Below are 104,111 nucleotides of genomic sequence, written 5' to 3' on the forward strand. Positions count from 1 at the left end.
GGACGGGGTTCAAGCTGCCCTCCCCGGTTCCAAAATCCCCTTTTTCTTAATACAATTCCTCCCCGATGATAACGTTACCGCTGGCCGTTCTCTTATCCCATAGTTTCCCAAACCAGTCGCTTCCGGTTAATAAACCTATTATAAAAACAAAATAGAATGATATTAACCCCGTGTGGGAAGCCACCGGTGACCCTGTCCCAAGTATCAGATCGTGAATATCTCTGCGCCCGTGGCTGCCGGCCGGCAATCCACACATAGTAACTCTGACTCCTTTTCCTTGCAAGCAGGGAGCCACCCCAGCCAGCGACCACCCGATCTGCCTCTGGACTAGCTTCATGTCATAATTCTTATACGGGGGTCTTTTTTTTTTTCCTCCCCTTGTTTTTTTCCCCATACGGAAAAAAAAAAAGGAATGACGAGAACGGAGAAAAGAATAGAAAGAAAAATCTTGCATAACGACGGCTTTTTAATCCCAAGGAATTGGTTCCGTCGCATCTTCGCTTTGTGACCGGCTCACCAGATACAATGTTATTGTTACAAAATAGGCTAATATCTCACGGGGCGAGACGAAGCCTTTCTTTACCGGTGTCGTTTAGTTATTATGGTCATAATAGAGGGCCACGGGGGTATCCGACAAAGAAAGTGAATTATACGTGTCCTTGATTCCTTTGTGATCGTAAACAAAGTGGGGGGGCTACATTAGCCGACCCCCCCGGAATAAAAGTGTTTATATTATTTCCCCCCCTCCCCCGATTTATAGAATGTATTTTTCCGTCCATTGAATCAGAAATAGACTCCAACATTAATGGTCTGACCGATAATTCTGTCCTCCACCCTTATTGTTTCTTGTTGGGTATCAACCTCATAGTTGGAGCCCAATACAAAGATTAAAAGGATTCTCCGAGATGGAATGTTAAGTGGAAACGGGTAACTTTTGCCGTGAATAAGAATTATTTTTTTTTATTATGGAATTCTCACCCAGCCCATTGTATCGGAGATGTTCTTAAACACTAATGGCCCGACGCCCCATCCTCCACCCGTATTATTCGCTGCTTGGTATCAAGCTCAATCGGTTCGAAGTAAACCGAGGTGTTTAAAAGGACCCACAAAAGCTGGAATGTTAAGTGAAGTGTGTAACTTTCATTATTCCCCTGAATGGCGTTTAGCTGATAAAGTAGTTTGCGCATGAATGTGCACAATACGGATTATTTCTCTTAGCGCTTAATGCGGAAGGTCTCGCGTTAAGCGATCTCTGGATTTTCGAGCCGGTAATTGGATTTTGTTTGTTTTTGTCTGTATTGTATAGTTAGGATTTTGTGTTACTTTGGTTATAAGTAAAAATAGAGGCTAGAATTCTTTTATTGTATTGTTTTGATAATGTAACAAGATGCTTTGACTTTTCCTCTATGAACTCCAGCTATCATATGCGTTTTAATGCATGAGATGTTCGTGGTGTCTGTTTTGCCGAATCCCCCCCATATGTATTTGCGGGGCGCATGGGAGATGCATTCGGCCAAACACGTCTCCGTTCAGCGTTGGGTCCGTGAATACAGCGGATGGGGGTCTCTTCTGACCCCGTGTGCTAGAATTCAGATTTGGACGAATTTCTGATTTTAACAAAATTTGCCAATTACATTAATTTGTACGAATGTCCGTAAATGAGGAGAGATCCCAACGAAACTAACAAAGCTCTCTCACACGCTCTCTTATTCTCACTCACATTCTCTCACACTCTCTCTCATTCATTCACACTCTATCACGCTTTTCTCTCAATGTCTCCCTACCTTCTCCGCTGACAGCTTCCGCGTCCCTGTCTTCTTTTCCCGCAGCTCCGCTTCTTCTCTTGCCTCTGTTGTTCCTCTTTCTTCTGCCTTCTTTCTTCGTCCGTTTCCTCTCCACAATCCGCTCCGTTAACCAGTCCTCCCGGAGCACTTCCGCAAAAAGGCGGAGCCTCCGGGCAAGCCCTTTCCACTGATTGGGGGGCGAGAAGAGGCAAGAGAAGAAGCGGAGCTGCAAGAAAGGAGACAGGGACGCGGAAGGGCAGAAATGGATACCGAAAATGAATGGACCAAAAACGCCGCTAATAATTCATCCGCATCGTCCAAGTGCAGCAAGCTCTTTCATTGCTTTCAATTGGAGCGTTTCCTGCCACTGATTGGGTCTTTCTACCAAACCCTCAATGGGATTATCTTATTTAAGAGGCTTTACCAGTTCCATTAAGGTGGTTGCTTATAGTTGATGCCCCTCATGGAGTAGCTTTGATGTTAACCAAGTCCCTTTGTGTCTAACTGACCCCTGTTCATGGATAAAACCCTAAGTATAGACAAGTGTCCTCTTAGACCTAAAACGCGATGTCCCCAGCTTCAGTAATGACCTCTGCTCAATTTATCCCACCCTCTCCTCTAAATTTCTGCCAAAACCGCCCCCCCAAAAAATAAAAGGAAATAGAAAAGTAGCTTTGGGCAAATTTTTTTTTTGTCTGCTAAATCCTAGTTTTCTAAAGGAAAAAGCACTCGAGGCGTCAATACGGCGTTCAGAATGAAACCAGCACCGCCGGCCCCGCGTTGGGTTCTCTCAGTATCACGGTGGGACACGATGTGGGAAATGTTTTCTTTACCTGGAGTGGCAGCTGCAAGCTGTTGTAGAAGAATTATTACGGCGGCCCCCGGTCGGAAAGGTATTCGTGTGAAAAACCGGGCACTCGATATCCTAACAGGAATGGAAGGGGCTGAACGGGTTATAATTTGTCGCCTATAATTATATTTTTTAATTAGATTTCAGTTTCGTTGCGCATGGGGCTGGTGGGAGAAAATATTACTGCCAAGTTGGTTCTGGAACATATATAGTGGGGGGGCGAGAAGGTATGGGGACCATACGTACCCCCCCGCCGGACCATGTATAAAAAGGACTGCCCTGGATACATGTCGATCAGCTGCCATGTCCAGCACCCATGGGGCAAATCCAATAAATTCCCATTTTTTATCTACAGTTTAAAATTAAGAGCTCCTTATATAAATAGAGGTATCGCGTTCTATTTAATGTCACACCAAATGTATCTCTAGTTGAAGAGTTAAATATATATACGCTTTTTTTTTTTTACAAATATAAAAAGAATAAAAAAATAAAAATAAATTAAAATAGGAAAAACTGGGGAGAGATAACTGAATGGGGAGGAACAATGATACAGATCCTGCGCCATACATACTGTGTACATTGCTTATTGTAGGCACCATGACGTCGGTTTATTTAGTTACAGAGATGGAAAGGATTTGGGAAAAGCGTCAGATCCCTGTAAGACCGGCCATCTGACCCAAAATCGCTCCATTCGCACCCAATGTGCCGCTCCAAGAGCAGATTGCATGAGCGTAAAAACATTCCGTGCGGCGCGTCCTGTCCCGCCATCGGCCGCGCTTATGTCATTAGGCGGCCACTGGCCTTAAAGTGCCGAGGCGTCTTGTTCCCCCCCAAATAATGGACCCCAAAACCAGAACCATGGGGTTAAAGAACCTTATAAATCAAAATGCGGCGAGGGGCCGCGGCGTGTCCTCTACCACGTTACTGCAACGCTCTTTAAGGTCAATTAGATAAACGGGATATAAGGGCTCGCCGAGGCCCCTACAGCTCTAATAGCCAAATAATTTACTGTTTAGAACGTCTTGATTAAACGCGGAAGGGGCGGAAAGCAGCGCAGCCCTCAAAAAGGTGATTTTCGAGATGAAGGAGTAACGGGGCAGCACAAACAGCAATCAGAGGCAATTAGGAAAAATGGGGCGAGTGGTTTATTCTCTGGCGTTGGCCGCACAGAAATTACCGTTCGGGGCGGCCGCGTTCGAGGCGAGGCTGCCGGCGAAGTCATTTCCAAGCCTGACTGCAATCAGGAGAAATCTTCCTATTACGGATGAAGTGAAAAGGGATTGATTGTCCATGCTGATGAGCTCCGAGATTGGTTTGTAAAATAAAAATGGTAATTTTGTCTTCAAGTCCCATCGTGACGGTATTTCAATCTCTAAAAATCACATTAATTAAGTCAATAAAATAAAAAATTCCCGTCCAAAAAAATAGATACAGATAGAAAATATATATATATTTTTTTTTTGCTTTCTTCTCTTTTTTTTTTTGCTCTGAATTGTTTTGAAAAAACAGTGTTTTTGACCTTTTTTTTAGCAGTTTTTTCCCCCAATGATAATATAAAATGTATCATCATAAAGGATGATTGGGGGGGGGGGACAATACAAATCCTTGTAAAATAATGAATTTGAACTGTGATTTTGAATAAATGAGACTTAAATCTGTGGCGATTCTTTAGATTTAGATACATTTGAAGAATAAATGATGGAATTTGTGCAAAAAATTGGAGAAAAATGCTGTTGGTTCATTTCAGGAGACTCCAAGGGAACATAACAGCTTCATGGGATTTTTTTTTTTTTTTTACTAAAAATGGTCTTATTTGCCCCAAATTGTGTCCCCCACCAACCACCTATTTCTGTAGTCGCAATGAAAAGTACAGCTAGAAGTACAGATGTCCAGGGCTGATAATCTAAATGAAAAGCCACCCGGCCCTCCAGTTTTAGGGGAACGCTCGGTGAGGTGTAGGTTCCTCGCTTATTCCTTGACGCCCTCTGTGTTATCCACACGGAATTTCTGCCTGGGCTAAAAGGAAAGACACTGATTAGCCTCGAGTGCAACCCTTGCCAGGCTGTACCTAAAAGGGGCCAGGGTTTTAACCTGGGAAAAGAAAGAAGAGTAGATCTGGCAGCATTCGCCCTATGGTGGGTGAGACAGAAGAAGCCTTCTGGATTGTCCCCGGGGTTAGAATGGTCAATGGCTGCCCAAAAAAGAGACACCAAGGCCTCGGAGAAACAGCACATTTTCTGGAGGAACAGCAAAAATCCAACAAATAGAATTAATACGAGCGACTAAAACAGAGCGGCAGACCCGCCGCGTTCCTCAATCATAATCACCGCCAGGAGAGAAGGCATCTCGGCAAACAGAACGCGCGGGGGGGGGGCGGTAATCTGCAAAAGGTCAGGGATTTCTACGTTTTATGTGGCCCGAGGAGTAACGGTGCATTTAACCTTTTCACCTTTCGAGAGGCTGCGGCTTCCACTTAATACTGAAAGAGTTTGACATCGGGAGCTCTGATGGTGACGTCATCGGCCGGAGAGGCTTAGAACACAGATAAAGCTCTGATTTCGCCTCTTTATCCTATCGAGCGCCTTTAGGAAATGGAACCTGGTCTTTAAAGATGGACTATTGTTCACCTCCGTGAGCTGATGAGACCCCGGTGATGCCTGCACCACTACCAGCTACTGGACAACCTGTGTAGATACCCTTTGTAGAAGAAGACCTTCCCCTGGCTCATTGGCCAACACGCCCAATATTGACCCTTTGCTTGGGGCTCTTCATTGTACTTAGGGCCCATTTAAAAGGTGCCATTGGGAGCCAACCAGCAAGAGCACGACACGTTCTGGCCAACGGCTAAAAAAGCATCGGGGGCAGGAAGCCTGAGAAAGTCTTGACATCAACCTGTCATCAAAAAAACTGTGACATCATTAAATTTAAAAAAAAACTAAGTTAGCCATTCCCGACCCGCAGCCTTTGAGTCTTTGCTCAATTCCCAATAGACCTTAAGAAAGTTTCCTATTACTGATAAAAAAAATAAAAAGAACAAAAATGTGATAAAATACGAGACCCCAAACTTTCAAAAGAAAGGGAAAACACATCTTTACCGGTTTTTAAAACAGAATATTTGGAAACTTTGGGCAAAATGGCCAAAAAATGTGTGCAATTCTCATTATGCCACAACATTTAGTAAAGATAAGGAGGGTTTTGCCTTAATTGTCGCTTTAGTTTTTTTATTAGGTGTTTTTTTTTACAGTGGCAAAAAAATACAATTTTATGTTAAAAGAATAATAAGGGTAAATAAACACTAACGATACACAATGTATCCTTATATTTTATTAGACAATAAATAGACAATAAATTGTATAATAATAATAATAATATTAATAATAATACATTTAAAAATAAAAATAAAAGTGCCTGTGTAAATATTTAAAGGGCCATTTTTAAATCACTAAAATACCCTAAAATACTAATTATAGGAATCTTTATTTAACACCAAAATCACAATTTATTTTATACTTATTTTTGTAGTTTTCCCGCATCCCTCACCGTTAAGGTGTTAAAAAAAAATAATAAAAAAAAAGCATGCAACAGATGATTATTTCTCGTTAAATAATTTATTCTCCTTCCAGAGAGAAAAAAATAAAAAAGCGTCTTTATAAAATTGAAAATTATATCAAATAATGGTTAAAAAAAATCTATTTCTACATATTTTTTTTAAAACATTAAATATCTAACCGGATTTAAAGGAGATAATGAATTTGAAAAATATCAATTTTAACTTTGATTTCCCCGATTTGGAGTATTTATTCTCTTTCGCTGGAAATGTCACTTTTCTTCCTGTTCTTTGGCGTCGTTATGAAACCCCCTGATTGCGTTTTCGTTCTTTCCGAGACGCTCGCGCGCAGACGTGTGGATTTTGCCCATTGTTCGAATTCTATGTCGTTTTTATTAAAAAAAAAACAGCTCTGCGGTGTTTGACTCCGTCTATTGTATGCGGCTTCCCCGTTTCCTGCGCTCCATGTTTTCAGGGCCCTTTTTTTTTCGCTCTTTTCTTTCTTTTTTTTTTGTATACACGTTCATTGGGAAGCTTAAATTGACTTTTCTCTATTCTCTCTCCTTAACTAAAGACGAGAACCATTAAGCTTGATTGAACTCTTTTGAAAAAAAAAAAAAACCCTTTCCTCCAATAAAAGGCCGCCGCAAATTAGGCTACCAGTGTTTGCAAATAATGTGTATTTTTTTTTTTTTTCGCTTTATTTTTTTTCCGGTTTAAATTGATGGGAATGGAATTGAAAACTTACGCACGCCATTGATACTTGTTTATTTGTCGGCAATTTTCGCTTTTCAACGCTTTAGAACGCATTTCGACGAGCTTCAATGGCCAAGGATCCATTCGGATTTCTGAATGATGTTGCGTTCCCTGCGAGCGCTGCCCAAAATGTAACAATTTTTTTCTTTTTTTTTTGCCCAAATGTGTTAATACAACGTTTAAATAACACTTTAAAATAAATAAATAAATTCTACACTTGCCTAATTTAACGAGCGAAATGTTCGCTTCCGCACAAAGACGCCAACAGGATAATATAATATATTTTCTCAATGGCTTTTTCGGGTTTATTTATTGCATTTTTTTTTGCGCCGGCTAAATGAAAGTATTTTTTTTTATTTTTTTTTATTAAAGCTGCTGTTCCACTTAGACAAAAGATTAATTGGGCTCCTTAGCATGTTAAGCAAATCATACTTAAGGCATCTCTTGTTGTATTATTTCAGCTGAAGGGTTAATAAGATAAAAAATAAGACGGAACAGCAAGGAGGAAACATTTTTGGTTTCTATGGTAAAAAAAAAAAGCATCATCAAAAAATTATGAATGAGTGGATATTTGACTTAATTAGAGAAAATATTTTGGGGGCGAATAGTTTAGTATGAGGCGATGATGTTTATTTACAAATCTGATTATTGCCGACGTGGCAAACAAAAATGTTGTAGTAATAATAAAATAATAGTATTATAACTGGATCGTTTCCTGTTTAAACACGTGAACAAATATAACAAATCAGAAACTGCCCAAGCTTTTATCATCAGAAGAAAGGGACTCGGGGAGGTATCATTTTAGATGATTTAAAGGTGAGTTTAGGTACCAGTAGCAGAAGTACCAGTACCTGTATAGGAACCAGTAGCAGAGGTTCCAGTACCTGTATAGGAACCAGTAGGAACCAGTACCTGTATAGAAGCCAGTAGCAGAAGTACCAGTACCTGTATAGGAACCAGTACCTGTATAGGAACCAGTAGCAGAGGTACCGGTACCTGTATAGGAACCAGTAGGAACCAGTACCTGTATAGAAGCCAGTAGCAGAAGTACCAGTACCTGTATAGGAACCAGTACCTGTATAGGAACCAGTAGCAGAGGTACCGGTACCTGTATAGGAGTCAGTAGGTACCAGTACCTGTATAGGAGCCAGTAGGTACCAGTACCTGTATAGGAGCCAGTAGCAGAGGTACCAGTACCTGTATAGGAACCAGTAGCAGTAATATGCCGTAACGTAACATTTGAAGGGCCACTCCAGCCACCATAGGCACTTTCATTCTTAATTCTCTTATATATTTTAGGTTTTTTGACTATACCGGTCCACCGGCCACTAAATCTCAGAAACCATCTGAATGCCACGGAAACGGCTGGGCGACGTTCAGCACAGACGACTTCAGACACTTTCTGTCTCCCAGAATAGACCATAAATAATAATAAACACAATAATAAGAGTTTGCACAACGCGACATCTGCACGCGACGAGACGTTAGCGATGTAAGGCCGTTTCAGCAGAGCCCTCCGCGCCTCTCCGGACGCTCCAGGTAATTACGGGATGCGCGACTTTTCTGTGCATTGTAAAGCTTGCTATAGAAAGTGATAATAATAACATATACAGCATCTGTGTGTGTGTTCCTGAAAGTTAATGTGTGTGTGTGTGTGTGTGTGTATATGCATGTGTGTGTGTGTATGTATGTGTGTGTGTGTGTGCATGTGTATATATATGTGTGTGTGTGTGTATATATATGTGTGTGTGTGTATATGCATGTGTGTGTGTGTGTATATATATATGTGTGTGTGTGTGTGTATATATATGTGTGTGTGTGTGTGTATATATGTGTGTGTGTGTGTATATGCGTGTGTGCATGTATGTGTGTGTGTGTAAATGTGTGTGTGTGTATATGCGTGTTTGTGTATGTGTGTGTGTGTATATATGTGTGTGTGTATATGTGTATGTATGTGTGTGTATGCATGTGTGGTGTGTGTGTATATGTGTATGTATGTGTGTGTATGCATGTGTGGTGTGTGTGTATATATGTGTGTGTGTGTGTGTGTGTGTGTGTGTATATATGTGTGAGGGTGTGTATATATGTGTGAGTGTGTATATGCATGTGTGTGTGTGTGTGTGTGTGTGTGTGTGTGTGTGTGTGTGTGTGTGTGTGTTTGTGTAAGTTGTAAATACATCTGGTTTTGTAAGCCTCAAAAACCGAATCCTTTCCCAAAACATGGCTGGAGTTTGACGAAAAACTGAAATGTAATGAAGAACATCGATGCCATCTGGTGGAGGGCAACACAAGACAGCAGCAAGGACGCTATCGGAGTAATAATAATGCTGATAATAATACTAATACTACTACTAATAATAATAATGGTTAATAATAATGATCATTTTCATAATGTAATAGTAATAATGATAATACTACTAATAATAATGTTAATAACAATGTTAATAATTAAAATAATTTTCATAATAATGTAATAGTAATAATGGTAATGCTACTACTAATAATAAATAATAATAATAATAATGATAATACTACTAATAATAAATAATAATAATAATAATCATGCTCTTATTTAGTGTTGGTGGATATTCTGTACGGTACAGATTTCAATCCAAGTAAAACATCAGATGGTTTCAGAAGACGTTCCAGAAGAAGGCCCTACGGGGCCAAGACATTTATACTTTTGTCATCATCGTTATGTAAAAGACTTTATGAACGAGAACGATCCTTTTTACTTTTAATGGGAATCTTTAGAGAACGGCCCCATCCTGTGAAATTACCGACAGCTCAACGTATTTACAAAATAGAATTTGGCCCGTTTTTTATTTTATTCTTGCATCTTTTGCAAAAACCTCTAACAACTTAGTTTACAACAAACTGCATTTATACATATTTCTGAAGTATTGGAACCCTAAAAAGGGGAGTAAAAGGAAATTATTAGTAAATACATGTAATAATCCTCCTTTATTTAATCCTGTATATAAAATACAGACATTTTTTTTTTCATTCAAAATGTTGAAATCCCTTTTACGAGTTTACATTTTCCTTGTTTTTTTTATTTTAGATAATTTAGTGTTTATTAATAATAAATTATATATATATATTATATTTTCTACATTATTTCTTTTTAATAAAATATATTTCTGATAATTAATAATAATAATAATAATAGAAAGGCAGCGGTCGTTGACAGCGTTTAATATGCTTGTGGTTATACAGCGAGGTAGATCTGGTTGTATACGTTTTGGGGCGTTAGTCTCCAGCGTGACGAGTTCTTTCCTAAATGATTTGTTGGTCCTCACATTTGATTTTGACGCGCGTTCCAGTAACCCTGCGTCCTGTGCGGAAAATATGCATTAAACACAAAAATTCAGTGGAGGGTCGCTGTTCAAAGGTTTGGGGGTCACTTACAAGGACAGTATAAGGGGCAGTATAAGAGTCCCTATTAACCCCTTTAGTGCCAACTAGGCAGGTAACTGAAGAGTACCCATGTGATGGGCTGGTTGGCGTTTGGCAGGTTAGAGAGAACTTATTTACCCCATAGGACATACCTGGCCTCGTGGCCCTGACTGCCGGGGTAGGCATGCGGGGCCCTGGCCTGGCCGGCTTGCGGTGTCAGGTAGGACCCGGCCAGGTTCGCTCCTCCTCTGAGCTGCCGGAAGGCAGCGTCTGCATTGATGGCGCGTGGATTACCTGCCGCAGCTGCAGCTTGGTGCTTGTGCTTCTTATCTGAAAGTCAAAAAGTAGATTTTAAGCAAACCAACAAGACTCCGAGTGCAGGTAATGGGAAGATGGCGGCGAGTGTGTACTGCATGCTGCCGAGCTGTGACATTGTCCCGCTGCCGCCGACGCGTTTACCGCCGGGTTCTGTTGCTGTCCGTTTAGCCGCATTCTTATTCATACGCAGGTTTTCTTTTTCTAACCACTACACATTAACAGCGTTAGTTCTTTGTTTTGTGAGCGGAATCAGCCGACGCGAGTCTAGTTACACGGATTTACTGAATGTACTCACGCTTACTGGCTTCGTTCTGCAAGATGTTGTCCTGCGGGCTATTTAAGCGGACGTCGGCCCCAACGAAGTGGTGCACCCCCCCAGACAGGCATACATTCGTTACTCGGAAATGGTGGGGTCGGGACATGATTAACGTGGGAGCGGGATACGCCACGTCCATACCGGAATTCGGGTATGCCAGCGCCTGCGGACAAAAAAACTGCATTTAAACATATGGCTTTCTTTGCGCAGACATGCATGGGATGGACATGAGTGGGATGGACATGAGTGGGATGGACATGAGTGGGATGGACATGCGCGGGATGGATATGTGGCTCCTGAATTTAATACAATATATTTTTTATGGTTTTTTTTTTTCACCAGAGGAGATTACGAGTGTTGGCTAATCAAATACACAACAGCGTTTCTATGCCGTTTCATAAAACCCCATATCTAGACCCTTTCCTGGCCAGCGCCGTACTTGCTGTTCCAGGTAATGCATCTCGGCTCTTGCTCGCTCTTCTTGGGTCACGGCGACTCCATCTAAAACCTGCAGGTTTTGCAGCCGGAGAACGACGAGCTGCCGGTGGAACGTTTTACGGGACATCTATAGGTAAAGATCGAGATACGAGACGGTATATAAAGGGTCTCCAGCGAATGGGGATTTGGTGTCACAACAACAAATATATATATATATATAAAAATATATATACACACAATATATATATACTCACTGGGTTTCCAGATACGGAGAGTTCTAGAAGCGTGGGAATAGCTTCCAGCTTGTCTATTTCTGACATTTCCTGTTGAAAGAAGAAAATACTTATTTTTGCGGCTAGTAACTGACAATATTCACACCGATCGGCTGAAAAGTAAATGCAGAAGGACTTATTGTAACAAATCTACAAGAAGAACGCTCTTTAAACCTCCTCGGTGACTTTAGCACCGAGGTTGCTTCCGTACGGAACAGGAGCCTTTAGTTGAAATTGATACTTTTTTGGGGCCAAACACAGAAAAAGATGTAATGTTACGCAAGTTATCAGGACCTCGCAGGTCTCCTCTTCAGATGGAACGGTTAATGGAAGAGACCCAGCTAGTGAACGCACTGAAATCCCCCGGCAGAACCCGTTGTATATTTGCATTAAGGACGGTACCTGGAGCTTATTGAATCCCACGAAGAGCTTCTGTAACTTATTGAGCGGGGAGAGGTTACCGAGGTCCCGGAGTCGGTTCTCCTCCAGGTTGAGGCAGAGCAGCGAGTTGGTTTCGGCGAATGAATTCTCGCCGATAAGTTTAATCCGGTTGTGATCCAGCGCGAGCTCCCGCAGGGACCGGAGACCTTCCAGTCCTTCCACTTGGCTGATGTCGTTCCCTGTGGTGACAAATTGTTTCCCGTGTGGGGATTCACGCAAACATACACTTTACACGCTTACAATGGGACGGCCAAAGGAACCTCATCGCGGTAGAACAACAAATTGTCCATGCTTGCCCTCGCGGGGAGGCTTCAGGATCTCCTCGGGAGCACTTTGTGAAGAGCACACGAGACACACACTATTCGGCGGATCACTGGTCAATGACCATGCGACAGGGATGTCTGGAGGGAATCTTTGAAATCTACCCCAAAATGGGATCCCGCCCTTATCAAATAGGTTGACCCGGTTACTTTTGTATCGATTATTTCTTTTTGTAACCGAACCATGTGACAACCGGCTATTAAAATTGTAATTGTATATCCGTGAACTATTTATTTATGACCTTCGCCGAGTCATTTCATTTCTCACAGACCGAGCCCACCCTTTACGATCTGGTTTATAGTATGAGTGTGGGGGTCCCGGACCCCTGACCCGCCACTTACCCGGTAAATGGAGGGATTTGAGATTCGGGAGCCGGCTGAGCTGCAGCTGGGGCAAACCACTGATCCCGTTATAACCCAGGTGGAGGACCTCCAAGCTCGGCATGACGGGGGCCAACGTCTCCCCGCACAGCGCGTCTCTGTAACGATACGATAATAATAAACCAAGGGCATCGGGTAAAAGATTAAAATTTTGTTCGCAAATTCTGTATTTTTAAGGATACTTTCCCTTTAAATCTTTATTTAAAATATAATATAATAGACAAACACGCTGCTATTACCCTTTGTGCCCTAATTAGGCAGCGATGCAAGCAAACGGGAGACAGATATATTAATCAATGAACACAGAAACACAGGATTTTGCTCACAAATGGTGACATTTTCAGCCGGGAACGCCCCAGGCGCTTTACATTAATACGAGATCAGAGCGCGGGTGATCACCTGCTTCCCTTCGACTGCCCGTAGCCGCTGGAGGTGACCTTCTGGTGAAGTATCTGCCGGTTGGTTAGGTGATGTTGGGACTTCTGTCTGGGCAGGAGCGACTCGATGCGATTGTGGTTAAGGTACAGGTTCTGGATAAGAATAAAACATAATATCAGCTTTCTGTGCAATTATTTTAACAGGCCAGTTCAGAGAAACTTGTGATGTCTACTGGTGGAGCCAAGATGCTCGGAGGTCCCTTCCTTAGACATTTTTGCTGTCGTCTTTGAGTTTTCGACTTTACCCTGGAGCGTGTAGGGTACCAAAGCTGGGTTCTGAGATAGGACTTGGCTGGTGTTGACTGGTACTGGAAGGAACATGGTGAGATAGGACGTCATACCAGCCTCCTTCCAACAGGAATCATAGTAGGGGAACGGATCTCAAGCCCCCCTGGTCATTAGACCGCCAGAGTGGCGTCCCCTACAACTGCATGGCTGGTGGATACTGGGATGAAGGAAAGGCTTACTGGTGGATATCACCCCCGAGCCCTGGTGACAGCATGGGCGAAGTCCAACGATACCTTCTCGATTCCCGCTAATGACAGGCACGTGAGGCCGGGGTATATCGCTGACATTAACCTCCAGTAAGTCTGCGTATTATTGTATTGTGTTATTCATAGAGCATCAGACTGGACGGATACGTCTTCTATACCGATATTACTTATTTATAGCGGAGTCCGTCTTACTGCTGAACTATTATTCGATCTTAAAGCAGCAGAACTATCCCCGTTCGAAGCTTTAGTGTTTTTATAAAAGCACGTTATGCGCCGTGATTTTGATGTAAATTGGAAATGCTAGAAGGCGCGATGGGTGAAGGCGGGAGGTGAAAAGACGCGCCGACAGATTTATGGAGAAAGAAAGCAGGAGAGAGAGATTTTGAGGCATCTCCGGCCTTCTGCGCCAGGAGATCGGAAACATAAAATTTGCCGGCAGATCGGCCCCCCTGGTCTCGTCTTAGATCCAGGAGCCGTATGTCCATCCCATGCATGTTTAAATCCTCTCACTGTATTACCCTCTACCATTTCTGCTGGGAGGCTGTTCCACTTATCTACCACCCTCTCAGTAAAGCAAAACTTTCTTACATTCCATCTCAGCCTCCGAGCCCTAGTTTTAGGTTATGGCCTCTTGTTCTGACCTTTAGATATTTACTAGACGCCTCAGGCAGAACCACATTTGTTGTCATTCAGACTCCGGACCCCTACATGCTCCCCTAAAGCCTTCACATAGCTTGTGTTCTTGTAGAACACAACAGGTGGCTGGTTACGGGCCCATCATCATCATCTTGGGCTTCACGGCCAACGCTGGGGGCCAGACACGGACAGAACGCGAAAAAAAAAAAAATTACCTTCACATTCGAGAGGAAAATCAAGCCACTGAAGGACGTGAGGTTGTTGTTCTCCAAGTTCACCGTATGGGTCCTTCTAAAGTGATCGACGGGGAGGAGATCGACCGATCTAGAGAGAAGGGAAAGAAGACAAAACATCAGCGAGACGGTTCATTGAAAAATACGTACGCGACGTTTGTATTGTCCATAAAATACCTGATCGAGGAGGATCTCCAATTTAACTCTTGCAATTCAGTGAAATTCTGGTGGCCGATTTTCTCCGCAATCATATCGGAGGTGAGTCGCCCTCCAAAAACATCCTTGGCGCTTTCGCTCTCGTTTGGGTCCTTAAAGGAAGAGAAACATGGATTTAAAGCCTTTCCCAAGAGAACAGAGAGAGAAGAGAGAGCGAAGAGAGAGCGAAGAGAGAGAGAGAAGAGAGAGAGAGAGAGAAGAGAGAGAGAAGAGAGAGAGAGAGAAAAGAGAGAGAAAAGAGAGAGAGAATAGAGAGAGTGAGAGAGAGAGAGTGAGAGAAAGACCGCAGCCAGGGCTGGTTTCCCTTCGTACTGTACAGCTTATCATTTTCCAATGATTGTTTTTCTCTTTGTATTAATTTTCGATTATACTTTAATATTGTCCGAGTTAATTTTATTAAACAAGGATTCTACCCAGTGCCGTGCATTCACCTAAGCAGAATGTCAAAATATGAGGTCATATGGAATGGGCAGCATTGGTGACACGTTATAGAGAAGCTGATGCAGGTATATGATGACGTTAAAAGATTATATATATATATATAGTTTGATTTCATTTTTAAGCATTACATACCACAGCGGTTCCATCCAGGGCTTTCAGGGCTGGAAGGTGGAAGATTACAAACAATCTGTAATTATCGGGTTTCACCAACGGATTCCCATACAAGTCCAAAATCACTAAATTGCTTAAACCCTAAGAAGATAACAAAAGTAAAAAACTGTTACAAAAAAAATATACCGGTCATAAGAACATACACTACTCTTCAAAAGTTTGGGCTCACTTAGCTAATTTTTTCGATGGAAAACAAGGACATTTCTGGCTGTAACGTCATTGCAAAACGGTTTCTAACCATCAATTAGCCTTTTAAACTTGGATCAGCGAACACAACGTGCCAGTGGAACACAGGAGTGATGGGAGTGATAAAGGGCCATTGGAACCCAGGAGTGATGGGAGTGATAAAGGGCCATTGGAACACGGGAGTGATGGGAGTGATAAAGGGCCATTGGAACACGGGAGTGATGGGAGTGATAAAGGGCCATTGGAACACAGGAGTGATGGGAGTGATAAAGGGCTATTGGAACACAGGAGTGATGGGAGTGATAAAGGGCCATTGGAACACAGGAGTGATGGGAGTGATAAAGGGCTATTGGAAAACAGGAGTGATTGGAGTGATAAAGGGCCATTGGAATAAAGGGCCTCTGTACGCCTATGAAGAGATTCTATTAAAAATCAGCTCCTTCCAGCTACAATAGTCATTTATAACATTAACCCCGTCTGCGCTGGAAATCTAGGAAAGTAAAAAAGAAAACTACGAATGAAGCGGACGTTACCTTCAAGGAGTAAACTTCCTGATTGCTAGCGATTTTGTTATGGCTTAAGTAGAGTTCTAGTAACGCGAAGGCCTTCTGCAAACCGACCAATGAGGTGACGCCGTTGTTCTCAGCTGACAGGAAGTGAAGATGCGACAGGTTGTCGATGGCGTCTCTGTCGAAGCTGGTAAGTTGATTGTTGTTAATGCTGAGCCGTCTGAGCTTAGTCAACTTTGAAAGACCTGGAGAGAGAAAAAAAATCCGGTAATTACAGCTCTAATACATCCAGAGCATCTAAAACATACACAAAATATTTAAAGTATTTTATAGTGATATACAGATTAATGAAAAAAATAATTACACCTTAAAATCACGACATTAATTAACAATTTTAGTTATGTGGTTCACCCACGCTAAAATACTCTATGAAAAGGATAGTGACTACAAGTGATATTCTGATTTCTGCTTCTTAATATTTTTCTAATTATTATTATTTTTATTATTATTATAATTATTATTTACTATTATTATTATTATTATATATCATCTTTTAATATTTATATAACAATTGTAATATTATTATATAATATTTATTTTATAATTATAATTATATCTAGTAATTATATCATTATTATAATATTATTATCAATAATAAAAAAAATAATATTAATATTATATAAAAATTTTAATATTATTATATATATTATATATATTATATATATATTATATAATATTTATTTTATAATTATATCTAGTAATTATATCATTATTATAATATTATTATCATATCAAATCAAAGCAGCCTTCTGTTCGGAATGTGTAATTCTTCTATTAAAAGGAAATTAAGAACAAAAAAGCTACAATGCGTGCCAGGATATCGTATGTAAATTAGTTCATACTTATTTGCATGTGATGGCGATCTAAGTTGTTACTTTTGTTGCACTTTGGCAAAGTATTGTTCCTTCTTAAGCCTTCTAGGATCCAGCATTGTGTACCCAGAGATCCAGGTCACATTTTTGCTGGGAACCTGTGCCTTCTGATGTCATCATGATGATGATAAATAAATCAAACAACAGAGGTGCAAATACCTTCCAGGGTTGCGATCCGGTTTCCATCCAGATAAAGTTCCTCTAAGTTGACACAACGCTCCAATCCTTCGGTTTTCGACAGATGATTGTTACTGAAAGACGCCCATCTCAAATTTTCCAGCTTTTCTAAATGTGAGAGTCTGAAGAGATTTTGTCCATCGAAGTTAAGTGATGTAATCTAGAAAAAAAAGTCCATTCCATGTAATAAATAGAGGGAGAGAAACAGAAATGAGAAATGAAAATTTTTTTTTTTTAATTTATAGAATAGGGGGCGATATAGTAAAATTCAGTGAGGGGAGAGGGATATTCTGCCATCAGAGAAGAGAACGGAATAAATGATTTAACATTTGGACAATCTATTTCACGACCATCCAGTGCAAATACGATGGTTTTTTTTTGCACTTTATATATTTATGGGTTGCTTTGGTAACAGACATATACACTACCATTCAAAAACGTCCTTGTTTTTAAAAAAAGAAAAGCAAGTTCTGTGCATTAAAATAACATGAAATGGGTCAGAAATCCAGCGGAGACGGGGTTAATGTTGTAAATGACTATTGTAGCTGGAAACGGATGATTATTAATGGAATCTCTTCGTAGGCGTACAGAGACCCTTTATCACTCCCATCACTCCTGTGCTCCAATGGCTATTTATCACTCCCATCACTCCCGTGTCCCAATGGCCCTTTATCACTCCCATCACTCCTGTGTTCCGATGACCCTTTATCACTCCCATCACTCCTGGGTTCCAACGGCCCTTTATCACTCCCATCACTCCTGTGTTCCAATGGCCCTTTATCACTCCCATCACTCCTGTGTTCCAACGGCCCTTTATCACTCCCATCACTCCTGTGTTCCAATGGCCCTTTATCACTCCCATCACTCCTGTGTTCCAATGGCCCTTTATCACTCCCATCACTCCTGTGTTCCAATGGCCCTTTATCACTCCCATCACTCCTGTGTTCCAATGGCACGTTATGTTCGCTGATCCAAGTTTAAAAGGCTAATTGATGGTTAGAAAACAATTTTTGTAATTATGTTACAGCCAGAAATGTCCTTGTTTTCCATGAAAACAGCCGAGTGACCCCAAACTTTTGAGCGGTAGTGTAATGTTGTAAGTAAAACTAAATACGAATGCGCGTGTATTCCATTTCTGTGCTGAGTTCTCCTCTAGCCGTGGGTATGTCTTGCTGTCTTGCGGGGGCCTTCCATCTTTACCTCCTAGAAACGCACGTTCCCAAATCTCCGTGTTTTATGAATAAATTATTATCGGAACTAAAAGCTGCACGGAATATAACAAAGCCGAAGCAGGGCTATAAATAATACACGTAAGTGTAAGTAAGAGCACAAAACGGCGTGAAGTGTTTCTCACCGAGTGGAAGCCGCTCACACTTAAGTCAGCGCTCGGACTCAGGCAGTCCCTGCTCGTCAGGAGTTCAGGAGAAGGCAGGAGACTGAGACGGCGCGGCTTTACGGGGTCCGTTCCACACCTGGCCAGCAGCGACAGCTACAAGAACAACGAAAAAGCAAACTGTCAGCAATTTCCAAGAAGGAACCGGCAACATCGGGACTCCTAAATCTCTGCAATCTAGATTGTAAGCTCACGAGTCGAGCCCTCTTTCCCTAATGTATCAGTTCTAGTTTGAATGAATGGACTGTATATAAAAATAGATACAATAAATAGGTCTTGTGTTACATCTCATGGTAGCTTGGCTTCCCTCTCTGCATTAGCCTCTGCCACTTCTGCTGGAAGGCAGCTCCACTTATCCACCACTCTCTCAGCCAATACTTCCTTAGTTTACTGATCCCCTACTTGCGTCCCTTTCTTCCAAATAGCTTTTGTACATTGCCAACCTCCTTATTCTGTTCACACTTTATTTTTGTTTTTCCATATTTTTTGCATTATTTATTTTTAATTTTTGCTGAAAATTTTATTTTTTTTAAGCCTTTTTCAAAAAAGATAATGCAATCCCCTTCACCCCCCCCTCAGTAAATTCAGCAGTACGGCGCTGCGATTCACGCATATACCGGTCACGTCACACGTTTTTAACCCCTTAATGACAATGCATTGTTTTTAATGGGTTTAAGGACAACCCATTGTCCTTAAGGGGTTAATTCTTCTATTAACGAAGTTAAGCTTTAACCTGAGATATTCGGGATCCGGAATAAAAGTCCTCGGACTCGGAAATGTCTTTTTCGGTGACGAGCTTCCCGTCCAATTGAGTCAGAGACTTTAATCGTCCAATCGCAATCTTGCGCACCAAAGCTGGCTTGAAAAAAATAAATAAATAAATAAAAAAAAGGGGTTTTAGAGGAAAAAAAATATACATTTATAGCAGCTATGGTTTAACGTGTATTAAATCCGGCCGTAGAACCCATTTTATTTGCTTCCAGTGATGGTTTTCTGGATGAGTCCCATAATGAGAATGTTTATGATAAATAACCCCAGAAACGACATCACGGAGACCATTTTCTCTGAGAGGTTTCCAGAAAATAGGTCAGGTATTGAAGACGATGCGGCGATTGTCCCTCCTCGCCAAATTATAGCATCCTTATTACAGGAAAATCACAGATTTTCTCGTTTTTTTTTTTATCTTGGTTGCGGCACAATAAATAGTAACGAGAAATGTTGTCGGTAATGGCCGGGGTAAAATGACATCATTATGACATTAAGATAAACATGATGTGCAAGTAAAGCACGGAGTAGGATGGGGGCCGGTAATGGAGGTCCGGCTGAATGAGAGCCCCGCACACAATAAAAACGGGGACATCGAAAGGTAATCACGTATCGAAATCTATAGATTATAGAACCCGCCAGCATATCGGCCCCATTCGGCCCCTGTCTAGTCTGCCCGTTTCTCCTGCTGTAAAGACTCAAACGTTAAACAGTCGTTGGTCTCGTCTTAGATTCAGGAGCCGTATGTCTACCCCATGTATGTTTAAATCCCCCGCCGTATCGGCCTCGGCGCGATTCACTGACCTCCTGCCACGGGTTGTTCTGTACATGCAGGGACCGGACATGCGCCGCCTGCTTGTGCAGAATATTAATTTCTTCTCGGGTTTTTGTCAGCCGGTTCCAACGTAGATCCAGGTATTGGAGTTTCCCGCAGCCCCTCAGCCCCTCCAGCGTGGTCACCCGGTTATGACTGCAATCCACGTACTCCAAATTCGGCTGCGACGATAAAACAAAGCGATTGTAATATTAACAATTGATATTAATCTCTGCCGGCAGTTCGGCCCCCATTCGGCCCCCGTCTAATCTGCCCCGTTTCTCCTGCTGTAAAGACTCAAACCTTAATCAGTAGTTGGTCTCGTCTTAGATTTAGGGGCCATACGCCTATCCCACGCATGTTTAATCCCCTTACTCTATTAACCTCTACCACCTCTGCTGGGAGACGGAACAGATTTTGTTAGTATTGGCAATGCATCCTCGATGCAAATTTTAGTGTTATTTTTGTAATTAATATTTTATAAAAGGATCCTTGTACTCAGGCAGACTTTATTTTTAATGTAGAAGTAGACTGATCTGTGACTGTATGGAGGGATTTACTGGGATCTCCCCGGGGTCTCACCTCTTCGTTTCACCCTCTATGACTTTCGGCGTGCCCCCCGAAAACTTCCCGCAAACGAATTGATTATATTCCTCACCACGTATGAGATATCCTCCAGACTAGAAAATTCATTGAAACTAATGATCAGTTTCCTGAGGGCGTTAAGTCTGAAGATGTCCTTTAATTTACTCAACCGATTGCCATGAAGATCCAGCACCTGTTCCAAATAAAACGAAGAATCTTATTGGTGAATCCGGAACCAGTCTGGGGGCCTTATTACTGTATACAGCGCTGGGGGTTATTACTGTATACAGCGCTGGGGGGGTATATTACTGTATACAGTGCTGGGGGTTATATTACTGTATACAGCGCTGGGGGTTATATTACTGTATACAGCGCTGGGGGGTTATTACTGTATACAGTGCTGGGGGTTATATTATTGTATACAGCGCTGGGGGGTTATATTACTGTATACAGGGCTGGGGGTTATTACTGTATACAGCGCTGGGGGTTATATTACTGTATACAGCGCTGGGGGTTATATAACTGTATACAGCGCTGGGGGTTATATTACTGTATACAGCGCTGGGGTTATATTACTGTATACAGCGCTAGGGGGTTATATTACTGTATACAGTGCTGGGGGTTATTACTGTATACAGTGCTGGGGGTTATATTACTGTATACAGCGCTGGGGGTTATATAACTGTATACAGCGCTGGGGGTTATATTACTGTATACAGCGCTGGGGGTTATATTACTGTATACAGCGCTGGGGGTTATGTTACTGTATACAGCAGTGGGGGTTATATTACTGTATACAGCGCAGGGGGTTATATTACTGTATACAGTGCTGGGGGGTTATATTACTGTATACAGCGCTGGGGGGTTATATTACTGTATACAGCGCTGGGGGTTATATTACTGTATACAGCGCTGGGGGTTATATTACTGTATACAGCGCTGGGGGTTATATTACTGTATACAGCGCTGGGGGTTTGCTCTTACTGTTATCTGGCTGTAGATGTTGGATTTAGATGCTGATAGAATTGACTTTTCATCTAAAGTGATTAGTTTTGGTTTTGGCTTCAAGACAGGCTCCATTTTAAGAAGTTCCTCATCAGATTCGCACTCCCGCGATAAATCTCTAACACCGGTCGGTGAAGAAAATAACGTCGAGTCCTCCTTAAAAAAAAAAAAAAAAAAGTTATGTTATCCCATTGTACAGCTCTACGGAATTTGATGGCGCTATATAAAACAACAATAATAATTCAGTGGCGCTTTTACAACATAAATATGCACTTTGACAAGAAGAGTAACGCACCTTGAGACAGACCCGAGAGGGAAGCAAAGGGAAGCTAAAGCAGCCGTACCTGGGTAACGAATTCAAAGTCCACGACGTACTCCGGCAGAGCGAGTTCACCATCGAAGACGAACCACTCACACTGACGCGAGCTGCAGGAGCAGGCGGCGTGCTCCTCCGAGGAGCAGAACCCTGCTGCGAAATAACACATAATATCTGTTAGCCTTACGATTAAATCTGCTTGTTAACAGATCTCCTTCCCGTCTCCAGTGCCCGGTGAGAATGGCTCATTCTGGGCAGGAAACACAATGGTATCTATGGTAGATAAGTTTGGCTCCCAGCAGAGGTGGTAAAGGGTAATGGAATAGGCATATGGCTTCTGAAACGCCAATGGCCACAGAGACACACTGTGCATAAATCTTCATGACTATGCACTGGAACGACAGATGAATATGTATTTTTTCAGGTTTATCTAAAGATTATTTAAATTGTTTTAATATATTTCAAAATATTTTGAAATGAAGAAAAGAAATTTGTAAAAATGGCCGAATCTCTCTAATTGGAAACGCCGATTTTTTTCTGGACGTACCATCGCTTGCAGGATATAAATTGCTGTTCTCATGTTTCCTCGGTCTGAAGACTGAATTGGATTTGAAGTAATTCTCAGGTTTGATGGGGACGTTTTCCCGCGCGATAACGCTGTGGCCAAGGAAAACTTTACAGATGACAAGTTTTCCTAAGGATAAAAAAAACAAACAAACATATATTATTAGGGTTCTTTCAGTGTGGGAAAAGAAGGAAAAAAATTCACCAATTGACCAAGTTAATAAAATCTATTTTTTTCCTGGACTTTGCAAAGTATTTTAAATTATGCAAATGTAAAAAATCATCCCACAAATGCACAAACGCTAAATTTTAGAGCAATCTATTATATACAGTAAATTATTTTCAATAAAGATCAAAATATCCCATCAGATTTGCAGCCGCGTAAAATAATAAATATCATCACATTTCCTGGAATGGAATTGTATTTATTATTTATTGCATTTATTATTGTATTTATTTATTGTATTGATTATTGTATTTTTTTATTATTGTATTTATATGTTGTATTTATTTATTGTATTTATTTGTTATATTTATTATTGCATTTATTATTGTATTTATTTATTATTGTATTTATATGTTGTATTTATTTATTGTATTTATTATAGTATTTGTTATATTTATTATTGTATTTATTTATTGTATTGATTATTGTATTTATATGTTGCATTTATTTACTGTATTTGTTGTATTTATTATAGTATTTATTTGTTATATTTATTATTGTATTTATTTATTACTGTATTTATATGTTGTATTTATTTATTTATTACTGTATTTATTTATTGTATTTATTATAGTATTTATTTGTTACATTTATTATTGTATTTATTTATTGTATTGATTATTGTATTTATATATTGTATTTATTTACTGTATTTGTTGTATTTATTATAGTATTTATTTGTTCCTTTTATTATTGTATTTATTTGTTGTATTTAGTTTTGTATTTTCACGATAGGAGGTAAATGTAATTTTTTAGAGTATAAGCTCTTATGGGCATCGTCTGTTCCATATGTTTCAAACAAGCTTAAGACGTTTAGTGAATAAATGGCAACAGTTAAAGCCATTTTTTCCAGTATTTGGCAAAAAATATCTGGCAATAAATAGTAAGAATGATTATTAGTATTAGTATTATTTTTTTTTCTTGAAAATCGAGGTCGTCTTTTATTCAGATCTCTGGCACGCGCTGCCAAAGAAACCCAACGGAAAATGAATCAAAAATTAAAATCTCAAAACCCTTCTGAATGTTTTAACATAATTTTCAGCTTCCTCTGCCCACCGGATCAAGATATTAAGGAGGCTCGACATGACTCAATGGGATTAATTGGAGTACGATAAAGGGCCGCCGCGGACTGTTGGGTTACCCGCAGAACGCACTATACTGTTTGTTTGGTTACCGTATTTAAAGCTCTCCGGGTCGTGGTTTCTGGTTTTCTCGGCCATGGATTGCTGCTTTTGTAAGCACTCGAGTCTGGAACCTTCACAGAAGCTCACGCTGTTGGCCAGCAGGACAGCGCTGTCTTGTTCTTGTTCATACAGCTGCCACAAACACAAAGTGACACATTATTCACGGAGACAATAGGGGACGTCAGAGAGTATATCTACATCCATACACTGCAGCAAGGAACGCCATTTTAATAAAATATAAGTATACAGCGTATAATTTTTTGAGGTCATCTGTACATAATCCCCAAAAATGTATAATTCCCAAGCGCTGTATACAGTAATAACCCCCAGCACTGTATACAGTAATAACCCCCCCAGCGTTGTATACAGTAATATAACCCCCAGTGCTATATATAGTAATATAACACCCAGCGCTGTATACAGTAATATAACCCCCCAGTGCTGTATACAGTAATATAACCCCCCAGCACTGTATACAGTAATATAACCCCCAGTGCTATATACAGTAATATAACACCCAGCGCTGTATACAGTAATATAACCCCCCAGTGCTGTATACAGTAATATAACCCCCCAGTGCTGTATACAGTAATATAACCCCCCGCGCTGTATACAGTAATACAGTGATATTTTGGAGGCGTTTCTCGTCTCAAACACCACACTGAGCTGATGCTTTATGGCGATGCTAATAAAGTCCGTTCCTCCATAGACTTTCATTACTCAGAGTGTCTGCCTGGGGGATTAAGGCTGAGCCATTCTATTGTTTCCCACAGGCAGTACCATAAGGAGTCAGGGGGTTTGTCTAGTAGATTGGGGGTCAGATAACAGCGCGAGAATCATGCAAATGGCTAAAAACATTATATTATGGGACACAAACTACAAATGATTTAAAAAAGAATACTAGTAAAAACAAAGGTGAGTAAAAAGAACTGGAAACCAACAGGTTTAAAATGAGGTATATTTAAAAAAAACAGCATCATGTAATATGTTACCTTGGCTACTTTATTGTCCCTGAAACCGCGCACAAGCACCTGCAACAGGTTTTCCTTTTCCACTGGAAACTTTGGGTCAAAAACATGAAAAAGGTACTCGAACATCTTCCGGTGGTTTCTGTACAGGAAAGGGTAAAAAAAAAAGTAAATTTGATGATTTTTTTTTTGGAAAATGTTCAAAAACAATTAAAGAAGAACAAATGTATTTACAGAAGGTCCTGGTGACCTCCAGCAACTATTAGGATGGCAGAGGAAGCGACTGAGATTGTCCGCCGTCACCATAACCCCCCCATTCTACATTTATGGAAAGCATTGGATGATGGGTACAAAAACTGAACCAAAAAAATCAACTTACTCCGAGTCTCCTAAGTCTTCGTTTTCCATCAGTTCTTGCATTTTATCCTCAAACTGCATCCGGAGGATCCTGTTGTGCACCCTGACTATCCGGTTTATTTTCACCCCAGAGATTCCGTAAGCCTTAAAATCCCAGGCACAAAATCGCGATAAAATCAGATCGTAACACGATTTAAACCTGCGCGGGGGAACACAACGCATCGTCACATGACATTTATATTGGCTGTATAGGCGATAATGTCGCTTGGTGGTGCGACGAGAGGAGGCTGGGATACCCAGAGATCCAACGGCCCTTTCACACGTAGAACCACAAATACATTTTTAACGGGGACCGCCGAGGAACCTAAAGGAACCCCCGAGGAACCTAAACCATGTGAGAAATCAATGCATGTGACGTGCGTTACTTTGTCGCTCTTGTCCCGTTATACTGCATGATTTTTAGGTTTTCCGCAGTGTTTCGATATTGCCGCTTTGTGGTTATTTTTGTGGTCTTGCTCTGTTTTTAGTGAGTTTAGGAACGAGGTCCCCGACCCGACCAACTGGTATTCTTTGTAGGCTGCTCCAGAGACCTTCTACACAAAGATCCACGAGAGGGTGAACGGCCCCGCCATTTAGATGATATTCACTTAATCGTATACAGCGTGTGCCTTTCCCTTACAATCTCCAGTTATAGAGCTGGGCTCATTTGCATGCAAGGCGGCTCTTTTACCCATCATGCATCACTCTGTCATACCCAACAGAAGACTATATCGTGGTTATTATCTCCAGCAATAAGAACGCCGGCTTACCAGGGATCTGATGGAACACCTTCTTCAAAGCGAACGTTCCCAACGGTTTCCAGCTCCGTCTGCAGGAACCGGACCAAGAGATCAAAGCTTTCTTTTGTCTTCGTAACTTCTTTCTCACGAATGGCTTCTATCCTGAGGCACAGATTAACTCTTTAGGGCAACGCTCACTAATAATTGCATAATTAGACACGCAAAATCCACAAATATTAATAATTTGATGAATAGGTAAAAGCATGCAAGAAGTTATTCTCGTCGAGACAGCTACGCGGGTACCTGGAGAATTTTTCCACCCCTGAGCCAAAGAAATATATCTGAGGCTGAATTTAAATTAGGGATTTGGACATCCCTACCCCCTGCACAAAGCAATGGCCCATTGTATAAGTGCATTAAACGCTCACATAATGTATGGCGGCAAACATCCAGGTAGCGATTGGCGAGGAAGGATAAATGTTTGTTCTCTGATGATGATAATCTGTGGGCATCGCCCGCTAAATACCTGGACTTACTCGTGCAGGCGCTGGGTCCAGAAGATCATCCTCTCTTTCAGAGCACATATTTTCTTAAGAATCTGCTCTACCCGGTTTGAATCCTTCCTCTGATTTTCCTCGTCGCGGTCCGACTCGCCGGCGTCACAATGATCTTCATCACTTCCATGGGAGGAAGGGCTATTCTTTTGGATACAGCCTGACGGCCGAATGCTGGATAGTTCTTGCTCGAGCTACAAAATAAAGGCGTATCATGAAATTCATATTAAATTAAGTGTTTAGCTCTTTTTATCTAGATCTTTTATCTTTCTAAGCCTTTAGAACATGGTTAATAGCAGAAAGTCTAAAACAGGAGTGCCCAAATTGCCCAGAGAGTAAAAATATCTACAACGGTTACAGTGAAACTTTATTAATAAAATATCGTATAAATTGCTAAACATGTTTTTATGTGGATTCCAACGTTTGGACCGTGTTATTCAGAGTGAATAACAAACAATACTTATCCACGTTTTCCGTTATAAGACTTACGCTTTTGGTTAAGAAACTCAGCACTTTAATTTGCTCCTCCGGAAGCTGCTTTTCTTTGCTTTTCCGCTGCTCCAATTTGTCCGTCTCTTCCTTAAGTCGTCGGTGAATAGTCTTGACTCGCATGTTATAATACATCATTTTTTTCATCACTGTGGACTATAAGAGAAGAAAAAATAAAAGAGATTAAGTTCATGTCCCCAACCGAGGGTCTTCTACTCAACTTCTTCTTCTACGTCAGATCAACCCGGCAAAGATGGCGTCTCGAAGAGGAAAGTGGATCTGCCGGGATAAGATAATGATGGAGCCACCCGAGCCTATCTGAGGCTATATCTATAGTGTTGGAAGCTCCTATGGAGTGTGGCTTCAAAGAACATAAAGAACCCATTGTACAGCGCTACGGAATTTGATGGCGCTATATAAAACAGTAAATAATAATAATAAATAATAATAACTTTACATGCTCGCAGCCCAGACATGTTCTCCATGGACTCCTTACAGAGCTTCGTGAGGTCAGTTTACTTACATCTGCGAAATCCTTGATTTGCTTGCTGGACACATCATACGTGTCGAGCGTCCGCAGCTGAGGCACGTGGTATAGAACGTGGATTGTGTAGTTACACAGAAGGCACACGGGGTTTGGCTCGTATTCTGGATCCTGCAGCCCCAAATCCTTCAGGTTTGCCAGTCTGGCTAAATTGGTGAGTTCCTGAAGAAAGGAGAGAAATAGAAATCAGATGCCAAATAGATTTGGAATTTCTAAATAGGACATACATAGGAAGCGCAGGACACTGCCTACTGGCCCCGCAGCGGCCCTGATGGGGGCCACAATAAACAATATACAGCTATCTACGCTCACTATAGCTTTGGTATGAAATACGCATAAAGGATGCACGGATAAGGAGCCTTAAGCTGAATCCTGACTAGTCTTAAAGTCCTACATCACCCATAGAAACATGGAAGACTTTAACGGCCCCATTCGGCCCCCGTCTAGTCTACCCGTTTTTCTTGCTGTAAAGACGCAAACCTGTCGCTGCCCTTGTCTTAGACTCAGGAGCCGTATGTCTATCCCATACGTGTTTAAACTGTTTAAACTCCCTCACTCAATTAGCCTCTACCACTTCTGCTGGGAGGCTGTTCTACTTGTCGTCCACCTTCGGAGGGTTTATTCACATGGCCTAGAAGTTGGAACTGTTATACAGAAAAACATACTATACCGTGAAAGATGATATTTTATTTCCGGATAGATTTAACCGCTCAAGTTGTGCATTGGGATCCAAGCACTGCCCTGAAAAGAGAGCGAGAGGCGGCCGAACATTAACCGTGGAGAGCGGACACAGCGGCGGGTATAGACGCTACGACTATAAATTATACAGAGCGGGATTTCTGGAATGACACCGGAACAAATACGAGAGATAGCAGCGAGAGATAAAACTGAAAAATCCCAACTGTGACTCAGATAAAGCAGTCTGCAAACCGCGGCTTTATCGGATTTCCAGAACAGGCGGTAATTACATACACGCGGTTTGTTAATAAGGCTTAATAAGCCAGTGTTTTACCGTATCGCTTGCCTGTTATCGTTACGATGAAATAAATTGTGTGATCACAGATAGGGAGCTAATTGAATGGAGTTCAACACATATTCTTTGCGCGCTTTCATTTACATACCTATCGAGTGTATAAAATTCCCAGCCAGATTTAACTCTTTTAAATTCTGCAAATTATCCAATCCCTGCAAAAGGAAAAAAAAACAGATAAACTTTATAACATAAAAAAATAATAAAAAAATAATAATAAAAAAATAATAATAAAATAAAAAAATAAATAATAAAAAAAATATATAAAAAATTGCAAATCATTACTATTGTATTTTGTTACATTGTAGCTGTGAAGATTATTGTGAGCTCTTATTAAGTACCACGGAAAAAAAAAATCTCCTTGAGCCTAAAATCCAACTGCCTACTAAAAAAACTCAACTTTCTTTAAAATAATTAATAATTAAAATAATATTTAAAAAAATATATTTTTATTAAACATATACCAAATTTTAAAAAATAGATTAGTATTAAATATTTTAAAATAGTGTGGGAAATACCTAGAATCATAAGTATGCCTTTTTATAAAGACAAGAAAAAAAATGTAAAGAAAGGAGAAAAAAATATAGCCTATTTAGCTACATAACAAACATGAAAATATCTCATTTTAAATACTGTTATAAACACAAATGATTGAAAAGAAACATAAACTTATTACAAACTTTATAGAGACAAAAATATTTTTAAAGGACATTTTTTTTTTTTGGGGGGGGGGTAAAAAAAGTTCACTTTGTCATTGCACAATTAGACCCGTGGCGCGTGCGATGGATTCTTTAGACAAACCTCTATTGCTTCTATTTCATTATCGTTCAGCCAAAGCACTTCTAACTCTGTTAGTGGTCCCAGACCCTCAATTTTTGAGATGTCGTTATGATAAAGATAAAGCTTTTTCAGTTGGGGGCAGTGCTGAAGTCCTTCAATTTCCTGTAAGAAAGACAAAAAAAAGGAGTAACAATTAAAAGTCGAGAAGTCGAGTGCAGATGAGGTCATAATGTATCGGCTATTCTAGCACGCAGATGGCTACTTGAAACTGTTAAAAAAAAAAAAAAAAGTTTTGTTTTATTTTTTTATGCATATATGCTGCCGCTCAAAAGCGTCACTTAAGGGTCACTTAGAAATATCCTTGGTTTTTAAGAAAAGCAAATTTTGTCCATTAAAATAACATGAAATGGATCAGAAATCCAGCGCAGAATGACTATTGAAGCTGGAAACGGATGATTTTCAATGGAGTCTCTTCATAGGCGTACGCGGGTCCTTTATCACTCCCATCACTCCTGTGTTCCAATGGCCCTTTATCACTCCCATCACTCCTGTGTTCCAATGGCCCTTTATCACTCCCATCACTCCTGTGTTCCAATGGCCCTTTATCACTCCCATCACTCCTGTGTTCCAATGGCCCATTATCACTCCCATCACTCCTGTGTTCCATTGGCCCTTTATCACTCCCATCACTCCTGTGTCCCAATGGCCCTTTATCACTCCCATCACTCCTGGGTTCCAATGGCCCTTTATCACTCCCATCACTCCTGTGTTCCACCGGCTCTTTATCACTCCCATCACTCCTGTGTTCCAATGGCCCTTTATCACTCCCATCACTCCTGTGTTCCAATGGCCCTTTATCACTCCCATCACTCCTGTGTCCGAATGGCCCTTTATCACTCCCATCACTCCTGGGTTCCAATGACCCTTTATCACTCCCATCACTCCTGGGTTCCAATGGCCCTTTATCACTCCCATCACTCCTGGGTTCCAATGGCACGTTGCATTCGCTGATCCGAGTTTAAGGCTAATTGATGGTTAGAAAACCCTTTTTGTGATTATGTTACAGCCAGAAATCTCCTTGTTTTCCACGAAACAGCTCAGTGAATGATAGTGTAACTTCCTAAAACAGTTTTCTGCCTCTTAAATTCTGCATATATTTGTCCATTTCTGGCAAAAGACAGTTTTAGTGAAAATTTCCCTTTAATATTTAGTTAATGATGCTCACGCTGGGAATATTACGCATATTAGTATAAATGCTTCTGAGTAACGCCTCAGGCTTTTAAATGTTAACGCACTTTGGTCAAAAGCATAATCCACTGGAATGACTGCGTTCTCAGTAATTAAACCGTAAAAAGCGGGCCCTGTTTTGAATTTTATTATAACCATAAGAAACAGACTCGAGGCCATAATCTAAAACTATAGTGTCAGAGGTTTAGATGTAATGTAAGATAGTTTTATTTACGGAGAGGGTGGTAGATAAGTGGAACTGCCTCCAAGAAGAAGTGGTAGAGGGTAATACAGTGAGAGGATTTAAACATACATGGGATAGGCATATGGCTCCAACAATTGATTAAGGTTTGAGTCTTTACAGCAGGAAAAATGGGCAGACTAGACGGGGGCCGAATGGGGGCCGATCTGCTGGCAGGTTGTATGTTTCTGGGTGACTATCTGCCATGACATCATGCCGCATCATATGACAACTCAAAGCCTCAAGGAAGAACAGAAAGGCCCAGTTCGTAGGCTCACTTTCAGAGTAATAATGAATATTAATATTATATATTTTATATTAAATTAATATAATATTATATTAGTAAAGAGATCATACGGGTTGATTACATCATAAGCGGGTATTTAATGGGTGGCCCTCATACGCCTTTGCTACAAACGACTAACCATTGCAATCTTTACAGGTGACGATAACTTACGGTTAAGCGACATTCAGTAACCCAAAGCTCTTGCAGCGAGCGGCAGGACTCGAGACCCTCGATCCGTTCTATATGTTGTCCGACTAGAACGAGGCGCGTTAGATTTGGAAAATAAGACAATCCGACCATCTTCGGGTAACCGGAGAAAAACATTTCAAGCGTTCCCGTAGCCGGCCCTTCTTGATTGATCTTTTCGAAGTTCAAACCGTTACACATACACTGGAAGACGAAATGGAAATAAATAAAATGTCAGTGGGAATACGATCATCGAATAAAGTTTGGAAATTCAAAAACTGTCCCACCTGTGCGTACCTGCAGACAGTGTTACTATATCAGGAAGGTTTTCTTTTATTACCTGTCTGTGATTATTTTATTAAACATGCACGGGATCGGCACATGGCTCTGAGTCTTTAAAGCAGGATAGACGGGTGACTGGACGGGGGCCGTATGGGGCCGACCACCCATCAGATCTTTCTCTTTGTACCAATAACGCCTCTTCTAGCTTTTGATGGGGACTAAAAACAGGGAAGGCGAGTTCAGGGCAGGTCGTGAAAGCAGACCTTGATCCAAGGGCCACTGAGCCAAACTTTATAGGATAGCGTCCAACTTCATCCCAGCTCATCAACTACAGGAGAATAAAAATATATATTTCTACTTACCAGCTCTTTAATAACTTCCTCGGAATCGAGGTCCTCGCCCGAAATCATTTTCAAACGGAATTTGATGAGGGTGCTCGGAGTCCCTGTTTGAAAAAGATGATGAAGATGATGATGATGATGATGATGACGATGATCTATTTACATTGAGAATTAGCTGCTATTTTTTCACTACAATTACTCGCAATCCACGTAACTTCCCCTCCAAACCATATTAAGTTAGAAGCTTCCTTCGGGTTACGGGCGATTCCCCTGCGTGCCGTTAAGTATACCAGTCACCGTAATTAACTCTTTTCCTGCCGGCTGGATCAGAAGCAGACGCCATCCTTCTGTCGTTTAACAGCCACCACTGACGTTGTCGATATTCTTCACAAGGACAAGCAAGAATAGCGAACGCAGCGACGGCCGTCCGAGAAATAGCAGCCCTCGGTGTGGAATAGCCTTTCGGACACTAGGTGGCCATATAACAGCACTAGAACTATTTGTGGCACGGGGCCACGTGACATACATAGCGTAGCCACAATCATACTCTTTAAATAAGTGTTAGTTGTTGAGAAAAGGGTTAATATGCTGTCGTTGCCCCCTGTTATTCTCTGTATAAAAGTATATATATATACATATTATATATATATATATTACATTAATATATAAACAGGTGCACATACTGTGTGTGTGTTTCTATATATATATATGTTCATATCTGTATGTATGTATGTATGTATATATATATATATATATATATATATATATATATATATATATATATATATATATACCGGTATATATATATACACTGTATATATAATTATATATATAGATGTGTATATATATATATATATATATATACCCAACAACCTTCACTGTCCCCCAAGGCCTGACCTGTGTGCCGGCCAGGATGATGGCACATACCGAGCACCCTCCGTTAATCCGGCGTTGGGAGTCCCGGTGAGTCCACCATGAGTCCTGCTCCCCTCCGGCTCAGGTCCGGGCACCGGCCGCGTCTGCTGCCAAGGAGACTGTTGCTATGACAATAAAGCACCGTCTTCGACTGTAGCCAATGAACGCGAGGAACTGAGGCATGTGATGTAGAAACTGTCCAATGAGGGAAAGGATTCTTGTGCGTGCTGGGAAGCGGCGTGTGATTCCGCAGGGTGGAGGGCGGAGCTGGCAGTCACGTGCTTAGAATACCCGAGTATTAAATAGGGTCCTATGGACCGTCCCATACAGATAAATAGGCTCTCGCCTGAGTATATAAAGCGCTTTTGCTGACCCTTACACACACATTATATGATGGAGGACTGGCCCAGTGCTGGCTGAGGGTCACAGGAGTCGGTCCCCTGCTGGCTGAGGGTCACAGGAGTCGGCCACTGCAGAGCAAGCAGCCACCTGTGCTGTGTAGTTTGTTATATTCTTGTTCAGCCAAATGCAGTGCTAAATATGGACAAAATATGGATTTGTTTCCATGGTGACTGCCAAGAGGTGTGACCCCAGAATGAGCCCTGCTAAGTGTGCGTGCGCAGGACTGGTCCCTGGCCAAGTGTCACCCCAAACCCCACTGTCTGGTACGCCTATTAAGAACCTGCCTCCTGACCCCTCATTCTCTGGAAAACAAAGAGTTAAGTGATTTATTCTGAACTTGCCTCTTTATTCCACGCCTCTCCTGCTGAAGCCCCGGCCGGTGGTGGCCCTTGGTCCGGCAACCCCCCCCCAGGCCCGCTTGGTACTGAGACTGCCCAATGGGCTTCCCAAATCCTGTGACCTCCATGGTATCCTGTCCCAATCAGGACTTTCCTTTTGAATCCAAGACAGTTGCCTCGTATCTGTATAATGCCACCAATAACACCAACAAAATAAAGTACTTGAGAGGGCGAGCCGGGGGCTCTGTGCATTTATTGACAGAATCAGAGAAATGTGTGTTTTATATTAAATCCCAATTTTTTTTAGCCTCTGGCCCCCGTTGCCAAGAATGTTTTGGTGTCGCAAACTGGTTTTTTTTTTTCGTCTGTATTAGGGGTTATCATTTTAATAAGAGGTTACCAATCAGAATGCTGCATCGTGGCAGACTGCCACGGCCACCAGGGCTGCAGCTCACGGGAAGCGTAATCATTTTAGTTAATGGAAGGGTTACAAAGTGGTCATTATGAGGCATCTGTCCCCAGATACCCGTTCCCAGCCCAGAGGGGCCGAAACGCCAGCTAAAAAAAGATCTCTGCATACACAGAAGCTAAAATTAAGAAAAACGTAACGAAGAATATAAAAAAAAACTGTAAAAAAGCAATTTTTTACTATTTAATGTCATGTTGCCGGGCAGTATTGTCACATACGTGTTCTATAAGGGATATATATCACAGTACAAAAATTTGGGGTCACTTAGAAATGTTCTTGAAAGAAAAGCACATTTTGTCCATTAAAACATGATAAACACATTGTGTCATTGGAACACAGGAGTGATGGGAGTGATAAAGGGCCATTGGAACACAGGAGTGATGGGAGTGATAAAGGGTCATTGGAACATAGGAGTGATGGGAGTGATAAAGGGCCATTGGAACACAGGAGTGATGGGAGTGATAAAGGCCCATTGGAACACAGGAGTGATGGGAGCGATAAAGGGCCATTGGAACACAGGAGTGATGGGAGTGATAAAGGGCCATTGGGACACAGGAATGATGGGAGTGATAAAGGGCCATTGGAACACAGGAGTGATGGGAGTGATAAAGGGCCATTGGAACACAGGAGTGATGGGAGTGATAAAGGGCCATTGGAACACAGGAGTGATGGGAGTGATAAAGGGACATTGGAACACAGGAGTGATGGGAGTGATAAAGGGCCGTTGGAACACAGGAGTGATGGGAGTGATAAAGGGCCGTTGGAACACAGGAGTGATGGGAGTGATAAGGGGCCGTTGGAACACAGGAGTGATGGGAGTAATAAAGGACCATTGGGACCCAGGAGTGACGGGAGTGATAAAGGGCCATTGGAACCTGGGAGTAATGGGAGTGATAAAGGGCCATTGGAGCACGGGAGTGATGGGAGTGATAAAGGGCCATTGGAACACAGGAGTGATGGGAGTGATAAAGGGCAATTGGTACACAGGAGTGATGGGAGTGAAAAAGCTACAATAGTAATTTACAACATTAACCCTGTCTGCGCTGGATTTCTGATCCACTTCTTGTTATTTTAATGGACAAAATTTGCTGTTCTTTCAAAAACGAGGACATTTCTGAGTGACCCCAAACTTTTGAACTGTATTCATTTATATAATAAGGCCCTTAAATATATTATAGGAATGAATATTGTTAAATGAAATATGAAATGGAAAAAAGGTACTTTATTTCATTTTCTATATTTTGATTAAATGATAGAAGTGCTGAGAAGATGGTTGTTGAGCCGCTGAATTCTTGGGAGAAATTCCAAGCGCCGTACATCGCGAGCATCTGTCCCGGAATTCTGGAAATATTGTTACAAGCGCAGTCATAACATTTACACTGTGACACGCAATACAATCCGTGTGTCATATACCACTACATGCCTGCATACCGCCTCACGCAAAAGTCAATACCGGGCCGGGAGGGGTACACAATGGCAGAATGTATACATGGAACAGCCTCCCAGCAGATGTGGTAGACATTAATAGAGGAAGCGGTAGGCATGCGGCTGAATCTAAGATGAGACTGATTAAGGTTTGAGTCTTTACAGCAGGAAGAACGGGCGACTAGACCGGGGGCCGAATGGGGCCGATCTGCTGGCAGAGTCTGTTTCAGTAATACAGTAATAACCCCCAGCACTGTATACAGTAACATAACCCCCCGCACTGTATACAGTAATATAACCCCCACGCACTGTATACAGTAATATAACCCCCAGCGCTGTATACAGTAATATAACCCCCAGCGCTGTATATACAGTAATATAACCCCTAGCGCTGTATACAGTAATATAACCCCCCAGCGCTGTATACAGTAATATAACCCCTAGCGCTGTATACAGTAATATAACCCCAGCGCTGTATACAGTAATATAACCCCCAGTGCTGTATACAGTAATATAACCCCCCCAGCGCTGTATACAGTAATATAACCCCCAGCGCTGTATACAGTAATATAACCCCCCCAGCGCTGTATACAGTAATATAATCCCCCAGCGCTGTATACAGTAATATAACCCCCAGCACTATATACAGTAATATAACCCCCAGCGCTGTATACAGTAATATAACCCCCGCACTGTATACAGTAACATAACCCCCCGCACTGTATACAGTAATATAACCCCCAGCGCTGTATACAGTAATATAACCCCCGCACTGTATACAGTAACATAACCCCCCGCACTGTATACAGTAATATAACCCCCAGCGCTGTATACAGTAATATAACCCCCAGCGCTGTATACAGTGATATAACCCCCCAGCGCTGAATACAGTAATATAACCCCCAGCACTGCATACAGTAATATAACCCCCAGCGCTGTATACAGTAATATAACACCCCCAGTGCTGTATACAGTAATATAACCCCCAGCGCTGTATACAGTAATATAACCCCTAGCGCTGTATACAGTAATATAACCCCCAGCGCTGTATACAGTAATATAACCCCTAGCGCTGTATACAGTAATATAACCCCAGCGCTGTATACAGTAATATAACCCCCAGCGCTGTATACAGTAATATAACCCCTAGCGCTGTATACAGTAATATAACCCCAGCGCTGTATACAGTAATATAACCCCCAGTGCTGTATACAGTAATATAACCCCCCCAGCGCTGTATACAGTAATATAACCCCCAGCGCTGTATACAGTAATATAACCCCCCCAGCGCTGTATACAGTAATATAATCCCCCAGCGCTGTATACAGTAATATAACCCCCAGCACTGTATACAGTAATATAACCCCCAGCGCTGTATACAGTAATATAACCCCCGCACTGTATACAGTAACATAACCCCCCGCACTGTATACAGTAATATAACCCCCAGCGCTGTATACAGTAATATAACCCCCGCACTGTATACAGTAACATAACCCCCCGCACTGTATACAGTAATATAACCCCCAGCGCTGTATACAGTAATATAACCCCCAGCGCTGTATACAGTGATATAACCCCCCAGCGCTGAATACAGTAATATACCCCCCAGCACTGTATACAGTAATATAACCCCCAGCGCTGTATACAGTGATATAACCCCCCAGCGCTGAATACAGTAATATACCCCCCAGCGCTGTATACAGTAATATAACCCCCAGCGCTGTATACAGTAATATAACCCCCAGCACTGTATACAGTAATATAACCCCCCAGCGCTGTATACAGTAATATAACCCCCGCACTGTATACAGTAACATAACCCCCCGCACTGTATACAGTAACATAACCCCCACGCACTGTATACAGTAACATAACCCCCCGCACTCTATACAGTAACATAACCCCCCAGCGCTGTATACAGTAATATAACCCCAGCGCTGTATACAGTAATATAACCCCCAGCGCTGTATACAGTAATATAACCCCCAGCACTGTATACAGTAATATAACCCCCAGCGCTGTATACAGTAATATAACCCCCTAGCGCTGTATACAGTAATATAACCCCCAGCGCTGTATACAGTAATATAACCCCCAGCACTGTATACAGTAATATAACCCCCAGCACTGTATACAGTAATATAACCCCCAGCACTGTATACAGTAATATAACCCCCTAGCGCGGTATACAGTAATGTTGGTGTTGACAAAAACCTGATTTTTATCTCATTTTGCCCCAATAAACTCCCTTTTTCTGCAGATCACGAGCCGCCATTGTTGTCAGTCACGTGGTATTTCACCACACTGAGCTGATGCTTTATGGCAATGCTAATGAAGTCCGTTCCTCCATAGACTTTCATAACTCAGAGTTTCCATCTGGGTGATTAAGACTGAGCCGTCCTATTGCCCCCCACAGGCAGTATGATAAGGAGTCGGGGGGTTTGTCTCGTAGATCTGGGATCAGATAACAGAGCGAGAACCTCACACAAACGGCTGAACATTATATTATGGGGCAAAAAAAGTAAGAAATAGTGAAAGTTCAGCCAAGGTCCATTCCACACCCCGTACGTTGCTATCACTGAGCTGGTGTATGGGTTCCCACCAGAAGGCTTGACGCTAGTCATTGTCCGCTGGGGTAGATTGTAAGCTCTTGTGTGCAGTGGACAGGACTAGAGGATCTCTAACTAGTTTAACTATCATGCTGGGAAGCTGACGCAGCTTTTGGGGAAACATCCCAACCATATAATAAACTCCATTGGTTGAAATAATATTTTAAGGTTCAATGCATAGTATTTGGGGGATGATGGGTTAATTATCTATGAACTTAATTTTTTTATAGCGCTGTCATATGCCGTAGCGCTGTACAACAGGATAGTCGTTATATTTTTAATAGAATGTGTGCTGTTGCAGAAAGATCCACTGAACCCCCAGGAATATCCTTCACCGGGATTTGTGTATTCAGGGGGGGGGGTGATTTTGCCTGCCAGCTCGTCCACTTTTTGCCCCCCTGCTGTTACCCAGCGGCCCACAAAATACTGCAGACGCGCCGTCTCGCCAAATCCGTATCGTCTCATCCGGTTGTTGTTAATCTGGCAGAGTCACCCGGAGCCTCAGAGCCGACGTTAAAGATCACGTTCAGCACCAACCAGAAATACAGACCCCCCCACATCCGCTACCCAGAAACGCGAGCGGCGAAGCCCCCCCCCGGGGCATTAGTATTAATAATTCTTAATGGATTCAAAGGGACAGTTTAATGTCACGGGCAGCCTCAACAAAAAACAAAGGTATTAAAGTAAGTTCCAAGAACTTTAATAGGCTTTCTTTAAAAATAACAAAAAAAGTTACGTAGCTTAGGGAGAAGCTGCAGCCGACCCCTCCTCTGCGGTCTCATGATTCTCGCCAGTGATTGGCTGCTTTTGGTTAAAGCTCTCCTTAATAATCACCAGTCTGATACCAATACTACTTACAATACTTACTATTACTAAAAATAATCAGTTTCACATGAACTGTGAAAATAATAACAATAAATAATAATAATAATAATAATAATAAATAATAAATACGTCTAAGAACACTGCTAATAATAATCAGTTTCACAATGAAAATAATAGCAATAAATACTAATAATAATAATAAATACTTCTAAGAACACTGCTAATAATAATCAGTTTGATATAATAATCGTCATAACATCATAAATACTAATAATGCTTCTACTGCAACTAATAAATCTTTACTATCTGTACTATTAGACATTAATAATCAGTTTAATAATAACACCGTCCTACCTATGAATAATAATAATAATATTATTATTATGTTATTATTACTATTATTATGATTAGATTATTATTATTATTATTATTATTATTATTATTATTATGTTATTATTACTATTATTATGATTAGATTATTATTATTATTATTTATCACTATTATTATGATTAGATTATTATTATTATTATTATTTATTATTGTTGTTGTTATAATAATTGTTTTTGTTGTTGTTGTTGTTATTATGTATCATTCTTCATAGGAAGGGTGGGGTTAACTCTTTGAGTGCCGCATGCCTGCAGAGCACCCTGCGCCGGTCCAGCGCTTGAAGGGTAGCAGGGCGGTTCGGCGCCATGCCAAACCCCGGCCCGTGATTGGCTGTCCGGGGTGATGACGCAGGGGTGGAACTAGTGGAAAGTAGCAGCAGCCGTTTGCGTAGCGCTCCAGTTCTGGGGGCATCATCCTGCAGGAGGCTGCGGCAGCTCCAGCTCCCCTGCCCCGAGACCCCGCAACAGCCCCTGCCCCGGCCATGGCCGCCAATCTGGAGTACGGGAGCCGAGGGCTGGAAGGTGAGCGGGCGGCCTCCGGGCTCCCTGTTGCCCCGGTACAGGAGGATGGAGGCTCCTGGGGCTCCGAGGACCGGAGAGGCATCACCAGAGCTCAGCAGGCAGGGCATCCTCCCGTTACCATGGAGACCACATCCACAGGTACACTGCTGCCCCCTGTGCCAGGCACTCACCCCCTTCCCACCCCAGACTGTGCCCCCCACCTCTACAGGCAAAGTGCTAAATGTCCAAAAACAGCCAGATTCTGCATTAAAATAACTGCCCCAGGGTGATTGCCACTTTAAGTACTGACCAGGGACAGGTTGCATGATGATGGGGGGGGTAATGCTGCTTTATTTATGTGGCTGTGGGGGGCATCAATAGGTTTATTCCCCCTTCGGCAGGCTGGTTAGTGGGTTAGCTGTAAGGGTTAAATAAATAATCCTATTTCAGGCTTTGGCGAAGGGTTAATAGGACGCGTTTGGACATACACCCCGTTCACTGACAGTTATTAGGAGTTCGGCAGAACTGAGATCTAATTTTGCTTAATTCTAGAATTATTGGTTAACCTGACAATTCCTTAAAAATGCAAATATTTTTATAGCTGAAAAAAATCCCCAAATCCCCCAGAAAACGCAAAGTGCCGCCCGCCGGACGTCACATTTACTGCCTTTTAAGCTTCAGTCCCACTTAGTACACAACTGAAGTCATTTAAATACCAGGGTAAGTTTGGGGCTGAGGATTTGAGCTTAAAAAACTGTTTTTCCGGTAACATTCAAAAATATATGTTGGGATAACCTATAATTTTTAGAATTTAACCCTGGATTGCCTCCCCCCATAACTTTGCTTCGGCCGAGAGATAATGGACCTTATTCTTTGAATAATGCCGATTCTTAACTTTTCCGGGCATTTCATACGCATCGTTTTGGGTCTAATTATTAAAAATGAAGATGGCGCCTAACGTTGGGGGTTTATTCACTAAAAGGAGAGTTTTCAGGAGAGCTTTGGTTTTAACTCTCTCGCTTCTCCATTCATTATGAACGGCCAACGCTTGCAGGTTCCTCCAGCAAGAAGGTCGGAGCTGGCCCTGTACAATGCATGATTCAATGGATAAAATGACTTTTGCTGATTTAACTATACATTATGCAGGGCCAGGCCAGCTCTCCCTGCAGCAAAAGCTCTCCAGGGTTGGTCCTTCATCATCTATAGTGAACGGGATAGATGGAATGGAGGGAAGTTTTATCTGCTGGGTGGGTGGTGGTAGGTAAGTGGAACAGCCTCCCAGCAGAAGTGGTAGAGGCTAATACAGCGAGGAAATGTAAACATGCGTGGAATAAGTATGGGTCTGATCTGCCGGCAAACACTCCATTTAGTAAATAGACCCCCACTGTCTGTCTAAAATTCCAGTGCATTTATCCCAAAATTGACTAATCAGACTTTTTTTCCCCCTAAAATGAATTAGAATATTTTATGTTTGTTTGTTTTTTTTACCCAGTAAAACTTAACAAAATTATAATTCTGAAACCGTCATAATGTTTGGAAAGTAAATGTTTTAGTATTCTAAATGTTAGTAAATGTTGTCTAAAGGGTTCCGCGATGATGTCATAATTATGTCAGAGAGAGATGCTTTGATCTGTGCTGTCTCTTTCAGAACAATTGGGTTCCCTTATGGTGTTTATGACTTATTTATTGATTTATATAGCGCCAACTTATGCTGCAGCGCTGTACAGTAGGTCAGCACGATATATACCAAGTACTTGGCACTTTGGATTTACAGAAACAAAAGGCGAGGATGTCCCTGGCCAAAGAGCTTGCAATCTAGAACAGCCGCTTACTTATCTCCCTGTTCTAATCGCGCCACGGCCTCTATTCATCTATGTAATAAGCCGCTGGCTCTCGCGGGATTGGCTGCCTGCTCTAGCGAGATTATTTTTATACATTATATATATATGTAAGCCGGCTCATTTCATGCCACCCAATTGCCCCGCTTTGCGCGGGACAGTCCTGGTTTTGCCACTACTGTGCTGGGATCTTCAGGTATAAATAGCGCCGAGTCTATACGTTTGCGAGCGCTGCGCATGAAATATAACTCTCTGTAAGGCCCCGTCCCCTATGTCGGCGTTAGCGTGTATAGCTGCACGCGTGACTGATGTGTTCTGCTGCTCCGAGCTCTTTCCGGTACGAAGGAGGCCTCCATAATTCATGAGTGTCGGGTGTCCTGCGGTTCACCAGAAGCCGAGCTCCTTTTTAATCTCCATCGGTCACGTTTTATGGGAAAAACCGCATTTCTGAGCAGGGAAAAGAAGCGCGTTTAGGCAACACTGACACTAATGTACCCGTCCTTAAAGGGGCAGCGCAGCGCCCCCCCCCGGCAGCCCTACTGGAGAAGAACTCGCGCATGGAGGGGTGTTTGGCCGAAAGCATCTCAAAAGCTGGGGGGCAGATACATATGGGTGGGATTCTGCAGAACCCCCCCTATGGATTTGTAAAGGGGGGCCACAAAAATAATCTCACGTTTATTTAACACGCATTAGCCGGACTGTCCCTTTAAGAAGCCCAAGGTGCCGTCTGACACATCTTATTACAGGAAGTGCCCCTTCTATAAGGGTAACCCCACTCCAGAGGGGCAGCCGCGTCTGCATTTATATTCATCAGCGAGCCAATCGGAAGTCATAGAACTTTGTATCAGTTGTCATTATTTGTTTACTAATAAATAAACTGCTTCCTGATTGGTGTAAATAACTTGAAACGTTTGGTTAGAGATAGGCTTCTAAATCTCCGGTTAACCCTTTCCCGCATCGGGAAGGATCCGTATTCGTTGCCGGGGGTACTCAGTATCGCCGTATCACTCGCTGACTTGCTAGTTTTAATATCTGAATACTGCAGGGCCCCATAAACCCCAGACGCCAGGTCGTCATGACGACAATAAATCACTTCCTGGTGTCTAGGGTTTCGCAGGGATTTTTCGTAAGGGGGCCCCCTGCCCAATATTATAACCACCACCCCTCCCGACTCCCTGGCGTACTGTGCATACCGCCGGCCCGCGCTGCCCGGCATGGCGAGTCTGAGCGCCGGGAGATGACATCATTTTCTGGCGCTCGGATGCAAGCGGGGTGTGAGGAGCGCGAGGAGACAGGCAGCGGGAGAGTCAACAAAGGTAGAGGTACAAAAAAGTGTGAACATATGTTAGCATGTTAGTGTGTGTAAGTATGTTTCTGTGTGTGTTAGTATGCGTGTAGGTATGTTACTGTGTGTCTATGTTAGTGTGCATGTGAAGATATGTTAGTATGTTAGTGTATGTAAGTAGGTGTGTGTGTGTAAGTATGTCAGTGTGTGTTTGTGTGTAACTATGTCAGTGTGTGTGTAAGTATGTTAGTATGTCAGTGTGTAAGTATGTTAGTATGTCAGTGTTTGTGTAAGTATGTCAGTGTGTTTGTGTAAGTATGTCAGTGTGTGTGTGTCAGTGTGTGTATGTGTAAGTATGTCAGTGTGTGTATGTGTTAGTATGTCAGTGTGTGTGTGTGTAAGTATGTCAGTGTGTGTGTGTAAGTATGTCAGTGTGTGTCTGTAAGTATGTCAGTGTGTGTGTGTAAGAATGTCAGTGTGTGTGTGTAAGTATGTCATTGTGTGTAAGTATGTTAGTATGTCAGTGTGTGTAAGTATGTTAGTATGTCAGTGTGTGTGTAAGTATGTCAGTGTGTGTGTAAGTATGTCTGTTAGTGTGTGTAAGTATGTCAGTGTGTGTAAGTATGTCAGTGTGTGTAAGTATGTTAGTATGTCAGTGTGTGTGCAAGTATGTCAGTGTGTGTGTGTGTAAATATGTTAGTGTGTGTGTGTAAGTATGTCAGTGTGTGTGTGTAAGTATGACAGTGTGTGTAAGTATGTTAGTATGTCAGTGTGTGTATGTGTAAGTATGTCAGTGTGTGTAAGTATGTTAGTGTGTCAGTGTTTATGTGTAAGTATGTCAGTGTGTGTATGTGTAAGTATGTCAGTGTGTGTAAGTATGTTAGTGTGTCAGTGTTTGTGTGTAAGTATATCAGTGTGTGTATGTGTTAGTATGTCAGTGTGTGTGTGTGTGAGTATGTCAGTGTGTGTGTGTAAGAATGTCAGTGTGTGTATGTGTAAGAATGTCAGTGTAAGTATGTTAGAATGTCAGTGTGTGTGTGAGAATGTCAGTGTGTGTATGTGTAAGAATGTCAGTGTGTGTAAGTATGTTAGTATGTCAGTGTGTGTGTGTAAGTATGTCATTGTGTGTAAGTATGTTAGTATGTCAGTGTGTGTCAGTATGTTAGTATGTCAGTGTGTGTGTATAAATATGTTAGTGTGTGTGTGTAAGTATGACAGTGTGTGTAAGTATGTTAGTATGTCAGTGTGTGTGTAAGTATGTCAGTGTGTGTAAGTATGTTAGTATGTCAGTGTGTGTAAGTATGTTAGTATGTCAGTGTGTGTATGTGTAAGTATGTCAGTGTGTGTAAGTATGTTAGTGTGTCAGTGTGTGTGTGTAAGTATGTCAGTGTGTGTAAGTATGTTAGTATGTCAGTGTGTGTATGTGTAAGTATGTCAGTGTGTGTAAGTATGTTAGTATGTCAGTGTGTGTATGTGTAAGTATGTCAGTGTGTGTAAGTATGTTAGTATGTCAGTGTGTGTATGTGTAAGTATGTCAGTGTGTGAAAGTATGTCAGTGTGTGTAAGTATGTTGGTGTTAGCTCTATATTTTTTGGCTGGCTCCTAGATTTAAGCCAAATTTTTGCCCCCCGTTACACGTTTCGCTTTTTGTTGTGCCGCTGATTGCTTTTTAGTACATATGGTTAATACGCTCTAAATATAGCGTGATCTGTAACATAAAGTTGAAAGCACTTTCATGCTGTTGCCTAATTCCGTTTGTTTTATGGAGCAATTACTCACGGTGCATTTTTATCGGAGCTATTATTGTTCGTCATGGCAACATCATAAATCCAACGTCTTCTCTACCTTTTTTTTCCGAAAACTATCCATTTTCGGAAAAAAAAACCTTCCAATCATCACAATGTCAAGGAAACCGACGCGCAGCTTTTCAAAGAGACAAACGTTCTATCTTATAAGGGGTTACAATCTATTTCATGAAAACAAAGACTTTTTTTTGGGCTGAAATATTGTAAATCGGGCTCGAAATGTTTCTTACGGAAACTCCAATGCAGCGAAGTGCAGAACCTGCTACTGTGAACCAAATTAGGATTTTTTCCCCCCAAGTTATTTTTAGCCACAGAAATCACATTTATATTTCAGCAACCCCAGGTTAACTCATCGTGGTGCAAATGGAACTGATTCCCATCATCGATAAAGCTTTTTGTTTTCTGTACAGTTTGAATACAAATTGATACATGAGTAGTAAGTTTTTCCACTATAGATCGACTCGGGCTTGGCCTGGGGCAGCAGGTTCAGGGGGCAGCAGGTCCAGGGGGCAGATAATCGGCTCATTTACACTATAGGGCTGTGCTCTGCATACCTTTAAAACGCGGAGTGTCGGGTTATGATGTCATATCCCTGCGCTTCTTCTCTTAAGGGCACCTTTTAATTCAGCGAGGGCGCTGACCGCACAGGGAGCGGCGGTAAATATAATATTATATATATATATAATATATAAATATATATAATATATAAATATATGTAAATATATATGTAATGGTATTTTATTTCAGCGTTACATACAGTGCTATATATAGCGCGTACGGCAATATAGTTTAGCAGTAAAGAAAGGAGGGTCTTGTGCCGTATTCCTCCCATGTCTCCATTTTTCGGCAGATGAGGATGTCGCCATCTTAGTCATGACTTATTTAGGTGACTTACCCCACTCAAGCACTACATTTGTGCTGTTATGGCCGACCCAATGAAGTCCAGCTTATCTTTTAAAGTCCTTTCCTGTACTTTGGTGATTAAGACCGAGGCGTTCTACGTAAAAATACCGCATTGCCTTTATGCATGAATAATCTGCCGGTTCTCCCAGCGAGCGGCGCGCACCTTCCATTGTTTTCAGTTTGTTTCTCTGCTGCATTCCCGACGGACTCCTTCGCGGGGAGAAGATCTGCGCCAGTTCCAGGGCCTTCGTTCTTAACCCTTTATAGCGCCAGAGGGACAAGCAGTACATTTTATCGGTAACCCTACAGTCACTAGGATCCTTGTATGAAGAATAATGTAATGGAGCGTCTAGGATGACCGACATGTCGGGAATGTGACGATATTATGTTGTTACATTTAAAATGAAACATTCGTGTTTACACACCACAGCAGCAACATCAATTATTACAATTATATATATTGTTTTATATTTAATTTCTAACCGTCTAATCCCCAAAATTATATTTCTGTTTTAAATATATATTTATTTTGCATATATTGCATACGAATTGGAACATAGTTTCGTTAGGACCGGAGGCAGAGAGCATTAGTCTGGAAACCTCCTGCACATGCTCAGTAGCACTCCCATTGAAGTCACTGAAGCAAACGCCAATCACATGTATGTGAGCATAACATCCGTGTTCACGTAGCTTGATTGGCTGTCGCTTCCTAGAAGGGAGTTTTGCAAGAAGTGTACTGCAGTATGCTCCCTGCTTTCACTAGAGGTGGCTGGGGGCGGAGCTAACTCAGAAAAAATAACAAAATAGTAAAAAAATAACGTCAGCACTTACTTGCATGCAGTAAAATGCACCGGAATCCATGCAATATGGATTCCAATACATTGAACACGGAAACTGAGCTGGAGCGGGCCTGTTAATGGGGAAAATTTGGCTAAAATTAGCTGAATGATTGGTTATCTTTTTTTTTTTATTATTAAATGTCAATACAGAGTATTTAATGTCGAAAAAGATGTAAAACTATAATTTGGTTTAATTACAGAATTGTTCAGTTTCTATGACTTCAGCCCGTCGATACTGGCTTTTGTGTCACATGACTTTTAAGTTTTCCCTGCAAAAAAACTCCGTATAGGGCTGTTTTTTTTAACTTGGTTATTTTTGGCTATTGGCATTTAACATAACAGGACAGAGAATTTGTTTTTAATTCAGGATTTAGTAAAAATTGTGCGGAATCCGCCAAGGTCGCCTTTAAAAATTGCTTTTTTAGATTGTGGACTCATTTGGTGCCCTCTCGGTGCCCTTAGACAGAGCTAAAGGGGGCAATTAGGTTACGGGCCAGAGATACTCATCTGACTTGCCCCTTTTTGAATGACTTTTGGCTCGTTTGCTCTGTAGGATAGCTTTCTGCGCATCCCAAGCTTTCTCGGATTCAGGAAACATAGCGCAAGCTAATCAATGCCTGACTATTTCTGGCTGGGGGTTATTGTCTCTCTAAATTCAGGTTTCTAACAAAGGAACAATCAATGTTCTGGGCGTCTGATGTCTCCTTTCGGCATCTATTCTGAGAAGCCGTGATGGATGTGTTTCAGCGTTACAGCGCTGGCTTTTGAAATAAGACCACTTAATGTATGCTTTTTGGCAATTGCCACTGACTGAGATGGGGAGAATAATGAGTGGTGATGGGTCTTGTGGTAAAGGGTTAATACAGCGAGGGGATTTAAACATGCACGGGATAGACATACGGCTCCTGAATCTAAGACGAGACCAACGACTGATTAAGGTTTGAGTCTTTACGGCAGCAGAAATGGGCAGACCAGACGGGGGCCGAACGGGGGCCGATCTGCCGGTTAGTGAATAGAAAAGATCGCACGAGGATTCCATTCTGAATTGCTGTGGTTTCCAGACCGGCCTTCTACATACTGAAGATATATTGTAAATCAGGGTGGTTAGAAGCCTCCAGGATGTATCTCAGGTGACGTCACGTCCCTCACAGTGCTTTGAATAACAATGCAAAGGTAGCCATTGCCTGCCACCAAGGTCGTTCACAAGGTGAGGATGCTAAGAGCTGGTGCCAAAAGCATTGGAGAATTACATCTTGTTTTTGTTAATAATGGTCAGAGATTAGTGCACGAGTACATATAGAAAAAAACATATATATTAAAAAAAAAAAGTATCGTGACATTAATGAATTGTAATACATGCAGCCAGCGCTCGACGTACATTAACGGGTCACCCCGAGAAAGCTGTAGTAGACTCCGGGTGAAGTGCCCAGATGGGGGCATCCCTCCCAGGTCCCGCCCACTGATGCTGTCAGTCCCGCCCACAATGATGTCAGTCCCACCCACCAACGACCTCAGCCCTGCCCATTGCTAACGTCGGCCCCATCCACCGGCGCCATTGGACTACCCGGAGAGGGAGCGCTCCAGGGAGCGGGAGGCACCACTTAGTGTAATTGGGGTTAGAAAGAACGTCTGCATTACCTGCCCAACCAGCCCATTAGGAAAGCCGTACTCCTGGGAGACCATCTGTCCCCAGTAATACGGCCCAGGGGCTGCCACCCACCCCAGAGAGGCCTCCTTAGTCCCGGATACACCGCTGACCATGTCACACGGTAAAAACTTTCCCAAATTGAGTGTTTCCTGGGCCGATGCATCCCGAGTTTTGGATTAACGAGCGGATTTTTGAAATGACTTTTGGGAGCAGAGTAATTGGATGACCGTCCTCGATTCCGTTTCCCGTCCTCATGGGGCCGAACACAAATAGACTCCGTGACATAGAAATGATTTTCTCTAATTAGCAGTTTAGGTGGATCCCGAGATCTTTGGGCTACTCTGCTGTTCTGGTCAAAAATGACCGAAATATGGCAGCTATCCATTCATTCATAACGCACTTAAAAGCACGGACATTTTTATTAAGCACTGACGGATTTACTCAGATTGCAGTATAAGAAAGGGGAATTGCAGGAAGGACAGTGGTTGGGGTCCTCTTATTTACCTAAAAGGTGGTAGATAAATGGAACAGCCTCCCATCAGAAGTGGTAGCAGCTAATATAGTCAGGGAATTCAAACCTGCAAATCGTGTTGTGTCTCATTCATATATTTTTTTGCAGGGAATGCTTAATTGCCATGTGACTCAAAAGTAGGGTGCAGCTATAGAAACCGAGAGCTATTTAGACGTCTCTGTGTCGTTTTATGCGAAGGAGTACAATGACGGATCTGCTAGTATGTATTTGCTTGAAATGGAACATTAAGTGGAACAGCAGCTTGAGGGCTGCATCTGCCACCGTTAGGTGGGTCGCCGGGGGGGGGGCATCACAGCCAAATTGCAGGAACTTTAACAAAATAGAGCTCTGATTATCAGCGTCGCAAGAAATAGGAGTGTGCTAATTAACGTGGGTTCAATCTAACTCCCCCGGCAAGGTTCCCGTATGGAGGGCAAGGGTATAAAGGAGAAGTATGAGGGGGGGGTAATATGTAAAGACCAGGGGCTGGATTCATTGCCGGAGGTAAATGTATCGAATGACAGTCCTGTTGTAAATTGAAATGGGAAATAAGGGGTTAAAAGGCGGCGATACATTGTATCCGAAGCGATGATTCCGGCCAATATCTCCGCTTTTTTTGTGGTCTATGCAGGGATTGCGATTGAATTATTTGTGACAGATTTATCTCCGGCATTGACTCCATGCCCAGTTTTGGTGCAATATAGTAAAAGTATGGGAGGGTTGGCACCCTCTGGCCCCGGGGGGCACGTAAAGCCAAGTAGCCCCTCTGCCTCCCTTCCCACTACGATCAACATACACACACTAACACACATACTAACACACTAACACTTTTATTGTTAAGTGGCCCCTCCCCTTTGTTGGAAGCTGATTGGTTCTGGTAGCCTGGAAGGTGGAGTGAGAAGGAAGGTAGCCTCAGGACAGGGCACTAATTCGGTTTTTTTCCCACTTTTACCCCACGAGACGCAAAACTCAGCTCTGCTGCTCCTGAAACAACAGAACCAAACCTCTCTGAGCTAATGAAGAACTGACGAGCTCTGTGCAGGTTTCATCGTACAGCGCTGCGGAATCCGATGGCGCGATATAAAGCAATAACTATTAATAATAATTTTATTGAATGGTAATAACCTTTTCGAAGGTGACAGGTTGCGCGAATCTGTATTTGTTTGGCTGCGTTTTAATTCCAACAGATCGGCCCCATTCGGCCCCCGTCTAGTCGGCCGTTTCTCCTGCTGTAAAGACTCAAACCTTAATCAGTCATTGGTCTCGTCTTAGATTCAGGAGCCGTATGTCTATCCCATGCATGTTTAATACCCTCGCTGGATTACCACCTACCACTTCTTCTGGGAAGTTGTCCCACTTATCTACTACCCTCTCAGTAAAGTAAAGCCTCTGACCCACCAGTTTTATATCATGGCTTCTTGTTTTCTAATGTTTCTAGATACAAAAGTGTTAATTACAGGGAAACTAGCTCAAAGTTTGTCTCAGAGGGAGCAAACCCAAGTATTACCGGCTGCATATATATATATATATATATATATAATATATACGAACCCTTACGGTAATCGTACTAGAAAAGGTTTATATATATATATATCTGATATTTAATTTCTGTAATGTACTCCGGTCACATGAAACCGCAGCGGCCATTACTGTCACCATCCATTCTCCGGAGAATAAGTAACTTTTACTTCTAATGAGAGCACAAAGACGGAGGCCATCATGAATCAGACCCAGAGTAAAATGTCACTCCGCGAGTCTGATGAATGAAGTAAACGACCCCGGTGATTTCACCCTGATGTTCTGTACCAGCCGAGCCAACAGACATCATCATCGGCAACCAACCCCCCCCCTCCGCCGCCACCGCCGCCATAATACCCTCCGCCAAAAGACCTGCTCAGCAAGTGCCCGTCTGCACTTTATAGATTCACCATGGCAACAGAAATCGGCAACAAGACAATAAAGCCGTGAAGATTACTGTGGGAGAATGCGTTCTGGGTGAATATATCCATATTCTTAATCACAGACGTCTCAGCAGCAGATCGGCCCCATTCGGCCCCTGTCTAGTCGCCCGTTTCTCCTGCTGTAAAGACTCAAACCTTAATCAGTCGTTGGTCTCGTCTTATATTCAGGAGCTGTATGTCTATCCCATGCATGATTAAATCCCCTTGCTGTATTAGCCTCTACCAATTCTACTGGGAGGTTGTTCCACTTATCTACCACCCTCTCAGTAGAGTAAAACTCTCTTCCATTCCATCTAAGCCTCTGATCCTCTAGTTTTAGATTATGGACTCTTGTTCTAGCATTTCCCGTACATGCATTCATCATACACCTAATATGAAGCAGTAACCTGCCCAATATTTTTTAATAACATTTTCCTAAACACACCTCACCAGGTACCCTACCGACTGCACAACTATATCCCCAAGTCACTGCTTTTGTGCCATGCTAAGCGTTTCCTGCATTTAGCTCCTAAGGTGTTAAATTCAGCAGAGTAGGTGGGACAGCACCTTTAACAGGCCTGTTGACAAAGGTCCTCGTTGTTAGTCCCGTTAGAGAGGTAGCGCTCAGGAGTTAGGCCAACCTCAACGGCAACCTCAACGGCAAGTCATCTGTTTTAAAGGTTGAGTTGCTCTCAAGATAAGTCTAGAGCTGTCTAGTTGGACATCTTTAGTGTTTGTGGAGTACATCTTCACTGCTGCCTGTTGAGTCTGTAAGTTGAGTTGGTCCCATAACCTCAGCTGAGTTGGCCATCAAGTTGGTCATCGGCCTCGTGGAGTCTCGGATCGAATGACTTCTTCTCAACGAGCTGAGCTGGAACTGTTGAGTTGGAGCCCCATTTTCCTCTCAACCACCCGCTCTAACTAAATTCAGCTTTGGTTGAGCTACATGCATCCTCATAATAAATCCTTCTTCTAATAAATAAATACATGATGAGGTAGAGAGGTTACATATTATTTAACCCTTCTGGCTGCTCTCAGGTACACATCCTTAGCCATTTTAGCAAATGGACCGTTCTAGATCCCCAGCCTCGTTCCGTGTGTTGGGTGATAAGAAGGTTCCTTTGAGTACCTGGACTTGTTGATTGTTTATGGCGGCAGATACATTGTTTCTCTCTCTCTCTCTGTAGAATAGAAACTCATTTGTAACGATCTCGAGTATAAACCGCGTGAGACCTTTTCTAGTTCACTAATCTAGATGATCCCAGAGCCAAGATTTTTTCCCCCTCCGGATACTTTAAAATAATTACGCCGGTCATTTTCTGGTTCTCGATCTCGGCTGACATTTTATAGTCTGGAGTTCCTGCCATCTTTATCTGCGTTGCTTGTATTTAAATAATGCTACATTCCTATAACGTGAGAGATAAAATCATCTCTAAGACAATCTCTCTCGCTGGGACACCAAATGTCGCCGTTATTGTAAAGCTGTAGGGCGGCGGCGATATTCCAGAGCCCAACCAGATCAGATTTTTCTCGCTGACATCTAAATTTAATCCTCCTAGCTTCAAAGGAAGATTTCTGTCTTAACCCCTTGCATCCCGAAGGCCAGGGTCTCAGTTGGGAACAGTAGAAGCTTCAGGCTTGCAGGTAAAGGGTACGGTGAGGAAGAAGCCCAAACAATCTTTCTGGTTTTAACCTCCGATCGATTTGTTAATTTAGGCACAAAAATGGGTTTATATTAATGATGATATCATTTTATAAGATTATTTTATTTTATTATAAAAAAAAAATGAAGTAGAATTTAGTGGCCAGGAGAGGAAGCAGCTTCATAGTAGGTGGTAAAGTTGCTTATTTTGGTAAAGGTGGGATGTAGATGGAACCAAGAAGAAGGTTCTATCTACAACATTGGGCAGAGTATTCAAGGGTCCCTAAAATGTGGCCCTTGTCTTTTGTGCACCATAATCACTGAGGGCCAGGGAGTTATACAGCCCTTGATCGAGCTGGGATGATACATTTTATGCTTAGCCACAAACCCGTTGGATGTGACAGAGCTGAGTATTAAATCAGGAGGGGTTCCCTGGACCTCGAGGGACTTCCATAGTGAGAAATGTCTTTTTTTCCAGTTCACTCTGATTTCCAGACACTATCCAAGGAGCTCGGTCCCAATCACGAGGACAGTCAAATATTTACCCGGAGTCTGGAGGACATGTCTCTCCTTTACGAGTGAATCGGCGGTGGCAACGTGTTGGTTTGCGGTTTCAGGTTGCCTTAGCAGCTAAGCGAGCCATTCAAAACAAATATTTAATTTCTCACGTTTTCACTTATTTCCCAGCCTAGGCATTCGGCTCGTGTTTGCTTCTTCTTCAACAACATACCTCAAAACATTTCTGTTGAAACTATTTTTATTTGAGATGGGATTTTAGCTGAAGAAGAGACCTCTGAAGTTCTACAAGCTCATGTAATGTAACAATGTTTTCCTATATTGGTCTGATAAAAAGTATCAACTTCCACCAAAGACTCCATAATGATAAAGCAAAGCTTGGTATGATTTAGACACATTTTACTTTTCTGCAGTTCAAAGTGATTGGAATCGAACTCCTTTCTCAGTTGTCAACCAACTTCATGGCTTTGGGGGCCTTCTAAGTAAATCAGGCTTGGGATGTCAGAGGGCACCGGCAATACCGAATCCCTGGGTGAAAGGAATGCAGATATTCCCCTAAAACCATTAGCTTTAGGAAATTGTTCATATCGGGCCACCATGTATAGCTCCAGTGGCGCAATCGGTTAGCGCGCGGTACTTATAAGGCAGTATTCGGTGAGCAATGCCGAGGTTGTGAGTTCGAGCCTCACCTGGAGCATGTTTTGCACCGCATTTAAATATATGTAAAAAAATATGTATACTAGTCATAAAAGGGTTATATACAAAAAAAGGGCAATTCTGGTTCAAAGTTTGAAAAAAAAATGTTATATTGTTCCATTAGAAGGTTCATGTATCTCCTGTTAAAGGCGAGGAACCAGGATTTTCAGGAGATCACAGGAGTCCTAGACACGTTGAGCATTTTTACATTGGACGATATGGAGTGGGGCAAATAAAATTGGATGCAATTGGGTTTTTGGAGTGCTGAAAAGTGTAGCTGTTTGACGTTACATCATGAGACCTTCATGATTGCTCATCAAAGCCAGCAGTAGAACCAAATTAGGTCCTACAGGAGGTACCAGGTCGTTATCTACAGTAATTCATTGATATCTCATCAATATAACTTATGATAACATACTGATTAGTATTATCTGATGTACAGCTGTCACGGGGCATTAAACAAAATATTATATATGTGATATTCAGAGCAAGGACGTTGAGTTTCAGTCTTCTCCGCTCAATTGATTTTCTAAGTAACACAATCCATTTTCAGCCTCATAAATGCAGTTTTGGCACAGATTCAGAAAGCGTTCATTGATTCGTATGACTTATTTTCTGTGGTTATATTATATATTTGCATTGTAGCAGAAATTAGGGGCGCCACGGTATTGACCCCTGGAGTGCCAGGGCTTTGCTTCCACCTTTTAGGGCTTAAATGGTCAAACTGCTGAGTGCACAATATGCATATTCTTATTTTGGAGGAAAATGAATATGTTGTCCATTCTATAAGCTCCTTGGTTTATCCTCCGCCTTCTAACCATGTATGTTAAAATAGACGGGAGTCATGGGATAAAGCTGTATGCATCACAACACCCCACGCCTGCTTGCTGCATCACGAGCCACGTGGACAATTGGTGACTACAGTTTGGGCGATAGATGATAAAATATTTCTGCATGGTTTTCAGCCTGGATTTTTTAAAAATGATTTATTTATATCTTTTAATGTTTCAAGTTCCAGATGAGGATATGCGAGTTCACATCGACCTCGCATACCCTCGTCAGTAACACACAAAATTTAAAGCCACTTGCAATGCCTCGCTAACAACTCATAGATTCCCAAATCTGTGAGTTGTCTTGCAAGTCTTAGCCTGCAAAGGCATTCAAAGGTTAACCCTTAACTTGCGTGACTACTGAAGTTCTTGGTAAATACCCCCAACAGAGTTGAATCCACAAGTCAGGTCTCACTGCGTAATTGAATAAAATCAAGTTCCTCGATACTATTCCAACCCTTAGACCCAAGAATATAAACAAGATGATTTGAATGATGGTAACTAAGGGTTAATACTAACCCAGTAACTGGGGACGGCACATTAATCAGTAGAATACCTATCTGCTTATGTTGTCACATAACTGGCTGCCAGATCTGAAGATATTTGTGTGCATTTATCTGCTTTTGTCACCCGTTGCGCTATAAACTGAAAAATAAAGAGTTATGTTTCTATCTTTAATGGGATCAGCCGTAAAATCCGGCGATCGCTGCAATTTTCTACGCCCCGTTTTGCTTACGGATCACAGGAGCGCGCCTGCCGTGAAGATGCACTTTCTAAAAGCCCAGAGCCATCCAGATACAATATTTATTTCCAGCGGAAGCTTCCTGACGAGTGACCTAGTTCTGCTCGCGAGCTATGATACATATCACAGCTTAACGAGTGCGTTGGGGCAAGAATCTGGGAATAAGAGGAAGGATATAAGCGTAATCCCCGGTCTTTTGACGAAGACTTTTATCGCAGTGCAGATGGGTGGGAACCGATAAAAAAAAAATATGACAGCGCGATTCCTGATTATCGGAGTCAAGAGAAGTCAAGGGCGAGGGACCGGCTTTAAGAATACCGCAGCGCGTGCCGAGCATGGCTGCTCATACAAATACTAGGGGCGTGGAGCAACGATGTGTTTAGATTAAAGGGACCTCCAGTCCTCGAGGGCCACAGACAGGCCAGGATTTCCGTGCATCCCTGCCTGCGAACAAATAATTCAATGGCTTTTTAATAGCGAAGCCTGCTTAAGGGGCAAATGCATGTATATGGGCGTAATTCTGCAGATTCCCCCCCCCCATGCACTTGTATAATGGACGACACACAAAATTTAAAGGGACCACGCAGTTATCGTATGCATTAAAGTGCATGTGACGGCTAAAGTGCCCCTTTAATAGGAAGGCATCTTTGTGAGAGATGACACTACATTAACCCTTTAATGACGGGCTCAAAATGCATTGTTTTCAACCGGAAGGTAAGCACATTCATCGCGTCTTTCCGTGGTAAGCAAATATAGAACTTTTACAAACCCTACAATATGAAGTCTTCTGTTTCATGGTTTATATCGACAGCAAGTGGGCTGCCTGGCAATGCTTAGAGTCCTCTCTAGGCCATAGATTACCAATACAATGCGCGAGAGAGCGTGATTCAGGGGAGGCGCAATGCTTTCCTGCCGCTGATTGGCTGCTTCAAGGAGCCAATTAGTGGCCTGAAACATCCCACGAAGAGATTCTTCTGCTCCAGAAAGTAATTCCAGGTGCATTCATTGCTCGGCGGGCTGTCTGGGATACCGGAGGGTCCCTTTAATTATAATTATTTAATAAGAAACAGGCTTTTATGGAAAAATATAAAACATATATTTGCATTTGAAATCACATGTTCTGACTGATGGATTAAATAATTTGACCTTGTTATTTTCCCCTCCATAACATTGACATGTAAATGAGTATGCTAATGAGCAGCTTCATTACATGATAAGTGATTTGCATACAGAAGTGCCCGGCGGCGTCACGCAGTCACCAATCAAGTATCTTAAAACAGCGTGTTCTCTTAATCAATACGTTTTGCTTAGCTTGCCCTGCATAATGTATAGTTAAATCTTTGAGATGACATTGACGACGTCTCCTTCCGTTACCTACGCTTCATACGGGGCCGGCCAAGCCCTTCTTGCAGGAGATGATCTCTGGGGTCGTCCAACTGATAAAATAAAAAAAATGCTTAGCTCAATACAGCCCGTCTTAAACAACGTTAAGCGAATAAACCCCACAAGTGACTACATCGGGACAGTTGGCAACTATACCTTAAAGTCTAACATTTCAATCACCAGGGTGGAAGTAAGAAGACCAAACTTCGCCCGTTTCTCCTGCTGTAAAGACTCAAACCTCAATCAGTCGTTGGTCTCGTCTTAGATTCAGGAGCCGTATGTCCATCCCATGCATGTTTAATACCCTCACTGTATTAGCCTCTACCACTTCTGCCGGGAGGCTGTTCCACTTATCTACTACTCTCTTAATAAAGTGAGACCATCTCACCCTCTAGTTGTTGATTCTGGCTTCTTGTCCTGACATTTCTCCTCCTTTGAAATAAACGTCTCCTCCGGTGATTGGAATAGATTGGAGGTTATTCAGCGATCGGTGAAATATCTCTGCCGCCCGTCTCCGGCCTGATCTCCCGCCAATCATTTCAGAGAATGCCGTGGCTTTTATATAAATGATGTGTTAAAACGCAGTAAGTCAGCCGGGGCACTTTGACCCAGATCGTCTTATAGCACCGGCGACTCCGGAGATTTAACTCTTACTCACCCAATGGAGAGACCGCGGCCAATTCTTTTATATTAATTTAATATTTATTATTATAATATTAATTCTCCCCGTATATATATATAGCAGATCGGCTTCCTTTACAGACTATATATTTCTAGCTGATATAAAATTGGATTGATATTTTTTTACTTCTTACCCATTACCAAAATGTAACCAAATAAATACTGTTAATTCTCCGTTGATTAAAGGTGCTGTCCCATTTGCTCTGCTACATTTAACTCTTTTTCAAACTAAATGTAGCAATAGACCCATCATTCCTAGTTCCTAACAATAATTCTTTAATCTTCTAATATTTGGCCTCTTTCATATTTTTTTTTTTCCAGGGAATGTTTAATTGTCAGGTGACACAAAAAAGCTGACACTGGTTGGTTGTTGCCAAAGCAACCGGAGAAAACATTTTTAGTCTAGTGGCTTGTTCTCATCCAATGAAGCCTTCACAGAATAAAATGACAGATCTGCAGTGGAACCACACATTTTCAGTTTCTATGGCAACACCCTACCAGTGTTTGTTTTAGTGTCACATGACAATTAAGTTGTTCCTGGATAAAATTATATATATATATATATATATATATATATTATTTATTTATTTTTTTTTTTAATGTACTTGGTTAATGACTGCCGAGAGGGGTTTGGACTCAGTTGTAAGAACGATGTTTCTAGCGCGGCATTTTTTTAGGTGTGAATGTGTTAAATTCAGCGAGTGGGTGGAACGGCGTCTTTAAATACGGCTCACTTTTACATGATTGTTTTAATGAATTGCAGTCGTTTGTAATTGTATTCAAACCACACGCCATTAACAGTCCTTTCCAATTAAAATCACTTTGCCAGCCATCGCTGATACATTTTAGAACGTTCACGTTTGCTGCGAGCCATTAGTCTGCTCGGGTTCCAATCGCTTTGGCATCCCTCCGTTTCTGTATTAAAGTGCAACGAAGGCATAATTATTAAAGGGATAACAAAGCCTTTCATTAATATTCACGTCTTAACTCGAGAAGGGCTGATTTTAGGGTTCCTAAGAGTTCCAAAATTGCCCTTTCTCAATTTAAAAAGGGATTCAAGTGAGCAGTGGGGTCCCAGCTCCGGTCTCAAGAATAAGGATAGAAACATTTAAAAACTTTAGTATACAGAAGAGAAGTTTACTTCAAATGAAGAGAACAAGAGGCTAAAATCTAAAACTAGAGGGTCAGAGATGGAATGGAAGGATTTTTTACTTTATTGAGAGGGTGGTAGATAAGTGGAAGAGCCTCCCAGCAGAGGTGGTAGGGGGTAATACAGTGAGGGTATTAAACATGCATGGGATAGACATACGGCTCCTGAGTGTAAAACGACTGATTAAGGTTTGAGTCTTTACAGCAGGAGAAATGGGGGACTAGACGGGGGCCGGATGGCCACAAAATGTGAGGTTTTATATCACATACAAAATAAATAAGTAAATAAAATATTTATATTCTAGAATGTTCTAATACTTGATTAATGACGGGTTTTGCTTTTGTTCTAGATTATACCGAACTATTCCATTCCCCTGAACGCGACCGTCAGAAGCTACCAGGTGCCGACGAGGGAGCCTTTTACACATCTCTGACCTCCGATGAGAACCCTGCCTCTCGGGCCGACTCGGCCTACTACACGGGCATTCTTAAGAAAGGAAGTGAAGGCGCGTATGCAGACATGTCCGATGAGTACGACGGCGGAACGCATCCTTCCCAGGAAATGCCAGCGTCGGAAGGCCGGGGCTTGTTGAGTTCCGATTCTGGAATAGGGATGACCCCTGCAGAAAGCAGTGACGTGAACAAAACTTTGGTGGATCCTACCGGAGAAGATAAAGTAGATTCTTACAAATATATGGATATGAGCAGATCGCCCGAAGCAAAACCACAAGAAACAGGCGGAGAGGAAGCAAAACCAAGCTCCGGAGGCCATGGGCACGCTGAAGAACTCGGAATCCACACCAAAGATCGTTACAGCGGCAAAAGATCTGAAGATCTCCCTTTTGTAGCATATATGGAGGACCCGGATGACGATGTTGGGTTATACACAACAAGAACCAAAGACGCTAAAATGTCACCGGTGAAAATCACGCTGACGGGGGCAGAAACCCAAGAAGAAGCTGATCTCTTCGGAACCTACCAGGATAAATCGGAAGCCGGCTTGAAACCAAGTTCCGACGTGGTACCAACCGTGACTGTTTCAGAGCCAGAGGATGACAGCCCTGAATCCCTGACCCCTCCTTCCACCGACACAGGTGAACGGATTCACAAATGGAACGGGGTGGACAAGGTTTAGCTTAGGTTTAGGGGGTAAACAAGTTTGATTTTGCCACACATTAGAACCCTTTTTGATCCCTTCCAACATCAAGGGTTCCATAACTGATCACAGGGAATGATGACTTTACAGCATTTAGATCCACACTGATCTCTTCTGGGTAGACTCATTCATGGCGCGTCTTAACCCGTCTACTGTATTTGGCAGAAGGATTCTCGATTAGGTGGGAGGAAAAGAGGAAAAATCGAATAGAGCTAAGAATATCTGCAGTCTTATAAATCGGAGACTTCCTGTTCATTTATAATGTGTGTTTTGTTGTTGTTGTTGTTGTTGTTTTTATCCAGATGGATATACAGAACCATCTGCCTCAGAAAAGCCGACTAAGTACAAGATCTCTGAAGATGAACTTATCAGCGCCATGAAAGCAAAGGAAGAAAAGCAAAGCTTCTCATACGGAAATAGCGAAGAAAGCGAAGCAAGCGCAGAAAGACAAGATCATAAAAGCGTGCCTGTGAAGCCAGACGCACCATCTCCAGGCGATAACGAGGCCTCGAGTGCTGATTCTGGAGACTCCGAGATAGAGTTAGTTTCTGAAGACCATCTGGCAGGAGAAGAGTCCATGCAGTCTGCCTACATGACCTTCAGCCACATGGGTGGACCTCCTCCGTCTCCTGCCTCTCCTTCCATTCAATACAGTATACTACGGGAGGAGCGGGAGGCAGAGCTGGACAGTGAGCTGATCATAGAATCATGTGATGGTTCCTCAGCCTCAGAAGAGAGTCCAAAGAGAGAACACGATTCCCCCATGATGAAACCGATGGGCATGGACATTATCGAGGAAGAAAACGGCTCAAGAACGGAAAGCTTTGATGCTTCGGACTTTGACTTGTGCAGATCGGCCGAGAGGAAACTGAACATGGAAAACCTGGCAGAGTCGGCGGCTTATTTAAGAAGCTCGTACGCTACAGATACGAGGGGAGACCCGCCGCTGATAAAGAAGGACGAAAAGGCGCAGCAGAAAAAGGCAGCAGAACCGTCCGTTCCCCAAAGCCGAGCGTCCGCGAAGCCAAGTGCGGCGACGTCCACCTCTGTGCCGCTTCTGAGCAAAGAGAAAGGTAAATGCAGGCGTTTTCTTTCCTTTGGGAGTTGGGGCAGGAGTTAAATGCCATCTGAGGGCCACATTTTATATGTTTTCTGCTGATATAATGAAACTAATGTAACGTGTGAATTTTTATAGTCATATTTTATAATTGGTATGCGGATGAAAAGATAAGACTAACGTCTTAAAGTTATTTATACATCTTATTTATGTAAATGTTGCCACGGATCAATATATCGGGTGTTTTTTGGTAAAACTTCGGCCCAACAGTCCCTGGGAAGTTCTGCCCAGCGGCATGTAGGCCCGAAATGTATTAAATTCACAGTCAGGCTCACTAAAGTTAGCTCAACTGCGTACATGATCGCGGTTCAGGACTAAGCCAATTGACCTAGAACTCCATTAAACTCGGTATGATTGACAAGACTCGACGGTCAACTGAGCCACCAGTCCAACTGTCAGGCTCTTACGTCGACTAGCAGACCTCCATGACCAGCTTGTTTGCTGACTTCCATGACTCCACTCAGCTTCCAGCCTTGATGACCAACTCGACTTCAGTTATGCCGAACACAATTACAACTCAGCGGCATCTGGACGATAGGCCCGCGATGTCCAACTCAACTCTCTTCCACAAGAACCTGACAGACAAGTTGTAGCTCAAGTTGGCTTTGGCCAAGAGGCTTTGAGTTAAGTCCATCAAGTCACCACTCACACGTCAAGCCTTTGTGACTCGACCGGGCCGTATCTACCAGAAAATTCATCTTCTACCTAAAAGGAGCTGCTGCCGTTGTTCATACACGCCAAATCCCATGGAAGCAGGACACAAGAAACCAAGAGCAGGATATGATCTCTGTCGGTTTGAAATTAAACCAACGAATCATAAATCATATAATTTTATATAGCAGACAGTGTTGATTTGCTGGTCTCCAAAACCCGTTTTTGCCATTATCTATAGAATGGAGCGTGATTTTATATTTTGCTTCATCAACCTGCTTGTTCACCTTTCAAAACATGGAAGCCCCCACATGGCAAAGGGCTTTCCACAGCGGCTTTAATAAGCATTATAGAGTAAACATAACGCCAATTATCCCCGCGAGCTGTCCCCATAGTGCTGATTGCCGCATGTTCCCGTTGCATGTTTAGCAGCGGTCTCTGTGAGGTATCCGCGTTCAGAAACCTGTATTTAATAAGGTTACGGGGTTAACAATGCAGGCGCCAGGGGGTAACGTTACAGGAATCAGGGAGAAACGGGGTAATGCGTCTGAAATTGCAGCTTTCTACCCCGCGTTTATTGCATCATAGAATATAATGGCAGACGGCACCAGAGAAAAGTGGACAAGCCGGCAAAGAAGCCAAGTGGCTACAGGTTAACCCTTTGACTTCCTGGAAGGGGCCCTCGATTTCTTCCCGAGGCGATAGTTCTTTCTTTATTGTTTATCAATCTTTCAACTTTTTGAGGGCCAGCCAGTGGGGGGGGGGGGGTCTGGGTGTTTTCGGTGTTCTATTTTTTTTTTTAGATTTAATTATTTACTACGGCACTTGGGTGCTAATACCTCTTCTTCAAAGAAGAGCCTCTTCGGTTCCTGCACGCCTGGTTGGACGAGCACTAAAAACAAAAACTGTCTGCGCTTCTTTGTTGCCAACTTTATTAGGGTAAGAAGCGCAGACAGTTTTTGTTTTTTGTATACATTGTACAGCCAATACACTGTTTTTGCAGCATGCTTACACCTGTTTGGTAGGCCTCGTATTATACATTTGTATTATTTGAGCCTGTGACTAGCTTAGCACACCGACATTTTTTCTGTTCCCTGGACAAGCACTAAAGCCTTTGATTTATGTAGGTAGATAAATATGTGACAACTGTCGCCCCCCAGTGGTAAGAAGTAGGAAGTGTATCTAATTTTCCCAGCTGCTCTGTTAACCATAACCGTGGCATCGGTGACAGAGACGGCGCTCGTTTCCCTTTAAAGGTCAGAGAAGGGCGACCAACATGAGGAGTGCAGGATAAAGACTACGGGATCTCGATCTGTACAGCTTAGAGGAGAAAAGAGAGAGAGGGGACGGGAGAGAAGAAAGAGACGGGGAGAGACATTTAAATACATAAAGGGATTTAACAAAGGACAGGAGGGAAGTTTATTTCAAAGGAGGAGAAACGTTAGAGGCCATATTCTAAAACTAGAGGGTCAGAGGTTTAGTTGGAATGGAAGGAAGTTTTATTTTACTGAGAGGGTGGTAGATAGGTGGAATGGCTTCCCAGCAGAGTGGTAGAGGGTAATACAGTGTTGGTATGGGATAGACATACGGCTCCTGAATCTAAGACAAGACCAACGACTGATTCAGGCTTGCATCTTTACAGCAGGAGAAACGGGCAGAATAGACGGGGGCCGAATGGGGCCGATCTGCCGGCAGATTCTATGTTTCTAAAAAAAAAAAAAATTTGTGTCGAAGGAGCCGAATCTTATTTAAGGCAAAAATCCTTATCTTCCCAGGTTTAAAACCCTCGCAATCTATAACTGCGCAGCTTCCCGTAAATTCCTTGTTCCTACGATTCCCCCGTTATACGTTTATTCGGGGGGGATTCCTATAAATCCCGAGAAACGGAGAATCCGCTGACGATTCATTTACCTTCAATATTAAAAACCAAATACTCGGAGGAGCCATAAAAAATGCCATTTCCGATAATCGTGCCAAGTTTAGAAATAAATGAATGTTACTGTTAGTTTCTTTTTTTCTTGATTTTCAATGGTTTCAAGCAGTTTTCAAGACAAAGGACTTTTCGTGCTAAAAAAGTGTAGATTAATACATAACATTTTTCCATAATGGGATTTGTGATTCTTTACTGATTTTAATGGAACTACAAGATTTTTAACAAATTAATAATTAATAATAAGATTTAATAATACGATTTTGCATACCGATAATCCACTAAATTTATATTAACTTAATAATTAAGTTAATTATTACGATTAAATTGTTTAATTTAATCAAAATATAGGGGAAAGCGGGTTCCAGGCAGGAGCCATCCTCATTTTTATAACAGCCATGGATTTTATACAACATTTTATAAAAAATACTGCAAAAATAATGTTTTTCTTAAAGAATTTATCAACACATGCGAGTAAAGAAACCTTTAAATGTAGTCTTTTGCAAAATAATAAAATAGGGTTTTTTGGAATCCCTGCTTGAATACAGGTGACTTCATGCGAAACACGTTTTTCCCATGGGTTTCCGTAAGGACCGTTGTAGCCCCCCGTAGCCCTCACCCTGTATTTAATAAATGTAGCTTCCGGCGTGTTTAATTTTAGGGCGTCCGATGCCTTCTGGTGTTAAAAGGAACGAAGCCCTAGTGGGAATTCTCTCTCTCGCTCAGCGAAGCATCTGTTGCCATGGAGACGCAGCCTGCTCCTGTCTCCAATCAATATTTTTCGCTTTGCTCCGATTCTTAGAAGCTAAAAATATCCGTTCTCCTTTCTTAGTCTTTCTGTAAAAAAAAAAAAAAAAAAGGAGAGATTGGGAGAAATGGAAAAAAAATAACTAAGAATATGTTTTCTGCCCAATAAATTGATTAAAATCTAAATACTTAATTTATTAAATAAATATCAATTTAATAAGATTAATTACAGAGGGTTAGAGATGACCCTAGCAGCATTGTGTTAACCCTTCTTATGCTGTCATGGTGCCTTCCCGTTACCGTTAACGTCATATATGATCTGTTGCATCACAGTATGATACAATGATACATTTTTATTTCAGTGAATAGATTCGAGGCAATATATCTCTTTTTCTATATTTGTAAAATCCTTTATAGAAGCAACACGGCATCAATAAATGAATGCCGTTCAAAAGTTTGGGGTCACTGAGCTGTTTTCATGGAAAACAAGGACATTTATGACTGTAACATAATTACAAAATGGTTTCTAACCATCAATTTGCCTTTTTAACTTAAACTTCAATAAATAATAATAAGACCTTGGATCGGCGAACACAGCATGGCATTGCAACACAGGAGTGATGGGAGTGATAAAGGGCCATTGGAACACAGGAGTGATGGGAGTGATAAAGGGCCATTGGAACACAGGAGTGATGGGAGTGATAAAAGGCCATTGGAACACAGGAGTGATGGGAGTGATAAAGGAGCCATTGGAACACAGGAGTGATGGGAGTGATAAAGGGCCATTGGAACACAGGAGTGATGGGAGTGATAAAGGGCCATTGGAACACAGGAGTGATGGGAGTGATAAAGGAGCCATTGGAACACAGGAGTGATGGGAGTGATAAAGTGCCATTGGAACACAGGAGTGATGGGAGTGATAAAGGAGCCATTGGAACACAGGAGTGATGGGAGTGATAAAGGGCCATTGGAACACAGGAGTGATGGGAGTGATAAAGGAGCCATTGGAACACAGGAGTGATGGGAGTGATAAAGTGCCATTGCAACACAGGAGTGATGGGAGTGATAAAGGGCCATTGGAACACAGGAGTGATGGGAGTGATAAAGGGCCATTGGAACACAGGAGTGATGGGAGTGACAAAGGGCCATTGGAACACAGGAGTGATGGGCGTGATAAGGGATCTCTATACTCCTATGAAGAGATTCCATTAAAAATCAGCTACAATAGTCATTTACAACATTAACCCCGTCCTCACTGGAATTCTGATGGACAAAATCTGCTTTTTTTTAAATCGAAAACAAGGAGATTTGTAAGTGACCCCAAACTTTTGAACCGTGGTGTATATTATAGACCATAAAAGCTGTGTCTGGAAATGTTTAGATGTACAGACTGAAACACTGACCCAGCGCATGCCCAGAAAGGTATAAAAGTTTACAACATACAGTATAACGCACCAGAAAAGTAACCCTTCTCTGCATATCCACTTCAAAGAAAACCCATTCATTTCTGCTTTGAAACTTTAAATCGATACTTTTGTTGCAAACAGTTTTTTTTAAAAGTATCAAGTAATGTTCACGCTTGAAAAGGAATTCCCAATTATCCTATAAAATGGCTGTATATGTTTTATAAGAATGAAAAGAATCCCTCCAAATCTAAAAATCACCATTATGAGTATATATCTTATTTCAGAATCTTGCACTTTTGTTATAAATGTAAAATGTTTTAGGATAATGTTTAAGTATTTTACAGTGTGACACAATATAATACGTAGACTAACACTGCAATGATCCCTACTAGGCCTGGACCGGCCAACTGGCACTCCGGGCAAAAGCCTGGTGGGCCGCTGCCTGACATTGCTCCATGCACATTGCAGGGTGGGGCATGGGGCATACCTAGAGGATTTGGTACACGGGGCAGATCCTCTATTTGGAACCCCCTCCCACTTTAAAATGTAAAAACACCCACGCTCTCTCACACTCACTCTTTCACGCTGTTTCACACTCTCTCACACTCCCCCTTTTCCCCCTGACTTTTTCCGTGTCCCTGTCTCCTTTCCTGCAGCTCCGCTTCTTCTCTTGCCTCGTCTTTTTCTGTCTTCTTTCTTCATCCGGTTCCCCCGGTATCAGCTCCATTGACCACAGCTCGCGCAGTGCTTCCTCAAAAGGGCGGAGTCTTCGCACACACCCTGTCTCCCGATTGGAGGAACGAGGAAGTGACTATCCATGTGGCGCGTGTCGTGGCCCCGCCCTTTTGCGGAAGTACTCCGGGAGGCCTGGTCAATGGAGCCTATTCCGGGAGAACTGGATGAAGAAAGAAGACAGAAAAAGAAGAAGCGGAGCTGCGGCAAAGGAGACAGGGACATGGAAGTGGTCGGCGGAGAAGTAGGGAGACACAGAGAGAGACTTGGAACCCCTTTGTGTCCCCCTGAAGTTGTAGCGCAGCCTCTCATATCCAGACTTTTAGCTGCCCTTATGTCATTTGGCGGCCACCACCAGGCCACCAAATCTAAATGATTAACAAATTATTTCCCGGTTGGGTTTGCACAATCAACTGTGTAAGAAATGAAGTTTCCAATTCCACGACAGGTGGAACTGCACCTTTAAACATGCATTTGATAGGCGTATGTCTATATAGGACGTAGACCAAGCCCAAGGGCCAACATATGGGCACCAAACGGGCCAAAATGCTTGTTATCCTCTCTCAAAGACTATGTGTTTCTGTGCTTCCAAGAGTAAGTGACTTGCATTTTATCGGCCATTAGACGGGGCCTGTCGATGGACTCGTTAACGTAATTAGACAGGAAGGATGAGCGCACAATAATGCTGTAAGCCCAGGATGAATAATTAAAGGTGCAGAACACAATATTAAAATCCGGCAAAGCGAATGAATGAGCAGAATGAGCAGAATGCTCTGTATGCAACGCAAGCTCTTATTTACTCGTAAAACCAGGAAGATAATGCTTTTCAGTTGAAAGGCAACCGTGCAGCCTCTCTCTCTCTTTTTTTTTTTCTGGTGATCCATCCCTAAGGCAATCTCATCGCCGCGCTGATTTGCTGCAGTGAAGACTGCAGCGTCTACCGTCTGCCCTCCCCCCTCTCGCTCGTTCTGCTGAGAGCATCAGTCTGTAGCCAGTGCAAGACTGAATCCCTCACCTATTCATGCTTTGGAATGCTGAAACAATAGCCCCGTGTCTCCAAAGTACCCACCAGTGATCCGACAAACCCCCCCCAGGAGATGCAGGCCAGCGCCGATTCCACCAGGATGGAGTGTTTTTGGAGCAACTGGAAATGCCAAGGTATATTTTCTATACATTTTACCAGGGCGCAGAAATAAACAACATCTAACGGGATTTATCTTCCCCAGACATGGCTCCATTTTTATTTATCTTTTAAAATATGTTTTACATTTTTTATTTTTTTTGCATTATCCTATCATGATTTTTTTTTTAATTTTTTTTTTTAAGAATCTTTTTTTTAAGAATTTGTAATCTTATAATACGAAGAGGATTTCCCTCCCCGTGGCAGACACATCTGCTCAACGGTATAAATTCCCGGTGTCGATTTCTATAAAGGGCTGGGGAGTGCTATGTTTTTGACGGGAACAAAGCCTACGGCGGATGATAAAGGGACTCCCTTTGAAGGGGGGGCGCGCCCATCGTAAAATCCACCTTCTACACAAAGAAAAAAAAAAGGGACTGCGTCCGTAACTTTAATATTTCTATGAATATGGGGCCAAGGGGTGATCGTTTAACAGCGTCTTATAAAGAAATCAAATTAATTATTAATATTTTTCTTATTCATTTTTGGGGGGTTTTTTGCGTGTATTCTGCGCTGTGGTTTTTTTTAATGTAAATGAATGAATTTTTATTATTAGCTCTGGGTGTGGTTATGGAAGCTGCCTCCGTCTGTATCACAGCCATATTTTTTTGGTGCCCGGTGCTGTCTGCATCCTTTGTTTTGCTTGTAGAATCCGTTCTTTGCGTTTGGAGCCCTATATACATTAAAAAAAAACATGTATTTAACCACAATCGTTTTGCATTATGGAACGTCTCGTTACCAATACTGCCGTATGTGTCGGTACAGATAGGAAAATGCAGCATCTATGATGTCATAACAGATTAAAGCAGATTCTATGATGATGAAATATATACATATGGACAGTTATATAAGATATATATATAATAGAAAAAAAAATACAAGCTGGTGAGTTCCCCATTTTGTTAATATTTCTACCCAGATTTGTGAAATCTTGGTAGCCATGGTTACAAAATCCATTCTGTAGGTGGAAAAATACGAGACGCACCCTTTACCTGCCTTCACGGCCTAAGCGCCTTGCGAGGGCCCCCATATATACGGTATATATATATATATATATATATATATATATATAATGAGGCAGAAGAAGCATATAGATGATTATTATGGCGTCTGATACATTGTTTATTATAGTTGGATACATTTGTATCTGTAATGAAGGATGTGGCGCTGTTCTATACGTGTGCTTATACCTATTTGAACATATATTCGTTAGTTCCCGTGCTTGTCAATGTCAAGCGGTACCCACCGAAGCGCCTCAGGCCTCTGGTAACCATGGCAACAAAATGTATGGATAGATATTTAAACAAGAGATACCTGAAAATGTAATTAAAAAAAATGTTGAGGAAGGATCATGTCCAGGGTTTATAGTTGGTAGAAAGCATCAGATGGATAACGATGGGTTAACGCCACATGTGACCCTCAAAATATCCAGATACGACCATTTTCCTCTGTCTGCCCCACCCTATACCCAGTTTTAATCTGAACAATGTCTTCGCTGGTTTGGGGGCGATTCTCTCTTTTTGACAGGCCAAATTAAAATAAAAAATGATAATGAAATAAAAAAAGAGGGCCGCGCATGCTGATGTCTGCGTAGTGATGTGCAAAAATGACACGGGGCAAAACGAGGCCTGGACGCGCCCAGTTAAATGACGTACATTGGTTAAAATCCAGTCATCTAAATTGTGACATCCAACGATGAGCTCATAATGTGACATAGTGCTATTGGGTCATTGTCCCAAAAAAGACTTTTTAATATTTTCTGAGTATTCGGTCTAATAATATAATAAGATGTGACAGATATACCGGTAAATACGGGGGATTGACCAAACCACATGTTTAAATATTTCATTTAAAGTTCTATACGTGTCCCACGGTATACTTCATCCAGAAGAAGCCCTACGTCCCCCCTAATGACTCCTCACAGGCATCCAGGATTGTTAGTATTTTAATACACAAAATATTAGGAGAAGTCATATTAATTTTTCCCAATCAAAACCACCATCCAATAGAACGGAAATGTTAACTTGAATATATATATATATCTATATATATATATATATATATGCTACCTCGTATATAGAAACCTCAGATATACCTGCTGGATACCTTAGAATCACATACATTTCTGCTATTGAACACAGCATACAGTTCTAGAATATACATTACCTTTCAGAGGTTTGGGGTCACTGAGCTGTTTTCATGGAAAACAAGGACATTTCCGGCTGTAACATCATTACAAAAGGGTTTTCTAACCATCAATTAGCCTTTTAAACTTAAACTGGGTCAGCCAACACAACGTGCCATTGGAACACAGGAGTGATGGGAGTGATTAAGGGCCATTGGAACACAGGAGTGATGGGAGTGATAAAGGGCCATTGGGACCCAGGAGTGATGGGAGTGATAAAGGGCCATTGGAACACAGGAGTGATGGGAGTGATAAAGGGCCATTGGAACACAGGAGTGATGGGAGTGATTAAGGGCCATTGGAACACAGGAGTGATGGGAGTGATAAAGGGCCATTGGAACACAGGAGTGATGGGAGTGATAAAGGGCCATTGGAACACAGGAGTGATGGGAGTGATAAAGGGCCATTGGAACACAGGAGTGATGGGAGTGATAAAGGGCCATTGGAACACAGGAGTGATGGAAGTGATAAAGGGCCATTGGAACACAGGAGTGATGGGAGTGATAAAGGGCCATTGGAACACAGGAGTGATGGGAGTGATAAAGGGCCATTGGAACACAGGAGTGATGGGAGTGATAAAGGGCCATTGAAGCACAGGAGTGATGGGAGTGATAAAGGGGCCATTGGAACCCAGGAGTAATGGGAGTGATAAAGGGCCATTGGAACACAGGAGTGATGGGAGTGATAAAGGGCCATTGGAACACAGGAGTGATGGGAGTGATAAAGGGCCATTGGAACACAGGAGTGATGGGAGTGATAAAGGGCCATTGGAACACAGGAGTGATGGGAGTGATAAAGGGCCATTGGAACACAGGAGTGATGGAAGTGATAAAGGGCCATTGGAACACAGGAGTGATGGGAGTGATAAAGGGCCATTGGAACACAGGAGTGATGGGAGTGATAAAGGGCCATTGGAACACAGGAGTGATGGGAGTGATAAAGGGCCATTGAAGCACAGGAGTGATGGGAGTGATAAAGGGGCCATTGGAACCCGGGAGTAATGGGAGTGATAAAGGGCCATTGGAACACAGGAGTGATGGGAGTGATAAAGGGCCATTGAAGCACAGGAGTGATGGGAGTGATAAAGGGGCCATTGGAACCCGGGAGTAATGGGAGTGATAAAGGGCCATTGGAACACAGGAGTGATGGGAGTGATAAAGGGCCTCTGTACGCCTATGAAGAGATTCCATTAAAAACCAGCTGTTTCCCGCTACAATAGTCATTTACAGCATTAACCCCGTCTGCCCTTGATTTCAGATCCATTTCATGTTATGTTAGTGGACAGTATACAACATTCTAATCCATACACATATGTAGTTTAGCCTTTTGTCTAGTGGTTTTCATGCCTAGGGGTAGACCTTGGAGAAGGGTGGCATGTGCCTTCTTAGCAAGCTCCAACATGCACGGCAAACTGAAGATAGAACATATGTGTTTGGGGGAGTCTGGAACATGTGTTCTGCTCGAACCACCCCCCCCTATATCGCACGGTTCTTGGCAGCAGCTTCGTTCACTTGGCTGGCATAGCCTAGAAATGACGGAGAGTCTGGAGTATGATAAACCCTGAATGCCTCCAGGGTAATAATACAAGAAACATAGCATCTGCCGGCAGGTCAGACTCATTCGGTCCCATTTCTTGGTCTAGCTATCAGGGACTTTCAAGGAGAGCTGAGAATTTAAGCCCCCTGACTTCACTCAGCATTCTGAAGTCCTGACCCCGTCCGGCTTCACCTGCAGGAAGGGCTGAGCCGGCCCTAAATAAGACATAATCAAAACACTGAGATGTCTTCGATGCATTATGGAGCCCAGACTCAACCCTTATAGAAGAAGCTGGCCAGGGTCGCCCCGTCCATAATGCAGAGTGTAGTCCATCGAAATGACCAGCTCTCCTGGCTTAGTGAATATACCCCACTAAGTGACCCCTGATTTGCTGGTCTTAGTAACTTTTTACACGCCAATCCCTTTTATGAGTATCGGTGTCTTGATCAAGGATATCTTGAGTTTCTGCCAAATTAATATGATGGAAAATGACAAAACCAAATAAAACAGCCCGATTCCGCTTAATTGGGGTTTTTTTTTATTACATTTTAGCACAAGGGATGACATCAGAACTTTTTTTTGGATCCTGTACCAACTTAAGACCTCTTTCAGGCTTGTCTTAGTCCAGGAGTCAGGAGTTTAGAACATTGGGGAGACCAGGAGGAGGCCATCTAGAAATGAGACAAGGATCCAGTGGGGGTTGCTGATGGCATCCTTCCCCTCCTGTGCTTCAGCGGATGGAATACCTCCATACATCACAAGAGTTAACATATATGTTAAGCATTCATTTAGAATGCCAGAGAACACGGCGGTCCAAAGACACTTTTGTAAGCCTTTGGAGAATTAATACGTGTTATGGACACGCAGAGAGAGGGTAACGCAATGAAAGAAAGGACGTGGGGCGGAAGTAGGGAAATAATATGGGAAATTAAAACACCCACCACCCTCTTTACACAAAACGTATATTTTCACTCCTGCGGGATACCAGCCTTTCCTTTCACACGTGGGAACATGTCCATTGCTGAAAATGAGACCTTGTATTTAAATTACAGCCTTGATGTGCGCAAGAAGCAGGACCTGGCTTTACCCGGTATGAGTCATCCTTAATGAAACGGCAGCGCATCTCTGATGTCATAGTCTACATACTGAGCTATAAAGAGGACATCAAAAACCACTGTTTCATGTTGAAATTCTAGGTTATTAAATAATTGCGCATTCCGTAGACTTTTCCAGAAAAGTAAAATCATAAAATTTAACGGGTGCCGCTTTGGCCCATCTGTATTATCTTATGTAGGACCTCAAACCTTTGATGATCTCTCGCTGTACGAAAAACCCTGAGGGTTGTATCGGGCCTACACATATCCATTAGCAGCAAATTTTTGTTTGTTGTCTTATGTTTTAAGGTAGAGAGTCAGTTTTCATTCAGAAACGGGATGGGACGCAGTTAGGTTAAAAATGTATTGCAATAGAACCCATGGGATTTTTGGTCAGTGGTGGTACGGAACCCATTGTTCTCATGTATTAATGATGACGTGTATTCGATCATGGTATAGATATGTTACTGGATGATAGGGTGGAATGTCACGGTAGAAATGGTGGAGTTGGTTGTGTGTTATCATGGTAACTAGGGTTTTTTGTCTTGGAGGCCCAAGCTTTTGTTCAAATATAGGAAGACATTGGGATCCAGTGGTCCAAACCTGTCCGTGGGACATCTTCTGAGCAAGAGAGGAACCTGAGTCTAAGCAACACTGGTTGACCGCCCAAGACAGGGTGGTCTGGTAATTTTAGTTTTAGAATACGGGCCATGGTTGGTCGTGTTTATGGTGGAAGACTCATCCGTGCCGCTTACTGATTCCTTCTTGTCTTCCTTTCCAGCTATGGACCTGTTGTACTGGCGCGACGTGAAGCAGACCAGCATCGTGTTCGGAAGTGTCCTTCTTATGCTCTTCTCCCTGACTCAGTTCAGCGTGGTCAGCGTCATCGCCTACCTAGCGCTCGCTGCCCTGTCAGCCACAATCAGCTTCAGAATCTACAAGTCAGTCTTACAAGCCGTACAGAAAACCGACGAGGGACATCCATTCAAGTGAGTGCCGTCTTCAGGTCAACGACCCGTCCTGTACGTTACTTCCTTTTCTGTTTCTCTCTTGTCACCTCTTCGGAGGTTTATCCTGTGACCCACGGGATGACCATGTTGCCCTGAAAAAAAAGACCATACGTCTATACTGGTTAGAATCGGGTATAGGCAAGTATTCTAAAGAAAACGAGGCGGCCTTTGTGGAGGGCGTGAGTATTATTTGAAAAGCTGAATGGGGGCACCAGCTGAGACAAATGCGTCTAATTTGCATGTCAGTAAGCCGTGGAACCCCAAAGAGAATCTCGGTGTTATGTTAGTTTTCTACAATATCAGCACTTTAATTCATTAAAAATAAAACGAATTCTCCTTTTGCAGGAACTTCTTGGATGTTGAAATCTCTCTTTCCCAAGAGCAGATCCAGAAGTACACAGACTGTCTCCAGGTCTACACAAACAGCATCGTGAAAGAGCTGAGGAGACTTTTCTTGGTACAGGATCTGGTGGATTCACTGAAAGTACGTTTGATATTGGATACATGTTGATTTTACATACTAAAGTCTCAATGCTTGCATGAGTATGATGGGATTAAGCACATTAATTGGTGAGGTTCACTCTAATGGGGCAAAACTGGTCTTATATTACACAAAATTACAAATTAGAACAGCAAATAGTAGTAGATGCTTGTAGCGTTATAGTGAATTCACAGCACTGGGAGTGTGGATGACCTTATAATATGCCATGCGGCCCATGGACGGGTAACCATTCCCAAAAGGCTAACTTCATTTGGTTTAAACTCAAGGTTTTTAAATAACTGTTTCAGAAATAGCATTAGCTCACAAGATCATGAAAATTAAATCTATTTTACTATGTCTGGAAAGTTCCTACGACTACCCTCTCCCCAACTCGGAGATCTGATATCTGGAGCGATCGATGTAAATATGTAACATATAGTTAATCCAAAAACGCGGCTTGTGTTATGGAATACGATACGTGTAATAGCTATATCCTTTTTTCCCTTTTTCCTTGTTAATTTCTATAGTTTGCTGTCCTCATGTGGCTACTGACATACGTCGGAGCTCTCTTCAATGGACTGACACTCCTCATCATGGGTGAGCCGCCACACTTTGTTATTACGGGTTGAGCGGTTGGGACGTTTTAGTTTACATACTGACGTGGGTGGTATGGAAGTTACATTCCAAAAACCGGCCATCGTCTTTACGATGAGCCAGTCTGAGCTCACCAGTCCAGCTGACGGCTGTCTCGTCCGCCATTGAAGTGGTCAATCCTGGTGTGCTTGATGGCGTTTTGGGTCAACGTGTCTTCTTGTACAGAATCAAGGTGGCTTAACGTAGCCAACTAGGCTGGTGGCCAACTAGTACCCCAAAATCTATTTGTACTTTTGATTATTAAGGGTCTTCACGAATCCTGGGATCCACAAATCCTAAAATGATTACATTTTAACCCCTTAAGGACAATGGGCGGTCCCTAAACCCATTGAAAACGATGCAAACGGGCTTTATCACTAAGGGGTTTAAAATGTATTCTAAATAAACTCATATTTTTCCAATTTTTGCCCTATAGTTCACGTGGGACTCCAACACACAAATGTATTATATGCCGTGCCTTATGGGTCTTTTAAAAATATGTATTTTTATTTTTATTTATTTTTTTTAGCTGTGGTGTCGATGTTCTCTCTCCCAGTCGTGTACGACAAGTATCAGGTAAATGGGGAAAACATGATTTATTTGTTTTAAAAAAAACCCCCCAACTTTTGGAAGTTACTTGCGGGGCTAACGATCGGAAACCGTTGTATCTTTCCAGGCACAGATTGACCAGTACTTGGGACTTGTGCGGACAAACATGAACATGATTGTGGCAAAGTAAGTTATAATTAGTAACTTTTTAAAGCATAGCCAATACACAACAAAAAATATGTGTATTCCTATTGGCCAAATGGATGGTCTTACAGAAGAAACGCTAAACATTTGTAGCCTTTTTTTTTTTTTAACATCCCGCTAAACCTTTCATTTGATCTTCAGGATCCAAGCGAAAATCCCAGGCGCCAAACAGAAAGAATAAGAAGCGTCCGGAGAAATCTCCAGCATTTGGTGAACTTTGGTGAAGTTTAACATGTAAAACAGCTGTGTGTGCCCCGACACCTCACTTCCAAATTTACCGCACCATCTCGATCCACCGACAGCGTCCCGACGTGTATCCGAATAACAAGAGCAGCTGTTTGGACCTTTTGCCTCTACGCTCATAGAAAACGCGCAATCAGCCGTGTCAAGCACTCCAGTATAGTGAAGAGATACAAAGTGTTCTAGATGTGTGTTTTTTTTTTGTGTTGCTTAAAAAAAAAAGTGCATGATGTTGGAAGCTTAAGTACCGTTTCATCTTTTTCTAAATTAATAATTATTATTATTATTCATTTTTTATTTAGTGTTCTTTCTGCTCCTCTTTGCCGGCGCTTCTATAACTTTAAATGTGATGTGTGGCTAAGGCTTCAAGCTTAGGGCACTGATGTACAAAGTTGCTTCTTTGTCTCTGGGCTGCTGGTTGGATGTATCTCGAATATATATATATATTTACGTAGAACTGTAGACCGATGTTTCGTGTTTTTCCAGCACAAAAAAGTGAAAACCGTGTACGGTACTATCCGTTTTGTATGAATAAACTTGCTGTACTCCTGTTGTATGGGATTGCAAAGCAAATCTACGTGTATGGTATCTAGAAACGGTCCAGCTTGTCAAATTTATTACAATTTGTATGACATTCTCTGTAGTTCCCAGTGAACTTATGGACTTCTGAATATTTGCACTTATTATGTACTTGACACTGAATGCATAAATAAATGTTACTAAACCTATCGGGTTCTTATTTGTTGAGCTTTTTAGAATCCGTATTAAACGTCTTGTCGTCTTCTTAAGATCGGGGACGGGCATGGCTCATCTGGACCATTCGACCGTAAAAATTATTTTTTCTATTAATGATACGGAAATCGTGCTTATTTTATCTTTCCTTGGTGGTTTCGTAACCTCGTGGGGATAACCGGGAATTGTTGGCCAGAGTTTGCGTTTTCCACATTCCCCGTCTCTTCTAGATTCTGTGAATTTTGGTTCTCGGAATGCTTTTTTTAATTTTATTTAATTTTTTTTTATTAACACAGAGCACGGGAAAAAGAAGATAAATGCCCTGCCTGTAATTATAAAATATGTTATAATAAATATAATATATATAATAAATATAATATATATAATATGATAATTATATAATGTATCTAATATAAAAAGGTTTTTTTTGAAAACGTAGATGAAGAAAGGGGGTCAACTCGTGGTAGCCGAGACAGGCAGCAGCCCGTGGCACAATTAGCAGCAGCGAAACACGTTCTCTCCTTCTCACTGATCCTTCCAATGGCTGCCCGAACCAATCAGAAACAATCAGCAACTTAATAGATCAGAGGATATATGGGCATTATTTTGCATAAAAATCTCATTTAAAACCCCATTCTTTTTCTTGATGTGCTGAAACGATTGAGTTTTCTGTACATTTCTAATAGCGACTTAACCGGTCTAATATTTCCTCCCCGGAGCCAGCCGGGCCTGCGCTCTGCATATAAGGCAGATAAAGAGAAATGAATTTTTTTCATTACCTAAAATAACACTTTTTTGGCTGAGTAGAACCTATTATTCATTTTAGAGTTTTAGGCGGAAACATTAAATCATTATGTTTCTTTGGCATCAACGCGGTGATCTCTCGCAGAGCTCGAAGGCAGGTATTTGGCGTTCTTTCGAAGACACATTCTTTAATTAAGAGTTATACATGAAATTGCATATTTTTATTATTAAAAATAATGACTCAATTTTCAGCAGAATATACAGATGAAGCTACATGTGATGGTGCACGGTGTGTATTACTGTAAGGTGTTAGAGTGAGTGTGTATTAGTAAATAGTGTTAGTGTGTGATGGTGTCAGAATGTATTACTGTACGGTGTTAGAGTGAGTGTGTATTAGTAAATAGTGTTAGTGTGTGATGGTGTCAGAATGTATTACTGTACGGTGTTAGAGTGAGTGTGTGTATTAGTAAGTAGTGTTAGTGTGTGATGGTGTCTGAGAATGTATTACTGTACGGTGTTAGAGTGAGTGTGTGTATTAGTAAGTAGTGTTAGTGTGTGATGGTGTCTGAGAATGTATTACTGTACGGTGTTAGAGTGAGTGTGTGTATTAGTAAGTAGTGTTAGTGTGTGTTGTGTCTGAGAATATATTACTGTACGGTGTTAGAGCGAGTGTGTGTATTAGTAAGTAGTGTTAGTGTGTGATGGTGTCTGAGAATATATTACTGTACGGTGTTAGAGTGAGTGTGTGTATTAGTAAGTAGTGTTAGTGTGTGATGGTGTCAGAGTGTGTATTACTGTATGGTGTTAGAGTGAGTGTGTATTAGTAAGTAGTGTTAGTGTGTGTTGTGTCTGAGAATATATTACTGTACGGTGTTAGAGCGAGTGTGTGTATTAGTAAGTAGTGTTAGTGTGTGATGGTGTCTGAGAATATATTACTGTACGGTGTTAGAGTGAGTGTGTATTAGTACATAGTGTTAGAGTGAGTGTGTATTAGTAAATAGTGTTAGAGTGTGATGGTGTCAGAGGATACATTACTGTACGGTGTTAGAGTGAGTGTGTATTAGTAAATAGTGTTAGAGTGTGTGCGTTAGTGTGAGTGTGTCAGTGTATGGAGCCAAACGTGAGCATCAGGTTAGTGGTGCCAGGGAGAGGGATAAAGAGGATAGAGTGTGTCTGTGTGGATGGTGTGTATTAGTATTTGGTGTTAGCATGTGTATGTGTGTGTGTACATGTATGGTGTTACTGGGCCCCCTGTCTTGTATAGCATGTGGGGTGCATGCTGGAGATAGTGGGGCAGAAACAGACCCAACATGGGGTATTAGGGTGTTACCTGAAATACTGCTGATAATAAAGATCCTGCCCTCACCATGTAATTAGAGCATTAATTAATAGCAGACGGTTGCTGTGATTGGAGTCCCAGGCCACCCCCGCAGGGAACGCCGATTGGGCTGCGCTGCCGTCAAAGCTAACGGCAAAGGCCTTTGGGAGCGGCAGGTCGGAAGATTCCACTGCAGCTTTAAAGGGGTAGGCTGCGTCCGCTTTCGGTTTCTATGGTAACCCGAATTGGAAGCCAGCGGGAGATCTCCGTGCACAATGAGCTCGGTACCGGAGCCCAGCGCCCTGCACACTGTCTTAGAGCACGTCTCGGAAATCGGTAAGGGACTGAGGAGGGATACCGAGGAGAGTTACGCGTATAAAGAACTGCCGGCGCAGAGTGGGGCTAATAACAGCAACATTCCATTTATTGCTATGGCGACTGCACCACTTTTTATTGCTTTGCAGCGCAATTGCCTTTTACTTTTAAACTCTACTAATGACGAGGGGAGTATGACATCCTGCCCAGGCCCAATACCCACATAACTGCCAAGTGTCCCTGTGGAGGTTGGCCAGTCCCTTTTTCAAACCCAAATCCCCTTATCCCCTTATCCCTCTTTTCCAGGAGCTCTGAGTTACCCTGTCAGTGTTATAGAGCCTTAAAAGCCCCGATCATGTGTTTGTAAACAGCAGAGAATGTTTTTATACATGAAACGTGTAAATAAAGCACGGTGTGAGATTAACCGTTACCGTTCCGTATCAGGGGCCACAGTGGGTAAAATCAACTATTTTTTTGCCCTTTTCAGAGACGCAGCTGAGGCATGAAAACTCTGGAATCTGCGGCGAGGTTTCCCGGCACCTGGGGGCCGTCGCGGACGCCGTCAAAGAATTGGTAAAGGTGTAGGAGACCTGAGATCACCGTACCTGGGAACTCTCGCAGTCTGCCCTGAATACCAGGGGGTTTGCCCCAATCCCAGTGTGAAGGGGCAGATTCTTGGGGTCACAAAGTCTGACTCCTTCCTATTCTGAATGGGTTTATCGGTTGCTATGGTGATAAGATCACATTGCATCAGAAATGCTCATTATAAATGTTATCGCTGCATAACTAAGCCTATTAAAGCATGATTACCCAACCTGTGTGCATGCAGGAACACACACTACCGTTCACAAGTTTGGGGTTCCTTGTTTTTGAAAGAAAAGCAAATTTTGTCTATTGAAATAACATGAAATGGGTCTGAAATCCAGCTCAGACAGGGTTAATGCTGTAAATGACTATTGTAGTTGGAAATGGCTGATTTTTAATGGAATCTCTTCATAGGCGTACAGAGACCCTTTATCACTCCCATCACTCCTGTGTTCCAATGGCCCTTTATCACTCCCATCACTCCTGTGTTCCAATGGCCCTTTATCACTCCCATCACTCCTGGGTTCCAATGCCCCTTTATCACTCCCATCACTCCTGGGTTCCAATGGCCCTTTATCACTCCCATCACTCCTGTGAAAACAGCTGAGTGACCCCAAACCTTTGAACGGTTGTGTAGGTCCTGCTATTAGGACTGCCCCAACCAGCCTGGGACAGTCAGCAGTTATACCCGTAGGACTGTTGGAAGGAATACATGCTGGTAATTGGGGAAAGGATTGTCTTGCGGGATAAGTTATGGGTGAGATGCCCCCCCCCCGTCAATTTCTTGTTTATTTAGGAACATGTTAGGAGGGCGACACGCGATCTTCTGGAAATGGAGACGATAGAAACCAGCAAATTACGGTATAAAGCGTCGCGTCTCCCGACGATCATCACAGCGGAGATAGAAGGTAAGCAAACCTCTTAAGGCTCGTGTACAGAAATACAGATCTTTCTTATCTGCAAAAGTGACCTCCGCCTCCTGTACGAATACCCCCTACCTCTACTACTCCTTCAGCCGCAGTTTCCCGCGCCCGGTCGGCCTGTCGGTCCGAGATGTTGGAACTACAGAGTGACCTGCAGAACATAGCAACGAATCTGGAACATACGGCGAGGAGGCAAACGGAACTCGAGGAACTAAACGCGTCCCTGAGGTTTGTCTCCACTCCACGTGCTTCCTTATAGACAACTAGGAGAAACATGCCTCCCAACTGCCCCGCTTTGCACAGGACAGTCCCAATCTGTGATAAAGGGCCATTGGAACCCAGGAGTGATGGGAGTGATAAAGGGGCGTTGGGAAACAGGAGTGATGGGAGTGATAAAGGGCCATCGGAACCCAGGAGTGATGGGAGTGTCTATACGGCTACGAAGAGATTCCATTAAATATCAGCCGTTTCCAGCTACATTAGTAATTTATAACATTAACCCCATCTGCGCTGGATTGTTGATCCATTTTATGTTATTTCCTTTCCAAAACAAGGACGTTTTTAAATGACCCCAAACTTTTGAACATTACTATAAGAATATTTTAAGGATTTTGCGCCATTAACTCTGTATAATAATGGATTCTTCTCTGTTGTTTCTCTTAGTATATGACGCTATAGCGCGTGCCGTAGAAGCACCATGCGCCGTGTAATTACCGTCCTCTGTCTTTGTCGCCCAGACTGCATGAAAAGACGTCGCGGGATGAATACCAGCAGAACGTGGATTTACTAAACCGGCAGATGGCAGAAAAGGCAGATAAAACCATCGCGGTCAATGAGACTCACGGCCGGCGGAAAGACGCCCTGGAAGCGGCGATAGAACTAGAAGCCAGGATGAAGGACCTGGCCGAGGATCTGGTCTCGGAAAGACAGCAGTTCACCGAGGAGAAGAGGAAGCTGATGGAGCAGGTGCTCAGCTACATCAACCGCTTTCTATAACACAGCTCAAGGCTGCACAATTCAAAATATTAAATATTATATATATTATATATATAACTACCGTTCAAAAGTTTGGGGTCACCTAGAAATGGCCTTGTTTAAAAAAACAAACAAACACATTTTGTCCATTAAAATCACATGAAATGGATCAGAAATCCAGCACAGACGGGGTTAATGCTGAAAATGACTATTGTAGCCAGAAACTGCAAATTGTTTACGCAGCTATGGGTCCCTCTCTGTAGTGCTTTGGGCCAATCAACCACAGGTCTAGGTTGCCCCCGCCCAAGGGTTACCCGACCCCCCCCCAAATCTGGAAAATCAGGAACCTAACGCTAATGCTTGGCCCAAAATGACAACATAATTACAGGAAGGCCGGGTAAAATAACTAGTTGATTAAATAATAGCCCCTGTCCATATGGTCCTTAACACCGCTATTCCAAAACTGGCCCCTAGTATGCTGTCCGAGCCCAACAACTCAAATCCCCTCCTATTCTCATTTTCCCACCCCAGGCTCAATCATACCCCCATTGGGACTCTAAAGAAGAACATTATATATAATATAATATATAAATATATAACATTATATTCCGTCCCCCACTCAGCAGACTTTATCGTAACTCGCAGGAGTTGTACTTCCGAGTGTTTGGGAGATTTTAATTTCAGTGTTTTCCCCTCTTGTAAACTCAGCCTTTTTTTTTTTGCAGATCAAGCAGACAAAGGAGAAGACCGAGGAACAGGAGAAACGAAACATAGAAAGCAAGAAATGCTTAAGTCGGACAAAATCAGTGTTCTATGATACTGAACAGAAACTCAACAGAGTAAAAGAGGTGAGAAAGAAGAAAGTGAGTGCGATGAATGGGGACCTCACCAGGGATGGGTGGTCTTCTCTGCTGGGCATTGTGGTCCTAATCGGTTTAGTCTAATGGTGGCTTCTCATCTCTTGTAAATGTAGCCATTAGAATCTTACATCTTCTATACTAAAATAACTTAAGAACGATGAGGCTTCTTGTCCATCCAATTGGGTTTCTTTTTCTCTATCAAAAAGGACATTGTGTGTGTGAAGGACAGTGTCTTGATGTTGGAAGCCTCCCATGGACGTCTGACCGATAAGCTGGACACACAGAGGAACTCATTTGTGGAGCTGTCAGGAAAGAAGTACGGCTACATATAAGCCTACAATTAAATATAAGCTGTTTAGGTGCCGGAGCCAACAGAGACGAGAGGACAGCGGCTCTGAGCGCCTGTCGGGAATGGCACTCGCGTTCTTTTGTTCTTCTTTTGTGTCGACCGGAGCTCTGTTCTACCTCTTATTAGATAATGAAGTAACCATTAATATATATATATAAATGTGTGTGTATATAAATAATATACATTATATATATATATATTATATATATATATTATATATATATATATATATTATATATATATAATTTATATAATAATATATATAGAATGCCATTTTACCCCGATCTACACCATACAAAATTTGTATAATGGATTAGTTATTAATTTATTTCAGAAATAACCTTGAACTGGAAATGGCGAATGTGAAAGCTGATTTTCTGAAAGAAAGCAGTTCTTTAAATGAGAGGATATCGCAGGTAAGATGTCAAAAAGAATTCTTGTCAAAAATAATTATTAATTATTATTCATAGTACAGCGCAGAGCGTTACTGAATGTAACGCAAAGCTGTAAATTGGTTAAAACCTGTAAAATGGTATATCCAACGATCGAGAAAAAAGACGTGAAATCAATGTATTTTATAAAAAGATAGTTCGGCCATCGATTTGTTCTCAGTATCGTTCTCAGGAAGAATAATTGCTGTGATATATTTTGTGTATTTAATAGAGGGAAACGAAATTGTGCAAAATGCGAACAGAAATATATATATATACGGTTCATAAGTTGCATAATAAACAGGTATATAATATCTCTATGTGACGTATCTCGTATATTCTGGCTTATCCTTTCAATATTTCAAAATAGCTGGATGAAGAAATGGCGTCTGCTCAAAATGCGTATCAAACTCTGATAGAAACTAACAAACAGTATTGGGAGGAGTATCAAGCAGCAAAGAAAGAAGAAGAAAAGGAACATGCGAGAAAAAAGGACACTGCGACACAGTACGGTGTTAAACTTTATTGCGTTGTTTTTAAACACGTGCCTCTGTTTTGATTCCTGAAGCCCCCCTTTCCTCCTCTGATGCCCCTCTTTCCTCTGCCTGATATCCATCTTTCTTCTCCTGATGCCCTCTTTTCTAGGAGCCCAGAATGTTTGCAGGGTATGAGGGTATCGCAGGGTTAACAGACCTAAAACTTCCAGTAATGCATAAAGAAACAGCAGGAAACGGCTTTATAAATGAAAAACGTGGTTTTTTTTTTAAGGCGCACTAGAAAACAAAAGCTTTTATTACCTCTTTATTTTTATTGTATTTTACTTTATAATACAGATCAGTAAGTTTTAGATTGATAAACCACTAACACAGGGTAACAAAGTTAGTTTATTTCCAACGATCCATTTCTATGAATCCTAATTGTTCTGCAGGCTTGAAATATCCCGAGCGGATCTCAATGACAAGATGGAGATTTACGGGAAGCTGAAGACGGAGTTAAAAGACATGGAGCGCAAATCTGCGAAACTTACAGAAATTAGCAGGTAAAGGAAGCAGCAACGACAGATCACAGTTTGAACGTGAATGCGAACTATCGAGTAACCATTCCGCGTTATTTGTTTACCCCCCCAGAAATAATATAGAAAACCTCGTCCGTCAGGCAGAAGAACTTAAGGCGAACCTTGAAACGGAAAAGCAAAAAAGGTAGTGTTTGGGTGATAGCGTGTATTGCGCGTGTTTAATGGAAAAAAAGAGGAGGGTTCATGTCTAACTACTATCTGCCAATCAGGGAAGGACGTTGTATGATAGAAGGCGTGGGCTTCCTGCCCAATTCCCATCAGCTTTACTGATTGGCTCCAATATCGCTCTTAGGCCTCTTTTTTTTTCTGCATTTGTCTGTAATATAAATGACATTTTATTTTTTTAACCGAAGAATTGAAATTCAAATTAAAAACCAGGATCTGTTGAAGGAAGTTGAACTCTGGAAGCTGACCGAGGAGACCTTCATGAGCGAAACCAAGCAGAGAATAGAGAGCGGCCAGAAACTGCAGGACTCCCTGCTAGCGGAGGTGAGGCTGATTGTAAATATGTATGATACAGAGTTTATCGGGGATCTATCCTCATCACAGCCTTTAACGCAAGCAAATTAACTTAATAAAACTACGTCATGGAATGTTGGGTTTGTGAGACACAGCTGACATTCACGCAATAACTTCCTGAACCAATCAACAATGATCAGCAACTTAACAATAGGGGAGAGATAAAGTAAAGGGAGGAAAAAACATGCAGGGCCTGAGAACAAGTTAAGATGGTTGCTACCATGGGAAATAAGGCATGGTTATTATAGTAACATAGTAACATAGTTCATAAGGTTGAAAAAAGACCAAAGTCCATCAAGTTCAACCTATATACCTATTGTGTCCCTACTGTGTTGATCCAGAGGAAGGCAAAAAACCCTTATGAAGCAGGTGCCAATTGCCCCATACCAGGGGGAAAATTCCTTCCCGACTCCAAATATGGCAATCAGAATAAATCCCTGGATCAACGTTCTGTCCCTAATATCCATAACTTGTAATATTATTGCTATACATATAGATTGTTTATTTACGACATGACTTTGTGACATATGACATATTATTACGTCCTGGGAAACAAGCACAAGGTCGTAGAGGATGTAATATTACATCCTTTGGGTTTTGCACCGGCCGGGAGGTTAAATAAAATTAAATTAAAAAAAAAATGTAAAAATAGGTGGCCCTCCTACTAGAGATATACATTAAATTAAAAAATGAGACTAAATGTACAATGTAAGGGAGCATTTTACTCCCTTATAGAATTATTCTACTTAAGGGATGTTGTTAAACATAAATCAGGGTTTTTTTAAATTTATTAATAGGATCTCATTTTTTGAAGATTGTTTTTAACATTTTTATTTTTATTGTTTTTTAAATGATACTTTACTAAAAAGTGGTATTAAGAGAAAGCCCTATCTATCCTTCATAAATATATATATATATATATATATATATATATATATATATATATATATATATATATATATATAATTTGTGTGGACACGCAAAACAGGGAAAAGTGGAATCATGGTTGAGCAAAGATATGCTTAAAATTGGCAAAAAGCTCAGTGTCTGTAACCATAGTTGTTAATGAGATTATTCATATGCAGAAATGTAAACTGGCTAGATTTTTTAGAAGTACAAGAATGAGCGCTCGCTTAGCTATTCACAACATGCCCTGATTTATAGTCAGAGGGCGCTGGATGCGTTCGCAATAAAACTGAGTCATTATGTGTATTCTCCGTATCCAGGACGGTCTCCTCCAGAGAGAAATCAAACAGTGGGACGAGCAGATTTACATCTTACGAGAGGAGAATGTAAAAAAGAATGAAGAGTGTTCCAGTCTGGAAGAAAGTCTCTCGAAAGAGCTAGAGAAGCTTCAGGTGAGATCCGTACATTCAGGGGTAAAGAGTGAATCTGGTGGGCAGAATCCCCCCGTCGGCTTCAACTTTGGTGGTAAATGCTTGTTAAATGGTTGTTTTATTTCAACCACAATGTAGCCAGTGGCATGCTTATGTTTATCAATATTTCACATAGTATAAATAATAGAATAATAATGATAATATTATTATGCATTAATAATCATCATAATAATAATTCTAGTACTATTAATAATAATAATTCTAGTACTAATAATAATCATCATAATAATAATTCTAGTACTAATAATAATTCTAGTACTATTAATAATAATAATTCTAGTACTAATAATCATCATAATAATAATTCTAGTACTACTACTAATAATAAAAATAATAATTCTACTTTTAGTACTAATAATAATAATCATCCTAATAATAATAATTCTAGTACTACTATTAATTATTATTATTATTAATAATAATAACGCTACTACTAGTACTAATACTAATCATAATAATATTCTACTAGTACTAATAGCAATCAATAATAATAATTCTAGTACTAATAATAATCATAATAATTCTAGCACTATTAATGATAATAATTCTAGTACTAATAATAATCATCATAATAATAATTCTAGTACTACTAATAATAATAATAAAAATAATAATTCTACTATTAGTACTCATAATAATAATCATCCTAATAATAATAATTCTAGTACTACTATTAATAATAATAATTCTACTACTAGTACTAATACTAATCATAATAATAATAATTCTACTAGTACTAATCATAATAATTCTAGTACTAATACTAATCATAATAATAATAATAATAATTCTAGTACTACTACTACTACTAATAATAATAAAAATATTTATAATAATTCTAGTACTACTATTAATAATAATTCTACTAGTACTAATGCTAATCATAATAATAATAATTCTACTAGTACTAATAATAATTCTAGTACTAATAATAATCATAATAATTCTAGTACTATTAATAATAATTTCTAGTACTAATAATCATAATAATAATTCTAGTACTACTACCACTAATAAAAATAATAATTCTACTATTAGTACTAATAATAATAATCATCCTAATAATAATAATTCTAGTACTAATAATAATCATAATAATTCTAGTACTATTAATAATAATTTCTAGTACTAATAATCATAATAATAATTCTAGTACTACTACCACTAATAAAAATAATAATTCTACTATTAGTACTAATAATAATAATCATCCTAATAATAATAATTCTAGTACTAATAATAATCATAATAATTCTAGTACTATTAATAATAATTTCTAGTACTAATAATCATAATAATAATTCTAGTACTACTACCACTAATAAAAATAATAATTCTACTATTAGTACTAATAATAATAATCATCCTAATAATAATAATTCTAGTACTAATAATAATCATAATAATTTCTAGTACTAATAATCATAATAATAATTCTAGTACTACTACCACTAATAAAAATAATAATTCTACTATTAGTACTAATAATAATAATCATCCTAATAATAATAATTCTAGTACTACTATTAATAATAATAATTCTACTACTAGTACTAATACTAATCATAATAATAATAATTCTACTAGTACTAACAATCAATAATAATAATTCTAGTACTGGTACTACTACTACTACTAATAATAATAATAATCATAATAATAATTCTACTACTAGTACCAGTACTAATAATAATAATAACATTTTTGGTTTTCCGAGCATGTATTCCCAAAACATTAATCAAGTTGGGACACTTTTTCTTGTTTTACTTTAAACTTGTAATTTTATTTGAATATAAAATATCTTTCAGGAAGAACTCGGTGTTTTAGATGGAACTCTACAAGCTGAACGCGAAAAACTTGCGGTAAAAATTCCCGTTCTGACAGAAGCCGAGGAGGCAAATGACAAAGAACAGCAGAAATACGAGGACTTGAAAAAGGAAGCGGGACGTAAGAGATTCATGTCTATTCTGTAAAATATATGTTTTATTGCGTGGAAAATCTGCTGGGATTTTTTTTTGCAGAATGGGCATTTTGGGAACTCCTTCAGAAAAAGTTTCTGGTTTTGTTGCAAATACTTAAGTACAAAATAAGGTCAATATTGTTTAATATATCCTGGAATATAAATCTTTTCTTTTATTAAATAATATTTTTTATATTAAATCATTTTATATAATATATTAATAGTATGTACAACTTTTGTTTTTAGTACTTAAAAGCATAAAGAAATCACTAGAAGTGTCAATCAACAAAATTAAGAAGGATATTGAAACCTACTCAAGCATAAAGGTAAGTTTGTTTTTTTTTTTTGTTTTTTTTTAAAAAAAAATTTTTTTTTATTTTTTAAATAATATTTTAATATAATATTCCATATAATAACTCAATTAATTAAATAAATAATTAATTGTAAGAGGTCTGCCTCGTATCTCGCCCCAGAGCGTTAGGGAGGTGGTCACTGGGTCTTTGCTGGCTGACGTCATGCGAGAAGACCTTTCAGTCCCTGGCGCATGCGTGTTTTAGGCAGGGCCATATTTTGGGTCTGTTTCACTCTTTGTGTCAACAACGTGTTTCAGGAATCCAAAAAGTCTTCGTTGAAAGACCTCCGAAAATCATCGTTTGAGAAACTGCAAAAGGAACTGGAAACCATAACCACGACGGAGAAAGACATCTACGAGGTGAACCGAAAGCTGGAACTTGTTATCATGGAGAATTGCCGGCTGAAATTAGTAAGTAACGAATAGTAATAAGTATCGATTATCTGAAATCTGGGTAAAAAAAAAAAAAAGTGTATCATTTGAATCTGCAGAAATATCATTTTATGTGTAATTAAATAGAACGCCACCTTGCCCTTTGAATTTTTTCATGGCCACCAATTAAGTTATTTTGTGAACAGCGTAATACACAACTGAAAGAAGACATCGATAAAGCAACAGAAGGAGCAAAGAAACACAAAGCAGCTGAGAAAAGAATGCGAGGAGAGTTGGCTGCCCTCGTCGGTGAGATATAATGTATCAATGGCCAATGCATCGTATGAGAAAAGTATTAATCTGGTATCTGTTGGTATATGTTTGCATGTGATATACACTACTGTTCAAAAGTTTGGGGTCACAAATGTCCTTGGCTTTAGAAGAAAAGCAAATTTTGTCTGTTAAAATAAGATGAAATGGATGAGAAATCCAGCGCAGACGGGGTTAATGCTGTAAATGACTATTGTAGCTGGAAATGGCTGATTTTTAATGGAATCTCTTCATAGGAGTACAGAGGCCCTTTATCACTCCCATCACTCCTGTGTTCCAATGGCCCTTTATCACTCCCATCACTCCTGTGTTCCAATGGCCCTTTATCACTCCCATCACTCCTGTGTTCCAACGGCCCTTTATCACTCCCATCACTCCTGTGTTCCAATGGCCCATTATCACTCCCATCACTCCTGTGTTCCAATGGCCCTTTATCACTCCTATCACTCCTGTGTTCCAATGGCCCTTTATCACTCCCATTTTCTATTCATTTTCTCCTCTGCTCAGAAAGCATAGAAGAAGGCTGGGAGAACGACGCGTTTGTTTCCAACGTAAGTTTGCATTTCACTTTATTTGTTATTCATGTCGCTTTCTTGGTGTAATAGTTGTTTTTTTTTAGTATTTAGTATAAGGAATTACACTACGTTTATCTGATGGGCTCTATTCCCTAAACCAAGCTACGCCTAAACTTGGCTCCTGCTTGGGATATCAAACAACTTTAACATGCCCACCACGTCGTCCTTAATGGGGGCTGAGTTGACCTTAACTGGAACTCAACAGGTGGATAACTTACCACCGCGGCAGGCATCGCAATTCAGTTTGGGGTTTAGTCAACGACTAGACCTCCCACCAAGCTTTGTGTGTTAACTCTATAATGTGGATTAACGTTGGATTTATAAAGGATTTTTGCGAGCGAGATGAGGAGATTCTGGACGCCATCGTAGAGCTTATTAAAAAACTTACCCTACGAGAGGAGAAGATCGGGCATCTGAACAGGAATCTGCAGGCGCAATTCATGGGATTGGCTTCGCTGTTGGAAAGCAAAGCAGGTCTGGTATAACGGTACGAGCCTTTAACGTTCTGCGCCACGGGCTAAAAGTATATTTTCAAGCTGGAGATGGTAACTGTGACACGTTGAGGACCAGTTATGGGATTCTGTCCAGTAACTGGTCCTCGGTGGGTCACAGTTACCATCTCCAGCTTCAAAATATACCTTAAGCCCATAGCACAGAATGTACGTAAATAATATTTCCCTAATGCACGAACGCCATTTAAAAGGAAACGATGGCTGGAGCGGGAGCTGTGGGTGCATGGCGGCCAGGTAACCGGCAGGGTCATGTGACGTGTATGACGCGACCGCGCTATAGGAGATGCAGTATGTGAGACAGGACTCTGTAAGGTAAAGGAGATGGGGAGGTGTGTGTGTGTGTGTGTGTGTGTGTGTGTGTGTGTGTGTGTGTGTGTGTGTGTGTGTGTGTGTGTGTGTGTGTGTGTGTGTGTGTGTGTGTGTATGTATATATGTATATATATGTATATGTATATATATAATATATTACACACACACAGTGTTAGTGTGTGTGTTTAAGAATGTGGTGTTAGCATGTGTGACGGGTGTTGTGTGTTAGCAGAAGGCGTACTGTGCGTGATTGAGACACGTGTATGATTGCATTTATCTGTGTTGAATATTATTTGTCACTCGCTTATGATCTTATTATTTTTAAATTTTCAGGAAAAGGAAAAGTGTTTTCGCATTAAGCAGAAAGAGACGTTATGAATCATTATCAATATGTAATAAAGGAAAGAACACGAAGAACGCCTCCGACTCCTTGGATTCAATAAATGACCTCAGTTTCTCCAAATATATTAATGGATGTGTGGCCAAGATATGTAAGAAGTGCTATGACATCATAACGTTAAACCTGCGTTACCTTTGCACTCATTCACTGACAAGGAAGGAAAAACCTTCGGACCCCACAGCCTGATCATCAACTCCCCGCCTGGTGATCCAGAGGAAGACAATGAAACGTGGGGGGGACAAAAGGTTGTTGCTGGATTCCAAGTAAGAAAAAATCCTTCCTGACCCATCGAATAGGCGATCGGCTACTTTTCTCTGGGTCGGGGAGGAATCACAGATCCACCGCGTGTTGTGCCGCCCGAGAGCGAGACGGACAGACCCCCCGCACACGACTAAAGACAGCGATTGTCTTAACTAAATCAAGATGCTATAGCTACCGCTAAGCTCACACGCTGCCGGCTCCGGACGATTATGACATGGTAAATTACATGTATGTAGTCCCTGGCTCAGAGGCTATAGTTGCCAACAGTCCTGAATTTCCTATGCAAGACCTGACAACTGGGATGGCTTACATGCCAGCTGTGCCGGTAGTTATCCTGTTGATTGGTAGTGTATTATAGCAGACATTATGATTGATTTTAATCTTTTTATTACGTATTACAGACATTAACATGTAATAAAAGAAAGAGCACAAGAACGCCTCGGACTCGTTTTAAGCAATAAGTGACCTCCAAATAAATATATTAACGCTACGGCGGTCACCTAATACCCCGGTGAGTTCAGAGCGGGTTACATAAACGCCAGGGGGTGGTTTCACCGCTCAGTGCAGCTGTTGTGAGTCTGTATCCATTGAGTAACAGCGTCTCGTCCACTCTGGCCCTCGGTATATTTACTGTCTAAACGGAATCGCAGAATGTTCTACAGGCACTGGTAATACGAACTTTGATACATAAACTGGCACATGAACGCAGAATATAACATATATATATATATTATACATACATTATACTTACAGACACATACGAGTGTGGGGCCTTGTTTAGCTCATAGAAACAACCCTTCATATTTGAACTGTCTATAATACTGCGCGACTCGCCTGGCACACCTTGTTGGTTGTTTTTGTGGCTTGGAGCCTTCCTGAGAACCAAATGTCTGTTCTATAAGGATTAGCCGCCAGCACAGGAACCGTAAAGCTTTCCATCCAACGTATGAAAATATCAGGCTGCGTTGGCATCAAGGCGATGGCGGCCAACAAGCATAGCCTGTCGGGGCTACAGTATCATCCAACTGCAACAAGCACATGCGCAAGACATCCATTACTAGCAGCGTGAGCTGATGACAGGGAAAAGGGTCGTGGCACCGACGAAGCAGCCTGGAATAAATATATGCGACAAAAGCCGATGGGGTCGGACCTCACCCTTTTACAACCCCCCGATTTGTATTTTTTGTAAATCCTCTGGTAGTCCGTGCTGGGGTTCCGGCTAATGGCCGCTGCCTTCTTCTAAACGGATCCGAGACGGGTCGGTAAACTTGGCGGTGAGGAGGTAGAAGAGCGTAGGACCCGGAACCAGAGCCAGGAGAGGCAAGTCCCGTTCTAGCCTGTCCATTCTGGAAATGGAGATGATCCCGTAAGCGTGAATCAACCAGTGGCTCAGGAGGACGACGAGGCGTTTCTTCCTCACCAGGAGATCCTTAAAGGACTGAAACAGGGAGAAAAATAAATACATAGAACGCTAAATACCAGGTTTGTCATAAAAAGACACGGCGTACATTTGTGTAAATGAATTATAATTGAAGTATATGTCTGTATGTTAATCGCTGGTCTTGGTGCTGAGAACACTATAGAAGAGATTAAAGATGCTCGTCTTACCTCGATCTCGGACGCAGACATATACACAGCCAGGGTTATCAAGGATAATACCAGGACGATGTACGGGAAGGCATAGTCTGAAAAACAGGGCAGGGGTTAAACTCGGCTTGTACATTCATTAGCTCTCTCTTTAGATCATTCCCCGCAGCAACCCTTTAACGAAGCATGGAGGGCAGGGAGCCAAAGTTTGTCTTTTAATCTGCCAATCCGAATCAACTGGACCCGATTATTACACAGACCGAAAGCAATGCATTGTGGGCGATATGAACAGGATTATTAAATGTTCTGTTTTATCCATGGGATAGACGTACAGCTTCTGAATCTAAGACTAGACCAGCGACTGATTAAGGTTTTAGTCTTTACAGCAGGAGAAACGGGTGACTAAAGGGGGTTTATACGTTAAACAGCTTTAGGTTTTGTAAGCTGTCAAGCACGAGACGTCAGCGTGTCACTAAATGACATCACACTCCAGTGCAGAGTTTAACGCCGACCTCACATTTCTTCTAAGCGGTACTTACACAGCAAGCCGCCCCCTACGGCCTGGATCACAGTCAGGATCGGGAAGAAGTAGAGGGCTGCGTAGATGCTTTTAAAGCGGTCGGATTTCCCTAGTCCGCAGGCAATCTTCTTAATCAGCAGGGGCCGCAGGAGCATCATCAACACCAAGCAGAACGCGTAGTAAATAAACACTATGGTGTATCTGCGGGAGGCAAAGTACAAAAAAAAACCAGATCTGAGAATATTTGTTATCTATACCTGGAAAGGGGTCACTAAAGATACACACGCGGCTGGGTGAAGTCCCCAGGTATACTCACAGCGGGTAGACAGCCTCGTGGGTACAGTGCAAGGTATTGACGTAGTCCGGGCTGGGGTTATAAAGCATGGTGTACCAGTCCGACAGCATCTGTACCCGGCAGGAGCGGATGTGCAGATACCCAATCGGGTCGCTCAGAAGCAGGGTGACCAGGGCAGCCGCCGTGCATTCAAACAGGGCCGTGATGTGCTGGAACAGAGCGCTGGAGCTAAAAGGGAAAGAGCAGGGTTATCAATCAGCAGCTGACATTATTGTGAGCAGAAATATATAATATAATAGATATATATATATTTATATATATATATATATATATATATATATATATATATATATATATGTGTGTGTGTACTGTATATATATATATATATATATGTATGTGTGTGTGTGTGTGTGTGTGTACTGTATATATACACACGTGTGTGCAGTGATCCGTACTTATTAAGTCAATTTAGAGAAAAAGACTGAGACTTACCTCTTTTTCCCTGAATACCACTCGATAAAGAACCAGTGCAGGACTAAGGGCAGCATGGCCATGAAGCCCAGGTAAAGCCAGTCGTACAGCTCGGGAGACTCCGTACACAGCCGGCAGATCTTGGTGGTAATGTTGGTCCTCTGACCTCGCGGGCAAACCTTAAAAACAGTTTGGGGGGGGGGAGTCACTCGGCTGTTTCCATGGAAACCAAGGACATTTCTGGCTGTAACATAATTGCCAAAGGTGTTTTTCTTACCATCAATTAGCCTTTTAAACATAAAATTTAAAAAAAACTCACCCCGCAGTCTCCGTATATTTCAGTCGTTCCGTTTACAGCAACGACGGGTTTCCCGCAGTAAAGGCCGAAGCACGGTCCCTGCGCCTCCCCGGCTGCAAATGACAAGAGAAAAAAAAAGTTAATCTATGTATAAAACAAGGGATTTGCTAAATTTTAAACATGGAATTTGCCGGCAGGTCGGCCCCCGTCGGCCCAATCAAACCTTAATCAGTCGTTGGTCTCGTCTTAGATTTAGCATCCCATGCATGTTTAAATCCCCTCGCTGCGGTATTTACCGCCATAGCAACCAATGGAATAATTCAGCCAGTGTCACCATTCTGGTGGTTGCTATGGAGATAACACCAATTTTAAATGCCTGCATCAGCTTCATTTTTCTTTTTAACACATACCCCGGGGTTGTTTTTTTTCCCAGCTGCTGTTTGAAAGGAAATCCGACGCCCGGTATTTCCAGAGAAAACTTCAGTTTTTAGGTAAAATTAATAGCCGCGTAAAGAATGATATGGAGACCTTAAAGCTTTATCTATAGGGGGAGATTTACAACATTTATTACTTATACATTTATTATAAGGGGTGAAAGTGTCATATTATTCTAAATCATTCATATATTTACCATAACTCCTTTAAATGTATGTTTTGCATATGCATTTATTATCTGGTAACCTTGGAAACCTGTATATTACACGGGATTGCAGTATAAATTAATTTACATCCCCAGCAGCAGTAAATAATGTCACGTGTCTCTATTGCCTCTCACCCATTTGCCCCCAGCCTCGGTTCTCAGGGATCCCCCAATACTTCTCTCCAGCAGACATTATCGGCAGCGCTTCCGGGTCTGCACGTGTGACGTTGGACGGGGTCCGAGAAGGCTTAAGGCTTGCTTCCTTCGGCCATGTTTAATGTGGGCGCCCGGTGCCACTTACACGAATGTACGGTTAGTTTTGTTCCCAGTTCTGTGCCCAGAACAAAGATGGCCGCCGCGGCTTCTAGATTGGTTTCCTAGCTGTCAGTGGTCATGTCGGCTCGGCTGCCTCCGCACGATGGACCGGTGCTGTCCGTGGTGGACATGCACACAGGCGGGGAGCCAGTGCGGATAGTGCTCAGCGGGGCCCCGGAGCCGGAGGGCCTCAGTCTGCTGGAGAAGAGGCGCTGGGCGCGGGATCACCAGGACTGGGTCCGCCGGGTGCTGCTGCTGGAGCCCCGCGGGCACCGGGATATGTACGGGGCCTGGCTGGTGGCCAGCGAGGAGGCCGAGGCCCACCTGGGGGTGCTCTTCATGCACAATGAGGGTTACAGCACTATGTGCGGGCACGCCGTCATTGCCCTGGGCCGCTTCGCCCTGGACTACGGTCTGGTGAAGGAGGCCGCCGGCCCCGAGACCCCGGTCAATATCCACTGCCCGTGCGGCCTGGTGCGGGCTTATGTCACCCACAGCGAGGGCCGGAGCGGAGCCGTGCGCTTCCACAGCGTGCCTGCATTCGCCTGGGCCACAGGTACCGGACTGGGGTATGTCACAGGCAGCCTACCCCCGTCTGACGGGGCTGGGGGCATCTCATGGGGAACCTACCCCTGCCTGACAGGACTGGGGGCATCTCATGGGGAACCTACCCCTGCCTGACAGGACTGGGGGCATCTCATGGGGAACCTACCCCTGTCTGACGGGGCTGGGGGCATCTCACGGGGAACCTACCCCCGTCTGACAGGGCTGGGGGCATCTCACGGGGAACCTACCCCCGTCTGACAGGGCTGGGGGGTGTAATCTTCATCACTGTCCTGTCACCCAATTTACCCCTAAATATACCCCACACTGCGTAGGCAAGGTGTCCGTGGCGAGGTGTGAAGGTAAAACACTATTAAATTGTGCACCGTGAGCGCTGTTGTTGGCGGCTCTGCCCCGGACTGATGCCGTTATTTGCCCCCAGATGTCCCGGTGGAGGTTCCCGGTTACGGGCCGGTAGTGCTGGACGTGGCGTACGGAGGAGCCTTTTACGCGTTTGTTTCCGCGGAGAGGTTTGGGCTCGATGTTTGCGCCTCGAAGACCCGAGATCTTGTAGACGTGGCGGCTGCGGTAACCAGTTCTGTAAAGGAGCAGGTAAAAGGACCCTCGCACCCCTCCTCCGTACCTGCCGGACCCTCGCCCCCCCGGCGCCTCTCTCCTCCTCGCCTGCCGGACCCTCACCCCCCGGCGCCTCTCTCCTCCTCGCCTGCCGGACACTCGGCCTCTCTCCTCCACGGCCGAAGGACCCCGGTCCTCTCTCCTTCGCGCCTGCCGGACCCTCGGCCCCCCGGCCTCTCTCCTCCCTGCCGCCGGAGGATAACGCTCGGCACGGCAGGCGATGGGGAGATCCTGAACCCTGTTCTGACTTTGTGGGCTTTTAGGTTAAACTGACGCACCCGGACAGCGCCGACCTGGCCTTCCTGTACGGCACCGTGCTCACCGACGGAAAGGACGCATACAGCGAGGAGCCCACTGCCAACATGTGTGTGTTTGCCGATTCCCAGGTACTTGCCGTCACGGCGGAGGCTGATAGGCCAGCAATGCATGTATTCCTGGGGAGGAAAAATATTATTATTATAAAAACTTTATCGTATTGTCGAGGGGTCACTCTTCTGTTGTTCATTCAGGTTGACCGCAGTCCTACAGGTTCGGGAGTGACGGCACGTATCGCATTACAATACCACAAGGGTTTAATTCAGCTCAACCAGACCCGGGCGTTTAAAAGCGGCGCCACGGCGTCCGTCTTCACCGGAAAGGCACTGAAGGTATTTTAACCCTTTCTCGCTGGTGCGCGTCACAGAACAACGTATCACGTCACGAGTGATGCGTCGTGATAACGGCGCGATCGCCATGGCAACCAGTGGCATTTTAATAACTGTGGCATTTTCGCACCCAGGAAACCACGTGTGGCGGGTTCAAAGCCGTGGTGGTGGAGGTTTCGGGACGCGCCCACTACACGGGCACGAGCAGCTTCGTCACGGAGAGCGAAGACCAACTCAAGGACGGATTTCTTCTTAAGTAACCAAACAGCGACGCGGCCGCAACGGGAATAACGCTGTCCACGAAAGTGACTTTAACTGAGATGTGTGACGAGACCAGCACGGCTGGGAGGCAGATCAATCTTTAAATAAATCACTACTTTAATAATTTGTGGCATGGCCAGGGGTTGGTATGCTGTGGATACTGTGGTTTGGGGTGTTAGCGTGTAGGCAATACTACATACGGTTCCACTTTGAACACGTTACTAAAACGCCCCACGATCCCTGTGACCTCTCGGTGTCACGCAAACCACACGTTAATCTTTTTAAATATGTAAATGAATAAAATATTATGACCCTTTCCACGTGTGATTTGCCGGGGGTGTAGAACATACTAACTACATATATGTAAATCACACGCCTTAAACCCGTGCGCGGCCCCCGATCCGCCATCCCATATACTCCCAGTTCATTCCCTTACTGTAACTGGTTTTGAAATGACCCCCTGTACATGTTGCTATGGATACAGAGCATGTGATGCCCCCACATCTGTCTCCTAAATTCCCCTGTGGCATGAAGCAGGGGTGGCTCCTATCATCCTCATCCAGCATCAGGCTGCTCGGATCTTAAAGAGTTAACATTAATCCATTTAAACAGCGGTAGCTGCCATCACACCTCATTCATTGTCTGGCTGAGGATCATGAGATTTACCACAGCCTGTTGATTGCTCTAAGCACTGGCGATATAGTACATTCGGATACAATATGGGACGCCCAGCAGGCTCTGTAGCAAATAATGCAAGGTGTACCCGAGTACAAACCCCTGCCTGAGCATGATGGGAGTTGCGGTTCAGCAGCAAAGAGGGCGCCTCCTGTATTGCGTATTGATTCGCTCCGGCTCCCATTACGCTCAGCCGCGCATGCCCTGCCCTGGGAGCCGTGCGGTTGTAATCCTGCCAGGCTACGGCGCGCACAGAGTTAACACTCCCCCCCCTCCCTTCCTGCCGAGATTCTGTTTCCCTGGCAACTCGCGTGACGTCTCATGCCCGGGCCCGCATCTCCGGTTCGGCCAGCGGAGCAGCGTCCTATCCCTGCTTCTCCTGCCGGTGGCCTTGCACAGGTGTGAGGGATGCCTCCCCGTCGGCCGGCCGCGACACATGGAGCCTCCCCTGCTGCCCCTGGCTCTTCTCACCAACCTGACAGCTGCCCCCGCCGGGGCCACGGAGAGCAGCGGCGGCCCCCCAGAGCCCGGGCCCGCCGAGGAGCAGCCAGGCAGCCCCCTGATGCACGGGGTGGCCGTAGCCTGCCAGGCCCTGCTGCTGCTGGCCATTTTCCTGCTGTCCTGCCTGGGTAACTGCGCCGTCATCCTGGTGATCGCCAAGCACCGGCAGCTGCGCACCGTCACCAACGCCTTCATCATGTCGCTGTCGGTGTCCGACTTCCTGGCCGCGCTGCTCTGCCTGCCCTTCTCCTTCGTGCTGCTCTTCAGCCGCGGCGGCGTCTGGCTCTTCGGCGACCGCTTCTGCTTCGCCAACGGCTTCTTCAACTCGTGCTTCGGCATCGTCTCCACGCTGACCATGGCCCTCATCTCCCTGGACCGCTACCTGGCCATCGTCCGCCAGCCGCAGGAAAAGCTGGGCCGGACCCGCGCCGCTCAGCTGTTGGCCGGGGCTTGGCTGACGGCCCTGGGCTTCTCCTTCCCTTGGTACCTGCTGGCCCGGGAGCACTGGGTGGTCCATAAGCGGGGCTACTACCACTGCATGTACGTGTTCCACTCCGCGGGCTCCCGGCTGGGGGCCACCTACAGCATCACCCTCATCGTGCTCTGCTACCTGCTGCCCTTCGCCGTCATGTGCTTCTGCCACTACAACATCTGCAAGGCCGTGAGGCTGTCGGAGATCCGCGTGCGGCCGGTGACCACCTACGCCCACCTGCTCCGCTTCTACAGCGAGATGAGGACAGCCACCACGGTGCTGATCATGATCGTCTTCATCATCTGCTGCTGGGGGCCCTATTGCGTGATGGGGCTGGTGGCGGCCGCGGGGAACTACCCCTTTACCCCGCTCATGGACACCGTGGCCATTTGGATGGCCTGGGCCAACGGCGCCATCAACCCGCTCATCTACGCCATCCGTAACCCCAACATCTCCGTGCTCCTCGGCCGCAACCGAGAAGAAGGCTACAGGACTAGGAACATAGCGGCCTATCTGTGCACCCAGGGTCAGAGCCGAGAGGCCCGCGGCCGGGCCGACCCGATCCGTGACCGGTACAGCACCAGGCACGCGCAGGGCAGCCGGGTGTCGTCCTCCAGTCCGGCCAACGGGGGCGACGTGGCTATGTGGGCTTGTAAGAACCCAACCGTGCTGTTTTGCCGGGACGGCCAACCGGACACCATGTCGGAGACGGCGGCCATCAAGACTGAGACGGCGGACACGAGCCTGTAGGGTTGACCTGATCCGTCAGTACTGACACTGGGGGTCCCCGGTGCCCCGCAGCTTGACGACGGGTCCGTTATCCATAAAGTGTTCAAATAGCGGCACTGAGCCCGACCGGCGCGGTAGGTGGGCAGCAAAGTGCCGCGGATGGCTCATTCCAGAACTTTCTGAAGGTTCTGAGCTCGGAATTTTTATTTGAATATTTATTTTGCATAAAGAGTACCAAGCGATCCCCTGTCCTGTTTAAAGGGACGAGTTAAAGGGGCTGTATCGTGGGGCCAACTCTGTCTGTTTATCGTTTGTGTCGACGCTGTTGTGATTTTTATTTGTTAATATGTTTTTTTTTACTCTGTTAGGGAGCAGCGGGTTCAGGTCCCGGCACCGAGGCCGGCAGCCGCCTCATCGTCCAATGATATATATTATATACGTGTTCTGGTAAACACGGGGTGTTTAATTTCCGAGTACTTGAAAACATTTTACGTGCCATCTACTTCAAAAGGGAGCTTTAGGAGGTTCTTCGAATCGTTGTTATGGAGGCGGAAGATCTGCCAAAATAACTTTATTAACAATGTAACAAAAGAATTCCTTACGCTATATAATATGCAAATTAGAGGTATAGAAACGGGACGGCCGCTGCCATTATAGTGTTTTGGTCCTGTGTGTGTGTAACGATATCATTCCCAATCAGGGTTAAAAATATGGAATCATTTCAAGACCACGGTCCGTTTTGTGGCCCTAGGGCCGGATCTGTGTTCTATTAATGTATTGCCCCTTTAGGGGTGGCGGTGGGGTAATTAGATTCAGGGTAGACAGGTTGATCCCTGCAGAATGTACAGCCATATTTAATCAAGACACTGTGAAACAAGTATTATTGGGGGTATTTGGGAATAATAAGTATTATATAAGATTAAGTCTTATTTATTTCTGTATGTTTGCAACAATTATCAGATTGTTTTTTTTTTGTTTGTTTGTTTTTTAACCACTCGAGTGCCCAAGTGACAAAGTTCTTGCTTTGTTTTGCTTTACCCTGAAACCTGGTGTTCCTTTCAAAGGGTATTGCATGGAAATGGCTTGAAAGAGTTAATTAGGCTTTCTCAGCCCAAATATAATGTGTTTTACGTAACCGATTTATATGGGGGCCGTAACACTCGTATCGTGTTATTCGTTACTTGGAAACTGACATATATATATATATATTATACTACTATTCAAAAGTTTAGGGTCACTAAGAAATGTTCTCGTTTTTGAAAGAAAAGCAAATTTTGTCCATTAAAATAAAATGTTGGATGAGAAATCCAGCGCAGAGGGGGTTAATTTTGTAAATCATTGTTGTAGCTAGAAACGGATGATTTTTAATGGAATCTCTTCATAGGCGTACAGAGACCCTTTATCACTCCCATCACTCCTGTGTTCCAATGGCCCTTTATCACTCCCATCACTCCTGTGTTCCAATGGCCCTTTATCACTCCCATCACTCCTGTGTTCCATTGGCCCTTTATCACTCCCATCACTCCTGGGTTCCAATGGCCCTTTATCACTCCCATCGCTCCTGTGTTCCAATGGCCCTTTATCACTCCCATCGCTCCTGGGTTCCAATGGCCCTTTATCACTCCCATCACTCCTGGGTTCCAATGGCCCTTTATCACTCCCATCACTCCTGTGTTCCAATGGCCCTTTATCACTCCCATCACTCCTGGGTTCCAATGGCCCTTTATCACTCCCATCGCTCCTGGGTTCCAATGGCCCTTTATCACTCCCATCGCTCCTGTGTACCAATGGCCCTTTATCACTCCCATCGCTCCTGGGTTCCAATGGCCCTTTATCACTCCCATCACTCCTGTGTTCCAATGGCCCTTTATCACTCCCATCACTCCTGGGTTCCAATGGCCCATTATCACTCCCATCACTCCTTTGTTCCAATGGCCCTTTATCACTCCCATTCTCTTTGTTCCAATGGCCCTTTATCACTCCCATCACTCCTGGGTTCCAATGGCCCTTTATCACTCCCATCACTCCTGTGTTCCAATGGCCCTTTATCACTCCCATCACTCCTGGGTTCCAATGGCACGTTGCGTTCGCTAATCCAAGTTTTAGGAAACCCTTTAGTAATTATGTTACAGCCAGAAACTTCCTTGTTTTCAATGAAAACAGCTGAGTGACCCCAAACTTTTGAATGGTGGTGTATATTCTAGAACTGTATGATATGTTCAACCGCAGAAATTCTAAGGTATCCAGCAGGTATATCTGAGGTCTCTCTCTATATATATCGGGTATCATAAATATGCAATTATGTTACATCTAGAATACACTTATTATAAAGTTATAGACCACGTACTGCTTTATGCAACAAAAAAATGCGTAATTTGGACCAAAAACTCCCTTTAAACCATCATACAAAAAAAGGGGAAGAATAACTAAACGGGGGCTCTTTGTAAACGTGCTTCGATGCCAGTTGCGTTTATGTATATCGAGGGCTGTCTGTATTTTCCTTTTGAGAACCATTGAAGCTTCTTCTTGGGGTATCCAACCTGAGAACTTGGAACGTATTAACGCTTCGGCTCCCGCAGTCCTCTCTTTGGCAGCCATGACGGTTATTATTTATTTATTTGTTTTCTCTCTGCAGCCGGTTCCCGACGTCCGGTAGTTACCTGCGCCGTTCCATTTCTGTATTTTATATCCCTGGGTGAATTCCAAACGCAGGTAACACATTCTTTTATTTATTTATTTATTTATTTTTAAATTGTAATTTATTTATTTTTTTAAAGAAAAACTGTTTGGATTTATCCAGAATCTTGACATTCATTCATATTCCTAAATTAAGTTTCTGCATCTGGAACAGTCCAACTTTGCCGTTCATTGGAAAAAAAAAAGTGACAAATACCAAATATTCTTTATCTGTAATAAAAAAAAAAAAAATCCTATTTGTTATATTCGTAAATATATTTGAACGCACAGCTGACGTTTTATTTATTATCCCGCTGATGAAAAAACTTCTGACGCCTTAATTTCTATTACCGGAAATTGATGGAAATAAATTGTCGAGCTCCCTGTACGTTCTCGTAATGCCGGTATATTTGTTGTATTTTAGAAACACTTTTATTGACATTTTCAATTGTTTGTGAAAAGTGGAAGTTTGTTATTTTGTAAATAAGGGAAAATAAAAGTATTATGCAGAATATTTGTTTTTTGTTTATCCAAAGCAAATTTACATATTGATTCTCGGACGATATGCAACTTTGTTTGAATGAGTATGCGTGATTGAGGGAATGAATCTGGGAATGAATGAGTATATGAATGAGTGGGTGTGATAGCATGGATGTGTAAGTGGGGGTCATGGTACAGGGTGGCTGCGAGTGATGTGCAGACCCCATACTGCTGGCAGCATCAATACACAAGGGGGGCAGCTAGCCAGGTTTCAGCATGTACTGGCTGACTTGGCATGATAGGAGTGTGATTGTTAACAGCAATCAGTCCCATCATACCTAGTTTCCAGCATTTTCTGGTTGCCTATGTATGATAGGAGTGTGATTGCTAACACCAATCACACTCCCATCATGCCAAGTCATATTGTTGATTTTTTTTTGGTCTAATTTTGATGTGTTACTTACATTTTACTTTTAATAAGTGTGGTTAATACACTTGGACAAAAAAATACAATAACTATTAATTTATATATGATTGTTGACAGCAATCACACTCCTATCATGCCCAACCAACCAGTACAAGCTGGAATCTGGGTATGCCTGAGATTGCTAACAATCATTATTATATATATATATATGTGTGTGTTTTTGTACAATTTTGGTGTGTAACTTTTATTAAGTGTGGGTTTTTTTTATTTTTAAAGGTGTGTGTGTGTGGGGGGGTCATTTTCGCCTTCGGCTAAGCGAACCCTGAATTTTTCGTTTCAGTCCAGAATATTCATTTTGGTGCATCCCTAGAATAAATAGAACTATTTCATTTTTACTTATCCAGAATCCTGAATTTGTAGTCACAGAACCTTTCTAGGCCCAGAAATCAGTGAGAGGAAAAGAAAGTAAGGTTTTTATTTTAATCTGCATATTTTATTAAAGGCTAAAAATGACAGTGAAAAATGAGTGCGGCCCGCGCACGTATACAATTCTGATCAAGGGGCCCACTGCAGAAAAAACTTGGACACCCCTGTTTTAGTGTATAATATAAAATTTAAGAAAAGTAAAGGAAACGATTGAAATTTATATAAAAATATTAGTTGACTGCGGAGACTATTAACTATATTATGCTATGGAAGGAATTCCAGTCTCAGCCAAAAATGCTCATTTCTACAGATCTGGAGACTTGTGACTTAAGGCATTATCCACTGGCTTGGTATTTACTAATAGTTGGACGTATGTTATAAACCCGGAAGCGTAACATAATATTGGATATTTTTGTAATTAATTTATTAGGGCTTTTTAGTCTCCCTGGGTGTTGTAGGCAGACCTGGAGTCTCACAGGTCTATTCTCATGATGTCCACCAGATGGCACCAGACACACACAGGTTACTTTTCAGCACCAGCTTCCCTACGAAACCTCAGCGAGTCCCACTTAGAAAGACAGAACCCGCCATCAGATCGGCCCCCGTCTAGTCCACCCATTCCTCGTGTTGTAACAACTCAAACCTTAATCAGTCGTTGGTCTCGTCTTAGATTCAGGAGCCGTATGTCTATCCCATGCATGTTTAATCCCCTCGCTGTATTACCCTCTAACACTTCTGCTGGGAAGCTGTTCCACTTATCTATACCGCCTTCTCAGTAATGTAAAGAACACAGATGTTGGTTAAAATTTGCAAACTTCAATTATCAATAATCCACATTTCATACAGCCCATGGAATTATTGTTTTTATTGCATATTTTCATTGTAAATGTACATTTTCATAAAAACAGTGGCTTTTCT

The 104,111-nt window shown here is 42.4% G+C and overlaps 6 protein-coding genes and 1 non-coding gene across 8 annotated transcripts; 5 read left to right on the forward strand and 2 right to left on the reverse strand.

The window, feature by feature from the left end:
* Positions 1–10,118: 10,118 nt before the first annotated feature.
* LRRC9 (leucine rich repeat containing 9) lies at positions 10,119–33,182 on the reverse strand. The gene is made up of 33 exons (XM_053475545.1): positions 33,098–33,182; positions 32,192–32,274; positions 31,533–31,751; positions 29,629–29,769; positions 28,919–28,982; positions 28,468–28,538; positions 27,777–27,959; positions 27,254–27,409; positions 26,747–26,958; positions 26,241–26,372; positions 25,454–25,630; positions 25,099–25,216; positions 24,097–24,238; positions 22,680–22,826; positions 22,161–22,282; positions 21,796–21,972; positions 20,885–21,004; positions 20,217–20,408; positions 19,381–19,506; positions 18,609–18,743; positions 17,237–17,414; positions 16,170–16,390; positions 15,412–15,531; positions 14,800–14,930; positions 14,605–14,713; positions 13,222–13,352; positions 12,784–12,920; positions 12,083–12,300; positions 11,663–11,731; positions 11,410–11,535; positions 10,950–11,133; positions 10,489–10,666; positions 10,119–10,275 (listed from the first exon to the last, which is right to left on the reverse strand). Exons 2-33 carry the CDS (start codon positions 32,237–32,239, stop codon positions 10,236–10,238), a joined length of 4,524 nt encoding a protein of 1,507 aa, XP_053331520.1. The 5' UTR covers positions 32,240–32,274; positions 33,098–33,182; the 3' UTR covers positions 10,119–10,235.
* A 6,760-nt stretch (positions 33,183–39,942) lies between these two features.
* RTN1 (reticulon 1) lies at positions 39,943–76,031 on the forward strand. 2 transcript variants are annotated; one of them, XM_053474682.1, is made up of 9 exons: positions 39,943–40,203; positions 58,803–59,546; positions 59,911–60,681; positions 72,968–73,175; positions 73,542–73,680; positions 74,205–74,274; positions 74,840–74,886; positions 74,987–75,045; positions 75,205–76,031. In XM_053474682.1, exons 1-9 carry the CDS (start codon positions 40,026–40,028, stop codon positions 75,242–75,244), a joined length of 2,256 nt encoding a protein of 751 aa, XP_053330657.1. In that variant the 5' UTR covers positions 39,943–40,025; the 3' UTR covers positions 75,245–76,031. The 2 variants fall into 2 exon arrangements, with proteins under 2 accessions (XP_053330657.1, XP_053330658.1); XM_053474683.1 differs by lacking the exons at positions 39,943–40,203; positions 58,803–59,546; positions 59,911–60,681 and adding an exon at positions 67,149–67,349.
* Positions 53,576–53,668, forward strand: TRNAI-UAU (transfer RNA isoleucine (anticodon UAU)). The gene is given in 2 exon segments: positions 53,576–53,613; positions 53,633–53,668. It is a non-coding gene; the product is annotated as a tRNA-Ile (tRNA).
* Positions 76,032–78,344: 2,313 nt separating the features above from the next.
* Positions 78,345–90,331, forward strand: LOC128504658 (myosin-6-like). Its single transcript, XM_053474796.1, has 20 exons — positions 78,345–78,433; positions 78,900–78,985; positions 79,794–79,905; positions 80,013–80,148; positions 80,658–80,886; positions 81,621–81,743; positions 81,962–82,071; positions 82,439–82,520; positions 82,906–83,042; positions 83,464–83,574; positions 83,663–83,734; positions 83,964–84,099; positions 85,356–85,487; positions 87,335–87,473; positions 87,733–87,812; positions 88,097–88,249; positions 88,417–88,519; positions 89,048–89,091; positions 89,442–89,589; positions 90,270–90,331. Exons 1-20 carry the CDS (start codon positions 78,373–78,375, stop codon positions 90,293–90,295), a joined length of 2,220 nt encoding a protein of 739 aa, XP_053330771.1. The 5' UTR covers positions 78,345–78,372; the 3' UTR covers positions 90,296–90,331.
* Positions 90,332–91,770: 1,439 nt separating this feature from the next.
* On the reverse strand, positions 91,771–94,606 carry JKAMP (JNK1/MAPK8 associated membrane protein). Its single transcript, XM_053474798.1, has 7 exons — positions 94,544–94,606; positions 93,790–93,881; positions 93,492–93,649; positions 93,021–93,227; positions 92,724–92,905; positions 92,206–92,282; positions 91,771–92,035 (listed from the first exon to the last, which is right to left on the reverse strand). Exons 1-7 carry the CDS (start codon positions 94,599–94,601, stop codon positions 91,817–91,819), a joined length of 993 nt encoding a protein of 330 aa, XP_053330773.1. The 5' UTR covers positions 94,602–94,606; the 3' UTR covers positions 91,771–91,816.
* Positions 94,607–94,744: 138 nt separating this feature from the next.
* L3HYPDH (trans-L-3-hydroxyproline dehydratase) lies at positions 94,745–97,123 on the forward strand. Its single transcript, XM_053474797.1, has 5 exons — positions 94,745–95,279; positions 95,709–95,878; positions 96,166–96,288; positions 96,412–96,549; positions 96,681–97,123. Exons 1-5 carry the CDS (start codon positions 94,802–94,804, stop codon positions 96,804–96,806), a joined length of 1,035 nt encoding a protein of 344 aa, XP_053330772.1. The 5' UTR covers positions 94,745–94,801; the 3' UTR covers positions 96,807–97,123.
* A 474-nt stretch (positions 97,124–97,597) lies between these two features.
* Positions 97,598–99,240, forward strand: GPR135 (G protein-coupled receptor 135). Its single transcript, XM_053475437.1, has one exon. The coding sequence runs from the start codon at positions 97,598–97,600 to the stop codon at positions 99,203–99,205; it is 1,608 nt and encodes a 535-aa protein (XP_053331412.1). The 3' UTR covers positions 99,206–99,240.
* Positions 99,241–104,111: the final 4,871 nt, after the last annotated feature.

The sequence above is a fragment of the Spea bombifrons genome, chromosome 9 (assembly GCF_027358695.1).
Source record: "Spea bombifrons isolate aSpeBom1 chromosome 9, aSpeBom1.2.pri, whole genome shotgun sequence".
NCBI classification, from domain to species: Eukaryota; Metazoa; Chordata; class Amphibia; order Anura; family Pelobatidae; genus Spea; species Spea bombifrons.

What these genes read in the sequence shown, in the direction of transcription:
- LRRC9 (XM_053475545.1), bottom strand. Translation starts at nt 32,239, where the DNA reads ATGATTTCGGGCGAGGACCTCGATTCCGAGGAAGTTATTAAAGAGCTG. An exon ending in AGGAAGTTATTAAAGAGCTG is followed by an intron (nt 31,752 to 32,191) that starts GTAAGTAGAAAT and finishes TTCGTCTTCCAG; the next exon opens with TGTATGTGTAACGGTTTGAA. An exon ending in TGGGATTCAATAAGCTCCAG is followed by an intron (nt 11,732 to 12,082) that starts GTACCGTCCTTA and finishes TTCTTTCAACAG; the next exon opens with GAAATGTCAGAAATAGACAA.
- RTN1 (XM_053474682.1), top strand. Translation starts at nt 40,026, where the DNA reads ATGGCCGCCAATCTGGAGTACGGGAGCCGAGGGCTGGAAGGTGAGCGG. An exon ending in GCTTCTGAGCAAAGAGAAAG is followed by an intron (nt 60,682 to 72,967) that starts GTAAATGCAGGC and finishes CTTCCTTTCCAG; the next exon opens with CTATGGACCTGTTGTACTGG. An exon ending in ATCTGGTGGATTCACTGAAA is followed by an intron (nt 73,681 to 74,204) that starts GTACGTTTGATA and finishes TAATTTCTATAG; the next exon opens with TTTGCTGTCCTCATGTGGCT.
- LOC128504658 (XM_053474796.1), top strand. Translation starts at nt 78,373, where the DNA reads ATGAGCTCGGTACCGGAGCCCAGCGCCCTGCACACTGTCTTAGAGCAC. An exon ending in AGAGGAAGCTGATGGAGCAG is followed by an intron (nt 80,887 to 81,620) that starts GTGCTCAGCTAC and finishes TTTTTTTTGCAG; the next exon opens with ATCAAGCAGACAAAGGAGAA. An exon ending in GCTGTTGGAAAGCAAAGCAG is followed by an intron (nt 89,590 to 90,269) that starts GTCTGGTATAAC and finishes TTAAATTTTCAG; the next exon opens with GAAAAGGAAAAGTGTTTTCG.
- JKAMP (XM_053474798.1), bottom strand. Translation starts at nt 94,601, where the DNA reads ATGTCTGCTGGAGAGAAGTATTGGGGGATCCCTGAGAACCGAGGCTGG. An exon ending in CGTAGGGGGCGGCTTGCTGT is followed by an intron (nt 92,283 to 92,723) that starts GTAAGTACCGCT and finishes CCTGTTTTTCAG; the next exon opens with ACTATGCCTTCCCGTACATC. An exon ending in TGTCTGCGTCCGAGATCGAG is followed by an intron (nt 92,036 to 92,205) that starts GTAAGACGAGCA and finishes TCCCTGTTTCAG; the next exon opens with TCCTTTAAGGATCTCCTGGT.
- L3HYPDH (XM_053474797.1), top strand. Translation starts at nt 94,802, where the DNA reads ATGTCGGCTCGGCTGCCTCCGCACGATGGACCGGTGCTGTCCGTGGTG. An exon ending in TGCATTCGCCTGGGCCACAG is followed by an intron (nt 95,280 to 95,708) that starts GTACCGGACTGG and finishes ATTTGCCCCCAG; the next exon opens with ATGTCCCGGTGGAGGTTCCC. An exon ending in TCACCGGAAAGGCACTGAAG is followed by an intron (nt 96,550 to 96,680) that starts GTATTTTAACCC and finishes TTTCGCACCCAG; the next exon opens with GAAACCACGTGTGGCGGGTT.
- GPR135 (XM_053475437.1), top strand. Translation starts at nt 97,598, where the DNA reads ATGGGAGTTGCGGTTCAGCAGCAAAGAGGGCGCCTCCTGTATTGCGTA.